Source organism: Phodopus roborovskii, unplaced genomic scaffold (genome assembly GCF_943737965.1).
Source record: "Phodopus roborovskii unplaced genomic scaffold, PHOROB, whole genome shotgun sequence".
Classification (NCBI taxonomy): Eukaryota; Metazoa; Chordata; class Mammalia; order Rodentia; family Cricetidae; genus Phodopus; species Phodopus roborovskii.
In genome coordinates, this window is record NW_026126511.1 from 42784920 (window position 1) to 42929098 (window position 144179).

The 144179-nt window shown below is 46.6% G+C and overlaps 1 protein-coding gene across 2 annotated transcripts; it reads right to left on the minus strand.

The window, feature by feature from the left end:
• Positions 1-12487: 12487 nt before the first annotated feature.
• Gfra2 (GDNF family receptor alpha 2) lies at positions 12488-100284 on the minus strand. Of its 2 annotated transcripts, XM_051195405.1 has the most exons (9): positions 99572-100284; positions 94329-94643; positions 88989-89072; positions 61615-61969; positions 20282-20391; positions 19471-19611; positions 17853-18025; positions 14838-14891; positions 12488-13873 (listed from the first exon to the last, which is right to left on the minus strand). In XM_051195405.1, exons 1-9 carry the CDS (start codon positions 99609-99611, stop codon positions 13751-13753), a joined length of 1395 nt encoding a protein of 464 aa, XP_051051362.1. In that variant the 5' UTR covers positions 99612-100284; the 3' UTR covers positions 12488-13750. The 2 variants fall into 2 exon arrangements, with proteins under 2 accessions (XP_051051362.1, XP_051051363.1); XM_051195406.1 differs by lacking the exon at positions 94329-94643.
• Positions 100285-144179: the final 43895 nt, after the last annotated feature.

The following is a 144179-nucleotide window of genomic DNA, read 5'->3' on the forward strand; positions in this document are numbered from 1 at the left end:
AGCAAGAAGTATAGAATCAAAATGTTGGCAGGGCCTAGCTCTTATCTCCTCTTTCAGTGGTTGCAATCCTTTACTTTTTGTTTTGTTTTGTTTTTTCAAGACAGGGTTTCTCCGTAGCTTTAGGAGCCTGTCCTGGAACTCACTCTGTAGACAAGGTTTGGTGTCGAACTCACAGAAATCCACAGAGACTTATATTAATTATAAAACTGCTGTCTGGTGGCTAGGGCTTCTTATTGGCTAGCTCTGTCTTAATTACTAACCCATAACCACTAATCTATGTATTTCTACATGGACTTATCTTACCAGAGAATGCCTGACACATCCTATCCTCCTGATCCCTCCAAGGCATCTCGTTATGCACCCTCTCTTTCCCAGAATTCTCCCCATCTCCTAGTCCCACCTATCTTCCTGCCTCTGCTGGCAATTGACTAAACAGTTCAACAAGTGTTTCTTAAGTGTGTCATAAATTTATGATTCTTCATGTTTTATGATGGGTATCATAAGTAGGAAGATGTAATTCCCAGCCTCAAGGACTTAAAGGTATGTGAGACAGAGACAGAGAGAGCTCTCCCTCTCTCTCTTTGTATTGGTAAACAGGAAATAAAACAATCATCCTAGCTGGGTCATCCATGAGCACTGAAATGTTCCTCTCTCAGTCCTAGAAAATTGACTGAGGTAGCTAGAATGAAGTGTGAATAAAGGTTGAGTGAGGCATTATAGTTCTAGAACCAACTTTTGAGTTTCCCAGCATCAAAGCTGGGAAATACACTGAGGAAATACAATCTGCTCCAAAGCAGTCTGACATCAAATATGATGGCCTTTCCCATACTAACCTAGCATCACATACATCAGATTGAAGGTGACACTGCCTGAATGGAACGTGTCCTACCGAATAGGTTTACGGCAGTACAACCCTTCAGGAAATGGCCGTGACTTATAGCATCTCCCAGCAGGGCCAAGAGTAGGAGCTGGGGTGATTACAGGTACACACTGATGGAGGAAGTTCAGCTAATAAATTCCTACTCACCTTCCCAGTGGTCAGACCTGACTCAGCAACTGAAGAGAAGAATGGAGGAGTGGACAGTGAAAGATTAAATACCAAAGGGAACCAGAGGGAAGCTATGTTTTAAGAGCCTGCTATGCAGCAGGCCCTGCGCAGGCACTTCACATATATTAGCTCATTTACCAACCCAGCTCTTCAAAGTTCATGTCAATAGTAACAAATTGAGATGTTAAGGTCACTCAGATGGTCACATAGTGAGTTGGCCACCCTCAGCTTTCATCCTCCCCCATGCATTCCAAGTGTCCCAAACTACTTACTTGACAAATGAGAAAACTGGGGGAGCCAAAAATCAAGTGACCAGGATCTTTTGAGTCCCTGGAAGATAACTGTCCCAGAAGGTCCTGTCCATCTCTAAGGAATGGAGGGAGGCTCCTGGGATTTCTGCAAATGCTGCTTCATCGAGGAAATTGTCAGGACCAGTGTCTATTCCTGCCTCAAAGACTCCAAATAGCACTAAGGACCATACCTAGAATGCCCCAAGGGAGAGACACATCCTGAACCCCATCTGAAAGAATGCAGTGTCCCCAATCCTATCCATGTTGTATTAGGAGGTCTCTGCCATGTGCAGGGAGGAAAATGAAGCTGCTGGAGGATGGGGTGATGTGGGGTCGCAGCTCTGCAATTCCTCCCTCAGAGAAGAGGATGGAAGGAGAGTGTGCTGTCTGCCATTCCCCAGCCCCTGCCCACTGCAAGAACAATCTGAACAGACAGTGAGCCTGATCCAAGCAGATGTTTAAGTAGGCTTCAGGGTAGGGGCAGGGCTTCAGTGGGAGGAGTTTCATGATAGTAGGTGGAGAGACTAGGGAGGGCCAATAGCATTGTTTTTAATCACCAGTTACCAGGCAGAGGTTACTTTCTTTGGCGCCCTGCTGAATCGCTGCTATACTGAAGTGCTACTGAAGGCAGGTCTCCAAACTCGAGGCAGGCTTGGGTCACACTTTTAGGCCCAGCCTGGGTAGAGGCTTGGGGACCATCCCCAGGCCTGATATCCCCACAGGGAGATGGACAGACCCAACCCCCTCCCCGCCCCAGGATGCTTTTGTCTTTCCAACCACTCTCTTCTTGATTTCTCTCTAAGTTCATGAGCAAGTAGTTAAGGACAAGAGACTTAGCAAAAATTCTCCAGTAACTGCACAGGAGGCCATCAAAGGAGATGGCCCAGGCTAGCAGACTCTCTGCTGCAGCTAAAACAGAACAAACACACAGACCGCAGCATTGACCCGCGGGGTGGATTCTCCCTACCTCTGCCAGACCCTATCATGGTCATCGTGGTCACCTCAGGCTACAAACAGCTGGGTCATGGCATGGCCTGGTGGAGCAGGTCTGGATTCTGTGATCCAGCCATTTTCTAGCCACCTTCTCTTTGACCTTTTAGTCAGTCAACTTTCCCCAAAGCAAAGGAGGAAAGGTGTTGTGGGTTACCCTGCCCCGGCTCTCTGGGGAGAGCGGATGAGAAGACTCAGCACCAAGGACTGGGGGACTGGGAGTCAGTAAGTAGCAGAGCGTGCTGCATACTCGTTTATTAAGGAAGTTAGGCCTGCCTTTATACCCCCCTCCCAAGGTCCTAATGGATCAGGTGTATGACTCTGCTGCATGTGGTTTCCTCATTGGTGTCTCTGGGTCAGGTGTCTCTCTGTCAGCAGTCTCTGGGCATTGAGGTAGGGCGATTGTGGTTTGGGTAGTCTGGCCACAGTTTCTCCTACATAAAGGATTCTACCCCTCTCTAATTTTCGCCAATATACTTTTGCCTGTGTATGGTCACACTGGTACACATAGCCCATCACTGTTCCTTTGCTGCATACGTGGCATGCAAGAGGCCAAAGAAAACTATGGTCCCTACAGCCCCATGGAGCTGCCTTTTATGCTGTAGGAGGCAGTGCCTCTGGATAGACCCCTCTCCCCAGGTCACAATACACCAAATACATTCAAGAATAGACCTATAAATGAATATAGAAGACTACAGACCTGGAGATTGCTGCCCCAGCTCCCCCACACCCCACTTCATCTTCGAAACATGGAGAGTAGCCCAAAATCTCCATCACCTGACTTAGCTTACCCCTTTGCCTCTGACTCTCATCCCATAGCTCCAAAATGATACCATGTATATCCCATTATCAATTGTTGGGAGGCATCAGTATTGTAAGGAGGCTGTACACCCAAGGAGTCTATTTCTGAAGTTTTGTTTGCTCGCCAGGCACGTTGAAATCTTTCATTCTGATATGCCTCCTGAGATAGTGTCTATTTCTTTTCCATTTCAAGAGGCAGCTGTTGATCTAAGTTATAATGGCCCGGTGATTTCTAACAAGTGCCTCAGCCCTCTGCTGATGGCCTTTCTCAATCACACACACCCTGAACAAGTATGGCTTGGTGTTCCCCTTCTGTTGTTACCAGTAAATAAAACCCAGATGTTCCCCTCTTCCCCAATTGGCAATTTAACCCTTCCAGGCCCAGGCATAGCACTAACCTCCTGGGATATTTACTAAGTGGCTGCGATGTGAAGCGAGTGCAACACCTGATTGGGGGATTCAAAATGCTCTGGAAGATGTGGTTTTGGCCTAGAACTTGATGTTTTGGGTTTTTTTGTTTGGTTGGTTGGTTTGGTTTGGTTTGGTTTTTTAAATAGGAAGGTAAGGCTCAGTCAGAGTAATGGGGTAGGGAAATAAAGTAGCTGAGAGCTTGGTTGAGGTGTGGGCTTTCAGCAGCAGAACTCAGCGACCTTGCCTAAGCAGGTATCCAAGGTTGAACCAGTGAACATCCTCCCACACTGGAGGGTCTGGTCCAATCTCATTCAATCCTGAGTTTAAACCGCTGGGGTTTTGCTGGCTACACTTAAAAGTTCATCTTGTTCTGTGCACAAGGAAAGTTTACTAAGCACATTAATCATATTCTATGAGACTGCATGGTTGCATGCAGCTACCGGTGAGATAAAGCCATTTTTCAGGGAGAGAGGAAATGGAAATAGACTCCAGAGTCCTAGTTTTTTAGCCTGGGTGTTAGCCTGAGATGAGATAAAGACTCTGGACTGGTTTCAATAGAAAAAGATGGCTAGTTCATAATCCTTCTCCTCTCCACATGCTACCTGTACACTATGCTGCAACTTCGTTCATCTATGCCTACAGTCAAGCAACAAATGTCAGCTGAACCCTTCTCTCTGCTAAGAACTCCTAGCCCGGGAGCTAAGCATAGATCCTGGAAGAAAGTAATAAGAATGCCCTCTTGGAAGGTACATCCTAGTGGGAGAAAGTAAGACACACACATGCGAACACACACACACAATCACAGGCATGCACACAGGACAGAGCCTTATACTATACAGTGATGTTTGTCAATGATGGACTACATAAGTGATAATGGAGGTACCATAGACTCCAGTGAGCTCAGATAGTCCTATAGCTGTCATGATACCAGAGGGCAATGCATTGCTCCTACTTGTGGCTGAGGTATAAACAAACCTATTGTACCATTCGTCACATAAAAATGCAAAATATACAATTGAGCACAATATATAATATTTGATAAATGAAACTAAATGGTAACTGGATCATATGCCTACTGTCCTTTTATCATTATTTTAGAGTATTTCCTTCTGATAACCCCCCAAAAAATGACTATAAATCAGCATTCCCTTTGGTTTCAGAAATGGCCTCCCACAGCTCCGGATTAACTATACCTCTTGATTGGATCAAGGGGTCATGATCTCCAATGACTGAGACTGTGTAGAGGTTAGTGCTGGCATTCTGTGACATTCACACAAGGACATTGCCTCTCACCACATTTTTCAGAGCACAACCCTGTCATTAACCAGTGTAAGCCTACATATAAACACATTTGCATACATGGTCTGCATAGAAACACATATGCACATGTGGTCTGTCAAAGGGTGGTAGTACTCTAGGGAAGCATTAGGAATAGGAAATTCTGAGAAATTCTGAGACAGAGAAAAGGAGAGGTGTGCTAGACAGAGAAGGCCTCTTAGCTGACACTGAGTGGGATCTGCAAAAAGTGGAGTCACTATCATGACTAGAAGAGTATACTGGATGGCATGACATGGCCACAGCAAAGGCCAGGAGGTGAGTGTCCCCAGTGTGTTCAGGAATCAGTACAGAAGCAACAGTGGTTGGAGCAGAGTGCACAGGGAAGACAGAGAGGTCACCAGAGACAGCTCCATAGGGTGCTGTGAGGGTTGGGTCTCGCTCCAGACATCATTTGTAGTCATTTAAGCAGGCTTCTCTTCAAACTCTCTAGTTCACTCAAGTTAAATCTGGAAGATGCTAAGCCTTCTCTCTAGGTAGAGCCCATTGCAAGCTATACCCTCAGTGAGACAGATCCTGAGGGATACGAACTATCCTGCCAGCTAAGACCCAAAGAGGCACAAGTCTCACAGGGATCTCTCATCCAACTTTTCACTCACAACAGGACTTCCTAACAAGGCTGGCTACAAGCACTAACACTCCTAGGATTGCTCTAGGCTCTTTCTGTCCCTGCTCCAGATCCCCATAGTAAGACACAGAAAGACAAGTCTGAGGAGCTAAATAGGGTGTTGTGACTGTTGTAAACTAACAGCATCCCTGCCACTCCAAACTGCCAACAAGGTCAAACCTCCACTGGAAGAGAGTCGGTTCAGCATCCCCCAAAAACTATCAACACACGTCGCAGAGGCAGCATTGTGTGCTGATCCTTGCTGCAGTGGCTTCTCCATCAGCTAGCTTTCTAACAAAATGAGAATTATGAGTAATTTCAGGTCACCAGGGTCCCTCAAAAAGCCCTTTCATCTTCCTTGGTGGATAAAAGTGAAGGATGGATGGAGCCAGTAGGTGTCATCCGGTGAGATCTGTTCAGCCAACCGGGCCGGATGTGGGTTTTCAGATGGAACGGGGTGAAGGCAGTTGCTCTGTCTTTGTCAAGGAGAGGGCAGCTGAGGAGGAAGCAAAGGGGTGTTTCCCTGTTAAGCCTCCCTTGGGCTGCAGATGCTCCAGCCCCCCGAGTCACACTCACAGGTTCACCTCAGTGGTTGTGCAAACTCCTGCCTACAGAGATGTGTCAGGGAAACTGGTCACTCTGTGAGTGGGTCACAGGGGGGAGAGAGAGAGAGAGAGAGAGAGAGAGAGAGAGAGAGAGATCGTGACCTCTGACCGTTAGGTAATTTACAGGCCAAGGTAAAGAAAGACTCAAGATGTGCATCCCTCCAGGGAAAGAAGCCTCAGCAGGCTCAGGTGGCTCTCAGCTCCAGGAGACCAGGGTTGGCTTCCTTAGACAAGCCATCTTCAAGGAGGAGGGAGAGGCCAGGGAGTGAAGTGTGCAACTGTCACCTATACCTACAGGGAACAATGTGGCAACTGTCTAGGGATCAAGACTCGTGGAATAAAAATTGGAACAACCAAGCAGAGTGTCAGTGTTTACTGAAAGAAAGATGAATTCGTCTCCTTGCAAGTTGTTTTGCAATAGTCCAGCGAGTTCAGAGGCAGCTGGAGATATAGATTCAGAGCCCTATTGTGGAAGAAACCAGGCAAGCAAGCATGTCCTCTGCACTCTCCCTTTGCAAACCAGGAAGGTGGGGTTCAGAAGGTGTAAGTGACTGCTAAGAACCCTACAGACACACCCAGTCATCTCTGAGCATGCAGCTCTTCTCTCCTCCAATCCCTAACTGGCAGCTGCTCTTGCTGTAGGCAGTCGGTCCTGTGCCAGCACATACAGGAGTTTCTGTGCAGACTAGGAAACGATGCTCTTCCTATCATGAGGCCCAGAGCAGGTGCACAGATGGATCAGTGGCTGGATTTTAGCCCCCACTCACCCAGTGGGATCAATGTTCCAGTACAAGGGCACAACCTCACAGTGCTGTGGGCAGCCAACCCCCATGCTCCTGTTTTGGTTTTTTTGTTTCACTTGCATGCCCAGCCCACTATCTCCATCACCACCAGGGTGTCAATGACTTCACATCCCTTTCTGTGCTAGCTGACCCGCTCCCTCTCTTCCTCCACCTCCGCAGGCGCATTTCAGCCCCATTCGCAGTCAGCCATTCTCTTCTATCAGTCACCGTGTGCTCCAGGTGCTTTGGATTGACAGCTTGCACTCTAAAAATGTCTTGAGATAAGATTGGCAAACTACAGCCCATGGACCAAAGGGAGCCTGTGTCTGTTTTTGTAAATAAAGTTTTATTGGCACATAGCCTAGCCTAGTCTTTGACACAGTGCCTGTGACAGCTGTGGGGCTACAGCAGCAAAGTTGACAAGATAGAAAGGCCCACAGAGGAAATAAATGCTAGCCAAGCTTTCTGGCACAGTCCAGTAAGCCCAGCTCCTTAGGAAGCTGGGATGGATCAAAAGTTCAGGGCCAACCTAGGCATTTCAGTGAGTCCCTAACCTGGTTCAAAATAATTTTAACTACATATAACTCAGAGATACAGTGTCTGCCTAGCATGCATTAGTTCGTGGGTTCAATCCCCAGTACAAAAATATGAAAATAGCCAGGTAATGGCATATGCCTTTAATCCCAGAACTTGGAAGGGAGAGACAGGCAGATATCTGTGAGTTTGAGGCCAGCCTAATCTTCAGAGCAAGTTCTACAACGGCCAGGACTACAGAGGAAAAAAACAAAAAACAAAACCCTGGCTGGAAAAAACAAAACAAACAAATAAAAATAAAATTTAAAAACTAACTTATTTATCATAATCTATAGAAACAATTAAGGGACCCACAAGTTTACTAGCTTAGCTAATGTCATTAGCCAACAAATGGCAAAGATTCAACTCAAGGTCAAATCTAAAACATCCTAAATTCCTAAAGGACAAAATATCCTTTGATACTTTGATGTCTTTAGACCTTACCTTCTTTCCAGACTCAAGAAAAAGCACACAGACAAGCACTCAGAAGCTGAATTTGGAAGCCCAAGGTTGCCTTCATGTAGGAAGTTCCTAAAGGCACATGGTCCTGTAAAGACATCTCTGTTCTTGCCTTGGGTCCATTGAGGGACTACATGGCAGTTACGCTCCCATAGGTGCTGACCTTCCCAGCAGCTCAGCTCTGTGTCTAATCGATGCTTCCTGTTCTCAGTTCTGAGCTGCTGCACTTGCCCTGACAGCTCATCCTCTGCTTTCATGCTTGGAGAAGGGACAGCCAATCAAAGGACTCCAGAGAGCATGACATTTGGATGCTCTGCAGCCACCATCCCTGGTGACTCCCAGATCAAATCAACTGTAATTTACAAATAATACAAACATGTCTGCTCTCTGTTATCCCCACTCTCCCCGCCCTCCCCATTCCACTTGGCAAGGCTTCCAAGAATAGTACCCTGGAGTACAGTGATAGTCATACCCTGTCTATTCCAGGGGATTCAGGAAATCTTAGGATGTAGAAGGAAGACAGGAGAAGCTACAAAGGTGGCCACAAGCATATAAGCCAGGGCATCAAGGCAGGCTCTGGGGGAATCAGGGAGGCTCAGATATTGACCCCTGGGTGTGACAGTGCATGGTTTAGTGGCCCCTATATGCCAGGCACAGAATAGTCCATATAATCCTGACCATTCCTAGGAAGCCAGCTTGCTATCATCACTTTCTATATGAGATAATTCAAGGGTGCTGGACATGACATCCTGGTTGGTTAGTGGCAGATTTCTAACTCAAATTACATCACTTTGAGTCCCAAATTCAGTCTGTCTCCTCTTAACCACCAGGCCCTCCAATACAAGAACAGTCTAAGATCAAGAAAGTAGGATCCCAGATGGTCAGTTTCTTTCCTAAAGGGTCCATCTTTGTGCACAATCCATTTCCTAACAAAGCCATTAATATACTCCAGGATACTTCTGTGGATTACCTAGCTCCATCCTCCCTGCCCATCAGCAAGGCCTCAAGTCAAGGTCCTTTGTCACTGAGTTTGTCACTGAGTAGCAACCCCCTTCACCTTCTCTTTTCTCTCAAGTATGAAACTAACTGTAGAACTCCCTCCCTGAAGGCTCCTTAAGGTACACTCAGCCCTCTGACTGCTGATAGTCTGGTATCCTTAGCTGTAAAATTATGAGTATGTTGAAAACAGAGAGAAGGTTGCAGCAATCTAGCCCAGGGAAGTCACTGGCCCTACCTGGGCAGTTATGTGCCAACACGGGCTGACCATCTATGCAGCAGTTCAATTCAAACTGGCTGCCTAGGGGAATAGTTGGAACACACCTCTGGAACTAGCCACTTTCTTCAATATCTGCAACAAGATAGAAACATCTTGATTTCAGTGTCTACAATAGCAACATGACATCAACCTGCCTGAGTCTCAACGGATGGAGGGGTGATTTTACACAATTTCAAAATAACATCTTGCACAGGGACACATGAGCATTCATAAAATCTTAGATATGAATATTTCTAAACATCTTCACTGTTTTGGGGTTTATTTTCAATAATCCTAATATGATCCTTTCAAATTGCAGGATTGTCTTTTTCTGCCATGGGAAGTACAGCATAAACCCCTACTTTACATTAAAAACAGGATGTGGTAAATGGAATTTTCAAGTGTTGATGATCTGTATAGTTTTTGTTCGTGTGTGTGTGTGTGTGTGTGTGTGTGTGTGTGTGTGTTTGTGTATGCATGTGTGTGGTATACGTGTTTTCATGTGTGCGACTGGGTACATGTGTATGTATATACATGTTTATGGAAGCTGTAGTTCAATGAGATGTCTTTCTTGATCACTTTTTTACCTTATCTTTTGAGACAGAGTCTCTCACTAAACCTGGCACTCACTGATTAGCCAAACTGGCTAGCCAACAAGCTTCAGGAACCCAACTATATTTCCAACCTCAACAATGTGTTAGGAATTTATGCCACAACACACAGTTAATGTGGATGCTGGGGATCTGAACTCAGGTCCTTGTGCATGCATGGCAGCCATTATAGCAATGATCCATCACCCCAGCCCCTTGCTAACATCTTTGAGAAGACCTCCAAGCCCTTTCTGTTTACTTACCTGTTTTAATATAGGAGACGCTCAAAGGAGTTTGGCTGGGTTTTCAGAAACCATCAGCACTGAAAAATTTCAAGCCATCCCTCAGAAAATGGGACATGCAGGCCTTGTCCAGAATATTGGAGTGCCTCAAGAAACGATAGATACACTGCAGGAAAGCCAAGCTGACTGCTTAGCGCCAGCCTGAGAGTTGGCATCTGCCCATCTCTGTGCCTTTACCCTCTCTCAGAACTCATTTAAAGTTGAAAAAGGGTGGCTCGAGTGCCTGTCTAATATAACTTCGTAGGTGAAGCTACCAAGGTTAAACAAGATGACAAGATTTCCCATAAGTGACCAAAAGGCAGCTTGCCACTACTTAGACCTACCACAAAGAATACCACCTGTCTTATTTGTCATTTTTGGTTTCAAATGGCTTTGACTTTTCCTTAAAATTTTAATCATTTTTAGAAGATGAACATCAACCCCCATGGAGACTCATGGAGTGGAAAACAGCTAATGAATACATTCACTTGTATTAACATGGAGTGTGTGGTTTTATCCCCTGGTATCCTAACCCACTTGGTAGGTGCTGCTTGACTTAAATCCACTCCACAAATTAGAAAATTCCTTCAGCCAGGAGGCAAGCCTGAAATTTGATCTTCCAGGAGCAAAGGAAAGGGCATTCAGCAGTCCATAGCTGGAAACCAAGGTATACATGCATGTGTACACACATGTACACACACAAAGAAACAGCTTTGGAACAAAGTCAAGCTACAGTAAGTGGTGTGTCAAACCATGAGTTCCAGGGATCAGCAGGTATCTCAGTGACCGGGATATCCTTAGGGAAGCCTAGGGCACCATCCTGGCTAACTGGTATCAGGACAGTCTTTTGGGCACATCAAAACATGGGGATCACATGCAAAGCTTGTTTTCTGGAAGCAACAGTAAAATCAGGCTCAAGTCCATCCCTGGGAAACCTGCTCTAATTTTCCTTGCAAATGCAGGATTTGAGGACTCAGGAACTAAGACAAGGCCTGTGACTAATCTCAACATAAGGCAGAGACCTGGCTGTGAAGAATACCACGAGGTCAGTGTGAGACAAACAGCACTGCTTTTATGGTGTCCAGAATATTGATTCATTAGCATGGGCCTCCTCAGACCCCTATCCTGGCCTGGTATACCTGCTGCAAGAAAGGATGCCTGCAGAGGCAAGAGCCATCAGGAAGCTGATATCCAGAGGTCTTGTCTGAGCATTACTACACATCACACATGTTCCTCAAGCAAGTGGAGAAGCATTGAGATGTGGCTTCAGACTTGACAAGGTCTTGGAATAGGGAACATTAGCTACAGTAGTCTGGTAGACAGACACATCCCCTGGATGAGGATGTTCAGGAGCCAGTGTCTAAAGAAGCTAATGTCACAATATCTGATGACTGGGGTAACCTAGGTCATCAAATAACCTCATAGCAACTTAAAAGTTGCTCTCTGTGGGTCCCTTCAGCCTGCCCCTGGTCCTACTGTTTGTTCCTTTGTCTTTGTCTCCAGCCTCCATCTCAATGTCTAGGCCCCCTGTGTCCCTTAGATGTTCTCTACCTTCCACTCCAGCTTTCTTTGGATCCCCTTCCAATTCTGTGAATCCCCACCACCCAGGCCTTCCAGAAAATCCCTTCCAAATCTATGTAGTCTTTGCTGGTTACAAAGACCGTGTATTCTCAAGCAGCTAGCACAGTAAGGCAGAGGTGGCTGGGAAGGAGCCTGGCTGGCTCAATGTCCTTCCTCTAGGCTGAAGCAAAAGCATAACATGTCAATGTCACCATTGTGAACAGATGTTACTAACATGTGTACAATCAATAAGAATCATCTGAGCAGAACCAGGCCTGAGAAACTGAAAAATGACATAACTCAATACAGGATCACAGGCAACCCTATAGATGTAGGTCAGATTTTCCCTCTCCATCCTACCTACCTCATGAATATACATGTGTGTATATATGTGTATATGTATATCCCAGTATCCAAGTGAGGTCTGTGTGGCAAATGGAGAAAGATGGGAGAAATGGATAGAGAGAAGAAAAAACCACTTGATCTTTTCTATCCCAATGCCCAAACACTAAGAATCATCTTCTTTCTATGGTGAGACTCAAGGATTGAAGTTCCAGTCACACACTTCAGGTAGACCAGAAATCGATGCCAAGTGTCTCTCTCAATTCTCCCACCCCACTCCTGTCTTGATTCTCTTCTTGTTTTACAGCAACAGATCCCATAGACTCAACATAGCCATGGACGTCAGACCCACCAAGTTAAAAAAAAAAAATCTGATGTGAGTTTCATTTATCAACCACACCAGGACGTGTGAACCAGATACATCCACGAATGCACACATGCCAGTACACACATACAAACATATACAAACATTCTTCACCAGCCAAGCAAGACCTTCAGGTGAATATTCAGTAGGTGGTACCAGGCCAAGAACAAAGCATAGGCAAAGTCACACAGGAGTGAGGCAGAAGGCAACTCGCTTCCTAGTACATTTATTGGAGCTTGGTTAAGAATGAATGCAATCGGGAGTCCCCAGCCACAGCCCCATTGCCCAACTGGACCAGAGCTCAGGGGGCCTGGTACCTTTCTTCCCATCATAGACAACATTATTAAAAAAAATAAACTTTACAATAATACATTTTCGCTCATCTGTAGGGTATTATCTCCATAGTTTTGTTTCTTTAAAAAAAAATGAAAGAAAGAGGAAATCACAGAATATATGGATATGGATATACACATATGTTGAGAAAGGAGGCCCAGTATGTACAGACAGTGGATGAATATCTCAGAAATGAGGAAAGAGAAAATGGGGAAAAGGAGAAGAGAGGAGGAGCAAGCTTAGGAGCCCACCAGAGTGTTATGGACACACATCCAGCTAGGGTCTCCCATGCCCTACTCAACAACCCTTCTCCTAAAGGGAGACCCACCAAATGGACCCACAAAAAAAATCCAAAAAAAAAAAAAAGCCAACAGAGGATCATTTCTCTCTTTGACTTCAAAATTCCTGGCATGAAGGAGGAAGATGCATCTTGGAGCTGGTGCCCAAACAAGGGTTGCTCCTTCCCTAGAGGGGCTTCTTCCTATAATAGCTCCATACCCCACCTACGCCACAGGCACCTCGGCCTGGAGCAATCCTGGAGGTTCCCACTCCAGATTCAGACTCACTAGGCCACATAAGAGCTGGCGGCAGCAGTAAACCATCTCCATCTTTGAAGCCAAGAAGGGGTGACAAGTTCCTTATGGCCAGCCCTGCTTCCTTGCTGACCATACTCTCTGCTACTCCCTGGCAGGTCCCCAGAGTAGGCAGCTCAAGAAACGGCTGCAATTGTCCTTTCTCCAGTCCACAGCAGGCACAGCAAAGTCCCTTCCACAGCAGGCTGTCAGATGGTCCCAAGAGAAGACACCAGGAAAGAGAAAAGACTGGTTCCAGAGCCTTGAGCCCTGCTTTGTGCTGGGTATCCCTTGCAGAGAACCTCTGGGCAGGCTTCAGGCTGCCCGCCTGCTTGTCTGTTTGGTTTAGAAAAACTTCTCCAGAGAAGAAACTTGGGAGGAGAAAGGTTCCAAGACAATGTAGGAAAAACAAAAAGAAAAACTTTTTTTTTTTTTTTTTGCAAGGTGTTCTGTGTGTGTGTGTGTGTGTGTGTGTGTGTGTGTGTTTCCATTTTGTCAGGCGGGAGTCACATCTGGGTTGCTTGAAGAACCTTTGTGCTGGTTTCCAAAGGCCTACAAGGCCAAGGTCAGCGTCAGGAGCGGCAGTGCCGTCAAGGCAGCTGACAATCTGGCCCTGCTGGAACCTGAGTAAAGTTTGATCACCTTTTTACTCCCTGGACTGATGTTCGTCGTGAGCTGATCCATGGCAGAGGAGGTGACACATACAAAGGAAACAACAAAAACCCATAAGTAGGGCTGTAGGCAAAGAAATGGACACAGACACTGTCTTCCCTGGCCCCGCCTCTCTCGCCACGCCTCTTTAGCTTCACTTGTGTTCTGAGGGTGGAGCTCTGCCTCCAGGCAACTGGGCAAGATGAGAACAAATGGTAGACTCTGTCTCTTCTAAGCCTCAAGGCCATGGGCAGCAGCCCTCCATAAATGAACAGGTGGTCCCACATTGGAAAATAGACACACTAGCACAAGCTTGTGATCCCAGCATTCAGGAGGTGGGGGTAGGAAAACTAAGTTCAAGGGTGGCCTTGGGTACAAAGTGAGTTCAAAACCAGTAAAGACCATAAGGAAATGATCCTATTTCAAAAGCGGCAAACAAACAAAAGAGATTCCCAAGAGATGAGGTTTCAGGGTCCATAAGGGCCTGGTTATTGATAGGGAGGGAAAGGACTTCCTTCTCCCTGCTCCTGATTGATAGGGCATTCTTCTTCCACAACCCCCACCCCCACCCCTGTGAATCTTACAGAGCTTCTCCTTCACCCTTCGCCAGAGCTCTACACCACTCTTCTCTTCTCACCTAAGTTACTATCCTAGATCTATGAGTCATTCCTGGGCAAGGGGCTCCTTCAAGAGTCTGGGTCCCTCTCTGCTTCCGTGCCCTATAACCACCACAGGACCAGAGCCAAGCAAGTACTCAACCCATTTGTCTTAGGAGGGCCCCTGTTCAGAGCAGCTATTTGTCATCCACAAGGAGATACCCACAGTCTGTAAATGGAGCCTTCGTCACCCCAACAGAGTGAGTTCTCACTCAGGTGCAAGTGGGGTCAGAAGTTCGGCTGACCCATGAGCTCTGAGTTCAACTCTTGCCTAAAGTACAGCACATCTGGGCCAGCCTCCAGTTCCTGTCCCCCACTAGGCCCCTACTCACCTCTGTGAAGCACATGCTTAACTCTTTGGAGTTGTTGGCCTTCAGCCCTTGCTCCTAGGGAAAGAAGGCAGAACAGGTTAGCAGGCTGTTTGGGTCCGGGCTTTATCCAGGATTGTTATTTACTGCTAGCATCGTTAAGCACAGGGTACATGATAGACTTCTCTGGCTCGGTCCTGTGCAGCATGAAGCACCTTGCTCCCTCTGAAACACTCTATGGGCTCCTGGAGAAAATGTTAATCTCCAGTTTGCAGCATTCTGTGGTCACTGGCCATCTACCTCTCCAAATGCCACTCACAACTCCCCCAAAGACAGAGAACATGTCTTTTCCTTGCGCTGAGCATTGCCTGGCAACTAAGGGCAACTCAGCTAATGTTTTACTACTTGTACATAAGCACAAATGCCACAGAGGGGGGAAAAAAGGCTACTGTGTGCCAGCTCATCATCTGCCATTGTTGCTGGAGAGCTGTGGAAGAAAAGATGATGAGGCCTCATCGGAGTTCAGGAGAGAAGAGAGCCGTGATTGATTAGTGATGCCTGTCACTAATGTTAAGGATCTAGCAAATGTGCTTGGTCAATACCACCCCAGATGTGTGCCCCTGGGCCCTCTGCAGATGAGGTGAGGGAAGAGAAAGAAAAGCAGGTTTGGCAATGCTCCAGAATTCTCTACCTTGACTTAACTACGTGGCAGCAGGACTAAAGGATATGCGCAACCAACAATTCTCTGTTACTAACACTGTGATAGAGACACATGAGAACAAACAGGAGACGTGGCATATCTACCCTGGCTTCAAACACCTTGGTTCTCACAGCATTTATGAGAATACTCTGGCCACTAGAAATACCTAGGAAGCCCAAGAAATCATGTGAAAGTCATTGTTCTTGGCCAGAATTATCAATAATCCCTTGGACACTAGAGGCAACCAATCATTCTGGACATCTGGTCAATTGAGTGAGGCCCCAGCTGTCACACTGAGATCCAGGCCAAGAAACTGTGGTGGTAATCCAGACCAGAGGAACATGTTCAAGACTATAGTACCAGTGTCCCCGGCAGACAAAACCTGGCCTAGACAAGTCACCAACTACTATTCTCTCCAAAGGATCATGGTCTTGTATCCCCAAAGATGGACTTCTTCTCCTCAAGGCACAGTGCAAAGAGATGGAAGTTCTACTGTCTAATGCCATATCACAGAGACTCAGAGCCACCCCCTCCCTCCCTCACTGGCTGGGGCTGCTTGCTTCTCCATTTAAGTATCTCAGCCCCAGGGAGATGAGATGATTCATAACATAAGGGCAGTTGTCACCAAGTCTAGGAACCTGAGTTTAGTTCCCAAAACCCCATGGTTTTGAGAGAGCTAACTCCTACAAGTTATCCTCTGATATCTACATTTGTGACATGGTACAGATACACACATACAAACACAGATACACAGATCTCTGTGTGTTTGTTTGGGAATAAATGCCTGTGGAACTGGGTGAATAGGAACTTCAACCCACAGCTTCCCTGTGCTGTATGACATTCCTGCATCTCTTTCCAGTGGGTCTTCAATAAGAATAAGAGTTCTAAATCCCATATCTGCTTTTTGTGCATAGCAGACTGGAGAGAGGAGAAACACAAGGCAAACAGAAGTCCAGATCCCTGCCCTGCTCAACCACCAAGTAGCCATAAAGCCACAAACAAGCCATTGCCCACCCTGGGACTCTTCAGTTTGGGAAAGAGATGCTAAAGGATCCTTCCAGTCTCCACATCTAGACACTCACTGGCTTCCCATCAGGCTGTTATCTCTAGGGCCCCCATAAACTTCCCCCAAGGAATCAAAGACAGATGAAGGAAGGAAGCATTTGTAGGTACCAAAGTGTGCCTGTGTCTAATGTTGTATCCGTGTGTGTGTATGTATGTGAGTAGGTAAGCATCTGGCCTACTTATGAGCAACCACTTTAGCAGACAAGCAACAACAGTGAAGGGTATCATTGTTTGACCTTCAGGCTCATAAAGATTATATGTGTTAGAGATTCTTTTGCTACAATGAAATACCATGCCCAAAAGCCAGAACAGGAACTCAAACAGGCCAGGAACCTGGAGGCAGGAACTGATTCAGAAGCCATGAAGGAGTGCTACTTATTGGCTTACTCCCCATGGCTTGTTTGGTCTGATTTCTACAGAAGCCGGGACCACCAGCTAAGGGGTGACACTACCCACAAGGGGCTGAGCCCTGTCCCCCCATCAATTGCTACTTAAGAAAATGCTTTTCAGGCTGACCCACAGTCTGACCTTAGGGAAGCATTTTTCTCAGTTAAGTTTCCTCCTCTCAGAAGACTATAGTTTGTACCAAGTTGACATAAATCTATCTAGCACACTGTGCATCCCAGGATAGCATTAATTTCATTCACCAATGCTTCCCTAGAAGTTCATCTAAGATGCAGCATACACTGGGTCTGTATGTCACATTTCATTCATGGATGAATGGATGGGTGGGTGGGTGGATGGATGGATGGACAGATGAACAGATGGATGGGGATTAATGGACAATCCAATTAACACTATCTAAGTCATGGAGTCAGATGAAGGTTTAGAATCTCATGCCACCAATGATCAGCATAATCATAGATATGTCCCCTAAGACCTCTGGATCAGTTTCCTGAATGTTGAATAAAAATGTTGTCACGTCATTTTGAATTCAATGAGATGAGAATTACTGGCATGCTTACTGATATTTAATAGACAGTAGCTGTATGGTAACTATTACATTTCTATTATGCACCAGTTTAGTTAATGCAATAGTTAGGTAACAAGTGTTTTCATATTTGCAAAGAAATGTTAAAATGAACAAAGAGACAAAAAAAAAAGTTCTTTCCCAACTCCCTGACCCTTTGGGCTCCAAATTTTAAGGAGCCTTCAGTGTTCCTTCAATAGACCCATTTGAGTGATTTCCCATATCATGTCTGACACCTTGGTGCACTCCAAATCTTGAGGTGTCCCAAGTTCCAGTCCCCAAGCTTCAGAGATACAGCCCTCACCTGAATAGATGTGCAGGTGGTGATGACACTGGTCCCCAGGCTGGTGCTATCACTGAGATCATCCGGCAATGAAGGAGTCTTCTCCACCCGGGGGGCCTGGGTAGCTGGGAATGAGGGACCTTTGGGAGACATATTCACATCTGTGCCATTGCCAAATGCCTGAATGGCATTCCCTGGAGAGAGGACAGATAGAAATGTCAAAATCAGAGCCCACTTCTATCATTCCTGGTGAACTTCCTCCCTAACTTCTGCTCTCCCAAAGGAGCCTAGAAGCTGGAGACAAATGGTAGGACATTGGAATTTGACTTTGCTAAGGCTCCTTTCAGATGTAAAATGTTCTCCCAATCATTGAGGAAAACAGAAGAGAAAAGCTAGAAAGGACAGGAAAATCAAAATGGAAATAAATAAACATGATGAGAATTGCTAAAAGGAAAAGAAGAGTTGAGCCATGAAGTCTAGAGACAACTGGCCAAGTCAAGATGGCAGGAGCATCTTCTTGGTGGTCAGCATTGGAGACCTCTCTTGCAGAAGGCCTCATCCTTGGCTTCCTGGGCACAAGCTCTTCCAGCTTCATTGCCAATGTAGGTACTACCTGATCGCTACCCCAGACTCAGCCATTCTCCCTCTCCACATTACTGACTTTTCCTGGATGGCCTCTTTATCCCATGCCACCAGAACTAGCACTAATCCAATACAGCAAAACTGGTCTTCTTGAACAAAATTATCTCTAAAACTCAAAAGTACCTACAGAAATACCTACCTCCAAAGTCATTGTTTCACTGTAGACTATGCATACCTTCCATTAACAATGCTTTCTCCCCTTTATTGTCAGTCCCATACCTTCTCAACTGGCTACTGCCCAGCTGTCCTCAAGAAGCCTTGTGTCTTCCCTTGTCCAGGAGGACTTGGATATCTGAACTCTGACACCACAGAGAACTATACCCTACCGACTTCCATCTGTGCTAGGATCACAGATGACTCTTCAGGTGACCTCCATCTGCTACGTGTTCTATAATGACAGGCACTGGAATCTATCTCTGAATCCCCAGTGCCAGGAAGAAGGGAGGGGGAAATAGATGAACAGAAGGAAAACAGGAGAGAAAGAATGGGGGAAAGATATGCAGGTGACAATCAGCAAGAGATGTCAGGCTGCAAAGACCAAAAGCAGGCTGAACTTGACTCTGACCACTTCTCTCTGCAGCTTTTGGACCAGTAGCTAAATGACTATTTTGTTAAGTCACCAATTCCAAAAGGAAAGACCTAATTCATGGAGTCAGTGTCTTTGTTCCTCACAGGAAGACTCAATCCAAAAGATAATGGCCGATGTTGTGAGAACAGCCCATGAAAATCATTCTGTCTTGACTTCCTGTAGGCTTGGGAACTCTGGTGGTAGGCTCAGGCAGCCCACTGACAGTTCTGGTATGAAATCCCCAAGAATTCAAAATTTTAGGTCTCTCTAGGAAGATTCATATGGTACAGAAGGCCCTCAGATATCACTAGCCATCCCAACAGGATGAGAGGAAAACGACCAGGGAAGCTCTAACTTCCCTCCCAGGTAGCAGAAGCGGGTAGGGGACAGAAGAGACAGAAGGGATAGGGAAAGTTTCCACAGACTTACGGAGGCATGGATTTTCCGTAAAGTCCCTGAGGAACCTTTCACACTCTTCCTCCTGGTTCCCACTACCACGACAATTGCACCAGGGAGACACGACGATGCCAGTGGGGCTGGAGTCCACATAGTTGGGTGTCATATCAAACCCTGCAGGGGAGAAAGGGAAGGAGAAGATGCATTGGCACAGTAGGACAAAGGTCCGTGTTCACCACCACCCCCCAAACAAAACACAGACACCACAGCAACTTACAGTCCTAACTCTGAGCACAATTACCCCTGGTGACCAGCAGGACCAGGAAGGCCAAAGGCCTAGCGATCTACAAGTCTCTGTGTCATCAAGAGGGCAGAAAAGACCCCAGCAGCTCAAGCCCAGCCTTCGGGTCCCTGCTTTCTCCCTCATGAACATGCAGAGTGAATCTTCTAGAATCCAAATGATGAAGGCACCTATCCTGGGTTCGAACTCAGTGCTAGCATTTACCAACTAAGCGAGGCTGGTCAAGGACCTATTTATTTCTCTTAAGCATCAGTTTCCTTGCCTGTGAGAAATAACTACTTAGCAAGAGCTCCAATATAAGTGTCCACACTGACTGGTTAGCAGTGCCTAGAAGGCTGCAGCTTAACTTCCAAAGCCTTGTAAAAAAGAAACAGCCCTCCTGATAAGGAGTGCCCTCCCTCTGCTTTAGCCTGGATGCTCTGTCTGAATCTTCCACAGGCAAGGTTGTGTCATGAGTCTCTTTCACTGGCCTTGGGCTGGGATGCAGCAATTCCCACCTTAGTACTGGGGGGGGGGGGCACTGAAAACACAAGGAGAGCTTACCAATCATGCCAGCATAGGAACCCAGACACGCCTGATAGTTGTCTGAAGGGCAGCTGGTGAGTGTCCGGTAGGAGGCTCGACAGTTGGCGTGGAAGTCTGCCAGGCGGGACCTGGTGTCAGGAAAGACCCAAGGAGGAAAGAGTTTAGTCTGGCAGCCTGCTCCAGCCTCCTCCGAACGGCCTGGGGCATAGAAACTCCACACTGTAGATCCTAGAACCTGAGGAAGCCAGGAAAGGGGGAAATAGAAAGTGAAGGGAGACCAGCAGAGCCAGGCATAGTGCAGGTTAAGGAAAGCCCCAGCCAGCAGCTGTAATATCAGCACTCAGAGGGCTAAAGCGGGAGTGTTATCACAAGTCCAAGGCCAACCTGAGCTACATAGTGAGTTCCAATTCAGCCTGAAATACAGTGGGAGATGTCTCAAAAATAAAATAAAAAAACAAAACTCAAAGTCACAGACAAATGGATCAAAACTCAATCAATCAATCAATAAAACACTGGAGCTGCTCTCCAACTGAGGAGGGAAGGCTGTGCTGATAGACAGTATCCAGGACCAGGACAGAGAACCAGGTTCCACTTCCTACCAGCCAGAGCCTTGGAAAGGTTGTCTAAGCCCTGGAACACATTGTTCTTCGCCTGCCTACCAGCATCACCAGGCAGGGCCCACCTTTTAAAGCTTTCTCTTTGTGACCTAGCATGTCATTACCCACTGTTGCCAGTACCTGTGACATTGCTTTGTAACCACTGTGCTCAGCTCTGCTACACTTAGCCAGGAGCAGGACCAGGCCTGTTCTCAGGCTCCAGCCTCAGATGGGTGTGACACAAAGTTTAAAGTCCACAGTTGCCCCCCCCCCTTCTTCCTCTTGATCTAGTGCTCTGGCCACAGAGGTTTCCATCAGCCTGGACTGGAGAGGAGGCCTCCCTCTCTGTCATGTCTAAATGTTTATTACCTACTGCAGGGGAGTGCCCTGGTCATATGACCTCATTTGTCTGCTTATCTGAGTCTCTGGCAGCAGAGACAGCATGGTCCCACTGACACTTCAACCTCAGACTTGTGGCTTCTGGAACTGTAACAGCCTGTTTCTGTCTTAGGCTGCCTAGTCTTTGGTATACTTTGATGCATCCCTGGCAAACACTAGGGCTTTCAAAGACTTGACTGTGGTCAGATCTTCCTCCAGAAGGAAGCAAGGGCAATAGGATGAAACAAAGGCAGACGTGGTGGCCCTGAAGGACCCTGTGTTATGAGCAATCACTAGTTCGAATCTTCTGTATGAAGTTGTTTAAACATCTGTTTACTTCGTGCAAACATCCTCCTCTAACTGAAATTCACGTGTCCATTTCAATTCCATGTGGCCACGTGTAGAACCTGTCTCCCACTTCCAGCATCCCTAAAGCCACACCCACCCCTCCTCCACAGAGGATTTGTCCCCTTTTCCACGTGCAGCTACTCAGAAAATCTTGACCAGGTAACTCGACAGCACCGAGACTTGCTGACATTGTCTGGTTTAATTGCTCTAATGACAATATCCACTGTTAACATAGCAATTTTATTTCTTTCTCCATCCATATCCTCCAAGGCCCTGTTAAACATGGATGGTAGATATATCCCTATTCCTTGCTCCAACTGTGTTGGAGCATATCTCCAGGCATGTGACTAACAAGAGTAAAGATGGGAATGGTAATCACGTCATACGACACCAGAAGGGAACCCCATAGCATGATCAAGGCAGCATGTTCCCCAATTCCCTGGATTAGAACGCAGGGCTTAGGTGGAATGTCACTATTGCTCACTTCCTTATAAATAACATGTTCTGCTCAAAACTAAGCTGGAGGTTCCAGCTAGACCTGCAGCTGTTGAAGCATCCTGGACTGCTCTAGTCACCACCAGCATCCAGTGCAGCCTGGCTCCAAGTTTGGCTCCAAGATCAAATGACACTGAGAACTTTGCATGTCTTTTATCTGACCTCACATCACAGTCCAAAGAGCCTGTCAAAATGTCACCATCTCAAAGGCTGGAAAAGGAGTGGAAACATAAATGGGAGAATATGAGAATACTCTTTGGGGGAATCCAGGACCTTTCTGTAGCCAACCATAGATCAGCCAGGCTCTGCAGGAGAAGACGGGGTGCAAGCCAGTGAACAGAAGGTAAGAGAGTATAGACCTTTTCAAGGGTTGTGGCCAGCAGGGCTCCTACACTGGCAAGGAAGAAGCCAGTCCAGCTGCTGTAACAGCCAGCTGCCTGTCACATAGCTATGCTCAACCCCTTGCTCTATTATGTGACCTGGGGCTCACTGGCCATGTCTCTAGTACTCAGTGTCCCTACTTAATAGAAAGCTATGTCTGCCCAGAGCTTCAATAAAGTGGTGAGAGACACTGCACAGAGCAGCCAGACACCAACATAGACAGGAATCATCATTTTTGTGCCTTCTCTATGCAGCACTATGCCAGGGTTTGACAAGTGCAAACAAGAAATAGCTTCTCATGACCCACAGAGAAGAAAACCACACCACTTTATCCTGTATTGCAGTCGGTAATGTGAACATGTCAAGGGAAGGCAGCTTGCTGGGTCCCAAGAAGACCCTGCCCTCCTGAACCCACTCTCCCCTTCCATTCCATGAAGAAGGCAAGGTTGGGAAAGGACAGGCCCAGGAAGCTAGGAAATACGCACAGAGGCCCCAAGACCAGGCCCCAGGGTAATGTGCAGAGGAAACAGCATCTCAGTCCTGTGTGGCTCCGGCTTCCAGCCCTCAAAGAAGTCTGGTGGTTGGTGCCAAGCCCCCAGACAAGAAACTGTTCAGAGTACAGGGAAGGGGAGGATGTGGGTTTGGAACAATAGTTGGTGAGGGGAAGGAGGAGGGAAAGGAAACAGCTAGGTCTCTGCTATCACCTTCACCACTCTCAGCATCAAGACAGTTTGGCAAGCAAAGGGGACAAATGGGGCCATTTAGGAGGTTGCCAAGTCCAAGTCTCCAGGAGGCCTTTGACTGCTCAAGTTTTTCTCTGCCTCTCAATCTGTGATAAACCCACAGCAGCAGGCTCTCTTCACCAGCTGAAGAGACCAAGGGGAGTCAATTTCCTTCAAGCCCTGTACAAACTCCAACACAATGAGAACTCAACCACATGAACACTCCAGCCCAACCCATAATATGCGGGGTGACAGCTGGTGATCTCACCCTCCCCTAGGCAAACGTCAGTCATCCCCTCTACCCTGGGATGTCACCGGTCTCTTGGATCCTGTTACTGCTGCCAAAAGCTGATCTTTGCTGGATCAGACCCCCACATCACAGATTTCTGCCTTTAAGAAACCCCCCTGAAAAGAAATGGTATAAAGAAATCCTGAGAGGGAAAGACAGACAGATAAAAAGAAAGGAGCAGACAGCCAGCAAGAGAACTGAAATATACACAAACCAATTCCTCTTCACTGAGCTCAGGGGAGCAGGTGGATTGCCCCAAAATCACAAGCCCTCTTTGGGCCAGCTTCATCAACAGCTGTGGCCTATTCAATCACAGGGAAGCAGCAGGAGAGAGGCACTTGACCCTAATTTGATGAAAAGGTGGCCATATTAGACGCTGTATGCCCATTTCATTTGAATTTTAGACGGATGTGGGGTTTTTTAATTATTATTATTATTATACATCTCAGACATATTTGTACTAAAAAATGTCTGACTCTGTAATTCAAATTTTACTGGGCATCCTATATTTTTATCTGTTAGCCCAGGTGCCCCTGCAAAAGGAGAAAGAGCAGAGCTGGGTATGCAGACAGCAACCCACATAGAAGCACTCACCCAGATTAGGGGATGGGACACTTCTCAAAGTGTAGGAAACAGACTACCAGCACTGTTATTGGACAGAAATTGTTGGACATGCAAATTCTCTAGGCTCTACCCAAAACACACCTACTGAAATTGCAGCAACAGAGCTAGGAATCTCTCCACTAGACCTCCAGAGGATGGGGTGGCAGGCTCCAGTCTGAAGTGTGGCAACCTGAACAGGCTGCAGAGTTGAGCTTGTGGGTGCTTTCATGCCCTGCCTTCTGGCCTTAGCTTTAAATACCCCTACTTTACAGCCCAGTGGAAGAAATAAAACCCTAGGAGGCTTGTGGTTACATGCAGAATATGCATGTTTCTATGTACAATACACACACACTCCCTCACCCAAAGAGACACATAGTGCACAGTTATATGGGACTGCTTTGGGTGTAGTGTTATCCAAAAGAAAGGACATAGATTAGTATTTTATTAGTGACATTCTGTCTTGGCCCAGGCTGTAACACCTTTCCAAGTCTGAAGTGTCTCTTAGGCCAATGCTTTGGGTGTATGTTCCCCAGCTACTGGTACTTCTAAGGGGACTATGGATCCTTGGGAAGTGGAACCTAGCAGATGACTAGAGGTGGGACTTTGAAGATTTTAGCCAGGTCCCTATTTCTGACCACTCTTTGCTTCCTGTCCATCAATGATGTGACAATCCTCTACCACGTGCTGCCACCGGCATGAATTCTGCCATGACAGACAGACTGAGCCCCTCACCAATCATGAGTGAAAATAAAGCGTTCTTTTCATAAACTGTTGGGGTATTTTGTCACAGTATAAAAGAAACTGACACAGAAGGTGTTCTCTCCCAGAAGCCCAGAACCTTCCCAGTGCTGGCCAAGGCATGGTTTCTGTTTTGCAGTTCTTTTGACTTTCCAAAGTTCCCATCTATCAAGTTGTACCTGCTATGTAGCTACAGTGGAAGTCAATGAACGGCAATCTATAGTTGTAGACCATGGCCAGGGACCTGCCAATCACCAGTACTGCTTAGTGTATGTGACTAGGACACTTGAACATTTCATGGAAGGGTAAAGTGTTCCCAAGAAGAGTAGATGACTCAGGATACACTGTATGGACACCATTTTCTGGGACCAGGTGGACACTTGACTCATACTGGTTTGTAAAAACCCCTTTCTCTTGGCCATCATGGTCCAAAGAGGCTCCTGACTAAACAAGAACATTATTTGCTTTCTGGTTTGTAGACTTGAGCACAAACATACCAGGTTCCACAGCTATGGCCCTGGGATCACATTAAGAACACTTACATAGCAATTTGAATAAAGAAAGGAAAAAAGGAGAGGGGACAAAGAGGGAGGAAGGGAGGGAGGGGGGAAGAGGGAGAAGGGAGAAAGAGACTCTCTCCCTCGCTTCCTAGGATACACTTCTATTACTTCTATATTTATTTTATAAGCCAATCAATTACATTTATTTTTAACCTAGCTATGTCTCTGTTAATTGATTTTTTAAATCACTGACTACTACTTAGTTTCACTCTCTGCTATTGTGCACCTTTCTCTGGCGAAGCTCGAAGCAACCAGGAAAAAGCATACCATGAAAAGGTTAAACAGAAGTCTAGGAAGATGGCTCATCATGGGGCCAATCCCCAGCACCCACATGAAATACTAGACATGGTGACATGTGCTTATGATTCTACAGCTGGGACAGGAGGATTCCTTAGGCTCACCAGCCAGCCAACCCAATAGAGAAGATAGACCCTGTCTCAGATGAAGAGAACAGTGTCCCAGAGGATGGTACCTCATCTCATCCTCTGCTTCCACATTTACACATGTGTACACACATCCTCAAACAGAGACACACATCAACATCAAAAAATAATAATATTAATGAATTAATTTTTAAAGCCAGGAGTTCACTCCTGATAAACTACCACAGGCAGCCCAAACTGGCATGGACCCAGACTGGGCAACACCTCAACTCCAGCCATCTGTAACCTTTCCACTGCCTGAGGAGCACTCTCCAGCCAAAGTAAAGCTAATCTAAGGCAGCTTCACTTCCTCCCCCATCCAAGAATCCTGCTCCAGCATCACCACCACAGAAGACACAGTCCAGCAGGGACCCAGTCAAGCCCCCCCCCCTCCCTGCCTCCACAACTGTACAGCTTCCATCCTTAGCAACTGTGTAGAGTTGCCATCCCCTGCTTAGAGTCCTCTGCAACTGAACCAATGTAAACTGGTCTAGCCTGGGACAAATCCAGAAAGAAAGTACTCACCCAACTGTCCAGCCATGAGCAACCCAGTAAAGCACTCACCCACCCTTACCTGCCTCTTCTCCCCTAGTCTTCTCTTACCTCAGGCTCCAACTTTGTGGGCATAAAACACTTAGCAAGACACATTGAATAACCTAATTCCATATGTCCAGGTCTCATCAGAAAAACAAATGTTAGCAATACAGAAAAGACAAAGAAGGAAAGGGAGGGAAGAAAGAAGGGTAAAGAAAAAAGAAAACACCAGTCCCATAGTCATGGACTCCAAGAAGAAATTCAAGACACAGACTTCAAAAGGACAATTATAAATGAGAGTTTAAAGAGAGCACAAACACTTGAATGAACTCTGGACGGTAATAAACTGATTGTAGCCCAAGCAAACACAAAACAGCAGAATGAAATAAGGAAGCTCATTCAGGATATGAAAAGAGAATTCAATGAAGAAGGAGAAATACCAAAGAAGAAAGTCTAACCTGAAGTAAAGCTAGAAATAAAATTCTCTACTAGTCCAGCTAAAAGTTCAATGGATAGTTTCACCAACCAAATGGATCTTGTGGAAGATGGAATATTTGGGCTTAAAGACAAATTAGAGGAACTAGACCATTCAACCAAAGAAAATGGAAAAATAAAATTTTAATGCACAAACAAACCATGCAGCATCTGTGAGATAGCAAAAAAAAAAAAAGACCAAATCTATTAATTATAGGCATAGAAGAATTATTTCATGCCAAAGAAAATATTTTTAGTAAACTCATAAAATAAAAATGTCCAAATCTGGAGGAAAAGGTGTCCATATGGGTATAAGAGGCCCAAAGAACACCAAACAAGCAGGACCAGAAAAGAATATTTATCCACAACATGTGATGATTAAAATACAAAAGAAAGAAAGAAAAAGAAAGAAGGAAGGAAGGAAGGAAGGAAGGAAGGAAGGAAGGAAGGAAGGAAGAGTGGGCATTGGAAGCTCCAAGAGAGAAATGTAAAGTCACATACAAAGGCAAGCCCATTTGAATAACACTTGATTACTCACAGAAACTTTTAAAGCCCAAAATTCTAGGAAAGATATATTCCAAGCTCTGAAAGATCATAACTGCCAACTGAGAATATTAAAGTCAGGAAAGCTATCTTTTATAAGGAAAGGGGAAATAAAAACTTTCCACGATAAAAACAAACTTAAGGAATTTATGACCATTAAGCCAACTCTATGGAGGATGCTAGAAAGAACACTTGGGACTGAAGAGGAAGATAAATACATCCAAGAGACTATAGAGAAAATCATACAATACCAGGGAAATCCATCTTAGAAACTAAGAAAACATCACAAAGTCATCAAAACTACAGAAATTAATAAATACCCTTTAGTAATAACTCTGAATACTAATGGTCTCAACTCTCCAATAAAATAATACAGACTATCAAACTGAATTAAAAAACAAGATCCATCTTTTTGCTGCTTCCAAGAAACATACCTTACCATCAAGGGAAACATCACCTTCGAATAAAATTATTGAATGGAAAAGAGTACTATAAGCAAATGGAACTAGGAAACAAGCAAGCATAGCTATTCTGATACCTTAGAAAATAGACTTCAAACCAAAACTGGTAAGAGGGAATAAAGAAAGCCACTTCATGCTCATCAAGGTAATAATTAATCTATTAGGAGCTACCAATTCTAAGCATATATGAACCAAACACGAGTGCACCTAATTTTATAAAACAAGTGCTACTAGATGTAAGACAACAAATTAATCCCAAGGACTTGGATACCCTGATCTCACCCACAGACAGGTCATACAAACAAAATTTAGGTAAACACCGGAATTAAATGGCCCCATAATCAAATGGACCTAATAGACATCTACAAGACATTCTACCAAAACAATAAGGAATACACATTCTTCTCTGAAACACAAAGAACAGTCTCCCAAACAGACCACAATTCAGGGCACACTTAACAAATATGAGAAAATGGAAATAACCTCCTATATTCTATCTGACCACAATGGAATAAATCTAGACATCAAGAGCAAGAAAACTGCACCAAGTACATAGACACATAGAGACCTATTAAATGATAATTGGGTCACTGAAAAAGAAAGGCAAGAAGAAAATAAAGTTAAAATTGAATGAAAATGAAACCACAACATTCCGAAGCCTGTGGGACATAATGAAGGCCATCTTAAAAGGAAAGTTTATAGTTCTTAGTGCCTATATCAAAAATTCTAAACAATTTCAAATAAATAAACTTAATGATGTACTGTAGGGCCTTGGAAAAACAGGAGTAAAAAAAATCTGAAGGTAGTAAACAAGTGAAAATAATTATGATCAGAGAAAAAAGTTAATGAAATAGAAATTATATAAACAGTATAAAGAATGAATGAAATAAAGAGCGGACTCTCTGGAGAGATAAACAAGACAAACTGTTAGTCAAATTAACTAACGAAAAAATAACACCTAAACTAATAAAAAATGAGATGAAGAAAGAGTATAACATACCAATGAAATTCAGAAAATCATAAGGCATATCTTAAAACATATATTCCACTAAATTGGAAAATATAAAAGAAATGAATGATTTCTAGATGTACATGATCTATCAAAATTATACCAAGATGAAATGAAGAATTTAAACAGACAAATAAGACAGACGCACTGACAAATAGCTCCAAACCAGGAAGCTCCCTGGATTTCTGCTTGGTTAACACAGATTCAATAACCCTCAATAAAATGCTTGAAAATTGAATTAACTGCAGATTTCCACCAGATCTCTGAAAAAGAACTACAACCAGTACTTTTCAAATTATTCCAAAAAACAGAAAGGGGGGAAATTCTTCCAAATTCTTTTTTATAAAGTCAATACTACCCTAATACCAAAACCAGACAAAGATACATAAACCAAAAAAGAATACAAAAATCTCCATAATAAACAGAGTTGCAAAAAAAATCTCAATAAAATAGATGCAAACTGAATTCCAGATCACCTCATAAAAGATCAGCCACTGTGATTGAGTTGGCTTCATTCTAGTAATGCAGGGATAGCTCAGCATCCCTAAATCAACAAACATGAATTCCTTCAAATACTGCAAACCTGCTAAGCCCTTGAGCCCTAGGGAAGAATCTATTGCTGCTTGGCTAGACTGACATAGCATCAAATCATCTTCTGAATGTATATGTTTGTACCCATAATCAAAGGCTACCCTTGCCCTCAATCAGAGGGCCTTTCTTTGTAATGAATGGAGGTGAATGCAGAGGTCATGGCTGCATAACATGCTGATAATAAGGACGGTTGAATGATCAGCAATCCTTAATGCTCTTTTGGTTAGCCTTGTCAATGTGACACAGCCTACAGTCACCTGAAGAGGAGACTCAGTTGAGGGATTGACAAGATCAGATTGACCTGTGGTCATATCTGTGATTGATTACTGACTGACTCAGAACAGCCCAACTCACTGTGGGCAGTACCATCCTTAGGCAGTTGGGCCTGGGCTATATAAGAATGGTAGCTGAGTGAGCCAGAGAGCAAACTAGCAAGCAGTGTCCCTCTCTGATTCCTATCTCAAGTGTCTGACCTAAATGACTTCAACAATGGATTGTGACCTGTTAGTGGAAGCCAAATAAATGCTTTCCTCCCCCAAGTTTCTTTGGTTCAGAGTATTTATCACAACAACAAAATGAAACTAGAACATGAATCATTCTCTTGGGGACTAGGGAACATTGAGGGGTGGAGGACATGCAAGAGCCATAAGACAATGAGAGGGGCACAGAACTCTATCATCTAAGAATGACATAGCAATCATAAACCCACAGTAGCCACACTGGGCATGCACAAGTTGGGCCTACCCAATAGTCAGCTCTGGATGGTGAAGGAATTCACTGGGCTATTCCACTTACTTTTCAACTATTGGTAACTAACAGATTCTGGGAGAGGGTATCATAACATACACTTGTAAACCCCTGGATGAGCCCACCAGGATTAGATGGCTAGTTCTACGCCCAAATTAACACAAACAGCCCTAGCTCAACCCTACTATATATAAAATAAAACAAAAAAAGTCATGAATATGGAAAACAGATTTCTAGAGAAAGGGGACTGGCTAAGATCAGAGATGGGTAAAAGGCATGGGGGTAGGGAAAATAAAGAGGATACACCAGATACATGTATTAAATTATTAAAGAAAATTTATTAAGTAAATGATTTCACATGGGGATACAGCTCAGTGGTAGAACACATGTCTAGAATGGGCAAGGTCCTGGGTTCTATGCCCAGAATAGAAAACAAAATTATCACAGGCCAAGAATCAAATCCCTTGAGGTCAGCAATCCATGCAAGAGGAGGATGCCAAGAACACTTCAACAAGAACGTTTTGGCGATAAGACACTGAGCTGGCTTCTGCAAGAAGGACCAGGGACTCTCTGGCCAGCTTAGTCAGGGAAGAGCCCCTTGGAAAGCCCCCAACACTGTGGAAAGATACATCACTATCAAAAAGGACAAGGATGTGGGTTATGTCTGAATCTAAAATTTTAAATACGGAATCATGTTAAGGGATTAAAAAGCAGCAGCCAGCATGATTTATGCCCCCTGGTTATAAACAGGGACAATGTTAAGCTGAGAACTGAGGAAACTCATGAGGAAATTTCAAAAGACACTGTTCATTGTTTTCTCTTTAAATAAACTTGCTTCGAAGTTGTAATTATTTTTTGAAGTTTAATTGAATGAAGCCTTGGGAATCCTGGCTTATTATAAACAATAATTTTTCCAGGCCTTCTATTAGAGAAAATGGTCTCAGTTCTGAGAGTATCAGCAAATTCAACCCATTCTATCCTGGGATGAACCGTCAGAGAGAAACTCCAGTCTCAAGAGTGCCAGCTCTAGACACTCCAGCATGGGAGTGGCCATGTTACAGAGAGACTTGGTGCTGACACAGTAAAGGGTTCTAGACCTTCTGAGCATGGAGCTACCCAGGAACCTTCTTCTCCTTGAGATCTTCCATGGAAGGATCCAGTCATGGCACCCAGTCTCTGACATGACCACCCACGGGATGTGAACCTTGGCTCAGCTCTGTCTGAATGAACTATTCACATCATTCAATGAGGCCTTATTTTCCTCATCTGCTAAATGGACAATGTAGCCATGGCACTTGGTTCATATAGGCCTTAGGAGGATTCAATGAGCTGTCTGATGAGAGTGTGGAACTGTCTGGACGGTGTCTGGCACAGTGGGTACCTTACCAGGGTTTGCTAGTATGGGTGTGGGTGTGATGGATGCCACTAACCTGGAAAGTAGTTCTATTCCCCCACGCCAGTCACAATACCCCTGACCAATAGGTAGCATAAGTCACTAACCTCTCCATATAGTACCCCGACAACAGTGCTCCAAAATCAGCATTTTCACTGCTGTTTTTTGGATAAGGAAATGGAGGTCTAGAAAGACATTAATTCACTGAGTAACAGTGTACCAGGTTAGGGGACTTTAGTTCATATTAAAACTCCAAAACCAGTAGGTTTTTCCCTGCTGTGCTGTCCATAGTTCTCCACTTTTCTCTGCCTCTCACTTCCGACCTACAGCATTCTGAAGCCACAGAGACGCGGTTATCTTCTGGGGCCATGTCAGAAAATGACTGGGTGCCCCCTTCCTCCATTCTCACCCAGTCGAAAGTGTACAACATCTCTCCTCCAGCTGAGCCAGGACAGCATCCATGGGCAATAATGGCCTGGAAGTGGCTGTGGTTACAGCCACTGGACCCCAGCTGTTGAGAAGCACTCAATCAGACCTAGTCTACCACCAGAAGACCTGTATGTCAACCCCAGTGAAGGACCCACACCTCCTCTTGGAAAGGGTCAGCAAAGCCTAGATGGGGCAAAGGTTGACCCAAGCCCACCTGGATCTCTGCATGGAAATGCCCAGGTACAGCCATCAGGCCTCTTCTTTCTCCAAGAGACTGTCATTGGATACACCCCTTTGTGTCCTTCAAAAATATATTCTTGTTTTTCCACTTCTTCCCCATCCCTTCACCTATGTTCCAAACCTATTATTACTGGGTAAGAGGAGAAAGGAATTAAATGTATGCATCATTTGATTTTAATTGAAGGACTGTTCTATTTCATTGAACTGCTAAGTAAGCCGAACAGAAGATTGTGTTTACATAAGCAAACCCCAAGTCACTATAGACTTGCTGTCACATTAAGTCAATACTTATGAAGGCTCTCTATTTAATTATTCAGTGAGGATTGACTTATTATTGTGTTAAGAGTGTGGTTAGCCTTGAGCTAGGTAGCCAGCCAGCTGAAAGATTTCTTTTAACTTTCTCTGAATGCTGATATGGTTCTTGCTGCTGGTGTGAGGTTAGGTTTCTTCCTTTTTCTCTCCCCATCTCTGCCTCCCTCCAGCTTCAGAGCAGTGTGTTTCAAGTCCATCTCTCTTTAGTTGGGGGTAGCAGGTGATCCCGTGTGGTTGACCTTTCAAATGGTCTTCCTAGGTTGGGTAATTTGCCCTAAGAGCTGAATCTCACCCAGCTAATGTGTCTCCTCTTCACATAGCAATTCCTGCTTTCATTTTTCCCATTTCTGACTCTGAGGGCCTCCTACTCAAATTCATGTAGCCTTTATCTGCCTCGTTATTGCCAGCACTTACCCTCCCTTCAACCTCCTCAGAATGTGTTTCTCCATCTTTGCATCCCATACAAACCCCATCACTCCACAGCATATTGCCTTCAACGTGCAAAGATTCAGGCATGTTCCTCCATCAAACTTAACATGGAAAGTAAAATCCAGAGGTGCATACTTTACCTCGACTTAAACTAACCAGAATGGCAGAATGACACAATAGCTAATAGCTGCTTGAATCCAAGTCACTTTTTCACTCCCTCTCTGCCAGTCACTAAAAGTACATCCCTGGATACTGAACTCATACTCCTTTGACTAAGCATCCACATCCATGACAGGATGCTAGTAGATTATGAAAAGAATAACAGAGATTGTCACAAAGCACCTGGGACTAATGCTTAGCATGATGACCCCAGCTTTTGTGGGTAGCCCCATGAAGGAGAAACCCCTGGAATTCTACGGCCCACCATGTACCACTCTGACCCTGAACCATAACTGGAATATCACCTCATCTTCCCTCAACTCCTCCTCCTTTTTCCTACCCCAAAGCCATATAGCAACATCAATTACACATTCCCCAACCTTGTTTCACAAATCTCCTTTAACATTTCACTTATCAAAAATACCTTCCCCCATCCATGTCCTCCTTAAAGATCTCTGCTTGTTCCAAAAATTCTAACTTCAGGTCACATACCATCTCTTCCAGAAAGCCTGAATACCTTTATCTATCTCTGAATGTGTTCCATAAACTCCAGTCGTCTACTGTAATTTACATTTTTTTCTATGTGCCTAAGGCTGGCCTCAAACTCCTGATCCTCCTGCCTCCAATTCACAAATAGCAGTTCATTTTTCATGTTTCGCTTAACGAGTGCGTTCTTTCAGAACAGAAACGGTCTCATCCATGTTTGAATCGTCAATGCCCAAAGGTATATCCGACACACAACAGTGACTCATCAGCCTTTGGGTGGAGTCTAGATGAAGGAATGAGCAGATAGATGGGTAGACAGGAGGATGAGTGGGTCGGTACATAGATGTCAGTGAGTAAATGGTGGGCCAGTGAGTAGGTGGGTGAGTGGATGGAGTAATAGAGACTACACTTGAAAGAATGGAGGGCTTCCCTCAAAGCAGCAAGAAATCTAAGAATTCTGCTTCCCTTGAGAAATAAAATCACCATCACTGGCAGATCTCTGTCAGCATAGCAAAGTGTGTCAATGCTGCATTTCCTTGGGCACTAAGAGAGCTTAGGCCCAAAACACTCCCTACTCTGAGTTTGTCTTTTCACCTTCCTGCCCAGTGGTTGTTAGGACTTAGAAATGTCTCTCCACCATGTCTGCTAATAGCCATCCACTAAAGGAGACCCCAGTGGCCTACGAGAATTAACACACATCCTTAAACACCACTCTTAGCATGAAGTAGTGCCCTGGGGACCTACAGAACAGAAGCCAATGTGTCCCTATGGAGAGGGAAAAGGCAGTATCCACTCTCCAACAAGCAGAAGAGCAAAGACGCCAGCAATAGAGCAGGGATTAGGGTCAAACCCCTGCGCTTACATTCCACAAACCCTCAAAGCACTACTAACCTCTCGGTGCCCCAGGGCCTGTGACACATACATCCAGAAGTTACACTGGGGGACAAAACACGACAATATCTACTAAAGCACTTCTACAAAGTAAAACATACTGTGTACACACTTTTCATATTTCCCCTCCAGAGGAAATAAAAACACAACATGCAGTTCCGTTCTCATCTTCGCATGCCTCTGCGCAAGAGCTGGAGGAAGAGGAGGCCGGGTAAAGGTAGAGCATTGGAAGAAGCTCGGGCCGCGCGATGCAGCAGGAACCAGCAGGAACCAGCAAGACGCAAGAAAGAACAGGTATAGCTGGAGTCTTCTCTGAGAAAGTACTGGGACCCTTGGGCCTTCAGCCCCCTCGTCCTGGGCTTCCAGGCAAATCTTTTAAAATTAACTACATAAACAAATATTTCCCAGTCAGGCAAATATCCGGGCAACTATGCCACCACTAGGCGTCCTTCCCATTATATAGACTAATGAGAACGCTGTGCTTCTCAGCAGCAATTTATCAAGGCTACATCCATTATAAATGACATTTTTCCTGAACTAACAAAGGATGTGAGGCTGGAGAAACTGGTTAAAAGGAAATGTTTAGCTGATTCCAGAAACCATTTAGAAATTAATTACTAACCCCTTTGCTGGCCAGTACTTTCTCTTCTTTGAACTATTTTTCTGCCTTGGACCCCCCACCCTGTCCACCCACCTCCCGGTGCCTAAGCCAGGATTCTGAGGAAGAGAGCATCACAGGCTCCAGGGATAATGCTGCCTTTTGGGAGGGCAAAGTCTTAAGCAGCAGCACTGGAGCATAGAAGACCAGATTATTTGTGGTCCCAACTTGCTGATGCAAGAAGAAAAATACAGCAAACTGCAGCTGCTGAACTCAGCTTTTTTTCCCTTTTTCTTCCTTCTTTCTCCTTCGCTGAGGTTAGTGTTTTACCAAAAACAGGGGGGCCTTTGAAACAAAAATAAAATCTATAAACTAGGGGGCAACCTGTCAGCTTAAGGTCAGGCTCACAGATTGCTGCATTCAGGATGGAGCATGGGCCCTTCAGCTCACTTGCATACAAGAAGTTCTCTCTCTCCTCTCTCTTCTCTCTCTCTCTCTCTCTCTCTCTCTCTCTCTCTCTCTCTCCCTGCCTTCCTCCATCCTCTCCCTCTCTTGCTTGATTTTCCCCTCCCTGCCACACACACACACACACACACCACATACACAAACATACACTCAAGCATGCAGACACACACACAACACATGTACTCAGGTCCTGCTATCCTGATAGCCTGATGCATACAATGCATACAAGGTCATTTACTCTTAGATCAAAAGTCTTCATATCCCTACCCCCACCCCTCACCAATGAGGAGCCTTTTCTCCCAGCCCTGCATCTCAAGTGTTCTCTCCATAGTCTAATGTCTCCCTCTAATGTCACAGGGCTGGGCTCCAGTTGGCCCAGGAACACCATGGGCAGTGACCATAATGATGACTATATGGAACTACAGAGAATCTGGCAACTGATGGTCAGTTCCCATCAGAGAGTAGACTAGATGCAAATCAGAGGGGACACAGCAGACTACTCAAGTCAGGACAGCAAAGAGCCACTGGGACCCAATAGATTAAGCCTTGCTATGGTAACTTTCTTGCCACTGTGATGAATTCTTGACAGAATCATCTTAGCAGAGGAAGGATTTATTTGGCTCATAGTTCAGGAGATATAGTCAATCATTTCAGGAATAGTATGGTGGCTGGAATGTGTCAGTTCATGGCATCGAAAATTTGTGACATGGCTTGCCCATATGTTACCAAACAGGAAGTAGAGAATTAGACCAGAATCAGAATCCTCAGAGCCCACCCGCCCCCCTTTGGCCTGAGTCCATCAGGACACAATATACATAAGATTTCACAACCTCCCAAAACTATGCCACCGGTCGGAGACCAACTGTTTAAACACATGTGAGAGACATTTCACATTCAAACTTACAACCTTTGTCTGTTAGAAACTTCCACTATACAAAACTAAGCATCCGGTCCCTGGAGCTTTTGAGGATTTGAACTTAAAATGTCTAGCTTCAGCCAAGGAGGCTTCAACTGTGGACAGCTACGTAACAATATAATGCTATGAAAAATAAAGCAAGGAGGCAATTCCTTAGCCTGTTAAATATTTGTATACATTTATCTTAATGCCTTCAGATTCAAGTACCATGCAAACTTCCCATGTCTACTGAGGTCCTTCACACATGCCCCATAAGACCCTGTCATGGCTAAGGTTCAAGGGACAAATGCAGGACTCAAGAATATAAGGCACAAATGAAAGAAAACAGGGGTGAGGGTGGGACCCCAAGGAGACATGGCAGACCAGCAAGGCCAATGGCACTGGAGAGAAGAGGAAATTAACCAGGCAATGGGAAAGTATGGATGACTGGGCCCTAAAAGGATAACCAAGAGATGCTCTGGAATATCAGGATGCAGAGGCTAGGCTCCAACATAGGGAAGAAGAAAGTCCCTGAGTGCTCACCATCAACCTTTCAATTTCTACAAGGCAATTAGTAAGTAGTAGGGAATCCCTGGACCAACTTGAAAAGCCATAGGCCCCAACAGCAACTTTGACTCAGAAGCTATATCCCAAGACTTCTCTCCCTTAGTGCTCTTCCCAGTCACCTGAAAAGTGGCCAAGCCTTGGTACTACTGGACATTGGCACTTCCTGTAAAACAATGCAGTCCTGAATCCCACTTCTGAAAAGGGATCTGAGGTAAGAAATGGCATCTTAGTATGTGAAGTCCCTGGTGGGGGCTGACTCAACAAACAGCCTCAACAGAGAAAGCGAAACAAGACAGAACAAACACAGGCAGATGGAACAGAATGGCAAGAAAGCCAAAAACTGCAGCCCAGAGCTGGGGAAACAAAGACATGGTCTACACAGATGGACTACATCCACAGCATCATATGAGTGAGGGGTAGGTGCAGGGTAAATCAGGTTGATGACCTCTTATCTCAGGCCCTGGGAATAATCCCCCTACCTCCTGCACAGGAAGAGAGTCTGACACTTCCTCTGCAGGACTTCCTTCTTGCTGCCCAAGACTAAGCCTTCTTGTATATGTCCTAACAGGACACCTGCACTCACAAAGATATTTCTGGAAGTGGTCATGTAGGAAAGCAAGAATAGAATTGACTGATCATCACTCTAGCCTGGAGGGCAATGAGTTCTGATATGCAAAAATCTACAGCAGTGAGAAAAGCAGCCAGCCACATGGCTGACGGAAGGGCTATTTTTCAAATGGCCCATAGATACATTTCTCATGGGATGATGCCTTCAACAGAGCCCTTCTGAACAGAAAGACAAACTGGGAGTGGCTCATCAAGACCAGTAGCTGGTGATCTGCAGGAAAGGGCCCTGTAAAGGGTAAGTAGGGTCTGGCGTCAACTGTGGATCTGTGTATATGGCACAGAACATAAATGAAGTCAAGAATGGTCATGTCTGGGACATTTAGGAATTTCTAAGTCATGTTACCCTTAACTACTCCAATACTCGTAAATGCATAATAGCGTCCTAGAGAGAGAGAGAGAGAGAGAGAGAGAGAGAGAGAGAGAGAGACTCTATAGAATGCATTCCATGTCTCAGCTAGGCTATGATGGAGCCGCACAGCCCAAACATAACCCTAGGCCAATGACTCTCCAAGTTAAGATTTGCTCCCATTAAGTCTGTATTAGTTACAGGAAGAGTTTGTTTTGGCTCATAATTCCATCTTGGTGGGAAATTTACGGCTATAGGAGCTTGAGGCAGCTGGTCAGTGTTGCATCCACAATCACGAAACACACAGTGAAAGATGAAAGGTGGGATGCTTGGTAATGAATGCTGTCCCCAGTTCACTTCCTCCTGTTCACACAATCCAAGATCAAACAGCAGGAAAATGGTGACACTCACAGTGAGTCCTCCTCCTTCAATGATCCTAATCAAGATAATCCCCCATAAGGCATGCCCTGAGGTCTATCTCCTGGGTGACTCTAGATCTTAACAGATTGACAATGGAGACTGTAACCACCCCACTGTCATACCACAAACATTTTACAATCCATCATTCCTGACTGACTCTACTCCAAAGGACAACAGAAGAGAGGCTGCTTCCCAGATGCATGTCCATTAGCATGAAGATGCTAGTCCAGTCAGCCTGAAGATGTCAAAGAGACAGAGATTCATATCCCCCTACATCAAAGAAGATGCTAGAGTTCTTCCCAAAATTCATCTCTGCTATTATCCAATGGGTTGCTGTAATGATAAGAGATTGAACAGGCTGAGTGGCTTCAAGAGGGCTAGGAGGCCAGAGTGGAAGTCCTCCAAGAAAGTCCATTGCCCACTCCCAGGCTGGGGAGAGGAAGGCTGAGCCAGCCCAGGTACTTGAACTAAAACCTGTACTTTGCAAACTGGTATTTTTTATGTTTTCTATAATTATTTCTTTTTAGCCCTGCCTTTGCATGTGCTGAGAAACCTACGAAACTGCTAATAAATAACCACAGCTACCAATTTTGAGTGTTTACTATGTTGTCAGTTGAGCACTTCTAAAAGCATTAATATGTTTAATCCTAGTGAAACACCCAGAGGTAGACAGGCAGTGCAAAATGCCCCAGTTGACAGGGAAGGAAGGTGACGCCAACTCACGGGTCCACTGGAAAGTGCTGGAGCTGGACTGGAACGGAACCCAGGTCTATGAGCAGAGTGGGGCCAAGGTTGCTGGCTGCTTCAGAGGAATGGGCAGGGCTGGATGTCATTTGACACACACTGAGCATTGCCTTTGGGGAAGGGAGCAAAGTAGTGGCAAGAGAGTCCCACTGAGACACCAGAATGGGGCTGATGACCACAAAGACAGAGAGCCACAGCTGCCTGACCTTGAGCATTATAGCCCTTTCCTTGAGTCACATCTGGGCTCTACCCATGGGGGTGCTGGGACTTTCTTATCATGAAGAAGCTTGGCCCCACACAGAGCCAACCCACCTGTTCTAGGTCTCTGCCCACAAAATCACGTTTCCACTTGCCTTTCCTCTACCTAGGATACCAAGCTAGGAATCCCTCTTCTCTGGCACCATTTTCCCAGGGGAAGGCTCCCTCGGCTCTTCAGCAGTGCCTGCCCATCTTATACCCCTCTGAGGGGCCCCTCAGAATCTTATTCATTGTCAGGTTTGCCAGGTTCTACCAGCCTTTCGAGAGAGAACACATAATGACATGACTATTATTCTCTGGCTAGTGACTCCCATGGAGAAGTGGGAACCCCTGCTTCACTGTAATACCTTCCTGAAACAAGCCTAGGAAATAACCACCAACCAAGCTCCTTTCGAGGGCCAGGTTCCCTTTGATGGTTCCATGGTGGACCCTTCCCATCTCCTCCAGTTGCTGGGAGAACAGCACTCCTTGCTATTAGTGGCAAGGACCTGCTGTCACACAGCCTTTTCTCCTATGTGTCTCTACATCCTCCCTTCCCCCACAAGGACACCAGCCATTGGACTGGGGACTCATTCTACTACAGCATGGGCCTAACATTCTACTTCAGTATGTCTTTACCCTGATTCTGTCTAAAAATGCTATTTCCAGATAAAGCCAATTTCTGAAGTTCTAGGTAGACATGAATTTAGGAAGAGGCTACCCCTCCTAATCCCAGCTACCATTGGCATGTTTCTCCCATCCCAGCTTGAAACAGATCTAAGTGCAACCTTCTGTGTGAGCAGCCTCCACCAGTGTCAGAGTTTCAGTTCAGAGTCCCAGTCTCTACTGCCCACCTGGGCCTGAACCCTGCTCCCTATATCACTGCAAAGTATTTGCCCTGGCTCTCCTTTCTTTGAGAATGCTAAGCAACTGCCTTGGAGACAAAAATGAGGTTCACTGTAAAGGTCCTAGGTGATATCCTGGGGAGAGAATTCTATTCTGATCCCTGACTTCTCTAAGCTCTTCCAGGACAGACTGCGTGAGACTCTGGGCTCCCTTCACAACTCCCAAAGAGACAGGCTGAAGAGGAGCCATGTCAACTTCTCATGCTCCTGCATACAGATCCTACCCCCCCCCACCATGTTAGGAGTGCTGGGTCCCCATAGGACAAGGGTAAAGGTCATCCAGGGAAGAAAGGCAGGTGTTGTTACTGCCTGCCTGGCCACAGCCCGCAGCCTCCACACTGGGCCTCCGCCAGCTTTGAGCTTGGAACAACTCATCTGCTCTGATCACAACACAGTTAATCTGCAATGACATTCCATTTCCAAAGTCTGTCTGGACTCACAGAAAATATTTTGATTATTTTCCCAGGGATATGCTAATGAGGTTATTTGAACAGTAAGGGAAAAAAATGCCAACAGGATGATAAAACAAGTCTGGGTGGTGCATACAGGGACACGGTGGGTAAATCCAGACACGCCTGATCTACCATGGCTAGGCTTCTAGAGAATTCAGACCTGATGGGGTTAATCACAGACAGATCAGGGGAAGTGATTGAGCTTGCTGAGTTCCCTGACCTGAGAGCTTCCTTCCCACACTGGGTATAGCACTGACTCCAGGAACAAGACCCGGGAACCTATAATGGTTCTCAGCCCTCTCTAGCCAGAAAAAATAGATTCCTAAGTCCCACACCCAGAGATTTTTGTTGTTGTTGTTTCCACAGGTTTGAGGAGAAATCGGAATCAGTTTTAGTAAGCACCACAGCTGACTGATGCCAGGGGCCATGGACTTTGCTTGGAGAAACAGTAAAAATAAGGAGGAGCTTGTGCCTATTACAATTTCTGCTCAACCTTGTAACTATGTACCTTGAGGATGCTCTCAGCAGCCAGCTGGAAGATGCCCTGCAATGCCCACCACTTGGGGCAGATCAGGACCCAACCAAGTGTAGATCCACCAGTGAGTGCCAGGGAACAAGCTGAGCCTTGTGGCAGGGCCAGCTCAGGACACAGCAGCCACTCTCTGTTTATCACTGCATCTTCATCTTCCTGAGTCTTGATGTAGCAATAATAAGCCTCTCAGCCTGTTCTAGCTATCCCATGAGGCATTGTTGCCAGGCACCCCTTCATAGATGCCTCCATGTTATAGGGAATGAGGGCTGCCCCTCCACTTCAGGTTCATGGGGAGTTACCCTGGTCATCTGTAAGTAATCCTTAAGTTGAGAAAAGACCCTAGAAGATAAGACTGGGATCTAGGAGGCCACTGCCCTTCTGCCTCCTTGCAGATTTTCTCTCTCTACAACCCCAGAGGATCAAGGCTTCAGAACAGAGATACACTGCATGAGGAACGCACTGGAAAGCAACCACATCCCACAAGTGACATCATAGCATCTTTGTTTGCATGGAAGTGCTCCAAGACATTCACATGACAACAAAATTGCCCAGTGGCAATCATTAAGCAGCATATGACTGCGATTATTAAAGACGTAGCCATTCCTTTATAGGTAGCACCTACAACTCATAGACACTTAGGAAAGACATGTTGCAAGTCTATAGACATGTTTGCACCAATAACCTCTTTCAGGAACTCCACAGTCTGACTCACTCAAGAAAACACACTCACAGTGGGCTTCATGAACATAGATGGAGTTCACCATAAAACCTCAGTGTCATATTCCAGCCCAACATCCTTAGGACCACATCTCTCCCTAACCTGCCAGGCCCCATGTTTTTGAGCTTACACAGAAGGTGGCCCCAGTACTTACTATTAGATAAGGGAAATCGAATTAACTCAGTGATATGGAACCCAGGATGCCCTAGAAATATCTGACATGCAAAGCTACCCCAGAAAGTACAAAGAAGATGAGAAGCTTCAGATGCTCCTCAGCCACAAGAAAGAGGGGGCTATAAAGGGGTTTCCTGAGGTTCACAGCCTAAGAAGGGACATACGGAACCAGTTAGTCCAGTGCCTCACCCCAGAAATGAGGAAGCTATGTACAGAAGGGAAGTAGCCAACCCAAGGTCTCCTTTTCAGTTCTGCCAGACATGTAAGAGCGAGGGCAAGAGCCTGCATCAGAGCTGAGTAAGAAGTCTTTGTCCCCTGAAGAACTGTCCCCATGTCCACGTTCGTCTCTCTTAATGACACAGATCTGTAATTTTCACAAACACTGTCCACACAGTCCTATACAGACTTCCAGAATCACAACACACACAGAATGGAAACAAAATGCAGAAGTCCTTACTTTTCCACCTTGCCAAGTTAAAAGAAAGATAATAAATTTTATTACTTAAGTCCTAAACTCATGATTCTCCTCAGACCCTGTGGTAATTCACCATCAATGTCCACTTGCCTTGATTGAGAATCACCTAGGGGACTCTCTCAGTTATGGTTTCTATTGCTATAGACACCATGACCAAAAAGCAAGTTGAAGAGGAAAGGGTTTATTTGGCTTACATTTCCACAGTATTGTCCATCATGAAGGAAGTAAGGACAGGAACTCAAACAGGGCTGGAACCTGGAGGCAGGAGCTGATGCAGAAGCTATGGAGGAGTTCTGCTTATTGGCTTGCTCCTCATGGTTTGCTCAGCCTGCTTTCTCATAGCACTCAGGACCATCAGTCCAAGGATGACACCACCCACAATGGGCTGGGCTCTCCCCTATTGATCACTAATAGAGAAAATGCCTTACAGCTGCATCTATCTCGTGGAGGCATTTCCTCTCTGATGACTTTAGCTTGTGTCAAGCTGACACACAAAACCAGTCAGTACAGAGATATTACTCTAGAATTAACTGAGGAAAAAAAGGCCTAATCTGAAAGTAGGCAGTAGGTGGCATCGTCTCACGATATAGGATTCCAGACTGACTTAAAAGGTGGAAGGAGAAAGTCAACTGAACACCCACAGTCTCTTTACTCTCCTTCCTGATCCACCAAGATGTGAGGAATCCCACTAATGGTGAGCACCACTCTTTTGAGCCATGAGTCACAATCAACCTTCTTCCCATAAGTCTCTTTTGGCCAGGTATTTATTCACAGCAGTGAGACAGAACAAGTTCCCAAATTCCAGAAATAAGGTAAGTCTTTATTCAGGAGGCACAGAATCTGGGAGAGTATTATCTGATTCAGACTTTCTGTTGCTAAACAAATGCTGAGAGGGCCTGACCATTCATTCCCAAGACATTCATCTTAGGTGTCCATCAAGAGATGCACAGATAGTGAAGATTTGGCATATGTATATAAAATGGAATACTACCCACCTCTAAAAAAAATGAGGTTTTAAAAATCACAAGAAAATGGATGGGCTTAGAATGTATAATGCTATGAGGTCATATAGTCTCAGAAAGAACAAAACAGCATGCTCTCTCTTGCTGTACAATCTAGCCAATAATACAAGTATATATTTAAACAAATGTCTTTGTGGTGCAACATAACATGAAGAAAACAAACCAAGAAAGGCAAAAAAGTAAGGGCAGGGGGAAAGACTAAAGGCAGGTGATAGACACGAGGGGATATAAGCTGACTGTTTTTCTTGTTCTGATTCTGTCACATTTTTGGGGGGTGAGGGGTGAGCGCATAAAATATATTCAATACTGAAACTGTAAAATTTAACACGACCCTCCACAGCTCCTGTTCAAAATGCCCCTTCTAACTGTACAGAAGTTCATTGAGTTGCATAGACTTTGGGTCTGATTAATTTTGGTGTGTGATATTTGGGGAAATTTTTTTTATAATGAAGTTATTTTAAAAAGTTTTATTGCTTGAGATGGACAGAGTTAGGCTCAGGCAGGACCCAGGAGTTCTGGCCCACCTCTTCCCTTTCAGTGCTTCTGGCCCTCACTCAGCCAGAAGCTTCTTCCATCAGGGTGCAGCAAAGCTACCTGGCCCCATGGTACCCTTGGGTAGGTGCTTGCTATTGGAGTCATGGTACCCTTGGGTAGATGCTTGCTATTGATACCACCACCAACAGCCCAGGCATCATTTGGTAAGATAACCCTATTCTTACTATCAGTGATCTATTCTGATGCCCCTACTCCACACAATGAAACCAAAACCATCCTCAGTCTGACTCCTTGGCCCACAGAGGGTGAGGAAAGGACAGACTAAATTATCCCAGTACTGGTTATCATGGGACACTGAGGACAATGTCATTCTACAGAGACATGGAGGAATCTGAGGGGTCTACTAACCTGATCCATCTCAATGGTCAAGTCTGCTTCTCTCCCACAAGCCTCTCGGGAAGCTTTCTAGTCCCTTTTCCAAAGTCATATTAAAATATGTTTTTTAATCTAAAAGGGCTCTACCGTAACAGCACATTTGTAGGTCACTCATCTGGCAGCCTTCCAAGAACAAGGAAGTCGCCTCGATAGGCAAGATGAAGTTTGTCCACTAAAAGAGATCTTTTGCTCCTAAGAAAATTGGTTCTCTCTCCACTTAAATCCTCAGGGCCCCTGCGCATAAGTAATTCCCACACTCTCAGTTATCTGGTTCTCTGTTCCTTGGAAAATGTGCAAAGGGACAAGGTGACAGAAAGAAGAGCACAGGGGGTGACAAAACCTTCAGCAAAAATGGCAACAAACACAGAGAGGACTTAAGTCAACAGAAAAACACCAGTGGTCCAGCAGCTCCAGCTCTAGGGGTAATTAGAGTATAGGGGAACAGTTCTGTAGATGTCAGATGCACCTGAAGTACTGCCCACCATGCACACACTTTACCTGCTCATGTGTCATCAGGAAAAGGTTAGAGCACCTACTACAATCTCTAACTTAGGAGACAAGGCACTCAAGAACTCCATAGGTATTTGCTGCACTCCACACCGAACAATGTGCCAGATGCTGGGGTTAATGAGCATGCCACCATGCCACCAGGTTCAGAGCTCAGAGTGTCACCATGAGGAAGAGTCACATGTGAGTAGAAACAGTTGACTCTTCCCTTCCTAAAGGTGAAACATATGGAGGAATGTGGAAAAACAGAGTTTCCCTTTCTTCTAACCTCCCACATAGCCATTCCAGGAGGCAGGTAAGATTCTAAGACTGGAAGGCCTGGGTGTCCCTCGTGCTAAAACAAAGGATCATTTTCAAAAGCCTAGAGATACTAGAGCTTGCTAAATAGGCTGATCATCAATGTGGGACAGGGAGCTCAAGGTTGTACTATCCTGAGCCCCACTGCTCTAGGATACAGATAAAGGATGCCACAGCACAGGGAGCCTGTGGACCTGAGGAAACCACGTGGGGGAGAGGAGGAGATTATCCCTAGGCAAATTTGATACCCCTAGATGTCACAGGCATGGTCCATATGAATCCATCCAGAGCAGATTATTTACCAAATATTGACAGGTCCACAGGAGAAACCCCCAGCCCCATGAGGCTGACAGGAGGCACAGAAGCCCAGACTGGTCTGGCCCCCATCTAGGAGATTCCTGCAGGCTCCAGACCCTAAGTTTCAGCCCATGGGGACTGCATTCCTACAGCCAGGCAAAAGAGTGAGCCTTCTTCAGCAGAGTCACAAACACCAAGAAATATGAGCTGACCCCAGAGCATTGTAAAGAGAAGTCCATATGCTCAACAACTGTGATGTCTCTAAGAATAGCACTGATGGGACTGAAGCACATCACTACACCAGGGCAACTTCCTGGAAAAGACAGGGGTGTGGCAAAGAGAGGGGTGACCACAAAGGACCTCCACAAAGGACCTCTAATTTGTTTAGGCACTTCCCGTTGAGCCAACAGCACATCCAGACAAGGGTCCTGCCCCTGTAAGAGCTTAGAGACAGGAAAAGTGAAATTACATATTCAAGGAAAAATAAACACCGTGAAGGTCAGGGTTCCTAGAGCCCAGAATCTTCTGGAACTTGCATTGAAGGCCCTGGGATTGGGGAAAGAGAGAATGCAGGTGGGTGGTGCGATTCATTCTACAAACATGGCCAGTGGTTGCTCACTGCCAGACTATGTGATTGTAAGATCCATTTCGAGATGGCTTGCTTGTCTGAGATCCTGTAGACACCATGTATCCTGCAGGAGCAATGGTGCCCCCATCCCAGGTGCCAGCTTTCTAGAGCTGGACTATTCTGTGTCCAACCAGGCATAGGCTGTGGGTTATGCTTGCTCCACCAGGCTCCCTACAAGTAAGCAGGTGCTACAGCATACCCTCCCCTAGCCTCTCGGAAGCCCGGGATCTTGCAGGAGGAGGCTGTTTCCCATCAGGTAGGGCATTATCACGACTTTCCATATCTATCCACTAGATCTCACTAACATGAATAGTGGGAGTACATAGTGCCACCACTGGTGCATCCACCCAACACCCCAAACCTGATGCTCTGCCAGCCTGAATCTCCCAGGAGAGGGCACTGATCAAGAAACAGCCCATCCAGGCCTGCATTTTCTGCACCTGGCAGGTTATCCCAGGTCCAGCAGGGCCCACAGCTGAGCTGAACCCACTGCAAACTGTGCTCTAGTTAAAATACATCTATCTGCAGCATTCAGAAAATAGCCATCCACAGTATTGCTTTCAGCTATAATGGAAAACTGATGGCTTTTATCTCCCCAACTTTATGACTATTGATGGGATAGAGGCTGAGGTTTGATGACCATTTAATAGCCGACCCTGCGCAGTTAGAGGAGCATCAGAAGGCAATGAGAGCGCCGCGGTGATTGTCTGGCAGAGAATTCGCCACCGAGGTCCAGGCAGCAAAACAACCACCCTCCCCAGGCTCTGACACAAGGGGAAAAATCAAAGTCATCATCATTTTGTTTTACCCCCTCCTGTCTGCCACTGACCTCTGGAGTTTGAGCCAAAGGGGAGAGGACTAGGTGGGGACTGAAGCAGGCCTGAACCCGCATAGAGAAAGGAAGGGGACTGAGTGTTGGGACACCCCCATGTGTCCCTTGAGATTCCCAGGTCTCCCCACCCAGCCTTCAGCACCCTGTGGGCTGGCTGGCTCCTGGCAGTATTGTGCAGACTTAGGAAAGTCTGTCAGACTTGGCTAGAGATCAGAGTAGCGGTTTCCCATTTGCCAGGCTCCAGCTGACCTGAGGTCCAACTAGTCTTCAACCTTCTGCCCACAGCCAGAAGCCAAATGCTCTGTGTGTAGCCAAACACCAAGCCTTCTTTGCCTTTCTGCTCTGCCCACTTCTACCCCAGCCACTGCCCTTCCTCCTTTCCCGCTGGGACAGAGCTGGGTCTGTAGGCCCCCAGTAGGGCTGAACACATTACATTTTAAACTCGCAGCATTCTAAACTGGGGAGAAGGCTCCGTGAGTAAAGTGCCTGCTGTACCAGCACGAGAACCTGAGTTTGGATCCACAGCTCACATCCTGTACTAGACAGGAATGCTAAGCAACCACACGAACGGGAAGGTAAAGGAGGCGGTGGGGCAGGGGGCAGGGGGCAGGAGAGCAAAATGGTAGGATACAAGAAACTGGAAATGGGAAATGGGTAAAATGGGGGAAGTGCTACAATTTGCAAAGATGCTACAAAGCTTCCAAGGAAGGGAAGCAACTGACAAGTCCTACCCAACTGTAACACCTATGAACACATGGTGACCAGCAAGGCATGATAACCCTAAGGATACAATGGGGGAGCTCATTACTTGGCATTAACCAACAGCTCTGTAATTGAACTTAAGGGCCACTCAATAGGAAGGAAATCATGCCTGGTACTTGAAACTTAGCCAACTACCTGGGGCTAGTGAGGACATGGATCTTAGAGAAGAACCTACCACAGCCACTATACTAAACCCGCATAAATAGTAACTGTATTCTAAAACATATCCTCATACCCTCAAGTAAGTGTAGATCTCACCACTCATCAAAAAAACATCTCTCTGCAACAGAAGGAGATCATTACAGAAAACCACAACTAGTCAAAACGCAGAAAATGCCCAGTGGTGGACACACACCTTTAATCCCTGCATTTGGGAGGGAGAGGCAGGTGGATCTCTGGGTTTGAGACCAGGCTGGGTTAAAAATAGAGCTCCAGAATGGCCAAGCAGGGCTACACAGAGAAACCCTGACTTAAAAAACCAAAACAAAAGAGAAAAAGCAGAACAACAAATGATTGTAGGGTACACAGCCCCAGTTAATACCCACAACACAGTATCTATGCCTAAGGCTCAGGAAACCAGTGGAAGATGGGGCAGAAAGATTTTCAAGTCCAGAGGACCAAGAAATCTGCAGTGGGAACGTGTCTTCTAGAAATGACAAGAAGCTACATTCATGACATCTCAACAATTGGCTGCCTAGGCAAAAACTGCACAATGACAACATCAACAGACATGCTAACATGGAAAAGAGAAAGCCATGGAGCATCAATCACCTCTAGACAAAGAAATGCAGGCAATGTTGAGATTGGGAAAACAATCTTCCTCAGAGGGGAACCACCAAGGGGTCAGAGCTGAAATCAAAAATCATAATGTTCATACAAGCAACACTAATGGACTGAGTAGATCGTATTTATGTATTTAGACATATATGTGTATGTATACATTAAAGAAAAAGAGGCCATGATTTTGAGAGGGAGCACAAAGGGTATATGGAAGGAATTGGGGGAGGGGGGGAAATGATGCCGTGTTTGATTTTTAAAATGAAACTTCAAAAGAGAAAAGTAAATGTAAATAAGGTGCTCTCACCTTAAAAAATAAGTAAATAAATAAATAAATAAATAAAAATAAGCCGGGAGGTAACATGCCTTTAATCTCAGTACTCAGGGGATGGGGGTGGGCAGAGGCAGGCAGATCTCTGTGAGTTCAAGGCCAGCCTGGTATACACAGTGAGCTCCAGGACAGCTAGAGCTACACAGGGAAACCCTGTCTCCAAAAATCAAATAAATAAAAATAAAAGGCATTTGTAGCAGCACATGCCTGAAACCCCACCAATAGAGGATGAGGCAAAGACAGATTTGAGTCAGCTCAGTGGCTAACAAGTAGAGCCAAAGTGGTGAGCTCCAGGAAAGATACACTGCCTCAGAAAATAAGGTAGAGAGCAATAAAGGATACCCAACCACCCAACCTTTCACAGACACATGCACACACTTTTAATTATATATATATACATATATATATATGTATATATGTATATGTATGTATTCAAAGTATCTAATTCAAAAATGTGAAATCTGAAATACTCCAAAATCTGAAACATCCAAAAAAGTCACTTGTTCTAATTTCCTGGTGTCACCGTATCAGCTGAGTTGAGCAGCACAGGGGACTGGCTCCAGGACATCCAAGCATATCAAAGAAACACTCATGTCCTTTATGTAAAATGGTACAGATCCTGCATTTAATCTATACAATCCTCCTATATACTATAAGGCAATGTTATAGGCTATGTAGTTATTATACTATTTGTTTTGTTATTGTTATGTTGAGGGGTTTATATACACATATATTTTCCATCTTTGAGTGACTGTATTCATGAGTATGGAATTTAGAAGCAGCCACAGAGGGCCAATATGATTAATTAGGATTTAGTTTAACTCCTGAGCTATATTAGGGCCTGCTCCACCTGACTCCTTTGTTCTCCTATCAGGCAACAAATTGAGAGAATCCTTAACCAGCTCGAATTGGGAGCTGACAGGTGAAAGGCATTGGGGAAGGGGAACTCTCATCTGTTCAGGGTCCCCAGGTCATCTTAAAGCCCCAGCCTCAAACTTTCCCTCCCTCCACACACAAGTGCTCCTCATTCTGTTGGCCCTTTCTGCTCTGAGCAGAGTACACATACATACATACATACATACATACATACATACATACACACACACACACACACACACCAGCTAGCCAAGCCCTTCTTCCTAAGCCCCTTTCTGATCTGAGCAGAGTATACACACACACACACACACACACACACACACACACACACACACACACACAGCTAGCCATGCCCTTCCCCCTGGAGCCTCTGCCCTAAGGCATCCTCCCTCCTTCCTGGCCAGCTACTGGACCACTCTACTCACCGCCCTCCCTGGCTCTCCAGGGCTTGCCTGCAGCTCGCAGTTTAATCCTCACAACTCTTAATTAAACCAGGCCTCCTCTTCATGGCTGCTAGTTCACGGGGGCAAGCCCTGCCTCCCCAAATGAGCTTAGAGCTCTTTGAAGGAGCTCATGTTTTCTACGTGCCCATACACCAGGCTGCTGCTCACAGCTTTTCATGAGTTATTTCCCTTAATCCCATCATCTCCATCCAAGCCCTTGCCTCTCTGCTCAGCTCCCAGATAACAAATACCTTTTGTATTTGACATTGACACTTGCACATCCAAACAATAGCTCTGAAACCCAAACATCCTCCCCCCTTCTCCTAGCAAATTCCTTTTTCCCTCCTCCCTTCTCAAGGTGATGGCTTCACCAACTGATCAACTGACACCCTAGAGACCTGGTCTCTCCTTCACTGTGTCACCTCCATTAGGTCCCTAGGAACTAACCCCCAAAGGACCCTATGTCTCATCCCTATGGCCAGTTCCTCTTTGCTTACAACCTGCCTTGCCCTTATTTCAGGCCCAGCACAGTACGGTCTCCTTCTGGACTCCACATCTTCAGCTCCAGCCCTTCTGTGCATAGCAGCATCTTCCTAAAATGGCAGTTTGGGTCATGCTATCCTCCTTCTTAACTAGTTCTTGGCTTCTCATTGTCTTCCAGAGAAAATCAAACTTGCTAGCAAAGTACAGAAGGGCTGGATGAACTGGTTCCCTTGCCCCTTCTACATCAGTCCCTCTGAAGAATCAGAAGGAGAAAAATCACCTCCAAGAGGGCTTCTCTACTGACCCTGCCAGCTGTGAGGGCTAGCCTTCTACCTGTAGCTAGAACTAGCCTAGAAGTACTTTAGAAACCCAGAATGACATCCCCATCTATATCTTCCTAAGCTACTGTCCTTGCAGACAGAGGCTCTTCAATCTTCAATCAATGTATGTCCACACATTCATGCAGTTCAAGATCAAAAGCCAGGACTGTCTAACTCACTTGTGACACAGCTCTCTGATTCCTTTCTTGGTGCCAAAAGTCTAGCCCCCAAGGACAGAAAGAAGGACTCAGAAAGACATAAGCCAGGCAGGATGGGAACAGATATTGCAAAATTCTCTATATGAGCAGAAAACATTTGCTGTCTCGTGTGTGTGTGTGTGTGTGTGTGTGTGTGTGTGTGTGTGTGTAAAACTCAGTGTCCCCATTCACCAGTAGGCAGGCGGGTGTCACTAGGAGCCTAAGGTATTCACGCAAACCAGAGAACCTTCCATAGTAACACTACTGGCTAAAGGCCTCTGAGTTTTGCAAGACACCCCCTAAAGGGCCCTGTCATGGTTTGAATTTAAAATTACTTCCATAAGCCCATGTTTTAAAAACATTTTCACCAACTGCTAGTGTTATCTTGGGAAGCTCTGGGTCACTCAAGGCCTCCGAGGGTGATAGTCCCTGGCTCCTGCCACACTCAGCTTCTCAGTTTACCATTCGGGAAGCAGCCTCCCCCACATGTTCCCACTGCCATGAACAAGTCCATCATGCTAGCCTCACAATGATGTGCTAGGACCGCCTAAAACCATGAGCCAAAATAAATCATTCTCTCGCCTCTGTCAAGGATTGCATCAGGACAATATGAAACTGACATAGCTGGACTTTCTTGGTTGGCTGCCAGCTCCCCAAACAATGATCTCGAGACATAATTATGAAAGCTTGGCCTTTAGCTTAGGATTGGTCCCAAATAGCTCTTACAACTTAAATTAATGTTTCTCTTAATCTGGGTTCTGCCATGTGGCTTTTTACCTCTCCTTCATTCTGTATGTCTGACTCCTTCCATGTTTCCCTGGAGTCTCTTACCACATCAGATTCCAACCCTGACTTCCTCTCTGCAAGTCCAGCCTATCCTCTCCTGACTAGCTATTGGCCGTTCAGCTTTTTATTAAACCGTTCACAACAATACATCTTCACACAGTATATCAATATCACACAACAAACTGACAGAGGCCTTGAGGCCCACATGTGGCTCAAGGACAGTGGGGGTCAGGGTACTCAGGAGGTAAAGGCTACCTCACCTCTACTAAACAGAAAGGCAAAGCCCTCCTGATGCTGGGCACAGGAAAGTCACAAACCATCCTTGGAACACCTTGGAGAAAATCTCATCATAGGAGCCCCAGAACACCCTTCAAACTCCTTCAATAAAGCATTAAATGCCTCTTGAAGAAGACCAGAAAAGCTGAAAGTAGAGACTGTCTCTTAGGCTGCTCTCGTAGCAGTGACCCAGAGAGAGATGTCTTCCAAAGTTGAAGGACCCAGGCCTGAAGCAGGAGAGGTAAAGTCAGGGATGACCATATCAAGGACCTTCAGAGCCCATGTACTGCAGTCTGAATTGCGTGCTCTTCAACTTAAAAGGCAGTTATATCCCCATAAGCCCATCATAGGATGGAAATGTCAGAAGTCAAGGCTGTGTTTCACCCAGCTTACCTTAAATGTGCTCACAGAACTTACATGACCCTTCAGCTGGGCGAAATCACCCAACATAAAGCCTCTTTGCAATAAATTAATGAACACCTCATGTGGCTTGTTGGTGAAGCATACTTCAGAGCATCCATGAATTGTCTATCGCTGTGGTTGAAGAGCACACGACACTTCCCAGGTCCAATCCAATGCTGGGTAACCTTAGCCACCCTTCTGTTTTTGCCATCCTTCCACCATCTATGCCGGTACATGTGACCAAGTGGCCTGACTTTGTTCAGCACTAAAGCAGGTTTCTGAATCGCCGACTTACCAAAACTGTTATGGAAATGCCACCACAGCCCTTCATATTCCTAAATACAGCCATCCTCTCGGTGTCCACACCCTGGGAGCATCTCAGCACCATCCAGCACAGCTGTCTACTTCTTTTCTGCAAGAACATGCTCTTCTGAATCTTGGACCTCACAATGGCAAACATTCATCGGGTACCTAACAGGACAGGCACATCCTCAGAGCCTCTTCTCTCACTGGATTCTCCCTAAGAGTAACTTATTATCACTCAGTTTAAAATACCACCTCCCTGCTAATAACCCCCAGAATTCACCACCCCAGTCAAGCCCCAGAGATGTCTGGAAGCATCAAAACACTAACCATGTCCCAAACAGAATTCCTGATATACCTTCAACCCCAGATCCTGTCCATCTGAAAAAGCGACTCCATGCCACCACATATATGTATCTTGTGAGTCTTCCTGGAGTTTCTCCATCTCCAAAATCTCTGTACTTTATTCACTTATCTTGTGCCACAATGTCACTCTGGCTTGAGCTGCCATCATTGCTGACCATGCTCTCAGTGGCCTGCAGTCACGCATGCCCCTTCTGCTCTCCCCATACAGCATCAGCCATCTTTTCACTCAACTTTAGTGATAGTTCTGCTCAGCTTCAGAAGCTCCTTTCAACCTGTTCCCAGAATCAGTCCTTTCCAGGGCCCACATGCCCTGTGCAATCTGAGTCCTGCCACCTTACAACAGCACCCCAAGCCTGCCCCCGAGCCGCTGTGCTCCAGCCACATCCCTTCTCTTGGCAAGGCTAAGTCTTTCCTCCTATAGCCTCTGCCCATGACACACCCTCTGCAAGAATGCCGCTTCTTCTGTCTGTCTCTGGTTCTCATGTCTCAGCTTATCTTTTAATGTATTGCATTTATTTATTTTTTGTGGAGGGGAGTACACATGCCATGGCAAATGTGTAGAGGCCAAAGAACAGTTTGCAGAATCAGTTCTCTCCTTCCACCAGAGACAGAACTCAGATCAGCATGCTTGGTGGGGAAAAAAAAAAAAAAAAACCTCTACCCAATGATCCATCTCAGCTGCCTGAGGTCTCAGTTCAAATGTCATCTCCTCTAAGTCTTTGTGACTTCTGTCCAGATAAAGGCCCCCCCTCCTGGCCCCTCTAATGCTCTATTTCTAGAGTTGGGTATACCTTACCCAAAATGCTTGGGACCAAAAATGGTTCAGCATTCAGATCTGAGAATATTTGATATAGATATTAAGACATAATAAGGATGGGACCCAAGTCCAAAAGGGAGATTTTATTTTGTTCTGTATACGCGTTAACCAGACAACCTGGAAACAATGTTTTTAGCACACTTGTGTTTGGACTGCAGCCCATCTCCTGAGGTCAAGTATGGAATGTTCTGCTTGTAGAGTCACATTGCCATTCAGAAAGGTTCCAATTTGGGAGCATCTGGCATTTCTGATTTCCAGATACAGGATGCTCAACCTGGATGATATACGTGTCTGCTTAATTCTCCACTGCCTCCTCCACTGGACTGTATGTTCCAAGGAGGTGTGGTCATCCCTACTGTGCTCTTTGAGGTACCTCTCATGTCTATCACAGTGCCTGGAGCAGAGTAGGGACACAATACAGCCCCCTTAAATAAGTAGGAACACAGAATATGAAAAGGCTGGGGTCTAATAAAGAAGGAAAACATCAGCTGCCACCTGAGGCATACAGAAAGCTCAAGAGAAAAATCCACACAAGGAGCCAGCTGCAAGAAAGGATTAGAGGGTGAGGATGAGACCAGCCTGGTGGAGGGTGGGTTGAAGCCCTAGGACTGAAGGCTTATATTTATATCCCAAACGTCTTATGTAGAAACCGTAAGCTCCACTGTGAACTATAACCCAATGTGGAGTTTAAAGATGGTGCACATGAGCACACACACACACACACACACACACACACACACACACACCTACCTATAGGAGAGGCTCTTGTGTGAACAGATCATATGGGTTTGTATCCTTATGCTTCCTGAACCACAGCATTTCCCTGAGTGGATCTTCTTCACCCCTTGAGATGAGGTAGGTCATTAACACATCTCTTCATTGGGAACCTTCACTGTACAGGGACTGTACCTCCTCATCAGTGCCAGGTATAAATTATGTGGGGCCCAGATACCTGGAATGTAGGATAGATAGGGAAGGCTCCTGGACACAGCCTTGCTGCTAGGCCGCCAGCAGGAAGTTGCAGACCGTATCATATAATCTAGGTATGTAGGCTGGAGCATCTGTGAGTGGATATCCCCCAGAGCCTTTTGTAAAGTAATATTCAACATTTCTGTCTTGTGTCAACATGCCAGAGGAAGTTCCAAGAAGAGCCCTTCCCTTGACCCAGAATGAAGAAGAGCGGTGACTCCATGAGAGCCAACATGGGTCATACGGGGACAAAGTTGCTAGGCAAAGATACACACACACATACACTGGCAGCTCACAGCTCCTCCCTCCTCAGGCAATCTCACCTTTCCCCCAAGTCCACCTTCTCTAAGAGGGGTGCTCTCCCCAGTACCACCAGAATAGACCTAGGAGATAGCAGAGAAAAACTCAGGTTTCTAGAGAAGCCTAGTGAAAAATGCCATCTTCTGAGAGTGGAGATCCCTGCTCTCACTGCAGAGGCAGCCAATATGGTGGCACCATGAGACTCCAAGGTCCTTCCAACTCCCTCCTCATGAACTCTCCAACACAATGGCAGGCCCAAAAATGAATGAAGAAAAGTCACAAGACCCCCATTCTCCCAGCTAGTTGATTTCCTTAAGAGTGACTAGCTGGGTTCCAACTAAGATCTATCCTAACCTTCCCAGGCCAGTGGCAGACACCACTAGCCAGTCACAGCTCTTTGCTACCAAATCAAGGGGGAAATTCTGTACCCATCCCCAGGCAACTGATGATGTTACCAGAGAAGATGAAGATTCTTAAGAACCCTTCTACAATCTAATGAACACAGTAAGGTTCTCTCTACAAAACTTAGTATATTAGATCAAGATACACCAAGCATCACTTTAAAAGGAAGTAAAAGTTTGGAAGTCCTTAGCCTCCCTACTCCTTGAAAACAGTCTTTTGTTGCTATTTGAAGATGGTCTGATGAGAACACCAGCCAAAACATCCTATAGATTCAAAGAGAAGCATATTCCAAGGAGTCAAGAATCAAACCCCAGTTTAGGACAGCCTGAGGGAGGATGCTATCTCCCTCCACTCCATATCCCAACCATCTTCCCCCTTTAGGACAAAGACAGCAGCCACAGCACAGAGTGGCCAAGACAGTTGGGGTAGCCCCAGGCTAGAGTCTATTTATGCACATCCTCAGCATCCAGAGGTTAAATCACAGCTCTGTAGATGGCATGGGTCCAGCAGGAGGTTATTTATAGCCCTCTGACAGACCAGGAGGAGCAGAGCTCTTCAGGAGGCCATTTCCAAATGCAGCCTGCAAGAGACAGTAAGACAGCTATCACCTTCCCACAATCTCAGAACCACCACAATATGCATATGCACAAATGCACACATGCACATGAAAACACACACATACACACACACAATCTGAGCACACACACACTGAGCATATCCTTACAACGAAAGCAAACTGAAAAGATATAAACAACAATGCTCAGAATTTTAAAAATAGCTCATGAACCACTGGACCCTGAAGAAAATCCAGTCAGCTTCCACAGACTCCTTCCAAAATGTTCCCAGCTTTCTAGGCTCACTATCATATGTTTCTAAAGGAAATGTATCCCTTGGTCATCTTTAGACCTTTGGTTAGCTTAAGTCCACAGCCTTGAAGCTCAGGGTTGGAATGGGACAGAAACCAAAGAGTAGAGCCTGGTCTCTTAAGGAAAGACCTCCCAGCCATCTAGATATACCATGAACACAGAATTGATGTTTCCACTCCCAGAAGCTCCATCTGACTCTGGTACAAAGGGAAGTGGAGGATTCAGAAGAACTTCCATTAACTCCAAGGCTCAGCTAGCAGATATCCCTGTTTAGCCAATGCTTCTTTAAATGCTAGGTCAGAGAAACTTCCCAAGCCTCCTTGGTAGTGATTTAACAAGTGCAGCAGAATCTACTGCTCATCCCACAGGTGGGGTGCAAAGCTGCTTCTAGGCTAGTCTTCTCGGTATCAGTGGACCAGCTCCCATGTCATGCCACCTAGGGTTTGGCAAAACTGCTCCAACTGCAGAATTCCTGGGCCAAGACTGACTCAGGAAGAAGCCTAAGGATTCATGGGTCCCCTGCACAATAAAAAGACCAGTAAATGAGGGAGGATTAAGTCAGGACTAGATGCTAGAGAAATGAGCATGGGAGCCAGGCTGTAGGGGATTCCTAAGGATGAGAGCTCCATTTCCAAAGAATCAACCCCCAGAGATGATTTTCCTTACCCCCATCTAACCCACTCTATTAGCATACCCGAGAAAGAGAGGGCTTTCTATTCCTGTTCCAAACCCCATGACTTTTGGTGCCATTATTTCCATAAGATGTCTACCTGTGTGCCCATTCTGGAAGACATAAAGAAATACCAAGCCAGAGGAAGGAAGAACAGAGAATCCCTTTGTGTGCCCAGTGCAGAGTCCAGTTCAACTAGACCTTCCCCACTTGCCCTATCAAGCCATCTTTAACCTCACAGAGGTGAGATTAGCAACTAGAAGGCTACCTGGAACTGCTGGGCGGTGACACATGGGTCAGAGGCCAGAGCTGTGGGATTTAGACAAAAGACAGTGCCTCTTTTCCTTCTAGGTCCATCCTGGGAAGATCATGGGGAGAAAACCCTTTGAGGCTGGCCCGAGGAGCAACAGGAAGCATCCTAGAAACTACCTGGAAAGACCCCAGCCCTCAAATCTGAGCAATGAGAAAAGATCCCAAAAACATGATGCCTTGGATAAGTATCTTTGCTTGATTAGTGTGGAAACCAAGGGCCCAGGGAAGGTCATAGCCCACTAAGAGGCTATTCTGGACACCACACAGAGGTCTCCAACTTAGAGTGCCACCCACCCCATCCACCACCTGCCTGCCACCCTACATTTTCATCTCTGGGTTCTCCCCAGCATATGCCTCCCAGCACACCTAAAGCTTCAACTCTGATGGGGCTGTGGATGACATCCCCTAATGCCTCTGCCACACTCATCCTAGATGCAGCCTCTTTTGTCATTCCTGCCCTTCTTCCTCTAGGACATTAAGTCACATCTGTATAGTGGAGGGTGTGGTGAGTAGGATAGGAGCTAAACAAAGATGAGTTCAAGTATTGCCCTGGTTGGAGAAAGGAGTTCACATAAACTCATCTTGAGCCAACATTAACTTCCTACCTGACAAACCAAGCCATGTCCCCAAGTCAAAAGTCTTGACATGGTGTTGTCTACAGACCCCTGCTTTGCAGTCCTTGAAGTCCGCAAATGCAAGGGGCTCATTTTCTTGGTCAGTCCTTCACTCCTCAGAGTCCTCTATCCTGACCTTCACAATGCCCAATGGTGTTTAAACATCTATTCTGGCTCCACTGGCTCCACCGTATGCTGTTTACCACACAGCTCTCCTGACCACGACTGCCCCGACTCCAGAAAAAGAAGCAAACAAAAATCTTTCTGCTCCTTAAATCAATAAACGGAGTCATCAGAATGCTCTACAGTCCTCCATCTCATGCATGATTTCAGCCACAGCAGCCACATGTCCTCTGGGCCACCCAGCCGTCCTCAAAACAATACTGGCAAGCAGGCACAAGGTCCTGTCACTTATCTGCTGAAGGCTCCTAACTCAGATATCTGAGTAGCTCAACCCTAAACACCTGCATAGGCACCCTGCAGTCTGCTGGCTTTCTGGACCAGCCTGGCCCACCTATCGGCACACGGTCCTGAGCCAGGACTCAAGCTGCTCTGTACCAGCTCTTCCAAGGCTCTGCTGTTCACTGTTCTGTTGTTATGAGTTGCTCCGTATGATGGAGTCTGGCAAGCTTGCCATTTAGTCCACAGGGGATACTGTGTCTCCATCTAAGAATTAGCATGCTCCCTTCTGTGTTGTTTAAGGACTTCCATAATCCATCCGGCTTCCCCTTAATCCAAGTCACCAGGAAGCTCAGAACTGATGTTCAGTGCTCTGCCTGCCTGTACAGTCAAGGCTTTTGCTTGCTCCTGCCTTCTGGGGCTCTTGGTTGCCGCTGCCAACCCCTCTATTATAGTAGGTAGAGGCCTATTTCAAATTCTTTCAGCTGTTATAGTTAATGTACACTTTTTAAAAAGCAGTCTCAAAAGCATTTCTTCAGAAGGTTTTCCTCGAGCCCTATAGCTAGCTCAATGCTCAATCTCTTCTCTAAACACTGTGAGAGCTTGTTTTCCAAACCAAACAAAAGGGGAGCCTCCCATTCCTGCTGCACACAGACCGGATTCTCCAGGGTCCAAACGAAGTTATCTTCTATCCTGTGTCCTCATGAAGGCTCCGGCTTCAGCCCTGCTGCTCTCTGAAGAAAACAGTTTAATCCCCGTGCCTTTTCCTCTGGCTCCTGGGAGCTAGAAGCTGGGCCACAGCGACTGGCTTTCAGCACACACAGACACACACATGCACATATGTATTGAGGTACCTGGCTTGGCAGATCCCTCCCTCTTGAACCACTTCCTGGTTTTCCTATACTCTCCTCTGCATCCCTGTCTTCTGCTGTTCTGTTTCTGTCCCTCTCTTACATATGCATTCCCAGTAGAGCCAGCCCTGAGTGCCACACCAATGGCTCCACTATCCCCTGACCACTGATGATGCCCCAGTCACCTTCAGCCTGGACTCCCTCATGGGCTCCATTAAGCCCCCTCATTACATATCCAGGCTTTAATCATAACCCAAATGCCCCAAAACACCTATATCCACCCCTTTTCTCCAGCTTCCTGACTGAGCTCCAGAATCACCAGAGAAAGCAGCCCAGATGGTCACTCTGGTCTCTCAGTTGCTGCATATCCAACACCACCCCCACAGAATAACTCCATTGTCTCACAGTTATTCAACTAGGAAACGGGCAATTGCCAGCCACACATCCATCCAATTAGTGTGTTGCTGAGTATTCCCCAAGGCCACACTCTGAATTCAGGGAGAGGTACAGAGTTCCTGCCTCCAGGAGACTTTCTACTTACCACCCAGTGAAAAGATCCGTTTTTCTTCATCCCTACAGCCATTCCCTTACTCCAAGGTGACGTGCCTGCTGCCATTCAGGCTGCACACTTTAACAGCCACAGTGGCAAGAAAGAGTATTATGCAATCCCAGCCGTGAAATGTGTGGCCTATGACCTGGGGCAAGGTACTTTCTCAGTCTGTTCCCTCCCCTTCAAAGATGACGACAGAGTCTACCTCAGAGACTTTCTGCCGGGTTAAAAGGTTACAAGCATGAAGCCTTTAGCCCATGTCCAGATACAAAGTGAGACTCCTGCAATCTTCCCTTTGCCAGCAGTCCCCCCACCACCCACCTCTGAAGTTCCCCACAAGCCCACACTCTCCTCCAAGTCTCTGCTGACAGACTCACTCCTGGGCCTTCTCCTTCTCCGTCCTCAAAACCCCATCAACTCAGTGACACCCCCTCAGGACTTCCAGGCTTTGTCAGATGGCCCTCCACTGTGCTCCCTTCTCTGCAAGGCATGTCCCTCTGAATGGGGACCACTTCTCCTCCTATGGGATATGTACTCTGTTATCTTCTCCGCATAGCCAGGACTGAGTATCGAACCCTTCACATGACATGATTCAGCATATCAATACTTAGCAACATGAAAAGAACTGGGGGGGGGGACAAATTTCAACTAGCTATACCTAAACTTTTAAAACCATGCCTAATACTTAGGTTATACTTATTACATATATTTGCTATATGCCAGGCTCTGTGATAAGGTTTGGACACGTAATCATGTGTACAATAATGCTGGGATATTATTTTATTCCTCGTTCACAGGTGAAGCAATGAAAACTCAGGAAATCTTCTTAAAAACTGAGTCAACGTCACATACATAGCTTCAGGTGGTAGAGTCAGGATTTGAACCCAGCACTGGCAGACTCCAGAACCTAGTCCTCACCTAACAAAGCTTGGCTTTGCTCTCAGTCTGCAGTGATCTGGCTCTTAGGTCACATTCCTCTGCTGGGACATAGGCACAGGTTTCCCTGAAAAGTGAAACAAAAACCCCTGAAGGTCCCTACCTCCTGTTAGCAATCCATGATTTGAAATTGTAAGTTCCTTGGGTGGTTTGTTTTGGCATCCCTTTAAGTACTTAGCATGAAACTGCACACAGAGTAGAAAATAATAAACCCATGATGAATGGAGTAACTGGGTGATGGACAGATGAATGAATGCATTGTAGATGGGCAAACAAGTAGATGAATGAATGAAATGAACAATTGGTTTCACCTATGACCAACCAGTTTTAACCTTCTCCACACCTTCTGCTGGGCTCATTCATGGCCATAATTCAAGTGACCCTAAAACACAGCCCAACCACATGAGCACCCCAAGTAGACGGCCATAGCTTCTGCAGCTCTTACCGGCACAGGTGGTCTATACGGCACAGAGTGCGCAGGTCCAGGCAGTTGGGCTTCTCCTTGTCCTCATAGGAGCAGCTGGGCAGAATGGTCTGCCGGCGACGCTCAGCACATGCCTGGTCCTGACAGGAGCAGAAAAGCATGCGGTAGGTATACTCGCTGGGCACACGGTCAAAGAACTGGCGCAGGGCCTTGTGGCACTTGCGGCGGTTGCAACGTTCAGTGGATGAGATCTCACGGTTGCAGATGGAGATGTAGGAGGAGCGAAGCTTCTTGCAGTTGTCGTTCAGGTTGCAGGCCTTGGCGGCATCCAGACAGTGATTGCTCTTGGCACTGACCACTGGGTCTGCCCCTGTCCCTGGAGGAGGAGGGAGAACACTAGTCAGGGGTACACATGGGCACAGGGGGAGGGACGTGCATGGCCACTCGAGATTGGTGCCTTACGCAGACTCCTTTCCTCCGTTTCTGTTTTCTTGTCTTGGAATAAAGATTATTTACGAAACATATAGCTGTGGCGAGCATTAAAGATGTTAATATGCAGGTGCCCACAGCACATGAGACAGACAGTTCCAGGAAAGGGGTTCACTGCACATGCAAAGAATAGTTCAGAAGGAGACTCAGCCCAAGGTCTTAGACTATAACCCCAGCTTCAGAAGCTTGGAAGTGGCTGCTCACTGCCCTGTTTAGTAGGGCAGGAAATAATGTGTCTGGCTCAAAGTCACATAACGGGGCGGGGGGGGGGGTACCCTGCCAGTCCTCCATCAGCACAGCTCAGTGGGACTTCAGGGAAGTGGCACCACTGACGTTTGGAGTGAGGAACACTCATCACTGAGTCTTGTCAACAAGGATGCAAGCAACATCCCAGCCACCCTCCTCACCCCTACCCTTGTAACTACCAAAACTGCTCTTCTGTATCCAGAAGGGTGTGGCTGCCACCTAAAAGGAAGTGCAAGCCCTCTAAGTGTGAAGGGCAGACTGTCCCGACTTCAACTCGAACACTGGGGATATATGACCAGCCGTAAGCCAGATGGGCTGGGTCTCTTGCCACATTGTTCTGGCTTTCTATTTAATACAGTGAGGGAAATGTCTAAGGTACACAGCAGGGTTCCTAGAATCACACAGCTACTCTGTGATGGCTGTCCCAACCCCAAAGATCTTAGTTGTGCCAAGAAGATACCTAGCCCAGAAACCATATGACTCTACCACCAACCGGTTCCCAGCTAGAGAGAGCTCTCTTGTCCAACTTGATAACAGGCAGAGGGAAGGGCAGGACTCCCAATCTGCACATGCCCAACTGAGATCTTCCGGGGTCAGTCAGGTAGGTGTTTTACAGGGTAAGAAAATGAATTGTGGGTGGGTACAGGACTGCCACAGCCATCCTGAACACTGACAGAAAACTAGAGGCAGAAGCCAGTTGCTCAGCACCAGGAGAAAAATCAGCCTAGGCCAGAGGTAAGTTCTTCCACACTTCCAGGTTCGGTCTTCCCTGTGTATCTCCCTATACAAGAACCTGCCATAGGAAAAGGGAGACTCAAAACCAGGCTGGTAGAGACCATGACCCCTCTATGGATATGCCTGGTGACTCAGCATTTGCATATACAGTTCCTGGTACTGATTGCTGGGTTATTAAATATCTATAAAGTCCTACCTCTGCTGGGTGCCATGCTGGGAGCTTAATACAACTAAAGAGCTGACTATTCCCGCCAGGAAACCAAGAGGCAGAACCAGGCCTTGTAAAATATTGAGCCAATCTTTATATCCTGGCTCAGCTATTCATCAGCTCAAACTATTCTTTGCCTCAGTTTCCTCATCTGCAAAATAGGACCTGCCTCAAAGCATCTTTGCTAGCACAAGAAATCACTCATAACTTCCTCTGCATCATGAACTTGCTCTGTCTTCTAGAACCTTCCCATTGGCTATGTCTTTAAGGGGGGGGGTCTCCTGGTGGTCATGTGAGTCCCTTAATTTGCCACCCCGTTTTCTGCTCCCCTTTAAAGCAAAGCCACTAGTTGTGTCCCCCGCCTGTGTCTTGCTCTCCTTGCATTTTCTCTCAGACCCATATCAGCCTGGCTGCTGTGCTTCTTTCTCACCCCAGATAGAGATCTGCAGGCCTGGCCTTTCCAGCTGATGTAGCAGCAACCCTGGGCCCAGCATCTCATTCGCTTCTACCTGAGTCTCCGTCCTCACTTGTCTTCATTCTGGCCTCCCTGCTCAGGTTGCTTTGTTGGCTCTTGTCTGTGTTCTCCAGGGCTCAGCCCTCCTCTCCAGGTACTTGTGGCTATCATTTTACCTCATGCCATTAAACACCATCAGTCAGCATCCTTCCACATCCCGAGGCCTCTCTGGCAAACTCCAGACTCATCTGTTCATCACTACTTAATAATATTACCTGAAAACCCAACACCTTTGCATCAAACCCAGACCCCCAGTGGCTCAGGTAACAGTCAACTCCATCCTTCTGAAAACAGCCTCACCAAAGCAGCCCATTCACAACCACAGCAGGAAAACCAGGAATTCTACCTTCAAAGCTACCCAGAATTCACCACTTCTCACAGCCACTAACACCTCCAAGTTGTCATCACTATGCCCAGTCCCCCAGCTTTCATAGCGCCCCACAATGACTTTCTCTCTTGTGAATTTCAAGAGCCTAAGGCACAGAGGTGTGTCCCTCCAGTGTTAAAGGACATCCACTGGCTTCTTCACTCAGCGGCTTTAGCATGAGATACAAGGCTCTGTATTTGCATTGTTCCGCTTGATAACCATTGGCCACTGAACTGGAATGATGAGGAAACACATCAGATTCTAAAAGCTTATTAAGCAAAACAGTATCTCACTAATTATTTGCTTTAATCGCATGTTGAAAGGATAATATTTTGGACATGCAGTATTAAACACAGTACCAAAATTAATTTCCCCTATCTTTTTTTTTCTTTTAATATGACCATTAAAACACTTAGAATTCCATGTACATAGTGTTTCATGTTACTTTTAAGCAGCCTTACTCTGCCTGACCTTGTCCCTGGTCCTCCTTGTCAGTCACTCTACCTCAATACTAGCCGCCATGATCTTCCTGGAACAGGACAATGGTGGCCTGACCTTGGGCCTCTGAATTGGTGTCTTCCTGGTCTACAAGACTCACCTCTTACCCCAATGATCATAGAGCCATACTGATTAAATGGTTCAGATCTCTCTGCTCAGATGTTAGCTGCTCTGTGAGTTCTTCTTGTCTCCTGGCACATAGTACCCCAGTACTGCATTTACCCCCAAAATGGTCTGAGTTTCCCACAGCATGTATCAGCAGCAGCCACAGTGTATATACATTAACTCATTTCTTACATCAAAGTAAGGCAGAGGTCATGTTATCCTCCCTGTATCAAAAGTCTGATACATGAATACTCAGTAAGTATTCCATATAAAGAAAAGACTAAATATTACAAGAGCAATGTTTGGCTTACAGTAAATGCTTGCAAGTTTGTTTATATTTTGAAGGAAACAAACCATGAACAAGATTATATTTATTCCAGTATTAATGGTGGCCTAGGCAAGAGGAGATCAGAAGGGAGCGGTGGAAGAGACCAGAAGTGAACCATCCAACGGCAACCTTGTAACACTAGGAAGAGCAACGCTCCTCTCTTCTGGTGAGATAAAGGGGAAAGGAGTATAGGCAACAGAAAATTATTTGGTGATAAAAGGAAATGAGCTGTCACACCATGAGAAACTCACAAAAGCAGCAGGCATACAATGCTGAGGACATGACATTTTGGAAGAGGCAAAACAATAGAGATCAGTGGCCATCCGAAGTTGCAGGAGGGAGGGATGAGCGGGCAAACACATGGGGTAATTTCAAGACAATGAAATATTCTACACGGTTCTGGAATGGTCAGCAGGCAATATGCATGGGTCCAAGCCCAAGGACTATACCAAGAATGGATCCTAATGCCAGCAACAATTAGCTCTGGGTAGTAACAGTGTGTCACTGCTATCAGTTGTAACAAACCACCACCAGAGTAGGGTGTTGGCAGTGGGAGGGTGAGGAAGCAGGGAGAGGACGGGAACTGCCCTAAAAACATTGACTCTCTTTCAGCCAGGCGTTGGTGGTATACACTTTAATCCCAGCACTCGGGAGGGAGGCAGAGGCAGGCAGACCTCTGTGAGTTCAAAGCCAGCCTGGTCTACTAGAGCTAGTTCCAGGATAGGCTCCAAAGCAATACAGAGAAGCCCTGTAACACTGACTCTCTTTCAGATGGGAATTGGAGCAGAGTATGATGGCTCACTTCTATAGTCTCAGCATTCGGGCTGAGGCAGGATGATTCATGAGTACAAGGTCAAGCTCAGCTACTTAGTGAGTTCCGTGCCTTCATGGCTTATAAAGGGAGACTGTCTCAAAAAGAGGGGGAGAGAAGGAAAAAAGAAGACAAAAGTGAGAAAAGGAACAGGTTGAGATGAAATTAAGGCAGAAAAAGAATCAAGATTTATTTTCCTAATTCATTTCCAATAAACAGCTTTAGAGTAAGGAGATGGCTCAGTGGGTAAAGTGTCTGCTACACAAACATACGGACCTGAGTTTAGATGTTCAGGACCCACATAGAAAGAAATAGAGATGGGGGGCAGAAAAGGAGAGAGAGAACAAAAGTCAGGCTAGTGATGCATCTCCAGTGCTGGGAGAGTTGGAGGACAGGAGAGTCCCTGAAGCACATTGGCCGGCCAGCCTAGCCACCTAATAAGCTCCAGGGTGAAGGAGAGACCCTGCCGTAAAAAAATAAAGTGGAGATGTGATTGAGGAAAACACTTGCCATTGATCTATCTGGCCCTCACATGCACATGAGTGCTTGCACACACACACACACACACACACACACACACACACACACACGGACGAACATATACAACATACATACAAATTTAAATAGATCCATGAGTACATACATATTCATGTATGCATTCATACGTATGCATGCTTATGTACCAGGTACTTCCCCAGCCACTGGACTGTCACTTGGCTGAGACAGACAGCTGGGGACAGAAGAGCCAATGCCAATGCTCAGCTCCCCTGGAAGAGTTCAGGGTGCAGAGAGGAAAGGACCTGTCTGGAGTTGGGGGACATGGACACAATGATGTCTTTGCTAAAACTGACCAAGTGAGTCTGGGGAAGTAAGAGAGGGGGTCCTAGGCAGAGGGGCAGTCAAACAACAGCTGAGAAGAACACAAAGAATATCATGCCTGGAAATGGAGAAAGAACAAGCAAACGAGAGGGAGCACTGGGCGGCGGGGCAGTTAACTTTAGCCATGCTGGAGCCTTGACCTCAGCAGCAATGCTCTGAGCTGCTATTCAACCACTGTGCAGGCTGTGCAAGGACCCAAGGATGCCTGTCAGCATCAAGGCCGATGTGGCCTGCCTCTGTGGGGGTGTTCCCCCAGACCAGACAGTCCTCCCTGCACTTGTCAGATGTGGGCCAGCCAGCAGCAGCAAAGAGTGAGTGGCCTGGGGCTGGGGGGCGGGGGTGGTCTCTGCAGAGGAGCAGCTGACAACTGCAAGCAGAGCAGCAGCTAATTTAGGCCTGTGGCTGCATCTAGGTTCCCCCCAGGTGCTCTGTTCCCCTCCTCACAGCACTGTTCAGAGCTAATGCCAGTGTAATTATAGCCCCAGTGGCTTCCATTTGGAGCTTCAATAGTGAAAGCATTTGCTATGGGGTGGGACATGTAAACCCCTGGGCCTCAACTTGGTAAATTTCCTAGAAAAAAAAAAAATCAAGAAATGCAGCCGTGTGAACAACAACCGCCTGAATACTGGATACTGGGAAGATGTCTCTCCCCTCTGTCTGCAGGGGGTGGGAGGGGATGGCAGGGTGCACCATTGTAAAGAAATCCACCCCCTCAGAACTGGCCAAGCTGCCCACCTGAGCATCTGTCATGCACAAAAATGGGGCTCAGACACAGTCAGGTGTATGCAAGCTGAAGTAACAAGTTTGTGACACAGTATGGCCCTTTCTGGCCTACCACATTTCATCCCACCCTAAGGCCTCTCTCCTAACACCTGGAAAGAAAATCAGTGGAGGATTTCAGGCACAAATTTCTACCCCCAGAGTCCTTCAATCTCCTCACCCTGTAGCTCCAAAACAAAAACAGAGCAGACAGGGATAAGAAGCCCAATTCTTAGGCCCCGCCCACTCCCTGGGCAGATAGCTGAGACCACACAGACCTCAACAGAGACTTGGGAGCTAAAAATGACCTAGGACTGCCTATCCCTGACAGATGTTGCCACTCAGGCCCTATGTGTGTCCAGTAGGCCTACAGAGAGAAAACTAAAGACAAGCCCAAATGTGAATAGCAGTCACCAGGAGACAGGATTCAATGGCACTTGGTGCTTTCCAAAATGTTAAGAAATGTCTCCTCCCAGCAGCTCCAGCTCCCAGAGACACTTCTTGGCTTCTTTATTCCTCTCCTTGTTCTCCCCCTCTGTGAGGGCCAAGAAAATGGGGATGCAGCTAGCTGAGGAGGGGTAGTCTAGGGCCTCACCACAAAAGGGTCTACACCAGTCTCCCACACCCCAGGGATCAGGAGCACCCCTGAGCCAATGGTCTATCCACAGCACCAGGTTGACCCCAGATAGTGTGGCACCCTTCAAACTGACATTCCCTGAACAGCTGTTCCGAATTTAGTAGAGTTGAACTTGCCAAACAGTCGCCCAAGCAGGACCCACCAAATTTAGAACCTTTTAAAGTATCACTTCTACTAATATTTAATTTTTTTTTTTATTTTAAGATGGGGGTACTATGAGTTAAATGAATGTTCTACCACTAAGCTATTCCCCCAGCCTTTTTTCCTAAGTTATTCAAATTGGCCTCAACTAATTCTATGGTCCAGTGAGCCCTGAACATGTGATCAGTCTGCCTCAGTCTCCCACACATTTGAGATCACAGTCCTGAACTACTAGGCCTGGCAACCTCCCTGAATTATTCGGTGAAACTTTAAGTTCTTCTTTAATTGATTTGATTGGGGGGGGGTGATTTTTTGTTTGTTTGTTTGTTTTTGTTTTTCAAGACAGGGTTTCTCTGTGTAGCTTTGGAGCCTATCCTGGCACTTGCTCTGTAGACCAGGCTGGCCTCGAACTCACAGAGATCTGCCTGCCTCTGCCTCCAGAGTGCTGGGCTTAAAGGCGTGCACTACCACCACCCAGAAATTGATTTAATTTTTAACATTAGTTCTGAATAGACACATTAAAGTCACTATCTTCAACTTGTTTTTCAATTGTGTGTCATATCCATCTCAAATTCCAACTTTACTGTGTATGTACTCAGAGGCAGGAGACTGTGAGCAGAGGTACTCAAACTTCATAATCGCAGGCATGCACAACACCCACTGAGTCACAGGCTTTGTGGCTGACACTTGGGTTTTGCATCTTCCCTATGATTCTAAACTTTCTTCCAAAGTTTGAACCCAAAACCAAGAAACAAGGCTCAGGTGTCAGTGACCACACCCCAGATGCACATGCATGGGCACACAAGCACATAGTACACATATAGTACACGTAGCTCACCAATGACCAGTTCCACCTAAGCAGAAGGTAGGTAGCTTATACCTCTGTTATCACCTCCTGTCTCCCTCCTGTCCTCCGCCATCAAGGTGTACTTCCCAATCACAAACAGGTAGGCAGAAAGAAGAGTCTCAACCTTCTGAGATATGCACAAGTCACAGGGACCCAGATACCTCAACTTTGCTTCTTGCCAGGAACCTTCCTTTCTTAAGCCCATGGGTCACTTGTCCCCAACCACACAAAGGTTCTCCACCAACAGCACCTTGGCTTGGCAGTTAGCAGTCAGTCAAACAGACATCAACCAACAAATATTTTCATGAACTGACAACACTCCAAGGCCTAGAAAGATGGAGTCCCTGTTCTCCAAGGTCTTTCATTCCAGTGACGGGAAAAGTGGCAATAAAACACATACACATAAAAAGATTTAAAGGGTTGATAAGTATAATGAAGGAAACCAGTAAATGCAGAAAAAAAATGACGGAGGGGGGAGATGTGGAATGTCTGCCAGGAGGTGACATCAATTTGAGAATGGTGAGCAGGAGTGCAGCACACACAAAAATCCAAGGTCAGATGATTACAAGCAAAAGAAAGGTCATGGGCAAAGGCCTGGAGACAGGCATGGTTTGGGCATGATCCCAACTCGAAATAAATAAATGAATAAATGGAAAGAATTGGGTGGCTGAAGGTTCTTAGAGGGAAAATAATTTGGAGGGGCAGGCAGAAGGGGGGCAGCCAGGAGGGACAGTCAGGGGTTGCCATAGGGCCTGATACAGTAGGGTAAGAACTTTATATTTTAACTCTAAAATGATATGCATTTGGAGGAGGGGAGGGGGAGACACAATAGCTCATTCATCAATACATGGAAGGAGAATGGAATACTAAGAAAGGAGGTGGGAAAAATGGGCTAAAGAGATGAGAGTTTCAGTAGCAGGCCAGAGAGGTGAAAGCTTGTGCAGGTGGTCATTTCAGCCCATTTTCATTTGGCCCATTAAGTGAAGAACAACATAACAGGACTGGCTGGATTCTCAGTGGGAGGAGAGAGAACTCAAGGAGACTAGCCTGTCATATTCCAGCTAGATGATGATGTCATTAGACAAAGAATACTGGGAAGGAAAGAGGAGACCAGAATTCACTGGGTATTTCAGGATGACACTTGATCGGTATGAGGATTCACATGTGGCCAAATGGAGATGCTAAGGAGACAGAAGAATCATAGAGCCATCTGAGCTACAGACACCAAGCAAGTCATGTCATAACTGACATGAGGGGCCACCAAACTCAACAAGACTGCCTATGTTAAGCATGAGAATAAAGCTGAAAAGGTCCCAGGATAGAGCAGAACTATAGGTGCCAATGTTTAGTACAAGCAAGAAGCCATGGAACTTGAGTTGGAAGAACTCAAGAGAATCTAGTTTTGTGGAGCCAAGAGTTTCATGGAAGGAAAGGAGAGTCAACTGGATGATCAACAGAACCCAAGAAAATAGGGGTATGTTAACAGTGAGATAAAGAATAAACAAACTCTACCAAAGCGGGATGAATGACTGGGAAGACGAGGGGGCAGGAGAAGACACAGAAGTGAGAAGCCCATGCTATAACCTGTATCCTGTTGTCCTCAAGATGCCGCCCAGCTCCAGCTTAAGTTTTGTAACCAGCAATCTCTGAGCAGAAAGGGGATGGAATGGGGTTGGGGCAGGACGGGGGAGGGGAGGTGAGGGTGAGGGGACTGGGACATGTAAAACAAGCTTGTTTCAAATTTCAATAAAAATATCATTAAAAAAAAGAGAGAGCCCTTTACAATAGCCACAAACAACATAAAGTATCTTGGGGTAATACTTAGCAAACATGTGAACGACCTATATAATAATTTTCTGGCTTTAAAGAAAGAAATTAAAGAAGATACCAGAAAATGGAAAGATCTCCCATGCTCTTGGATAGGTAGGATAAACATGGTAAAAATGGCAATCTTGCCAAAAGTAATCTACAGATTCAATGCAATGCCCATTAAAATCCCACCACAATTCTTCATGGACCTTGAAAGGATAATCAACTTTATATGAAAAAAAAAAAAAAAAAAAAAAAGACCCACCAAAACAATCCTGTACAATAAAAGAACTTCAGGAGGCATCACCATCCCTGACTTTAAGCTCTACTACAGAGCTAGTCCTGAAAACAGCCTGGTATTGGAACAAAAATAGACAAGTAGACCAATAGAATCGAATTGAAAATCCTGATATTAACCCACACACCTACGAACACCTGATTTTTGACAAAACAGCTAAAAGTATACAATGCGGGGAGGACAGCATCTTCAACAAATGGTGCTGGCACAATCAGATGATGGTGTGTAGAAGACTGCAGATAGACCCATGTCTATCGCCATGCACAAAACTCAAGTCCAAATGGATCAAAGACCTCAATTATCAATCCAGCCACACTGAACCTCTTAGAAGAGAAAGTGAGAGGTACCCTTGAACAAATTGGTATAGGAGACCACTTCTTGAACATAACTCCAAGGGCACAGACACTGAGATCAACAATTAATAAATGGGACCTCCTCAAACTTAGAAGCTTCTGTAAGGCAAAGGACACAGTTGACAAGACCGAATGGCAGCCCACAGACTGGGAAAAGATTTTCACCAATCCTACATCTGAAAAAAGACTGATCTCCAAAATATACAAAGAACTCAAGAAACTAGTCAACAAAACACCAAATAACCCTATTAAAAATGGGGTACAGAACTGAAGAGAGAATTCGCAATAGAGGAAATCAAAAAGACTGAAAGACACTTAAGAAAGTGCTCAACATCCTTAGCTATCAGGGAAATGCAAATCAAAACAACTTTGAGATACCATCTTACTCCTGCCAGAATGGCTAAAATTAGAAACACCAAAGACAACTTATGCTGGAGAGGATGTGGAGAAAGGGGAACACTCCTCCACTGCTGGTGGGAGTGTAAGCTTGTACAGCCATTTTGGAGATCAGTATGGAGATTCCTCAGGAAAATGGGAATTAGTTTACCACAGGACCTAGCAATCCCCCTCTTAGGCATATACCCAAATGATCCACATCCCTGCAACAAAGACATGTGCTCAACCATGTTCATAGCAGCATTATTTGTAATAGCAAGAACCTGGAAGCAACCTAGATGCCCCTCAACTGAAGAATGAATAAAGAAAATGTGGCACATTTACCCAATGGACTACTATGCAGGAAAAAAAAAATGGACTCTTGAAATTTTCAGGCAAGTAGATGGAACTTGAAGAAACCATCCTAAATGAGGTAACCCAGTCACAAAAAGAGGAACATGGTATGTACTTGCTCATATATGGATTTTAGACCTAGAGCAAAGGGTCACCAGCCTATAATTCCCACCGCCAGAGGAACTAGGATATAATGTGGATTCTAAGAGATTCATTTAAGGTCCCTCCCAGAAGGGAGAAGTTCTCCAGAGCACATGGGGAGGGGCAGGGGCAGTGAGTGGAGAGGGAACTAGGAGAAAGAGGAGAAGAGAAGAAAGCATGTGGGACTAGGAATATTGAGTCAGGGGAGGAATAGAAGACAGAAAAGAGAGGGGAGAGAGAGGGAGAGAGAGAGAGAGAGAGAGAGAGAGAGAGAGAGAGAGAGAGAGAGAGAGAGAGAGAGAAACATATAAAAGGGAGCCATTATAGGATTGAAAAAAAAAACTGAACCTAAAGAAATGTCCACAGACCTACAAGACTGTCTCCAACTAACAATTTGAGCAACAGTGGAAAGGCTACCATAAATGTCCTTCCCTGATAATGAGATCAACAACTAACTTATCCACCATCATGGAGCCCTCATCCAGTACCTGTTGGAAACAGAAGCAAACACCTACAACTAAACACTGAGCTGAACTAGAATCCAGATGCAGAGAGGGAGGACAAGACCAGGCTGCAGAAACACATAGAGACAGCTGACCTGAACAAGGAGGAGCTAACGGGCCCCCAGACTGATAGCTGGGAAGCCAGCATGGGACTGACTCAGGCCCCCTGAACATGGGTCTCAGCCAGAAGGCCTGAGCAGTCTAAGGGACCTCAGACAGTGGAACCAGGATGTATCCCTGGTGCACAAAAGGACCTTGGGGACACATCCCCCATGGAGGGATACTCCCTTAACCTAGAGACAGGAGAGAAGTCCTAGTCCCTACTTCAAATGACTTGATAGATTTAGATGACCCCTCCTGGATGGCATCACCCTGCATGTGGAGTGGGGGTATGGGAGGGGAGGGTGGTCGGGGTGCATGAGAGGGGTGAGAGAGGGAAAGAGGGAGGGAGGGGGGAGGGAGGAAAGGAGAGGGAACTGGGATCAATATGTAAAATAAAAATAAAACTAAAAGAGAGAGAGAGTGGGCCCTCTTGCCTAGCAGTGGCTTGGGAGGTGGAGCTAACTAGGGATGAGCTACTGATTAACATAACAAGTGTGTAGAGGTAATATAAACCTCTTTGAGTTTCATTTGTCTAGTGTGCAAGATGGGGCCACAGTGTGCTCTCTCTCCTCTCTCTCTCTCTCTCCATACAGATAGTAGAAAGACAGACAGACAGATATCATCCGAGAAATAAAAAAATACCCGCTGGGATTTGAATGCAAGATGCATGTTCCCCCAAGGACCCATGTATTGAAAATTTGGTTAATCACCAGTTCCTGGGAGTGGCAGATTTGGATGCGGGGATTACTCAGAGGTCCCTTCATCATGGGCTATATACTCTTAGAAGGCAGCACTCATGGAATGGTGGTTCTAGAGAGAGGAAGAATCGTTATAAAAGCCTGAGTTTGGCCTCACCCTCTGCTCAGGCCCAAGACGTAACCATTTGTTCCTATATATCCCCCCCCCCATCAAAAAAGTATACTACTGTCCCCTCTCAAGCCTTGGGATTTGACCCTCCCAAATTCTGAGCTAAATGATTTTTTTTCCTTTGATAATCAGATACTTGTAGTGTTTTCTGATAATATTGCAAAGTCCATTACCAATGTCCCTCGGCATCTTCAATTCAGAATTCAAAAGCAACAAAGACCTGCTCAAAAGATTCCCAGCTAGAAAGTGCCTCTTCTCCTTTCTCCATTTCTGCAACATCCATCACACCTTGCCAATAGAAAATGCAGATCCATATGTCCCTGCCTTTATACACTATACCCAAAGAAAAAAGGCTCATCAGTCGCCACCTCCATGAGCAAGAGGCCATCTCCAGAGCTCCTCTTCTCCATACAGGAAATCTGACAGAGCTGGGCCTCAGACACCTTTCCATACCCAACCCCCAACCGTGAAGCTGCTAAGGGGTCTATAGAAAATGGTACCTTAATTTCCCCCCAAGAGATAACAGGACCAATTCCAACATTCCACTTCTCACACCCCTGTTGTCACTCAAAACCCAGAGAACTGGGAGGACTGGAATCCTCATCTCCCACTACTCTATATGTCCAGAGCACTGACCTCCCCAGACATGCCTAGCAAGTCCTAATCCAAGTCCAGTGACCAAAGCACAAAGCCACAGGCACTCTAGAGGAAGCAGACATTTTGAAAGCAGGCCAACCCACCAGAAGTCAACTTGATGAATGGAAAACTGCAGAGGAAGTCAACAAGAATCAATGTGAATGTTTTCAATATCATGTTATGTTCTGATAATTTTTTATCACAATTGAAATTTATTCTCAAATTTCTCAAAGGAAAGATCAGTCTGGATTTTGTGGCTCTGGAATTTTAAGTTTTTCCCCCAATGCAAAGCAACTTTTTAAGTCGTATTTGTGGTCTCTATCTCTTTGGAATACACTTCTGGGACATGGGGTTTTCATATATACAACAGAAGCATATCAGTCTTAGTTCTGTGTTTACGAAAACTAAAATTGAGGTATTTTATATTGGTAGGATTGACCTTTGATCTTTTTTTTTTTTTTTAACTTATGATGAATGGCTGCTGACATGAGGCTCCAATCTGTAAACTAAAACTTTGTTTACTGATTATGAAATAGAATTTTCTCACCACAGGAAATATGCATCAACTTACAACCCTCAGCTTCTAAAATAAACTGAATACATCTTAAAATACAGCTACCAAGCACATTTGCAAAAAGCTCAAAAGCCATGGAAACCATTCAACACAAATCTCTAAAAAAAAAAAAAATTTAAATGATTCAAAGCATTAAGTATAGATAAATAAAAACATTTAACAAAACAAGTTACCATAATATGCTAATTATGGAAGAGGAGGCCACTGGCCAGCTGGTGAATGGCTGACCTCTAAATCCAAGGTGGGAAGGGAGGTCTCCTTTTCTCTTTTCAACATTTCTATGCCATTTGTCCTCTTGTGAAGGTCATTTCACCAATCTACTACCCCACGCCTCAATAGGGCTGCCGCCTATCAAATCCCCCATTCCTTTTAGGAGTGATTCCTTATTTGGTTTATCATCTCTTCCCATGCTGTCCTTAATTCTTCCACTCAACAGAAATGGTCTTTACGACAAGGGTTATCTCCCTGCCCCCATGACCCTTTCCCACTCTTCTACTGCCCATTGCCATAGCCATGCCCCCAGCCTTGCTTTCACTGGTATCTGTACCAGCATCCCAATCTTGGACCGCTTCTTCCCATCTCCCCTGCTTCCTCTCAGGACTTCCTACTCTCAGCAAAATCTGTCACCCTCCCGGAGACTTGATCATTGCTCTGACCACCCCTCCACCAGCCCACCCATCCTCAAACATCACTTTCACAGGTTTAACTTCCTGGTCTCCAGGCAAACATATCACCTCATCAGTCCCTCTTCCAACACACTAATCTCCAAGGAAGCAAATCCTACTTCCATCTCCATGCTGGCCCAGCAGCTGAGTGTCACTCAGAAGCACACCTTCCGAAATGACTGGTTTCACTTTAAATGTCTGTACTCATGTCTCAAATGTTCTATAAAAGCTACTTCACAGCTTCTGACCCCTTCTCCCTGGTCTGTTTCTTCTTTCTTTGTTCTGATCTGACAACATTGTATTTTAGTATGTTCAGGAAGCTACACACACACACACACACACACACACACACACACACACACACACAGATCAGGTGGCTTATAAGTATTAGAATTCCCCTCAAGAGGCTGGGAAATCCAAGATGTCTAGCAAGCGATCACTTTCAGATCAAGTCAGATAAAAGACAATCATGTTTCCCAATGTCATTGTTTGTCCAAGGGGTATTACCTAGTTTCCTCAGGAATCCAATGACCTCTTCTGGCCTCCACAAGTGCCTTCACACACATGGTGCACATAAACTCATGCAAACATACACACACACACACTCATAAAAATAATAAACTGAAGCCCTCTTAATACCATCACCTTCAGAATTAAGACTTCAACACATGAACTGGGTGTGAGACTGGGGCACACACATCCAGAGCACAGAACTTTGCCTCCTATTTTGTAAGGAAACAAAAGAGCTGAACAGAAATCCCCTCACCTTCCTTCCCCGGCAACGCACAGCCTGTCTACCTCACCTGCAACCCAGCTCTGCCTTCTGTTACTATGGAGGCAGAAGCATCCCTGCCAAAGGCCACCTGGCTTCCTGTGCTTGTGTGCGCCATGTGGGTCTCACCCTTCTCACTGCTCAAGGGCATCCCTCTTGCCCCCTCCACTCTCCTTTTGTGTCCTCCAAGTTCTCCCTGTCATGTTCCATCCAGGACAGTGAACAGACACACAGCCATTCCTACCTGAATCCAAACAGAACAAAACCTCCCTTTGGCCCACCAGTACTCTTCACCTGTCCAGCTCCGTAATGAAGCCTGAGAAGGTGATGTCCCCAAATCTATCTACCACCTCCCCCTCCCTAAGGGTTCAGTAGGAGACTGGGTAGCTCCATGTGGACAAGTGATGTAGGCAGCTGTGTCTCCGAGCTGCTCTTGCTTGACTATGGCTATACCTGGCTGGCACCCTTCACTTTCTTTCTCCAACAGCTAGTACCCACCCAGGCTCTCACTCCCTGCTGGTCCTCCTCCTCTTCTGTAGCTCTCATCTTAGCCCTCTGCTTCTTAGAACCTAGTCCCTCTCTCTCTCCCATGCTATAAACTTCTGTTTCCACAGCTTCAAATGTCATCTATACACTATATCACTCTATAGATCGCTCCTGACTTTGGCATTTCTTGTGAAGGTCTGCCTGTCATCTCAATCCTAACATAGATGGAACTGAGATTTTTATCTCTGCCTATCCCACCCCAGTCTGTCCTTTCCCTCACCTCTACCATCGTAATAAATGACAGCATCACTGTTATACAAGCCAAAAATGTGACTGAGCCACAGTTCTAGTTCTGGCCACCTACACAATCTATCCCAAGTCCATCCATTAGCTCCATTCTCCTCTGACTATCTATGCCTTACCTTGACTTCAGTGGTAACATCTTAACTGGGGCCGCTCTTGCCCATGCTCCTGCCTTCTCCTCACCATCCATTCTCCCTAGAATAAGAGTAGCTTTCAAAGGCATGTGTGGTACGGTGCTGCTCAGTCATCTAAAATCTTCCCAATGCTTTCCCATCACTTCTCAACTAAAAGTCCAACCCCTTGATACTTGATTTGCATCATTTAGACATCACTCCACCTACCTCAGCATTCCTCTTGCTTAACACCACCCTCCGTCTCACTCAGGGGTGTAGCCTTTTGCATGCCCTGCCTCCACATATGGGTTCCCCACTGGGGTCTTCCCCTATCTGTTTCAAACTGGTCATTCTCCTGATCTCCCTCATGCTAGCTTCTTCCTCTGAGTCATAACTGGCTGTTCATGATCACTTCACTCAACATCTTATTTTAGTGTTGGCCTCGAGATTGTCACAATTATATGTGTTTCCTGTCAATTTGTTTCCTGGCCTGATTCTGGTTCCCCTCCCCCCCCCCCCCATCTGTAACACCTCAGCTCCAAAAGAACAGGAAGTCTTTGGTTCAAGTTATTTGTGTACCCTTTAAATCCAGACAAGGGCATGGAACACCAGGGTTTCCTGGGAATTTCTGAGAACAAATATCTCTTAGGAGAGGGCTCGAGGAAATAGCCTCTAGGTGAGGATGTGCCAATCTAGTACTTTTTGTAAGCCAGACCAAAATGCCTTCCTATTTTCTAAAGGTTTTCAGTCTTCTTCCCTAAACCATGTTCTCACAACTTTCCATAAAAACAAAAAACGGTCAAGAAAGTCAAGGCTGCTGCTCTCCAAGGGGCAGCAGTTCAGAATCTGCTCTGTCCTGGGAGAACCATATCTCCGACCTCTACCTTTCTATCTCCCTGACTCTGCTCCCTTCCTCTCCTTCTCTTCCTATCTGCAGGCAGAAAGTTGCTGCCCCAAATTTACAGCCACTCCTACACACACACTATACACATACTGACATGTCATGTTAAACACACCCAAAACCCCATACACATCACCACACAAACACATTAAACACAACTACACTAGCCAGGTAAAACCACACAAATGACCTAATACATTAACTCAAAATTATACAAATACACATAATATTCTATACACTTAATACCACGCAGCCTACACTTCACACACACACTAACACACATTACACAAATGCCCCCTCATTAAACATATACAAAAGCCACCCCATGTACCACAGGCACTAACTTACACAGTTAATAAACACACACATAAAATATCCCATAAACACCTATCACCACACATCCATATTACCACGCATATATATATAATAAACACACATACAATCCACCCCATAAACACATTAACACCACACACTCATACATACTCACATATAACTACACAAATTTACATACACATACCTGATAGGTACATGCCACTCACATATCCTGACACACATCTATCTATATACATACATGAAGGCTAACACATGCAGAAACCACCATACAAGCACACTCACATATACACACAGCATTTATCAATACACACTGGCCCACACACACTACCTCATGCATGTATACATACACACACACACACATATATACACATATAGGCCACACATACTTATACTACCCTTGTTCTCACTCTACTCTGGGTCCCACATTGGCCTCCCACCTTGCTGTGGTCCTTTCTCTGTACTCTCCACAGGCATAGGATCATAAGGATAGATGATGGATGGATGGATGGATGGATGGATGGATGGATGGATGGATGGATGGATATGCTAGAAAGGAGAGTATCCAGTATGGGACCTCACATCATTCATGCCTGCTTTCCATAAACTACAATAGGTTCAATTAATGGCCAAAGCAGGAACCAACTGTGGAATGCTGAATTCCAAGGGAGTCAGCTCAGGGGCTGATTACAGCACAAAGTGTCCAGCCAAGAGCCACCTCACAGGCCAGCTACCAGCAAGCCCAGCATGCAAAGAAGCAAGGGCAACATGATAAAGGGCATCAAACGAAAAATGCCCTCACCCTGTTCTAGTCACAGCACCTGAAGTTCTACCACTGAAAAGCATTTCTTTAGGTTACATTTCTTCTCTGATAGTTCCTTTTTCCCAGAAATGTCTTCCTTGAACACAAAGGCAATCAGAGATGAAGTCACCAACACCCTGATCATACCTCAGTGCCAGTAAATCCCTCCACCCACTGACAGGAGCCTAAGTCCCTCCCCCACCTTCCTCTCCCCCGAGCATTTATAGGGAAGGAAAGAGGTGCACAGATCTCTACAGCTCCAGTACTTCTAGATGGGGATGCTGGTCCCCTCTGCTGGTCCCAGCCACCCAACAGCATGGCCACAGCCATGAGCCATGAGGCCCCACCAAGCTAACCAGCGTTCCCCCCTCCCACCTCCCCTTTCCTGGCTGGCAGCGTTCTCTGTGAAGGGGGGCAGGAGGTCTGAAAGGGGTTACAGAGCTACAGCGAAAGTCCAATTTTCGTTGACACTCAGAGTCTCTGACAGCTGTTAGAAGAAGAATGTGATTTTAAAATTTAAATAACACACTTCTGCATTTGGCTCAGGGAGACAACCTGAGGATAAGCAGTTTATCGCCTGAGCCACCATGAAGGGGTTGGGGAGGGACTATGCTCCTCCAGCTCCTCCAGCCCACCTACCTGCTTACATCCTCCATTCTGTGGCTGTCTCACAGGAGTCTCTAGATCATATAGCCTGGATTCTGGAAAATAAAGCTGAACCTCCCATTATTCTGCCTGCACACCCCAAGCTGTAAGGCCCATACCTTCCCCAGTGGACTAGGAAACTAGAATAGGCCAGAACAATGGGGGCTTCCCTAGGCATACAGCAGAGATAAACTGGATCCAACCTTCCCTCTAGAGTCACTGGGATGCTCTTCAAGGTGTACTGACTCTGAAGTCTAGGGACAAACCCCCCCCCAGCCCCCAGGACAACCCGGCTCACCTCCCTCAGGCTGAGCCTTCATGAAGTAGCTGCTTCATGACGAAGCACCTACTTCAAGTTCTGTTATGTCACAAGGGTCAGTGTTCAGTGTTCCGTGAGCTCACTAGGCTCAGAACACTTGGGGGTCCTCTCATCACATGCTTATCCAAGCTTCTCAGCCATGCTGCTGTCAAAAATGTCAGAGCTAGAGAGCTAGACCAGTCAGTTAAAGCCTTACTATGCAATCATGAGGACTTGATTTCAAGCCACAGGGAAGTTGTGAAAAATCCAGGAATGGTGGTGCACACTTGTAATCCCAGTGCAATCAGAGGCAAAGACAGGAAGATCCCTGGGCTCACAGCCTAACTCTTAGCAAGCTCCAGGACAATGAGAGACCCTATCTCAAAAGCAAGGTCACTCTATCTATAGAACAACACCTGAGGTTGACCATTGGCCTCTATACATAGGTATACACGAGTGCATGTACACATGAGCATCACACACACACACACACACACACACACACACATGCACACACAAATACAAAGAAAGAAGAATTGTCATTCCCATGTTCCCCTGCATCGCCTCCCAAGACTTTTCTGATATTCCCCGGGCACTGCTGATTTCTGCCCCCCTGTCTGAACCATGTGGACAATAAACCATCTATTGTAGTACCTCAGCTGAGTGTCTGTGTGTCCCCCTTACAATGAGGGCACAGGTCTCGTCTTGTACAGCAGGGGACTTAATGTGTCTCCAGCATACACTCCATATGGACTGAATAAAATGATATTCATTTCATGGCCCACCTCAACCCCACCTTCTCTGTGGACATTTATTATGCCCCACAAAATATACCTCATCTCTGTACCTCACAATAAGATACAGCACACGTGGAACATCTCACCGTTGCTTGGAAACCTCAGGCAGGCCTTTACCTGGGCAGGCCTAACACTTTTACTAAGTCATTCTTTCCCTCTAGTCCCAGACAGTGACCCCAGTGCTCACCATCTAGGATGCTCCTGAGTGCCACATGAGGAGCTGTCCTTATGTCATCACCAGACACAGGTCAGCTGACCTACTCTATCTACAGATAAGAAAAATGAATTTCAGGAGAGTCAAATGTCCCACAGTTCACACAGCAAATAGATCATGGCCAGATTCAATTCTAAAACTACCCGACCTCCAAGTCCACATCAGCTCTCACTCTGGGGCTCTCAGGGGATGTGTAATAGGTGTAGAGCATGGAGGTAGGTCCCCAAAAGGTATGGAGAAGAATGTATATACAGGACAACAAAATATGTACACCACAATTACACTCATGCCAAAATATGAGCACCATGAAACCGAGAGCAGAGTGGGGACCCTATCAGAAGCCATCTGCAAGGCTTCTTGGACATGAGTTCTCTCCTATAATGCAACTGCAAAAATAGAGATTACTGGAGTCACCAGCAAGAATGCTCCTACCCCTCCCTATAAACCTTCTAAGCTAGATGGCCACTTCAAGAAGACACAGTCAGTCTTCTACCCTCAAGTGTCAAAAAGCCCCTCAGCTCAGGTCTCTTACCAGCCACCATATGTCCCACCCAATCACCCGAAGACCAGCATTGTGTAAGACTTTGACTGAGCCTTCAGGGTGCCACTGTCCCCTAAAATAATCACCCAGTCCCCACAAGCTCTATTCGGCTGTTAGAAGTAATGTCAAACAAACAAGAGGTTCACAACCATCTCTCAAATGCTATCTAGGCCGACCCTGCCACCATCTACCATCTGACCTTGGAAAAGTTTCTAAATAGCTAACATATTTCCAGGCAAAGTGCTTGCCTACGTTATCTCATTTGGTCATTGCAGAAATCCTAGAAGACGGGTGTTTCTCCTGGACCATGTACATTCCTAAGGACATGCTAGGCAGAGCTTAAAGTAGAACTTAAACCCTAGTCTACGTCTGTCCCTTCTCCCTGAACATCAATTTTCTTTACTCTTGGGTATTTAGGCTCCCTTCCAGCTACAAAAAGAAAAAGAAAAAAAGGAGGGGTTGATTTACCTATACTCTTCAAACATGTATCTCAAGCAATACTTGTATGGGATGTAGACACCCTGGAGACTCCCTCAGGGATCTCAACCAGAATGCAGAGGCAGAGCCTAACGACATAGTACCATCTACCCATCATTTCTCTGTGTCCCTTAGGCATGGCCCCACAGCTGTCAGAGACACCCTTTGCTTACTCAAACCAGTCCTTGCTCACTGATGTCCAGCCAAGTCCTTCACTCTCCATTAGGCCCACACTTCTGCTAGCTCCAGGTCATCGTTCTACAACCTTTTTCAGAGAAACTTTGCCTAAAAGCTCTCGCTTTGTTATTTACCTTTTTCTACCCTCACCTGCCTCCCCAGCTGCATTTAGAGGGACATGAGACTGTCACTCAATTTCAGCAACTTGGCCTCTGCATCCTGTCTAGAGAAACTCTTACCTCCATTGCCCAGATCTACCTGAGAGAAGAGAATCAACCAGCATGCCCAATCTGGTCTCCACGTGTGGACATTGCATTACCTGACCCATTTTCCCTAAAGTCTCTTCACCACCCCTGAAGGTATACAACATGACATATGCCCAGTTTCAGATGTAGTCACCCCAGTGCAAAGAGGCCATGGTCAGCTCCGAAACAAACAGCCCATTGTGATCTGCATGTTCAAAGTCCTCCCAAAGCCCAGTCTCCAGTTGGTGATGATGCTTGGGCCTTCAGAAGATGGGCTCTAGAGGGAGGAAGTTAGGCCATAGAGCATACCCATGGAGTGGGCATCAGGACTGTGACCCCTCCCCCTCTTTTGGATTTCCAACTACCATCGGGTGAACAGTTCCCCTCCTCCACACTTTTCGCCATGGTGAACTACTGTTTCCCACGGGTCCAAAGCAATGTGGCCAGGCAACCATGGATGGAAACCATGACCCCAAATTAACTTTTTCTCCTTCTGTTTATCTTGGGTATTTTATCCCAATGATAGAAAGCTGATAAGCATATTCAGCAGCCAAGACTGAATTTACTCCCAGGACTGTTAGGCCATGCTCTTCCCCTATACCAGGTACCTCTTCAAATGCTCCAGTTTCTTTTTTCAAGGACAGTTTGAATTCAATAAAAACAAGACAAGGCCAACTCCTCCTTGAAAGTTACTTCTTATGTTAAAGTAAAGTCTTCTAACATCGCTATTGGATCAGTCATAGCCACACTGCCCCTGCCTGGCCTTGGCCTGGGACTGGCAGATCCACCATTGAACCCAAGACCTGCCAAGTAAGACTATGAAGGATGGAGGGGAAGGATGCGGCTGTGCCTTCCCCGGGGCATCTGGCAGGCAGAGGGTGTTGTAAAAATTTTGGCAGCCTTTCTTGACAACTGAATCCCAGAAGGACTTTCCAAGAACCCCAGTGGAGATGAAGAGTTCGTGCTCCAGGGTCCTAATAACAAACAGCCTCAACCTCAGAGAGAAAATGGTAAAAGATAAAGGCAAGCAGACCCCTGAGATACAACAGCCTCCTCCTTTCCACAGGGACCCCAGCTAGTGGTAATAAACTACAAGGAGGCCACTCAGACCTGGCACTCCCCAACACAGACTTCACAGAAAAATAGTAAAGGGACTGCACACAGCCAAGCAAAGACACACGGAAGTGGCAAGCCCACTTACTATCAACTACATGTCATCCTCTGGGACAGCACCCACAAGACCCGACAGAATCTCAGGTCACCCTGCCCAAAAACTCACCAGCCCATGGAGAGCCAGGCAGCCTGCGGTCCAAGCTCATTTGCACTACCTACTGATGCTACCGCTTCCTATGCACATTTGTGGGACAAAAGTCTGAGGAGCTCAAACTCTTGCCTTCATAGAAGAAGATGGAGAAGAAAAAGGAGGAGAAGGAGGAGGAGGAGAAGGAGGAGAAGAAGGAGGAAGAGGAGGAAGAGAAGAAGAAGAAGGATACCCAAAGCCCCATGGTGAATTTGGTATACACAACACACAGGAGTCTGGCCTCCTGATTCTGGTTCCCACCTTCTTTCTGCTGACTCCCCACAATGGCTTCCTTGGTTTCTTAGGGCAAGGCCCAAGCCAGAGCTTCCCCTCCTTAGCTGCCCCTCCAGACAGTGTTGCTCCCTGACCCAATTTCAGAGCTGCTCTGGGTGAAACATTTTAGCAGACAACTGTTATGCAGTAGACACAAAACTTTGTGGGACAAGGGTGTTGACAAGACAAATGAGGCGATCACTGCATAAGCAGCTTACAGTCAGGATCGTGTTACCTGCTACTCAGTGATAACTGGACCAGGCATGGCTCTGGAACCCTGCGTTCCAGTCCACTACCCACCATGTCCCACCAACGGGGCCACTCAAAGGAAAACAGATTTATTCTGGCTTATGGTTTGACCTGTCCATCATGGCATGACATGTATGGTGACTAGAGTCATTTAGTTATGAAAATTTAAGCTTGGAGTAACAGGTTTCACATAGCACAGGTCAGGAGTCTGGGGGCTGGGACTAGAAGCAGAGCTAGATGATAAGCAGGCCAATCCAGAATGACTTCCTCCCCTAGCCATGCTATCCACAAGGCTCTGCAACCAGGCTTCAAACACATTAGCCTACAGAGAACACATCGCACCCAAACTATAATGGAGGACCTTAGCATCCGATGCCTGGCCCTTAAAGAGGGCAGTCATCTGGAAGACAGTTTCAGAGCTATATCTGGCCCAAGTTATCAGGGCCAGCAGGCAGCAGCAGGTAGCAGATACTGGCTCTGTAAGCTGCACATCCAGTGATCTCATTTGTCTTGTCAACACACTTGTCCCACAGAGTATCTCAGTGTCTATTACATAAAGATTTCCTGCTAGGAAGACACTCAAGGATTGAATCCAGGAAGCAACAGGAGCAGGTGTTAAGGTGAGGATCTTGGACCTCTAGCATTCACAGAGCAGACCCAAAATGCACCTGTCTACACTGCAGCCATCAGCTGGCATCTGATCAATGTGTAGCAGTTACATTGGGTGCATTTAGATCTCCAATATGTTCCCACCACAGCAGACTATGCCAACAATGTCATCATCCTACATGTGAGCCTCAGAGTATAATCTATACAGGATTTATACTCTGATCAGAAACTGTGAAAGTCAGAACATCAGTTGGAAGGGGAATTAGTCAATCATGCAACCCAGCCGCATAGAATGGCCAAATTGTATAAGATAGTTATCACCATACCTACAGGCAGAGACAGAAGGAATCTTGATCTAAACACAAAGCTACTGATGGGTGGGACCCTACTGATGGGTGGGAAGCCTACAGTAGTGACAGCCAAAGGCAGAGTGATGTAACTGGCCTGCTTTGAGACCTCCATCTATCTACTTCCACCATCCCCAATCACTACCACAACCCAAGACCATGTCCAGATGACCAATCTCTGGCTACTACAGTTTGAGTACTTCATGTTTTTCATTGTGTTAAGATGGGAATCTTATTCTGTTAGCCTAGTATGCCCTTAAAGTTACTATGTTGACCAGGCTGGCCTCAAACCAACAATTCTGCTTCTGTCTCCTGAGTGTTATGATTAAAGGTGTGTGCACTATGCCTAGCTCTATAGTTTTAACCTTATATGGCCCCAAATGCTTATATACAAAGGGCTTGGTACCCGGGTTAGCACTATGACAGGGAGCAGAAACTTTAAGAGGTGAGACCTAGTAGGAGGTCTTCAGATCATAGAGAGTGTGCCCTCAAAGTGACTGCAGAATCCTGATCTCTGCCTCTTCTTCTATTTCATTTCTCAGACATGAAATGAACAGCTTAGCTCCATGTCACAGCCATCACAACCTACTGCCATGGGTGCCCAGCAGCAAGTGAACCAGTCATGAACTAAAACCTCAGATCCTGTGAGCCAGTGAGCCTTTCCTCTGTAAGCTGGTGACACCAAGTATTTTGTATAGAAATAGAATACAACCAACACACTGGCTGATGTCTCCCTTCTTATGAGAGTTCAGGGTCTCTCCCACCAGGGACACATACTCCATCCCTCCTTGGGATCATCTAAAGAGGGCATCTTCAGATAGAAACAAAGATATCATGTCAAAGTGGTAATTTGGTCTTTGGGTGCATGAAAATAAACATACATTCCAAACAGCTGATAGCCATCCAAAGCCATCCAACCCTGTAACACAAACTTTATTTCTACATATTTAATTTCTCTATCTGAAGGAACTGTTCTTCCCTCCTTAGAGGTATAATAACAAAAGATAATTGAGAAACAATGGAAATTGAATTAAAGACTCTGATATTAACCTACACACCTATGAACAGCTGCTTTTTAGCAAAGAAGCTAAAATTTTATACCATGGGGGAGGGGAAGTATCTTCAACAAATGGTACCGGTATAACTGGCTGTTGACATGTAGAAGAATACAAATAGATTCCTATCTATTGCCAAGCACAAAACTCAAGTCCAAATGAATTAAAGACCCCAATATAAATCCATCCACGCTGATCCTTATAGAAGAGAAGGTGGGAAATAACCTTGAATGCATAGGTACAAAAGGTATAAATGGAACACCAGTAGCACAGACACTGAGAGCAACAATTAATAAATGAGACCTCCTGAAACTGAGAAGCTTCTGTAAAGCAAAGAACATGGTCACCAAGACAAAATGGCTCCCTACAGAGTGGGAAAGATCTTCACCAACCCCACATCTGACAGAGGGCTGATCTCCAAAATATACAAAGAACTCAAGAAACTAGACACCAAAATACCAAATAATCTAATGTAAAATTGGGTTACAGATCTAAACAGAGAATTCTCAACAGAACAATCTCAAATGAAGGAAAGATACTTAAGAAAATGTTCATCATCCTTAGTCATCAGGGGGATGCAAATCAAAACTACTTTGAGATTCCATCTTACACTGATCAGAAGGGCTAAGATCAAAAACACCAATGACAGCTTATGTTGGAGAGGATGTGGAGTAAAGAAAACATTCCTCCATTGCTGGTGGGAGTGCAAACTTGTACAGCCACTTTGGAAGTCAGTATTGTGGTTTCTCAGAAAATTAGGACTCAACATACCTTAGGACCCTGCAATACTATTTTTGGTTGTATACCCAAAGGAGGCATACCCACAAGGACATTTGAATAACTATGCTCATAGCAACATTATTCATAATAGCCAGTACTTGGTAGCCCTTCCTTCTAATATTTTTAATATATATGTGTGTGTGCGTGGACATTCATGCATGTGCAAGTGTGTGCATGTGTATTCATGTATGTACTGGCATGTGTGCATATGGAAGCCAGGTATCCCATCCACCTTCTTAGGGATGGAGTCTCTTGCTGGCCTGGAGCTCATTAATCAGACTGGGAAGGCAGATCAGCAAGCCCCGGGGACCCTTCTGCCTCCCCTTCTCCAGCTCTAGGATTACAAGTTTACACCACCATGCTAAGCATTTTTACATGGGTGCTGGGCATCAAACACAGTCTCCATGCTTGCAAAGCATGTGCTTGATGGCTACATCACTCCTCTGCCCTCATTTCCTTCTCAACATATACCAAACAGGCAAAGCAAGAACCCAGTGTGGTCTTTCTCATTCCTCAAGGAATCACCCAGAAGAAGGCGATTCTTACCTCAGATGCCTCTCTGCTGGCTCAAGCGGTGGAAAGAAAACCTAGAGCAGACGAGACAGTGCTCACACTAATACAGCTGAGTGCCACTTATCTGAACTGCTAAGGACCAGACATACTCAGTATTTCAGATGGTCACCAGTTTGGGGATATTTGCATATTCATAATGAGATGTCATAGAGATGGGACCCAAACATAAAACACAAGTATCATGCAATACTTGATACACACAGCCTGAAGAGAATCTTACATGATACTTTTCAGTGTGCCTGATTTTTTCACTTTGCCCTTTCACATAAAGTCAGTTGTAGACTTTGCCCCTGCAGCATCCTCTCAGTACTAAACATATTTAAAATTTTAGAGCAATGTTGGATTTGGATATTTAGGATGAAAGAGCCTAAATCTATGCCAACGAACATGCCCAGTATTTCCAGAACACACACAAGAATCCTTTGGCATGCCATGTGCTTTACAATGCAGTGACTCACTACAAACCCAAGCAGACAGGGGCTTCCTCACTCCCAAGTGAGGAACCCGAGGCATAAAAAGGTTGGTAAGCAACTTGACCAAGGAAAGTGCCAAACAGAAGAGTCAGAGAAGTAGAAAGAGAAACAGGGACGAGATGGGTGACAAAACATCAGAGTGGCACAGGTTTCAGATTCAAGATCTATCCACGACCAGCGAGGAGCCAGGCAAACACTTAACTCCAGGCACTATTGAAGGAGGGAGGCCAGGAAGCTTCCTAAAAGCCAGGAACCAAGGCTCATAAAGCAGGGAGCAGGCAGGCAAAGAGTGGAGTCAGAAGACCAGGAAAGGCACCTGAGTCTGAGAAATGAATGGGCCACGCCACAGGGATGAGAGGAAAACACGGGACAAGCACCAGCGAGGGTCACTTACCTGAGAAGATTGAAGCAAGCCTGAAGATGTCGGAGAGGCGGGAGGTCACAGGCTCATAGGGGGAAGCTTCGTAGAACTCCCCACCTGGAAGAGATAGGGGGCATGAGACACAGGCTCCTTCTCCAGTAAAACACTCCCATTAGACAGTAACCATGCCTAAGAAAGTTCCACTAACACACCCGGGCCATGTAGGATGTGGGAGAGGCCAGCCCTCGCCAAGGTGGAAAACACTATGCAGAAAAGTTCGGGGCTAAAGTTCATTGCCATTGCAGAGAGACAAGTTATTTTCACCATTAGAGCAAACCCAGAATCTGGAGACAGAGGTCCTACTAAAATATATAGTCCAGCTTCCTTGTTCCACAAGGTAAGGCTCCTGGGTAGCCCAGCAATGTGACAGACCCAGGGCTCAAGTGGTCTCCTAGAGATCCACACTCAGAACTCCCCCTTCCCCTCACCAGAAAGAGTCTTGCTAGGGAGTTTAAAAGTCACTAGGTGAAAGGTCTGATCCCATGTGCCTACTTCCCTGGCCTCTAACAGACTCTCTTCTAACTTCTCCACTACCTGTTACCTCATGTGCCTCCTCAGAGCTTCAGAAGACATCAGAGACTTGTAGTAGAAAAGCAAGTGAATGGCAGAAAATAAATGGCCCGGGGTTGCCCAGGAGACTCCCACGGCATTATCAAGAATCCCATACCCTCTGCAGACACCTTGCAAGAAAGGAGCTATCCCCAGGAGAGCTGACCAGTGAGGAGAAATCAATGCAAACTCACTCAGCCTGAGTGTGTGGTGATGGGGAGGGGCAGACAGGGGGCGACCCACAGCCTCTTTCATTGATTTCCTATCCAGCATGGCCTGGCACCACAGGCAGCACCTTTGCCTACAGAGAGCCTGGGTGAGCAGATTCTATGAAGGATGTCCCGAGAAAAGGGAGCAGAGACTGCCCCTGTAAGAGGTTCCTTCATCTGGCCCAAGAAACCACAGAGAACCAGGACTGGAGATCCAGCTAGCCCTGGAATGGTTTATAACCCTGAGTGCATTCTTCCCTAGAGAAGGTACCTGCAACCTTGGGCAAGAATACCCAAAGGACAGGATGGAAGTTTGCTCCCTCCTGTTGAGGACTTCTAGCTGCATTTTAACTCATAGGCAATGCAGTGTGCCAGGCAACACCCAGCACACACAGTGTATGCCCCACTAGAATCTGCTCACAGCTTCATCCATTGCCTCTCATGGCCTAAGTGCCATCCATTGCACCCACTGAGACTTAACTTACTCTTCCTGGGAGATTCCTGGGGGTGGGGACCCCAGGCGCTGCCACATATTAAAGCCAAACAATGTAAGAGCTTAAGAATTGCTGTTAGGATATAATAATAATAATAATAATAATAATAATAATAATAATAATAATAATAAAGTTGTACTGCATAGTCTGCATGCCCACAGCCCCAAGCATACTGCAGACTATTGCTGTTAAATAAGAATCCGGATAAACAAATAGGCCGAATAGATGTTTATTCAGGGAGAAATAACTTACAACCTAGACAGATACTCTCCTGTCCGAGTCCCGCGAGCAAGAGAGCTTTTCCCAGCTCTTCCTCCGACCTCCTTCCACAGGTCACTTCCGCCCATGGCTCCACCTCCCAATGGGCGTGGTCAGTGCCACAGAAGGACTATCTCACAATTCTTCACTGTTCTATGTGCTAGGCACTATTGCTCTCCTGGTGTGCTGGCAAGGAGCAAGGAGCACAAAGAGAAGCAACCTGCTCCAAAGTGACTTGGTTTCATTGCCTAGTGAGCTGCAGAGCCTGACTCTAATCCCAGGGCGATGGGACTAGAGTGCAATGCTCTCTCTCTCACTTTCTGACACTCTCCCAAGTATCATGTGGCTCTTCAGTAGACCCTGTGGTCAGAGCCCTGCTGTCCCTGGGCTGCTCCCCAGCACGGCCCAACTGCCCCCTTGCCCAACTGTAGGAAACATGTCGTGTGTCTGGCTGTAGGGCACCCCTCACCATTGGCTAGCCAGGGGTCCTCTCTCTCTCTCTCCAATTCCACTATCATTTAAATGGTTAGTTCCTCCAGCTGGGCACATCAGGAAAGGTCAAGCCTGAGACATTGAAGCCAGATCCAGGATGCAGATCCCGGGGACTGACACATGGAGTGGGCCTTTGCTCCTTGTGGTCAGGAACCCTGGATTTCAAAGTCACCTTTGGAGCAGCCATTGGTGACATCCCTGCTGTGGCCATATACAGTTGTCATGATAGGAAAAAAAGAGAATCCCATAGCCTTTTCCCAGTCACAGAATCACCCTCAGCGCAGCTAAAAGATACCTGGATATGGTGTAAGGACCCTGGATTAAGCCACCAGCTTGCTGTGTGCCCTGCACAGTCATTCTACAGTTTCTGTGGGGCCAGTACCCTCTGATGTATACAGTAGTGTTAACAGGTGGTCAGTGAGTGAACGAACACAAAAGTCATCTCAAGACATGGAACCAGAGACAGCTATGTGCAATGAGGTATTCCAAGTCCAAAAGGGCCTTGAAGATCCCACGGTCGTGACAAATACAGCATTGTGCTTGTTGCCAGCTGCCGCCGCACAGAAACTCCTTATTCCTCCTGCTCCTGATCACAGGTTGTCCTGTACCCTGGCATGGCAATGCCAAAGGGAACCACCAAGGTGACAGGACTGTTCCTGCTAAGAAATCCAATCAGCGCATGGCACTTCTAGTCAGTTCTATCACCTCCTCTCTGCTGCTATGCAACCCAAGCTAGCCCACCTCCACCAGCTGTCTGAAGCCTAAGTTCATTTCCCAGCTGGCTCACAACTGTCTGTAACTCTTCATTCCAGAGCATCCTACGCCTCTGGCTTCCATGGGCACCTGCGCTCACGTGCTCATAGCCACATCAGATATACAAACTCGCACATAATAAAAAAAAGTAATAAAAATGGAAAAAGACAGCAAAACTGTGCACTCCCAAAAGCAGAAGATTTCATGATGTGCATGCCCAAGGCAGACCACTGAGTATACAGTTCCTCATGCCATGTACAGAGAGGCACATGTGTGTTAGGACAGCCTAGCCTTCCTCAGTGCTTCTAGCTCCAGGAATGGAGTTGTTAGAGAGAAGTGGCCACCTAATGCCTACAGAATCACTCTGCTCTTGATGGCAGTAATACCACTACTAAAAGTATGCATTCCTATCCATGTGTTCAGAGCATATCTGAGCCATCTTGGTGCCTGTTGGGGATCCCTCTCTCTAGGGCTCTGCTACTATAGCTGGACTATCCCTTGTTTCACCCTTCCCTGCTGGTACCCTGCAAGGGAACTCTTCTCTCGCCTTAGGCTAATGAGCCAGTTCTGTCCCTGGACCCACCCCCTGCTCTCACCCCCAGAAACACAAATGCATGGAGACTTCCCTGTTGTCTTCCCCCAGCCTCTCTATCACTCCATCCTCCTTTGGGATTTAGACAGCCCTACCTTCTTGCCTTTAAAAGAGAAAATAGGTCATCCTTGTGTTCTACACACACACACACACACACACACACACACACACACCTACCTTCTGGGAGACGTTATCCATGTCCAATGTCCATCATGTTCAATCCTCTCTCCATTCACTTCCTAACCAGGGCTCTGTCCCCAGAAGCCACCTGGGAGGCTTACCCAAGTGACAGCGGGGATACCTCAAGTCTTTCTCCTGCTTGACCTGAAATGTGTGAGCTGTTGAGAGTCTTCTGTTTCCTTGATGGTCCTCCAAATCCTCTTCTAGAACCATCTCAATCAACTGTGTGCATTCCCTTCCCTTGCCTGTCCTTTAATGACAGTGGTCCAGGAGCTCTGTCACCTCCCTCGTTTTCTGATTGCATTGTCTTATCTCCAGCTTCTAAACATAGGCTCATGAAAATTCCAGATTTCTTTAGAACCATATCCTCCCCTGAGCTCCATGCCTGAATGTCTGCAAGGTTTGACCAATGACAGGAAGGGAGCCCCAGAGAAACAACACACACACACACACACACACACACACACACACACACACACACACACACGCTCGCACAACACGTGCGCGCCTTCTTCTACTCAAAGCCCTTGCAGGCACAGGAAGCTGCGGGTCTTCCTTGGCCACTCTTTTCCTTCCCAACTCAGGCAGTAATTGCTAAAACCTGTTGATTCTACCTTGTTCAGAAGTACTTACATCTCTTCTCCTTGGTTGTCCTGTTCCATTCCTGCCATTATCCCTACAACTGACTGTCTTCCCTAGAACTACATGAACATTTTTTTGGAGTATCAATCTGATCAGCTCCCTTTAAATCTGAATTAAAAACCATTCGGGCTTGCTTCCTGTTACTCATCAGGTCTCTTTCCTCCTAGCTAGCCCCAACCCTTCCAATCAACACTCTATGTTGTCCAGTTGCTTTCAGTTCTTCATGAAGATTCAACCTTAACATGATTCTCCTTCCACCTGCCCACTCTTATTATTCCCTTCACCTGGGTGGTGACTCCGCCCCAGCCTAGAGATTGTATCTTCCCAGAAGGCTCTTCGGATTGTTTTTTAACAAGGGCTTAGATGTTCTGGGGTGTTCCTACTATGCCCTGGGCCTTTCCATCACAACAGTTATGCCTTCAAATGGCATGTTCCCCTTCCTTACTACACTCCATCCCAGGCTGTAAGTTCCATGAAGGCAAAGACTACACCAGATCCTATACTATTCCAGTAACACAAAGCAACAATGCACTCTCAATAAATGCTTGCTAAATTAGTAAGTGAACATCTGACCAAGGTGACCAGTCATCCTGAAGAGAATGCAAACCCCATAGTCCTGTGTGGACTGGGGAGTATTGAGGGGTGTCACTGGGGGAGAGGCTCTAAGGTTCTGACTTGGGCAGGCTTGAGGACAGCTTGCCTAGGGACATAGGACCTGTTGCTCATGCTCCATCCTGAGCTCCTAAGCTCTGTGCCTAGGTCAGCCATTGGATCCAGAGACCACATGAAGAGGGAACAAAGTTCTGGGCTCAGCTCCAGGTAACAGAACATCAGAGTGGCAGGGGCTGGCACCTCCTGTTCTTTATCTGACTGTGTCTCTTCCCTCTCCTTGGCACAGCGTCATGTTGCCCTGGCTTGCATCCCATCATCCAGCTCATCCTCCATCCTTGTCATTTCCCTTTCTCCATCACCACTGTCCTCCTAGGAGGGGTAGCTACTTCCTTTTGATTCTAGCTTCTCTTGTGGGTAAAACAGGGAGCAAATCAGGACACTTTTCTCCTAAGTCCTCCCTTCTGAAGCCCTGGCTGGATACATCCCCTTACCCACCACCAACCACCCTTCCTTGGGGCCCACCCCAGCTTACCCTCGGTCAGCCCCAGATGGATGCTCCAGTAGATCTGCAGACACTGCAGCTCCTTCTTCATGCCCCGCTTGCAGCGGCAGTCATACAGTGGGCTTTCCTGCAAGACCTCCAGGGCCGCCTGGCACTCCTTATTGGCCAGCATGGTATTGCGATCCCGGCCTGCCAGGCACTGCCGAAGGGTGCGGTACCTGGAGCTGCAGTTGGATTCAGCTGCACACAGCTCATTGGCCCGGACACAGTCCACTGGGGGGCGCCAGCCGTGGAGCTCAGAGCCCTGCAGGGAGGAAGGGCTGGCCAAAGAGCGGAGGGTTTCGTCTGGGTAGTGGGGAGGGAAGACAAGCATGAATGAGAGCTACCACAGTCTCCGACCCCAAGGCAGGCCTAAGGCTTGAAGGAACTTCTCGCCCACTTATATACCAAAGTACAGTAAGACCAAGGTCAACTCAGACCCAACCTAGTAAGCAATGTTCCCCTACAGCCATGATTCACATTCATTCCTCCTGAGCACAATCCTAGGCAGTGGAACACAGCACCATAAAACCAGGAAGGCCTTCACCGAAAATTGCAAGTGGGGGAGGGGGGCACGCGGTTAGAGCCAAAAGTCCAGACAGAACGCCATGGCCTCAACAAAGAGTGTTAGGGTTTGTGCAGAGTGATCTCTCTTCAACTCCCAAACTACAAATCTCTGCTCCATCCAAGGCCTTGGCTTGAATGCACTAAAAGTCAACTAATGTTCAGAGCCTGTCTAGACCTTAGAGAGACCCAAGAATCACACTCCATGGAAGCTCAGGTCCAAAGAAAGGAGACAGCTCAAGGTCACATGCAGAGAAGCAGACAAGCCCCCTCCAGCCCTCAGTTTCATCATTCTGTATCACTAGGCTTTTGGAAGACAACCAAAAACAAGCCTAACTCTGTGGTCCAGGAGGCCCAGAAGGGAGAATCGGAGATCCCTTGGAGGCCTCGCTTTTGGCCTCGCTTTTCCAAATTTGCCAACTACACACCAGACTGTGGCCTGGTCTGATCAACTTGGCCCCTTGGCCAAGTTCCACCCCAGCCCCTGCAAAAGAGCCTGCATTAGGCACAGCACAGGAACAAGCCTGCTCCTTCCCTAAAAAGACTTGCCTCTCCCGCCTCCATCTCTCATCGTCTCTTGCTTCCTATCTCCCACAGGCTCTGTTCTCAACAGACCTCGTCACCTTTTCCCTTTGAGTTCCTTTTTTCTCCCCTTCCTCCCTTTACTGCTCTGAATTCCCCTCTATTTTTATTTATTTATTTATTTATTTATTTATTCCAAAAGAAAAATAATAAATCAACTACAGAAAATAGAACTCTTCTCCTTCGGGCCCTGCATTACAGCCTGAGCTGGTTTTAACCCACCCCTCTTATCTGCTTCCCACAGTATTCTCAGAAGGGAGGGGCTTGAAGACTGGACATGAAGGGCACAGAGAAGCTAGCCAGACCCTTTCAAAGCCAAGCTCCCAAAATGGTTTCCTCCAGACATGGATGACATCTTCTCTCTCCCTGTTCTTCCTAAACTCCTAACTCCAGACCCTGCCCCCCCCAAAAAAAAAGCCCCTTACTACTGCTAGAGCAAAGACTGTCTTCTGCAAGACCCACAGAATACTTTGAGAGGTTTTCTCCACTCCCTCCCACTCCAAAACAATCAAATTCTTGGCCATTAGTCCCTTCCTCAGAATACTGCAGAATCTGCCCCCGCCCCTTGCTTGCCCAGCCAGCCACTCTCAGGCCTTCTCCCTAGGAGGCCCTGCTCATGGGGGAGCTACTGCAGGGAGACAGCGACACCTACAGGTAGAGCTGCGCACAGCAGTCCTGTCACTCGCCAGAGCCCCTGGGGAGGAATCATTCCCATGGGCCTCAGGCCTTTCCCACAAGGAATCAGCAAAGGAGATGAAAGGGAGTTGGACTCCCGATGGAGAAGGCTCCAGTTAGAGCAAAAGGAAATATTCTTTCCTTACTGACCATACTCCTGCCCCAGAACAGACAGAGAGGAAGAATGTAACCTCACTGAGACAAAACAAAAGGTAGAAACCTGTACTTAGTAGGAGTTACTGGAAACAAGGTCTGCCCGCACTAGCCTTAGATATGTCCTCCACAGAAGCTGAGATAGCAGCTTTCTTTCTAGGCTTCAGCAGATTCCTTCGCCATTTTTACATGACTCTAGTGCCTCTGGGCCACCCAGGAACAGCTGAACCAACACGCCCCCAACTCACACCTGTCTGCCCCTCTCAGCCAGTCCTGAGCGCTCACTGACTTCATCCCAGGGTTGCAGTAGAGGTTCGCCTTCCACCTGACTGAACTCAAGGCTGAACTGTCCAGGAGGAGGGGAGCTCAGAAGGGGACAGGGGAACTGAGAATGGGACATGCTGGCATCCTGGAACTTGTACAGGCTCAGAATTCGCATGGGTTTAAAGGCAGACTAGAAGCTCCAGAGAGTGCAGCCATAAAGCAACTCTGTCTGTCTGTCCTGCAGCTGAGCCCAGAGCCCCCGAGAAGTCCTTAACACAAGTCTCTGTAGGCTCCCTTGCCAATATCGAGGGCCTCCCCATCCTGTCAACTGATGTTAACGATATGCTCTGCAGAGGACTAGGACATCCTTTCACTGTCCTGATCTCTGGGACTCAGCTTCAAAACTCCCAGAAGCAACCAAGCCCAGCCAGAGAAGGGAATCACAGCAACCAGCCAAGAATCAAGAAAGTGCTGCCTTCCTGGCCTTAGGGGAGAAAACTTGGATCTGTCAAGAGTAGACAGTGTGGAGCAGTTCCAGGGAGCACAAGGGAGGTCCAGAGGTCCACGTTGCCCTCCAGTATCCAGCATCCCCTCAAAACCCAGGTGTGCACTAGAATGCCACTGGGGATGGGTCCTCTGCTTACCCAGATCCCATCATTGTCTCTGTTGCATTTGGACCATATATGCCAACATTAGAAATCTGGATGGCTGGGCTGAAAGGCCCCTTCTCTCCACTGCAGTATCTGGCACTAGGTCTCACTCAGAGCCTTTGAAAAGGCATCTGGAAGCCCTTGTTGGGGTGGGGGATTCTCTTCACCTTGGCCCCAACCCAACCTCAAGCTGCTAAAGAACCGCCACCCCAAATTGACTTTCCAACTATGGTCTTCTAGGCAGGAAAGGGGCCTTTGGATTTAAGTTTCCTTCACACCACTCCATCCTGTCCTATCAGAGCCTGTCATTCAGCTGAGCCCTTCGCCCAGCTTTGGAAGGGAACTTCTCAAGGGAGAGGGAACAGAGGAGTCATGATCCAAGGAGAAGCCAGGCAACCCCCTCTTCTCCCATTTTTCCCTCTTCCCATCTCAAACCCCAGGATGGTGGTGCTGTCTGTTCATACTCCACACACATGCTTTCACATACCCATACACACCCATTATGTGCAGCATGCCCAGTGCCACTTCTGTGGAGAGCTGATTCCTCAGCCTCTTCAGCTACGAACACCCCATATGCAGCTTGGGGTCTGATACTGGATAAGGCTGTTCTCTACTGCTGGCCTTCAGAGAGAACCCTATACCTGGAAGCATGCATCCTTGATGACGGTGGGGCGCAATTCAGCAGCAGGCAATCTGGCTGGTTTTGCCTGAAATGCAATTTTCTTTTCTTCTTGACTCTGATCATTGTAAGCCCCAGAAAGCTGTGTTTTCAGACCATCAATGAAGGAAAGGTCAAATTTTGTGACAGTTCATTCAGAATGAGAGTTCACTTCCCTAAGGCTGCTAGAAAGGGCTGTAGGATAAAAATGAGCCCAGAACATCTTCTACCCTCCTACTCTGTCCCTCCTACCCCACAGGGTTACTACCAAAGGGAGGAAGTGAGCCTGGTGAAGGCCACACCCCAGGGCAGGGCCTGTGTCCCCTGGGAATGCATGCATAGCTGGGAGGTAGAAAGTCTGTGAGCAAGCAAAGGGCCCAGGATATAGGCAGCACTGGCTCTACCAGACTACAAAGCCACAGGACCAATCTGGAGGGCATTTCTTAGACCATGAACATCTTCCATAAGCAAAAGTCTACCTCCCTGTCTGGGTTATCTACAGCCTTTTCTGCTGGAGGTAAAGGTGATCCCCTGATCCTGTTTGGTAGCCTAGCTCACTCTGGACTGCCAGCAAGCCATGATCCCAGAACAGCACTGAAGCAGATCACACACACACACACACACACACACACACACACACACTTTCCAGAACACAGAATCCACACACAGCCTTGTAAACATAGCTTCTTCACCTGTATTAAGAGTAAATCGCTATCTATCCCTAGACCTTGCTTCCCAAGCAGCTAAGATTTTACAAAGTATAAGGGGAAGGGGCAGGTCTGCTGGAGCTCAGAACCCGCTGGTCAGCCACTCCTCCCTGTCACAGAGGGAGGGGGTTTAATGGATGAGCAGTGAATGGTCTTTGTTATGATCTGTTTTCCCCCTTTGAGTACATTCCCCACTCGCCTTCTTCCCAAGGAGCAAACTTTGGCCTCCTCCCCTCTTCTTCCTCCCCGGCTATAGCCTCAGGCCCCAGGGTGGTTTCTCTAAAGGCCTTGAACACTCATTTACAAGCTTGTGCTCCGCCTACCCATCTGGCTTGGGTCTGGGTGGAAAAGGAGGCAATGGGTAGGAAGAAACTTGCAAAGTGCTCCCGAGAGAAACAGGGTGCTTTTCTGAGGTTGACTGGCAAGTGGGAGGTGACTACAAGGGCTCCCCACAAATGTCCAAACCTGGACTTTCTGCAGAAACAGACAGCAATCGGGAAAGGAGGGGCTGGCGTGATAGCTACCAGCCAGCCTCTCCCCTCCCTCCTTTCTTCCACACTAAGAGTTGCATTTTCTTTTCTTCCTAAGTTGCTGCAAATTGAACCCATTATTTTGAGGGGAATGAGCGTTATCACTGCCTGCAAGTAAGCGTGTGTGTGTGTGTGTGTGTGTGTGTGCGCGCGCGCGCGCGCGCGGCGGCGGCGCGTGAGTGCGTGCGGAGATGGTTTGAATGTTGGAAGTCTCCTTCTCAGTCCTCCGCGCAACCAGCCAGCTACCGCACGGCTCCCTCCTTCAGAACCTCCAGGGCTGTTCGCCTCCCCGGAGCCCCAGCCCGGTCTCCCAACACGGCGCTCCCCCGGTGTCTCCCGCGGCGTCCTGCTCGAAGCCCCCAACCCCACCCCCGCATGCCCAGCTTCCAGCAGGCGCCTGAACGCTCGCAGCCCGATGTGGCCCCCAGACTCGCCACCTGCAGGTACTCACCTAAAAAGAAGAAGAGGCAGAAGGCGTTTGCCAAGATCATGTTAAATAAATCCCACAGTTTTACGTATGTGTCTTTTCTCCCTTAGGTTTAAAAAATAAAACAACAACGATAATAATAATCGCCAAGCAATGATAATGACCCCCAAATCCAATGCGGAGATCCCGCCGGGCCGCCGGTTGAAGCTTCCGAGTCCTGGGGTTCTCGCTGCTGGCTGGAGGGGGTGGGGTGGGAGGCGGGCGGTGGGCTGCCTCTCGACGTCCCCCTTGCCAGTGAAATCAAACACACGTAGCTATGTGTCTGGCTGCCTTCTAAGCCAACAGACTGGCCCTGAGGTCAGCCCAGCCCTTTGGGCGTCCGGGAAGGCGTGAGTCCCCGCGGGTCCAATTCTCCTGCACTTCCCAGGAGGGAACTGAAGAGGTGGAGGCGAGAAGATCTGAAAGTGAAGGGCTGGAAGAAAGCAACGAGGGAGGGGGTCAGAATAAATGCAAATAGGAAAGAAATCCACCGACGGATAAGGAGCAATCCAGTAGGAGCTTCTAGGACGGGAGACGAGAGTCGCTTCTTTGGCACCAAGACGAAGAAAAAGGTTCAAAAAAAAATTATCTTCCCCCTCTAACCCTTGCAAGGCTCACTTTTTTCTAATGGAATTCCAGTGCCGGGGTGCCTGTGCTTGCGTGTGTCTTTCTCTCCTGCCTCTCCTCTCCCTCGCTCTCTGCTCTCGATCTCCGATCTCCCTCGCTTGCCTCTCCCTCCCTACTCCCTCTCTCCCTGCTCCTCCCTCCGCCCGTTCCCTCCCCCTTCCCGACTCCCTCGCCAAGGCTCTCACGCCTCGCCCCAATCCTCTGCCCCGGGCTCGGCGCTCCGGCTCCCAGGCGGCTGGCGGCGCGGAGCGCGGCGGAGCAGCGACACTCTGCAGCAGCCGTGGTGGAGACTCGGCGGTGGTAGCAGCAACGTGGCGGTGGCTCTGGCGCCAGGGAACGCTGATCTAGGGATGAGCTCCACCGCTGGCTCCCTCCGCTCAGCTGCCAGCCCTTCCTGGGACTAGCCCGACGCCTTGGCCAGAAACCGATTGGATCCCTGGGCTAGTGTCCACGCTCAAACCTACGAAGCCCACGAAGCCTCCACGCCCCCTCCTCGCCGTGCAATGTCTCTTCCCTCCTAGACGAGGGCGTGTACCCCCCCCCATGTGCCACTGCCCCTGCAAAACACTCCCAGGGCCAAGAGGTCTCAGACGCCTGGGAAAGCTGAGCAAGGCTGTGGGACACTGAGGCCGGGGTGCAGGAGCCATCCTGGAGGCTTGGGGGCAGGGCAGTAGAAAAACCCTGGTCTGGTGGAGGTCTAGAAGAGAGCATCACTCTTTGTAGGATGATGTATCCCTCGTGGGAAGCCGGTCCACGCAGCACCCCAAAGGCACTAGGGTATCCAAAGACACCCTGCAGGCCAGCCCTCCAAGCAGAAGAGCAGCCTGAGTGCCTGGATCTATATCCTACACGTGTATTCTGCATGCAGAGCTTGGGAACTTTCACCACACACTGGCGCCTTTCTTGCCAATACCCCCTCCAACACACACACACACACACACACACACACACACACACACACACACACACCCAGCTTTGCAGCCATTCCAGACTTTTCTTTCCCAGTTGGTCTCTCGTGCCCTGGACCAAAAAAAAAAAAAAAAATCTTGTCTCAGCGTCCCAACTGTCTGCTCTGAGTCAGTGAACCAGCCGGAACCGCACAGAAAGGTACTAGCCTGGGTTCGCACCCCCACAGCACACAAGGATCGCCTGGGCTCCCCAGAGCTAGTCAGGGAATTGCTGGCCACTCCCGGCTCTCAAGGCTGCGGGTGGGGACCCCTCCGGATGAAACTTCTCCCCAAGCCAGGAGGGAGACAATTGATCCACCTGTCTTTGGTCCCGGCTCGCCAGCGTGTTTTAGTCACGGAATTTACAATAAAAGCCCAGAAGCGCCACCGAAAAAGAAGCGTTTTGCTGGGAAAGGGTTGAAGGCGAAGCGAGGTTGCTGACGGAGGTGGCAGGGCGGCAGACAGGCGGTGCACACACCACAGCCGGTGGATCATACAACCCATATACACTGGGCACCCTATGTTCCATGCTCCTCTCTGACACACCCTTGGCTGCCCTGAATACCTGCCTTTTTGCGCTCATATGCCTTGCATGAGGCTCCTCGCACCGAGAGTGCTAGGGCCTGATTTACACCGTGTCTTGTCAGCTTTCCACGCTGTCAAAAAAAAAAAAAAAAAAAAAGAGGAAGAGGAAGAGGAAGGAGAAGAAAGAAAAAAAGCGCCAACATCCAAAGCTTATTTGGGAATGTCTTTTAAAACACATTGTTAAATACCAGGGCGATGGAATAGAGGAAATGCTAGAAATCTGCTTAGTGTGAAGAGTGGTCACTCACAAAACCAGTAGCCTCAGCTGCTAGTGGGAAAGATAGAGGGAGCAACTTCCATCTTGTGGATTTAGGCGGGAAGGCAGCTTTTCCCAACTGTGGGAAGCACCTAACAGACATCTCATCTAGCCTATTGAAAGACAGGGATCCTAGACCCTACATCCAGTAACTCCACTGTGATATCTGGGTAGTGGAGGGTTCCAGCAGAAAGTGGGGAAACACTTATTACTGAAGCAACAGACTGCTAGCTTCTTTCTGTCCTTCCTCCAGGCCGATCCTGTTTTACAAAATGACTTCCTAAGGTCTCTTGGTTCTTTCCAAAAATTGGGGAACTTAAAGATCTGATTTCAGCCAAGTGTAGGCAAATGTAGGTTAAAAGGGGGAAAGCAATATGCATTATACCTCTAGAGACTCTTAGCTCAGAAGCCAGTGGATGTGAGAGCCTTGTCATTAAATAAATAAAGCCCTTTTCACTCATTCACCTAATTCCAGAGACTTCTGATGGTCCAGTCATTGCCCACCTCCACTCATTTGTATCCCCTAAAGGTCTTTCTTTCAAGGATACCCTGGAGGCTTCAAAATTACTGCTGAGCAATCATTCCTTTACTCAGACAGTTTAGCCCTAGCAGAGTATAAGGAGGAAAGGGTTCTGAGACATCAGTTTTGTCCCCCATAGTTAAGTGTACTGAAAAAGCAGTAAAAGGCAGCCAGGGATGCACTCTACTGAGTTCCCATGGGAACAGGGATATGATACTGGGTTCTGGTACTAAGATGTGAGTGACTTGAGATGCTTCAGGCCTTCAGGACCACCCAGCCCTCACAAGGACAATAAGAAGTACCCACCACCACCACCATTCAGCTGGTGTGGCTGTGAGAAAATTTACCTTGAACCCTCTTCCTTCTTATCTGCGCCAAGATCCACCACCATCTTCCAAAGGCCAATCTGAACTGCTGTTAGAAGGTATACAGTCCATTCGCCAGGATCTACTGAGGAGAATATATTAGGCAGGGGCAATTTAGTCCCTCTGAACATCAATTATCTCATATGTAAAGTGGAGATCTTAAAAACAACTTTGTAAAAAATTAGGTAGGATACTGCACAAAGCTGCTGCTAAACTGCCTGACTCTCTCCTTCCCTCCTGAATCCAAAGTGAGGATGAGGCTACAGGATCTAAGTGTAATGAGAACCAGAGATTGTAAAACAGCAAGTTGAGAGTGCTTTCTAGAAGGTGGGAACAGATCTTGCAAGAGGAAGGACATTGGGGGGGGGGGTGTCCTTTGGGAGATGAGACATGACACACTTAGACACCCTGTGTCCTTTTCAGTTTTCATGGGCCCCACCTCTCTGTGCCTGTGCTTGCAGGATGGGAGAGCAGCCCCTGGACACAGACTGAGCATCACAATGTGCAGGGGGAGAGAAAGAGGACACTTGAACCTTAGTGCCTCCTCTCCTTTGCCTTGTGGTGAAGAGTCTCTTGTAAGCTAGAGCACTAAGGAATAAGGAGATACAGAGTCACCCCACATGCAGTGTGTGGAATTTCTTCCTTTGGTATAAGGAAGAAGACTGAGGGCTCCCTTGGCCTACAAATGGAAACTAACCAAGAGTTAAAAAACAAAACAAAACAAAAAGATGGCACCCCGCCATGCTAAAACATACCAGGAACCACAAGGTGTGCTCCACCATAGGACAGGAGCCCAATTGAGAACGTTCATCACCAGTCAACCTGAATAAACTTACCAGATGCCTTCTCTGACCTCAGAACTGTGCCAAAGGCTGTGGGCATAGGGCTGGGGAGTTTCCCTCAGGGAAGCATTTAGAGATGGAGTTAGTCATGCCTCTGTGAAAAGAGAGGGAACAGCCCAAAGGCAAAAAAGAGAGGAAGGAAGGGAGTGGATTTCAGGACAGCTGACAGACGGGGTCTCACTGTTTACAGAAGCGAGACTCGCTCTGGAGGTGTGAGCAAGTTTGTCTAAGGACGGTTCAGGCATGGCGGTTATATGTGGGGCAGCTGTGTGAGGAAGAACCGAGACGTCCAGCAGTTGAGAGGAGCCAAGAACACAGGTGGAAGAGTCCTGGTGGCAGGAGGTCTGAAAGATCTGGTTGGGGGGCAGGACTGAGCGCCACATACCACAGGTTAGACTTGAGCCTCTAGGAGCCTCTATAGGAAGGCACTGAGCAGGCATGTGGCACCATAATTGTATGACGATACTGATATGGCAAGTGTATGAAAGATGAAGACAAGCTGGGGAGGGGGGAACAGTTGTGTCAGTGTTGGCCTGAGGTAATGAGGGCCCCTAACAGGAGATGACAATGAGCATGGACAGGAGATGGTTGTCAGAGACAGGGCATTCTAAAGTGAATCAGCAGGATGTTGAACACAATGAACAGGGGAGGGAAATTGCCATCTGCTCAAGAATGGCCAAGCTTGGATAAAGACACCAACTCTTATTTTGCAGGCTTTGCCATGGGTATGGAGGGAAAGCGGTTAACTTGTTAGTGAGATACAAGCTAATGCTCCTTTAATTCTTACAATAACCCCATGGGCTAAATTAGTGCTTTAACTCACACGAAGTCCTATTCCAAGTGGGATAAAGTCAGGCAACTGAGATTCAGGGTCCTGCATTAGACAATCTGGGTTCCATATGAATAAACAAAATGACAGCAGCTCTCCAGGCCTATAAATTCTCTGTCTGCATTAAGGACATCTGAGATAATCTCTTTCTCTCTTCCCTGTCTGTAAAAAAAAAAATCATCATCATCATGAGAATAAAAATCCTTTTTGTTATTTATACTTTGGGCCTGTCTGGCTTCATCCTTGGATTTCAAGGCTTGAGGGCAGAAAGGATCATGTCCACTTGAAACAACTTCACAATGTCCAGCCCTGTGTCCTGAGCCTGGATTATCCCTGGGTTTCCCAGCCCTCTTCCAGCCCCCTGTTGCTCTCCAATGACAGCAGAGTCCCAATTAGTATTGCCTTGGGCCAAGTCATTATGGATCCCAAGGCACAGCCCTGAAGGAAGGAGCTAGCCTGGGGTTAACTAAACCTTCTGATTTCTTGAGAGGGAACAAGGCTTCACAGCAGGGCGGGTGAGACCAGATGAGGGAGAGAGCATACTGCACTCAGGGGCATTGATTCCTCTAATTGATTTCAGTCAGTGTTCTTAGTGCTTCTCATCCTCTGTAGAGGTAGGATCTCTGCAAAAGATAGAATCTCTCTACTTAGCTCCTTCTCAAGCCCCAAAGACTGCTCCTCACACAGCCCAGGAAGTCCCCCTCCAAACTCCAGCATGGCCCACTAGAGAAGGAAATACCTGCTTCCTACAATTTATTAGAAGGAGAAATATGGGAGGCAGAAAGTAGCTGCAGCCTTAAGCCAAGTACCCTCTGGTGTAGATGCGGTGACCCACACAGAAGGAACACCCTCCGCATCCAGGTCTTCTGGCATCCCAGAGAAACATGTGACCAAAACCAGTCTCACTTCAAGTGGACAACCTTGGGTTGAAGTCTGTCCATGATATATATATACTAAGGTCATGGCACAGCCAAAGTCACAACATATGCCAGCAAGTTTCAAATCTGGGACCAGAAAGCAGGTTCTTCTCATCCTATGGTAAGGAGTGAGTTCTGACTGTCAGAATTGGGAAGGAGAGAAAGAATCCAATCTGCCAATGTGCAAGGGGAGGGGACAGGAGAAAAGTACCCAAGGCACTTTGGGACACTTCTTTATGTCCACACTATCCCCTCACTTAACCATCACAGCATAAACAAGCTAGGAAACTGCCTTCTGCAGAGCTATGGCAAGCTAAAACCCCAGACATTGTCCTGCCTTCCCTGTTGGCCTGACTCTTCTGCTGCCTGTGGCTGGCATGTATTCACCACACCCAGCCCTTTGCTAGGACCAGCACTGTACTTGACAACCCCCAGCTGCCTGGAACAACCCAGCTGCCTCTCTCAGGCCCTGGCCATATGCCAGGTGACTCAAGGCTAAGACAGATAGGGGCAGTGACAGCTTCTGCCAAGTCTCCTGAGCAGCTCCTGCTGCCTGGCACCCCCAGGACAGCTCTCAGGCCCAGTGGCTCCCCACTGGGACCATGTCTTTATTTAGCCAAGCCTGGCAAGGAGGTGGAGCATCACCACTAGGTCTGAGATGGACTGTCACTCTGATCCAGGGCCTGCAAAGCTGCTCTCAAGGGTCTTCGAACACAAAATGAGAACAAGAGTGCTGTTTTCTAAGCAGAAGTGTCTTCCCTCTGCCCAGTGTGGAGTTTTATACTTTATTACATTTATCTGCATATCTGCCCCATCACACTGACCTCTTGCTCAAAGAGCATCTTTTCTCATTATCCAGAATTTTCTCTCCTTATGCCCTGATTTCCCTGAACTGGTGTTTTCCTGCTATCTTACTGTGTTTCCTATTGTAGGGAAACCTGGGAAAGTGTGTAGGGAAACCTGGGAAAGTGTGTTTAAACACAAAAGTCACTGATAGTAGAATCATGACCATCATCAGCTCTCAGGCCCAAGGCCCTTGGGGTTATAAGGAACAAGAATAATATCCACAGTGATCAGGAGAGTGTGGAGGGCATCCCACAGATTGTACACACCTGTGGGCAGCCAAGCTGCCTGGGTGTTGGTATGATGTATATATCATTTGTTTTCAACAGAGCAAGGCAGAGGCCACCTCATTACCTCCCATTCCAAGTTACACTTATCAGATAGGCCCCAGTATAGAAATCTCAGCACTATAGGGACCACTGTCTCCTTACTCCCGCAAGGGGAAGGAACTGGATGGGCCATGCTCTTCACTCCTGATAACAATGAGAACTCAACGTTCTGTAGTCTTCCAAGGTGCCCTGTGAGAACATGCCCCTTTATGCTTGAAGTGGCTCCAGCCTTTCATCCTCTTACTGTCCTGAGAGAGCACCTACCCAGCCAATGTGGCATCATGGGAAGAGTCCCAGATTTGGAGTGTATGAGACACCCTGTACCAAAAAACAACTGTGATGGAATTTTTAGGTAGCCCAGTTCTTTGAGCAGTGAGTTCTGGAGCCCGCCTTCCAGCATCTGTTTCCAAATGAGTACCCCATATCCACTGCACATGGGACTCTGTGGGAAAGAAGAGCATTCCTGTTCACAGGTGGAGTGACAGAGGCTTTCTGGTCCCACTGTGGGTATTCCTGTTAGCACTCCTCAGACCCTATTGGAAAGGTTCATGGTTTTGTCATACCCCTTCAACCCAAAGCTCTATGCAAGTAGAGCTTGTATCTTCATTGTCACAATACTCTTAAACACTGGTACACAGATACTTAAGAAGTGCTGGATGGGTGGGTGGGTGGGTGGATGGATGGATGGATGGATGGATGGATGGATGGATGGATGGATGGACAAATGTTGCTTCTTCTGAGCCTGGTGCCACCTCCTCTTCCCTGTCCTAGGAGTCTCTAGGATCTAACTGAATCACATAATAAATGTATTTGCTTCTTCTGTTCTGTTCTCCATCAGAAAAATTGACAAATCTGACCAAAAAGTTTTTTTTTACTGTTTAAATTCTTTTAATTCAAACTAGATTGGCTTATGCTCTTGACTTTAAAGCCTAATTCTACAAAGATTTAGCACATTAATGGGAATCCAACCCTTTAGAATTCCTGCTTGACCCAATAAACCTCCTTTTTCTTACATGTTAGTGGTGTAATCCTTCAACCTCTGCACTTTGCCCCAGGAGCCTCAATATTTTTTTGTTTTAGTTGGAAGAAGGAGAAAGAAGCAACAACTTCAGGCCTGAGTGTCGTGTGTGTCCCCGCCCCCTCGCCCAAACATGGATGAGAAGGATACAGCCCACAGAAAACTAGTCACAAGAAACCTGCAGAGAACTCTTGTTCCCTGCAGCAGAAACTCCCCTCCCTGCACACACAGAATGACCACAGCAATGGGACAGGAGAGCAATCAAGAGTGAGTGGGGTCAATGTCTCTAGTCACCTGGTCCCCCCCCCCCCCCCGTGACCCTACTACAGGGGACAGCTTGGCAAGGAATGTCTTGAGTTTACCGCCTCACCTTCCATCACACTGACTGCTGTGTGTTTCCTCTCTGCCAGCTTCAGCTCTGCAAGTGAGTCTGGTAAACACATCCTAAGCAAAGGGATAATCTATTTAGTTCCAGTTGCCAATGTGGTATGTATTCCAGAACCTGCAGACTTGATCAGGGCCATTTATTTTATTTTTACTTTTTTGGCCATCAGCATCAGTCAATCATTGGATTCTTCAATATCTTCTTATTACCTCTCTCTTTCTCTCTCTCTCTCTCTCTCTCTCTCTCTCTCTCTCTCTCTCTCTCTCTCTCTCTCAAACATGTGCATTTGGGAGAAATGTTTAACAGAGGCCGGGCCTTAATGCAAGCTAACGGCTCTCTCGCAGGCGAAGTCAGTCACCAGAAGTAAAGGGTTGCCATGAGATGAAGAAACAGATGCACAGCCGTCTCGAGCCACTCCCTCCCTTTATCACACACTTGAGGTTTGTTGATCAAGCTGACACTGATCATAGCAGCTCATAAAACAGCAGCATTAGGCACTTGGAGTTTCTAAGTTCACTTCCTTCATTAATGAGTGCCAGTTTCATGAATCCTGAGTCCCTAGCTCTCTGGGATTTTGGTGAGGTAGCTATATAGCAGTTCCCTGCATCCTTCAAATGGCACTTAAGCTGACCTATGTTATGCCTGCCCATCCATATGAAAGGACAGTGTGGTATCCATAATGCATTTCAGAAGAGAGGCGCTTTCCCACATCCTCGGGGATAGGAAGTAAGGGGTTTGTGGGCAAAGACCACACCACTGGACTCTGACTACTCTTTAAAAAAATACCTGCTAAGGAGGCTTGGAGGGGGCAGGGGCTCTGGTGGCAATGTGTATACCAGTTATTCTATCCATTGTCTTCTTAAACTCAGATAAAGATACAGATCTTCCTTCCCTCTGTTCATAGGGAGCAGCCAGAAGTGGAAGGCAAAAAGCGGGCTGGCTAATTATATATATGCATTCTGCACTCTGCTCTAAGTGTATTCAATGGGACAATGTACTGCCTACTTGCTCAACTCAGAACGCAGAAATTGATATTGAAAGACAACATCTGTAAGATGTTGCCTCTGTTCATTATGACAGGCTGCAGAGGTTCCAGCTTAGAAGGAGGTACATACATACAAACAAGTAAGTGCAGTTGAATCTATAAGTTCCAGTGATTGAACCAGTGTCCAATGGGAAAAGAAGCTAAGCTAAACGGAGAATGGGTATATGTAGAAATGAATCTTAAAGACACCTTTTCCTAAACAAACAAACCTTGCTAATCTCTACAACTAGGGAACATCTTGATTATAAAATGAATCACTCTGAGCATAGAAAAAGATGAGGATGTGAAACTACTCTATAATAAGCAGAAGAAAGCTATAACAGAACAATGTATTCATGCTAAGTATCTATCTCTGGCCAACTTGTTATGTTGGCTATGCTGTGAGGTGTAGTTTGTGACAGTAAATGAGTACAAGAACTCAGAGGCTTTTTTCTTTGTGTGGCACGTCCTGTATACCTTGGCAGATTCCTCTGCTTCAGGTAGCCTCAGACATCTAGACTGACCCATGCATGGTCATGAGTGCTTGTCAGCTCAGAGTACACAGGCTCCTCAATCAATGAGGCAGAAGTATGAGCTAGGGGACAGACAGCAGGTCAGAGGTGGTACATATGTTTGACATGTGATAACCCATTATATAGGCCCATCCATTCATAATGGGACCCAGTATGTCTATCTGTTGGACATCACAGAGAACCAAAGACCTACTGAACTTGAGTGCTTCGTTAAGCCAGGGTCCTTTAAAGATATCTGAATATGACTCTCTTGGGGCCAAGAAATTACTGTGATCTGGGACTGATTATGCATTCCTGCTAACTCCAGAACAACTGATTACAACAGAGACCTGAAGAGGAACCACTGGACTCCAGTTACTTCTATGAGCAGAGAGTTATCACAGTAATCATAATTAACACTGATTGAGCATTTACTATGTGGAAAACCCATATCATTTGTATTAGCTCATTTAAGCCTCACAATAACCTGGGGAGACCAACAATTAAGCAGCTAGTCTTTTGAACACTGGAGAACAAGTGTTGGGTTCTTCATAGTTTTCAATTCTCTTTTAAAAAAAAAGAACTTATAAAGAATAAGAGAAATACTGTTTCCAAAAACATCCATTTTGCCATCAAGCTATTTCCCATGGAACCAGTCCACCAATTACACACAGTTTGCAAACCCAAGATCTAGATTCTCAGCCTGGCTCTGTCACTAGACTCATGACCTTGGGTAAGTCATGTTACCTCCCTGAACCTAAATGTCCTCATCCGTTAAATGGGGCAACTTTAAATGTCCATTATTCATTCCCTTTAATGTGTTATAGGAAAGAGGTTTCTCTAACTTAAGCTCCCCTGCTATTTATTGCATGACACAAATATATACCTGTGGATCACATATCCCCTAGACGTGAAGCAGGGATCTGAAGGAAGATCTCATCTGGTTGATAGGAGCCAAAGCAGGACAGATCTCTGGTCTTCCGATATACACCTGAATGGAACCCTACCCTCCTGGCCTCTATCCGCCTTTCTTGCTGAGGTTTTTGCAGTGTCTCTCAAAGGGACATTTATATCAGTAAGTTCCACCATATCATAGGTGTTGTTGAAGCGCCCAGCTTGAGGCTGAAGCCTCCAATCTTACCCAGCCACCCCCTCTCTTATCCTGCAGTCTGAGCTTTGATGCCACTTCCAGCACTTTCTCCTCTCTTCCAGCTTTTAATTACATTCTGCCCCACAGCCCCAGCTCCAGCCTGCCTAGTCCATAGATCTGTGCCCCAGAGTGACCATCACCTTTCTTTGCCTTCCATAAACCTTCACTTGTGGCCCCTTTCCACACAGAATGGCCTCCCATTGTCTCTATCTGTCTAAACCCTCCCCAGGCACACCCGACAATGTCAAAAGCAGTGAGCTGAGAGTGATAGGATTATAGATTATCTCCAGCTTCTTCTTTCCATTTTCCACTTTTTGCAGAACTGGGTGGGTGAGTTGAAAGCACAAGTTATCTCTATAATCAGAAAAATCCAACAAAGTCATGCTTTCTGTCCATGCTGTCCTGTGAGCCCCTCCCGCTCCCGCCCTAGCTTACAGGCCTCTTTCTACTGAGAAATTCTAAAGCTCTCAACCCCACCATGAACTGCTTTATACTGTATGGGGCTGAGGAGATGATTCCTTCAGTAACATGCTTGCCACACGAACATGAATACTTGAGTTCACATTCTCAGAACCCACCTTAAAAGATAGCTATAGTCCTAGCACTCGGGAGACAAAGACAAAGGGACCCCTGGAGCTTGCAGGCCAGCCAGATTTGCAAAATCGATGAACTCCAGGTTCAATGAGAGACCACATCTCGAAAAGCAAATTGGGAAGCAATCAGCAATGCCTTTATCTCCACCCCAGCAGCCTTCATAGCCCTTCTAGAACAGCAACTCGAAATTATTTTTTAAAAAACTTATTGTGCTAGGGACTGGGGAGATAACTCAGTAATGTACTTCTCTTGCAAGCATGAGACCTGAGTTTAATCCCTAGAACCTACATTAGAAACAATTGAGTGTGGTAGCATGTACTTGTTGTCCCAGTACTGAGGGAGAAAAAGCAATAGTTCTACCCAGCAGTGAACCCTATAAGACCTATCTACCAGGCAAGATGTGCCCACTTGTGCTGTTATAATAGTGGCACTATTGTTATGGAGGTAACCAATCACTCTGTGGTTTGGCTCTGAGGCCCCATTCTAGGAGAGAGAATCCATGGTGGAGGAGATCAACAGACCTTAGAAGGGAACCAACAGAACACTATTGTTTAGGTAAAATCACAGTGTCAAACTGACTTCTAAATACATACTCACAGACAAATGCTACTCTCGGGCTTAATCAGAGGAGCTTCTCTTTCCCATGAATGGTATTGAATGCAGTGGCTGCAACAAGATGATGAGTGACTGATGAGTGACTGGTCCTAAACAAGACCTTTAGATCATTCACATATGGCTCAATGAAAGCTATGGAAGATGGGAAAGAAAGAATTTAAGAGCCTGAAGATAGATGGGGATATAGCCTTTATAATCATGAACACATAAGAGCTGTGGGTACCAGTATTGGACACAAGAACTGGCCTGCCATTAGCCAGGAGTGGGTAGAGGAGGGTCTCAGGGGCTCTACCCCTCACTCCTGAACTATTTGCCACTGATAGATGCAGGGAGAGGAAGAGTCATTGCCTTCAGTTGTATGCCCGCTAGTGACTCTACTGGACTCCATTGGATAGTGTCAGTCCAATGGTCAGTTACATCACTGGCCCTGGTTAACTAAATGTGCCATACAACAAAAGTCACACATCTGGAAAAGAGACATGTTGAGAGAAGAGGGGAGTTATGGGTGGGGAGACAGTGGCCAAAATGCATTACAATGCTGCCAGTCTTAACCACCCCAGAGCTCATGCATGTGTGTACATACCACACACACACACACACACACACACACACACACACACACACACTAAGTAAATAAATACACTGAGGGGAGTTAAAAAAAAAAAACTCCAGCATATTGGCACACATTTATAATCCCAGTGTGGAGAAAGGGAGACAAGCAGATCCCTGGGACTCACTGGCCAACCTAGCCTAATCAGGGAGCCTCAGGCCAGTGAGAGACCATTTCTCAAAAGAACAAACAAGGGCTGTGAGATGGCTCAGCAGGTAAAGGTGTTTGCCACCAAGCCTGACAATTGGAATTTGATCCCTAGGACCCATGTGATAGGAGAGAACTAAGTCCTGAAAGTTGTCCTCTGACTTCCACACATGCCATGGCACACACATACTCACACACAAAGATTATTTTCAAAAAACAAAGTAAATGTTTCCTGAGGGATAACTCTCAAGGCCCAGTGCTGACCTCTGGCCTCCATACTATGCACACACACACACACACACACACACACACACACACACACACACACACATTTTATTAGCACTCTTTTGAAATCTATGCATGTAGAAAGCCAAGGACATAAAGGTCTGACTATGTTTGTGGGATGGGGGGTTATGGTAATGGCTCAGAAATAGCATACAGTAGGCTGAGGACTTTTGATTTTATATAATCCAGTGCCCTACATTCATAGAGACTGTTCCTGACACTTCATTTGCCCACTAATTGAGTTTCATTAGCCCTACTGCATGAGCAGTCAAATAAGAACTGGAAAGGGAAAGCTACTTGGCCCAAGAGACCAGAACCCACATCTCCTGTCGCCCTGCCCAGTGCCTTAACCACTAAACCACAACTGCCACTCCAAGACCTTATTAATAGCCATTTCTCTCGAGTCAGGGGCTGGACATGGCTTGCCAGGTTAATAATTTGTTTATTAGGTGTCTAATGAATTACTTGTTAATTGCTAACTTGATGAACAGCCAGCAGTCCCCATCTGCCTGGAAAAACAGCAACAAATAACCGCAGAAGGGCTAGCCAAGCCCTAGCAACTACAGAACAGCAGAGGGTGGCTGCTCCCTAGACTTAAAGTCTGCCATAGTCTCCTGGAGCTCAGCCAGGTGCTCAAGAGCAGGCATCTTCCACAAAGCTACTTATTACTGAACTTCCCTGAAACCCCTGATCCTCTCTTCGCCAACTCTGAACCTTCCATACTCTTCGATTTACATTTTCTCTCAGCTTCCATCATTTGAAATCAGCATTGCTCCACACCACACAAAGTCATCTTGTCTTGCATATGCATACATAATGAGGGGGTCATCCTTTTCCATTATGATGTTAATCCAAGCCCCACATCTAAAGAAAGCTTTTGTCTCCACTGGATTCTGGGCTTCCTAAGAGCATTCTTGTATGCCCTTGACTTCGTACTAGAGGAGCAAAGGAGCAGTTCCTACTTTCCTGAATATCTCTATATTAGTCTACACAAGCTGCCATAACAAAATACCACAAACTGCACAGTTTAAACAACAAGCATTTATTTTTCTGGATGTTTTGGAGGCGAGAAGTCTGAGGCTCAGGTGTGGATAGAGTTGGGTTTCCTTCAGATCTCTCTCCATGGCTTATAGTTGCCAACCTCTCTATTTCCTGATTTCTTACTTCTTCGTTATTGTTGTTTTAGGACAGGGTCTCATTATGTAAATCAGGCTGGCCTGGAACTCAGTGAATAGCACAGGATGCTCTCCAACTATTGATCCCCCTGTCCCCATCTCCTAGACCCTAGGATCACGAGCATGCTGATGCATGTCTGGTCTCACATGCTCCTTCTTTATGTATGTACATCTCCAGTGTCTCTTGATGGGTTCAAAATTCCTGTTCTTGTGACAACAATCACACCGACTTAATGGACCCTATAATTCCAGTTTCATTGTCCTTTTCACTTAGCCACATCTTCAAATACAGGCAGTCATAGCCTGAGTTCTGGGAGTTAAGACTTCCCCATGTAAGTGTGAGCTACACAATCCCTTGCTCAGTATGTTCCCTGAAAGTGACAGGCATTCCACTGTTTCCATGAGAAGGTCCAAACTTTGTGGTCTAGATTTTCAGTCTTGCAAAGAAACTGAAAAGCCCTGGTGAGGTATTTAAGAAAAAGTTCCTGGGTCCTGTCTGCTCCCAAATCCTAATGATATTTCTGAAACCAGTCTCCAATTGTGCTGAAGAGTGATGGTGATTCCATGCATTTGCATAGCAATTTGTCTCAGCCGATGCTTCCAGTGCTGCTGGGGGTGGGGGATATGGATCTTTATGAGCATCTTATGGAGCTAGAATTAGAGTGAGAAGGGATGGGTCAACTTCCTCAAGTTAAGCCAAGCCTGGCCAATGGCTTTCACCCCAAGACTTCTTTGATCCCCTGTAGGAGAGACATTTTAATTATCAGTGTGCAAGCACCTAGCCCAGAGCCAGGTAGAGAGGTCACAGGCAGAAGAGACTGGGCATTGCGATAATGGAAAATAAAGGAAAGCTTCCACTCAAAGCTGCTAAGAGTCAGGACTGACCCCCAGTCAGCCACCCAAATCCCTGAGAGGCAAAACCAGACTTTAGGCCTCGTGGCTAGGCAGCTTTTGGGTCTGAGATTCCCATGTGAGGCTTGCTTTTCAGTTAGAGCCTCCAAAGACCAAGGTTAGGTTAGAAATGAGTTTGGGAATCTTCCTATTATCACTTCCACACAGCTATGAGTGACAATAAGAAAAAACGTGCTTGGAGTACAATTGTGGGTGATTTCATATAGTATTTATTTTTATCTCTTTCTATCACAGGTATTTTTAGAAGCTGCCTCAAATGCAGTGTGGAATGAAGCCAAGTATGAATTTTAAAAAGGCACTATCTTGCTTCCCCCTCAGAGAGGCGCTTCAAAATGGTTAAGAAAGACATTATACCCATTTGGCAGATGAGTGAAAGAAGACAGGGAGGGGCCAACACTGTCAGGGATGCTCAATGTCCTCTTCATTCCTGAATTCAGAGAACAGAGGGACTCTGAGGTCCTGGACCAGCAGAGAGCTCCTCCAGGTCCAGAGGAGAAGGAGGCATGTTCTAAGTTTTGGAACAATTTTGGGTGACACACATTCCCCCTGTTCCCTTCGGGCCCTCTGGCCCTCCTGTGCCATGCCCAGAACTGGTACCCACATGCTGATATACTTGTTCAGACACCAGTGGCTTCTGAGTTTGCAGAAGGAATTGTACTGTAGCAGCAACTTCCTGCAGAAGGGAAGAAGCATTGGGGGTGGGAGAGTGATGGGGGGCTAGCGGCCCCCAATGCACGTTCATGAACCCCTCAGTCAGCAGCGGCACCCTGCCAGGTGGGTGGATGGAATCTGGTGCCCTCAACCCCTAGTTACTACTTTCCCTCAGCACAACTGGATCATATGTGTTATCTGTTCAGTTGGAACCTCCAGCTCACCTCTGCATGATCCATCTCTCTCACTCTCTCCAAACCCTGCCGCCCAGAGAGTCTCTGAACAAAGGAAAGGCGCCAAAAAGCCCGGTCCTGCATTCTTGGCAGCTACTTCAGCCTCCTCTGAAGTTGCCAGCCACCCGAGGCCCTGCCTGAGCACTCAGTTATGGGTGTTCATTTATTTGTTTGTTTACCATATTTTTACCATACTTGGACACAAACCCATCTTGTGGCAGACACATCATCATCCCTTGCCTGCAACTCATAAAATCCCCTTGCTTTCTTTTGGGGGCACGGCTTCTCTTGCCCTAACCACTGGGGTGGGAGAACCCACCTAGGGTGCTTTGATCAAATATGCCTGCTGTTAGACTTTTTCAGTCACACTTGATCCGGCTTACTGCACTGGCGGAGAAACCTAACTGGGAGGTAAGAGGCAGATTATTACTCTGCCTGACACTTCCCTAACAAACTAAAGTAGACTATAAAAGAAGTTAGCCATGGGCCCATCCCTCATGGGAGAGCCACCCCTGCACTTGGGAAAGTTGCCACCTCTCACCTTGCAGGGCAGGGCTTTGGAAAGCTGGCTCTGCTGCTCACCTGAGGGGTGTGGTCCCAGCAGCTTAGACTGACCAACTCAGCTACCACCAGGACATTGAGTTGACCCACCCCAACATCTACCCCATCTATGACCTACGGGGACGTGTAAAGGGACCAGTCATACAGAACCATAGCTGCGGTACAGGATCTCCTTGACTCCCAGCAACAGCAGGATGTCCAAGGGGAGTTTTGATGAGGGGTGAGGGTTCAGTATTGACAGAAGACAGAAGCTAGAAGCCTTGAACCTGACCAACAACTCATTACACAACGAACATTTGCAAGTAAAGCTGTTTGGACAAAAGGGCCTACTGTGTGACACACCACTGCTCCCAAAGCCACAAAGATGAACGGAGATGTGATGGAGAGTCAGGAGCGAATTAGCTTTTGTATGTTTGTTTAATCAATATTTTCTCTTTTGCTTTTTACTTTTTATTTCTTTTTAAATTTTCTTTTGGGGAGGTATGCTACAAGAGTGAAGGGCAGATACAGAGGGGTTGAAAAATGGGTAGGATTGAAGGGCGTGATGTAAAATTCCCAAAGAATCAAAAACTATGAAAAAAAAATTTAGCCATAGTTTCTCACCAGTTCAGCTCAATAAAGAGAATTTTGTGATCCAACTTTCCACACACATCTGTACCGCTACTGTCTCTCTTGCCTCCGCATTCTTCTGTGGTGAACACAGGAACCCAAAGCTGAACCCATCCCAGTTCCATCTGTAACACTCTGAGCTTTGGGAGTGGTCACCTTCCCTTTCTCTGATTTTTCTTCCTAATTGAAGCATGAACTTTGCATGATCATCCAGTCATTTCAAGTCCCTCCTTTCCCCTGGCGGAGCCCTCTCTGCCAGGACATGCGCTGCCAGGAAAGATCAAAATGCACCACCGCTTGGTACCAGCTCCTTGGCATTCTGAGCATTCAAAACAGCTGGGTCTTGGGACAATAGGACACAGGCAGGTCTCAGTTGGAGCTAAGTGTCAAAGGAGCTGTCACCGTCACGAAGACACCCAGTCTCGAATGATCGAGACAGTAGTGCAAGCCCAGAGAATGCAGTTACGAGGGTAGATCATGGACACACCATGGATCAGTGGCATGGTAACTGGGATGTCAGCTGTAAAACCAGAATCCTCAGGGACTCTGTGGCAAAAGACAGTTGGAGTGGGGGTGGAGAGAGGTGTTTGGTTTTGGCAGGTTTCTCCATGCAATCTAGACTCACCTGGAACTTAGTCTTCTAGGCTGACCTCAAACATGACAGCCTCCTGCCTAAGCATCCAGAATACTTAGGACAGATGTGGGCTACCATACCCAGCCATCTTAGCCATCTTAGTGAATCTTAAGGCCCAAAGCTCCCTTGTCACAATTCTTCAGATAACTAGGAACTGGGGGAGGGGGGCTCCCGGATACAAACCTACCCCCCTTCACCCCAGATTCCAGACTGCCCTGAATACTCTTTTTCTCCAAAAGAGAATGGCAGTCTGTCTCCATCCCCACACTCAGTGCAGAGGAGGGCTTAGCTTTTTAAATTAAACATTAAAAACTACACAAATTCACAAGAAGTTGTAAAAATAGTACAGAGCAGTCTCAAGGACCCTTTGATCAAGTTCCTGGAATAGTAACAATTCACATAACCAAACTATAGTATCAGAACCAGGAATTAGCAATGATACAATGTATATGGGTAGGTCTGTGCTGGGGGTACCTCACTAATACATCCATGTTTGCAATCGCCCAAGATTCCCCACATCCTCCCTCTCACTCTCCCCAGTCCGCATCCTAATCTGTTTTCCATCTCTGCTACTGAGTTACATGCATTCTCTACCCCCATCCAGCTTGTGGCCCTTGAAAGTCACCTCACAGCTGGGTGGGTCCAGCTGACAAGAGGACAGACAGGTCAACAAAGGCTGCCTGGGACAGAGTGAGCATCGGCGCAAGGATCCTGGCCTGCCTTGGATACAGTCACCCACATACTCAGAGCCTACGTGCCGCAACCCACTCCTCTCCTGCCCATCTCAGGTGTGCAGGATCACCTGCCCCGTTCAGATTCCTTGCCCCTTGCTGTTCTGTACTGTCCCTCATTTGCCAGTCCTCCTGTACTACCAAGATCAGTTCACTCTCTCTGCTGCCCCCATCAGGCAATCTACATTACCAACAGCCCAGCCATAGGATTTTAATTTGAAATTCTCCCAAGTCATACTTCCCCGATAGCGTACCTACATAATTCATTTTTATTACCTAAATATAGGGCTTAATATTGGTCCCTGTTAAATTTCATCTTGTTTGTTTCAGGCTTCATTTCAGCTTGTCAGGATGTTTTCAAACACTCAGCTATCTCTCTGGACTTCAATTATCCCTTCTAACTGTCATCTAAAAATTTAATAATCCTGCGCTCTGTGCCTTCATCCACATCATGGATGAAATCAAGAAACGGAATAGGGTCAGGGCAGAGAGGTACAAGGCAAGGGGTCCTTCTCAGCGGAGGAGATCGAGGTTTGCAGTGCAACCTTTGGGAGAATTATTCTGCAGCTCATCATCCACCAAGCATTCTGCCAGCTACACTTCATATTTTCACTTATTCACAAGGCTGCCAGGAGTAATTTTACACTGAGTGCTCCTAAGAGGACAGATGAACCCAGAAATGTTTGTAAGCTTGGGAGTAGAAAAGGGGGTCTCACGTCCTCTCAGACCCAAGTCACAGTAACCTTAGGTCTCTGTAGTTCACTGAGTCTCTAATTCACAGATGTTCTCAGGAATCCTTGGGGTTATATACAGTTCCTCAATGCCACATGGCTCCTAGCCACAAAAAAAAAAAAGCAAACATTCAGAGGCTGGCCTCCATGATTGACTTTGGTATATGGATTCCTGCTCAACTTGGGGCCAGATGGCTCTCTAGGGTAGGAAAGTTTGGACGTTAAGTCTGTCCAGAACCCAAATATTGTATGCACCTTTAATCAGATTTGCATAGCTTTCCCCGTATGTCCATGTAGAGTTCCACATTAGCCCTGGATCTCATTTTTCTCTGCCTGGTGCTAGAACCAGTTCCCCCCACCTCCCCCCCACACACACACGCACATGCACACACACACACATGCACATGCATGCACGCACGCACACACTATAAGCCACCTCATAGGGAGGATACAGCTCTTTCCTGCTGTGGACCTGAGCCACAGCCACTAATACAGTACCCCAGTGTAAGGATATTTTCTCAGAGACCACTTTGCTCCAACTAAGTTCAGAATAAGAACAGCAATATATAAGGGAGGGATGGCCCACAAGACCACCTGGGATCCTGAAGTACATTGATAGGAGCCAGAAAGGGCTAAGTCTTTGGCTACCACCCCCAGCAGCCCCTGCAGAGCACAAGTTCCTGTTTCACTGATTTACCAATCAAACAGCCATCAGAAGCAAGGAAAGGCACTGGGTTGATCCGCTTTGTTCTAAGTAGCTCATGCTGGCTTCTAGCAATCATCTTTCTCTTCCAAGAACTCACAAATCATTCGTTTCAGTCCTGTTTTGGAATTTTGCCAAGAACCCACACTGAAATTACTGCATAATCACTTGCAGAAGCAAAGAGGTGGCTGGCTATCTGGGCTCAGAGGGTGACAGCCAGGTGTTCTAGCTTGCTTTCTGTTGCTGTGATAAAACACTAAGCAATAACAACTGGGGGAAGAAGGGTCTGCTCCAACTTCTGGGTAACAGTCCATCATGGCAGGAAGCCAGGGCAGGAGCTCAAGTGGGAACCTAGAGGCAGGAACTGAAGCAGAGACCACAAATGGACAGAACGCTGCTGGCTGACTGACGCCAGGCTCCCATTCAGATGCCTTTTTTTATACATCCCAGGTCCACCTCCCTAGGCATACCAGTGCCCACAGTACCACCAACCAGCAGTCAAGGATGCCTACAGGCCAAGCTCATGGAGGCGAATCTTCAGCTGAAGTTCCTTCTTCCAAAATGTGTCAAGTTTACAACCAAGATAAATCCTATCAGCATGACCTGCCCCACTCACTCAAAGTCATACCTTCTCTGTATTTCATACAGAGTAGCCCCCTCCCCAGAGCAGTGGTTCTCAACCTTCCTAATGCTGTGACCCTTTAATACAGTTCCTCATGTTGTAGAGACCCCCCATAACATTATTCCTGTTGCTCCTTCATAAATGTAATTTTGCTACTGTTAATGAATTGTAATGTAAATATCTGTGCTTTCTGGTGGTCTTGGGTGACCCCTGTGAAAGGTTCCTTCAGCCCCCAAAGGGGTTGGGACCCACAGTTTGAGAACTACAGTCGTAGTGGTTACAGTCAGAGAACCCCCAAGTCCCCTTTAACGTGGACACAGAGATACCCAAAGCCAGTATCTCCAGTATTTTCCGATCTGCCTTCTTTGCGCTTCTTTCAAAATCAATCTACCAGCCTTCTCCCTCCCCCTGGAGTCCCCCAGGAGTAATAGACATCTTCATAGCTATATAATTGCAACTGTGGCACCAGGGAGGATGCTCAGGCAGACTCTGAACCACGGTATGAACACACCTCCATCTGTCAGCATGGCCCTCCCCACATTGATGAGTTGATGGAGTTTTGACTACTGGTTTCCTAGCATCCTTGTCTGTGGATGTAGTAAAAACATGGCCCCTCTCGCAGGAATTCTAAGACTTAGAATTCTAAGTCTTCCTAGAATTATAGTAATGAAAATTGAGAAGAGCGGAACACCAGAGCCTCCTCCACTACCCATAATTTCTGAGCTGATGGGGGGTGGGGGCAACTTCAAGGACACTCTGTCCTGCCTGTAAGGTGCCACCCTCTCTCCCTCCTGTCACTCTTCTCCTCTGAGCACCAGTGAAATCTCGTTCTTAACCTTCCAAGCTGAGTCTGTGAGAGGCCACAAGGTAATGTTCTATCCGGAGTTGTGGGGACAAGAGCAGCCCTGGGGTTGGGAGGGGCTCAAACCCCATCCAGACCATCTGCTAATTCCACATATGAGGAAACTGAGACTCCAGACAATATGAAACTGAATCTTCCTTCCAGACAAAGGTTCCCAAGCCAGGATAGAAACTCAGTTCTCCTGGCAACAGGTTTATTTCACTCCATCAGGACCATTTACTGAAGCCAGGTGCCCTGCTAGACATTTTACATAAACTATGTCTAATTTTCATAGCAGTGTTCTGAGCTGTCATCATCTGCAGTTTGGATTGAGGCAGTGGAGAGACTTGGCCCCGGTACCCCAGGTCAAGAGCTAGTGATAAGAGGAGAATACTCATTCCATTCTTTCTTTCCTTGATTCTTTGTGGGTTTCACGATTCTTTGTGGGTTTCACATCACTCATTCTGATCCCACTTATCTCCCCATCTCCTCAGATTAGCCCTGTGCCCTTGCAACCCTCCCCCAGACAAACAAAACCAAAAACCAAACAAAGCAAAAAAAAAAAAAAAAAAAAAAAAAAAACCAGGAAGAAGACTCTTGTTGTGGAAACTACAGTGTGGCCCATTGACCCATTGAGTTGCACAGTTTATCCTTTAGTTCTTTCATCTTGCAAGTGTTCATTGCCTGGAGTCGCTGGCCTGGCTCAAGGCCTGGTTTCTGCTACACCACTGATAATGGGCTCTCATTGGGGCTTCTCTTGTTATCCTGTGTCATGGGGATTCTGCTGTTTTGGATCTGTAGATTCATTCCCTTCACATGCCCCAACAGTTCATACATTTGATGGATGTTGGGTGGGCCAACTCATAGCCCTGGTTCTGGGCCTGCCTGCTTGATAGCTGGGTTAGTCAGCTTACCAGCTTTCCCTCGTCCTAACTATCTGGGTGAGTTCTCCAGCACTGCCTCAGCTAGCACACCCAGTGCAACCTACAGCAAGGAGTGGGGTCAATTCTGCTCGCATGTCCACAGACCGGTTATCCCCTCACTCATATCGCCAGGGCCAGCTCTACTGTTTTGCCCAGGTAAGGTGCAGGGCCCTCTCTCCTGATTGCTGCAGGGGGAATATGAGGGGGGAGTAGGGTCAGCTCTCCTGCTCTCATGCCCTCAGGGATGGTTCACCTGTGGTGACCCCCCCACACATCCTGTCCAGGCAGGATGCAGGGCCCGCTCTTCTGTGTGCTGTGTGCTAGTTCTCTCTCTGATGATCCTGGGCCCTCTCACCTGCCACAGGTGACAATGGGTGAGGGGAAGAAAGCATCTTTCTCTCACTCATGCCACCACAGGGCAGATGGGGGTGGGGGGCTCAGCTCTGTTGCTCTCATGCCCTCGGGGCTGGCTCACCTTTGTCCCTGACAACAGGATCAGCTTTAGTGCACTGTCCAGATGGGAAGCAGAGCCTGCATTCTCATTCACTGCAGCCAGTGAGGGTCAGGGCTAGCTCTCCCACTCTTGTGACCCCAGGACCAGCTCTCTTCCCTTCTGCAGGTGGTAACGAATGAGAAGAGGAGGGGATCTGTCCCTGACCTATGTCTCCACAAGGCAAAGGAGGGGACAGGGTCAGCTCTCCTGCATCCCTGTCTATAGAGTCAGCTCTAGTGTGGTGCCCAGGTGAGGTGCACACACACCTATGGTGAGGGGTGACCCATCCTGTTTCTCATCAGCACCTGGTGTCTGTGGTGGTTTGAATGAGAATGCCCCCCCATAGGCTCATGTGTTCAAATGCTTAGTCCCTAGTGGATGGAATTGTTTAGAAAGTTTGAACCTGTTGAAAGAGGTGTATCACTGGGAATGGACTTCGAGGTTTCAAAAGCCCATACCAGGCCCAATCAGCTCCCACCTCCCCTCTACCTCCAACTTCCAAAAAAGATGTAATCTCTCAACTACCGCTCTAGCGCCATCCCTGCCTGCCTGCACCATGCTCCCTGATGTGATGGTCATGGACTTGCCCTCTGAAACTCTAAGCCAGACCCCAATTGAATGCATTCTTTTATAAGTTGTCTTAGCAGCTGTGTCACTTTATGGCAACAGGTAAGTAAGATAGGTGAGTTCATGAGCACAGGTCCCATTGGAGAAGCCCCCCAAGCTGCCTACAGGAAGGGCCCCAGTGAGGTCTTTGTCATTCCATTCCCCTCAAAGAGTATAACCCAGACAATGAAGACCACATGTGCTCAGCTATCAACAAACCAAGACTGGGAAGGAAAGGACATCAAGTACAATGCCTGGGGCTTGGATTTCAGGCAAGACTAGAAAGGTTGTTGGAAGCATGAAGGACCTTGTGCTTGACAGAATCTCAAGGTGAAGATAGTGAGATACATAAATTTCTTTATCAGTCACTATTCTGTTGCTGTGATAAAACATTATGACCAAACATTACCATTCCAAAGGGATAAGGACTCATCATGGCAGGAAGGCATGGCTGCAGGCAGACAAGGAGGCCAGAGAAAGAGACTGAGAGGTCACAGGCCATCTACGTGCAAGAGCAAACTGGAAATATAGGCTCGATGATAGTTGATTTGTCTGTTTGTTTGTTTTTGTCAATATGACAGAAGACCACCCATGGGCAGCTGGTCCTGAGTTGTAAAGGAAGGCAAACTGAGCAAGCCATGGGGAACACGTCAATAACAATGTTCTTCCATGGTTTCTGCTTCAGGTCCTGCCCTTACTTCCCATCATGATAGATGGCAATTGTAAGTAAAACCAAACCATTTCAGCATCTCTATTGCAGCAACAGAAAGCAAACTTGACACTCTGAAAGCCCATCCCAAGTGATATACTTCCTTCAGCCAGGCTGGACCCCCTAGACTTCCTCAAATACCACCACTAACTGGGGGATAAAAGTTCAAATGCCTGGAACTATTGGGAATATAACTCATTCAAGTCACAGCTTTCCTTAAGTATTTGGTGGCTCTGAATGGGAGAGCAAAGGAATCCGGATGCCCACTCTAGCTTTCTAATGTCTGCCCACCTTCTTCCCCCATCTGCCATCGCTGTTCTGGAACAAAGGGGATTGATCAATCTTGAGAGAGAGAGCACTATAGTTTGAAGTTTATTGTCCTCTCCAAACATGTTGAAATTTATTTGCTCTGTAGTGTTAGAAAAGTTGGGCCTTGGGGGCAGCATTTGGGTCTCAGGGCAGAGTTCCCCTGAGTAGATTAATGATTTGCTTTCGATTTTGTGAAATGTATGTATTGTTGCAGGTGTGAGGTGTGTGCTCTTGCACATACAGGTGCATACAAGGAGTTTGTGGTGTCTGTGTGTGTGTGTGTGTGTGTGTGTGTGTGTGTGTGTTCATGTGAAGGTCAGAGGTCACCCTCAGGTGTCATTCCTTAGGAGCCATCTACCTTGTTTATTGAGATAGGATCTCTCACCAAGATCTAGTGGTCACTGATTAACCTTAGCTGGCTGGCTGGCACACCCTGTCTTAACCTTTTCAGCCCTGGGATTACAAGCACATGACATCAAACCTGTCTTTTTTTACATTGGTGTTGGGGATGGAATTCAGGTCCTCACGCTTGCACAGCAAGCACCTAACTGACTAAGGCATCCCCCACCCCCACCCCAGCCTCCTCAATGTTTTTCTTGCAGAATTCATTAACTACATCAGCACTCTGAGACCCTGTCTCTTTCCCATAAGCCCCATTCGCTCTTCCGTTTTTCTGTCAAGACTTGTAACAGCATGAGACCCTCACGACCTGAATAGATATCAGTATTTTGCTATTGCATTTCTCAGCCTCCAGGACCACAAGTCAAAAATAAACCTTTTTTCTTTATAAATTATCTAGTGTCAAATATTTAGTTATAGTAACAGTAAATGGGTGAAGACAGAAAATGATGGGATTATTTTATTCCTAAACACTAGTTCCATTCAATGTCATCCTGCCAAGGCTCTTGAAATGACAAGAGGCTTTGACAGAAGCAAATCAGGAGTATTAAGGAGTATAGAGTAGTGTATTTGTAAGTAAGACAGCCTTACACAAACTGAGAATGGTTTCTAGGGTTTGGATAAGGTTTGAGTGTCTCCCTACAGCCTATGTGCTAAAGTCATTATTCCCAAAGCCACAGTATTGGGAAGTGATCTTTAAAAGGAGGGGCCCACTGGAAGGAAGCTAGATCACTGGGCCCTTTAAAAAAAAAAAGTTAGGCCCTTAAAAAGGATTGAGGAAGTTCTTAGATGACCCCTTGATATTCAACAAGGGGTGAGTATAAAAAAAAAAGTAACCCTTTCTACTTCCTAGTTTAAAATTGGGCCACTTGCTCCGGCATCTATTCCCACCATGATGTGAAACCTGGCCAAGCCAGGCAGGCAGCAAGACCTTGAATTTAGAACCTCTAAAATAAAGCTAGGTATCTTGCCTGGAGTATTCCCTTGCAGTAACGAAAAGCCAAGCAACACAAGGGTAACAGGATTGCCCAGACCTATAATGCCTTGCCATTGTGGACTTGGGAATAACACTAACTATCATGTTCCCAGGGAGGAGGGGTACCGCCATAATGGTTGCTCTTTCTGTGTGGTAGAACAATTGCAGTGTCATGGCAAGTTGAGTTATACCCACTCTCTCATTGCTTTTCTTTGCAAAATGGGGATGATAATAGGATGTACCACACAAGATGCTTGTGAGAATTCAATGAGATTCGAAGTACCTAGCAGAGTTTCTGGCAGGTAATCAGCACAGCAAATGTCACAACTGTATTATTGTTTTTATTTCTACTTAATGAAAATTTTTATTTTTACAATATTGTAAAACTGAGAGAGCTAGGAGTTAGATTCCAAATATTTCATTGCTGAGATCATGTCCTTTGGGCAGTTCCATTATATTGCTGTTATTTAAATGAAAATGCACCTTCTTAGGAAAGATAGGAGAAACACATTCCCTAGAGCACCCCAAACGGTGCTCACACCATGTACAAGTTCCTAGGCCAACATGGCTTTCCCTGTGTGCTGGTTAGTTGGCTTTTTATTTGTTTAGTTTTTTTGTCCTGTTTTGTCAGCTTAACACAAGCTAGGTTCCTCTGGAAGGGGGAAACCTCACGGAGAAAATGCTTCCGTAAGACTGACCTCTAGACAAGTCTGCGGAGCATTTCCTTAGTGGATAACTCATCCCCACCCACTGTGGGTGGCATGAGCCCTCAAAGGTGGCCCTGGGTTGTATACAAAAGCAAGGGGAGCCTGCCGTGGAAAGCAAGCAATGATCTTCTGGGCTTCTACTTCAGTCCCTGCCTAGGTGTTCCTGCCTTGGGTTTCTGCCCTGGCTTACCCTGATAATGAACTGTGACCCACAAGCCAAGTAAACGCTTTCCCTCCAGAGTTCATTTTGGTTGCGGTGATGACTGCAGCAATAGGAACCTAACTAGGACATCCCACCTTCCACAGCATGTGCTCTTGGTGTGAAGAGGACATCATTATAGATCCTTCCTCAGTTTCTGTTTGTCCACGTGTGTGCATATGCATTTAGAGGCTAGAAGACAACCTTAGCTGTCATTCCTCAAGTGCCATCCATTTTTGTCTCTCACTAGCCAGTAACTCACCAAGTAAGCTAGGCAGGCTGACCAGTGAGCTCCATCTTTCCCACCACTGGGATCTCACATGTTCACCGCCACACCTGGCTTTTTTACATGGTTCCGGGGAATGAACTCAGGTCCTCATGCTTGACACTTTGTCAGCTGAGCAATCTTTCCCAGCCCAGTACTACCTTAGGTTTTAAAACACAAAGAAAAAGAAGTCTGTGGGACAATACAAAGACCCAGGCCCCGATTATCCTCAAAACCCTTGTTCCAAGACCGAGCATAGACTGTCAAACAGACTGTCTACCTTCGTGCTTCCTGGAACACAGTGGATCCGCTTTGTCACCCATCACTTCCCATTGCTGGGTACTGCATCTCTCCCGTGGCTCATCTTGGCAGGACCCTCACCTGAGGCTGAGATGTTCAGAATCTTAAGGAGTTGGAAATTACAGTGAAGTGTCACTTGCCAACAAGGATGCCTTCTGAGAAGTGTGTCATTCAGCAATTTCATCACTGTGGGAACATCACCAAGTGTACACACACAAACCTGCATGGCCCGGGTCAATCGCTCTCCGTGGTCTCTGATGCAATCAAAACACAAGAAGCATGGGGCTGCTGCTGGCCTAACGCCACATACTATTTTTTTACAGTAATTTAAAAAAAAAATGTGTACCACCCTAAATAGCCACAGTAAAAGTAGAGTGTGGTAAATGCACAAACCAGCAGCGCAGCCACTTATTATCATGATCAAGTACCCTAAGTTCTTCATAATTGTAAGATGTTCTCAGTAGATGGCAGCGCATTTGTTAGTGCTGGCATTTACCCCCAACATGGAAGTAATTGATTATGCTACAACATGCAGCCAATGTTACCGGGTAAAGGAAATGCCCCAGCTTTATTATAATCCCAAAAGACATCTCTATACATATATGTGTTTCATTTTTGGTCAAAAGTCATGCCATATGTACCTGTGTGTGCTAAGACCATATTATTATAGCTCATTGGTGATGTCCAGATAGCAAGAGTAGTCCTGAGTTAATGTGTATAGTTTGACATGGACACAGTCATGTCAAGGACCAATGACTCTGCCCCAAGAGAGTGGCAAAGCCTTCCTCAGGTGAGCACAGAGGTGTGGCAAAGCCTTTCTGAGTGTGAATATTGACAGTGTGCGAAGAAAATGTCAGATGTAGCTTTCTTCCCCCAGGATAGTTATAGACTGGAGACTGCTCCTCTACTGAGACTCCTTACAAACATTAGCTAAACTGCCTCCTTGTTCAGCTGTATAGAATGCTGGTTCTCAATTTGTGAGCCATGACCCCTCGGGGGTCAAAAGACCCTTTCACAGGTGTTGAATATCAGATATCCTGCATCTTAGATATTTACATTATGATTTATAACAGTAGAAAAATTACAGTAATGAAGTAGCCACAAAAATAATTTTATAGTTGTGGGTCAGCACAGCATGAGGAACTGTATTAAAGCGCCACAGCATTGGGAAGGTTGCGAGCCACTGGTATAGGATAAACACACTGAGCTCCCAGGGTAGTAAGACTTCTCCATCAGAGGGTCCAGCCCACCCAGTCCTAGCTTTTCTGTGTCCATGTGACTGTCCTTTCTTCATCCCTTCGCTGCTCCTGATCAGTTTTCCCAGCCCCAAGCAGAGCACTGGTGTGGCAACAGCACTTGTGTGAAAGTCAGAAGACAACTTGTGGAGCTGGTTATTTCCTTCCAGGATGTGGTTCTGAGGATCAAACTTAGATCATCAGGCTTAGAGCCAATGTCTCAACCTGCTGAGCCATTTCACTGACCCACAGCTACGCCATGCTTTTAAAGAAACAAGCAGGACAGTGTTCCCATTTTACAGGGACCTCAAACCCAACACTGCCATCGTTACCTCTGCACGCCTACACCCACCTCTATTCCCACACTAACTTCTCCCCTTCCTTGTCCCCTCTCCAAAGTGGCAGTCATTTGGGTTTGTGTTTTGATTAGTCAGGGCCTACACTCACCAGGCACAAAAGCTATTCTAGGTGTTATCTATTTCAAATGTCAGCTTTGCCTGTCTCTAAATTTCCCACCACCCCTCATCAGGTTGTTCCTACACAGAGAGACTCAAATACCTACAAATGTCCTCCAAACCTTACTCATAATCTTCTCTTCTACAGTGGCTTTTCTCTGTGTATCACTGGAGGGTGTGAATCACTGGAGGGTGTGTATCACTGGAGGGTATGTACCACTGGAGGGTGTGTATCACTGGAGGGTATGTACCACTGGAGGGTGTGTATCACTGGAGGGTGTGTACCACTGGAGGGTGTGTATCACTGGAGGGTGTGTACCACTGGAGGTGTGCATTACTGGAGGGTGTGCATTACTGGAGGGTGTGTATCACTGGAGGTGTGTATCACTGGAGGGTCATGTAAATCAAATCAATGATTCATAATGAGCATTCTTTAACAAAACAGTACAAGATATCAGAATATTTTGCCCATGATAAATATTAATCCTACATGTCCATATTCATATATGTGTGTTGCATACTAATACAGTGGAAAATATATTCATAATTATGAGTTAGAAAACAATAGTTCTTGATGCCCTCCACCCTAAACAGTACCATGAACCTATGGTCAGCCTAACTGATCCACCGAAGGAGAGAAGCCAAGAGGCAGCTGCCACTGGGTGGCCTGGGTAAAGACACTGAAAATGGCTACACTCCATGGGAACTGTCCACCACTCTGTAGGTAAGCGGATAAGGACAGGGGCTCTCTCTCCCTAGCACACAGAACCGAACAGCAAGCATTAAATAGTAAGAGCTAGTGATTGGGCAATGCAGGTTGCAATAGATCACCCTATGATAACAGAGAAATCAAAATCTTGCACAATTTATCTTCCTATCATATGACATCTGTGGTGACCAGATAATGTTAAAAAGTGCCTGTCCTTCATTCAAGGGCCAAGAGATCTAGCTGGCTTGCATCCTGTCACATGAAATGTGGCAGGAAAGAGAATTGTGGCAACTGCCCATGTCACTGCTATTCCTGGCCTCTAGTCAGACTTACTCTTCTAAACCCTGCCTACAAGGAGAGTAGAAAATACAAACACTCATGGTCCTCTTCAGGCTCAGAGGTGGGGCCTAGCCCTGGCCTTGCTCTGACCATCTGTTCCTTAAACATGGGTGCTCCTGCTCCAGCTCTGCTTTGGGCTCCTAGGTGTGCATTGGCTGGGTGTGGACTAGTGTTTCCTTGACCCTAGCCCTGGAGGGGAACCTAATAAGAGCACCTGAAGCAACTGCCCTGCAAAAGAAAGAAAGGAAGGAAGGAAGGAAGAAAGAAAGAAAGAAAGAAGAAAGAAAGAGAAAGGGAAGAGAAGGGAAGGGAAAGAAAGGAAAGGAAAGGAAAGCAAAGAAAAGCAAAGGAAAGGAAAGGAAAGGAAAGGAAAGGAAAGGAAAGGAAAGGAAAGGAAAGGAAAGGAAAGGAAAGGAAAGGAAAGGAAAGGAAAGGAAATACAAGGGCTCCCAGTGGAATCTTGTCAGCAGGAACCAACTTGTGCAACACCACCTCGATTCTTATCTCTCTTTAACTTTGCAAGCATCTCATTTCCAGCCATTTGAAGGTGACTTCTAGAGGCCTTGCAGGGGTCTACAAAGAGTACTATCTATAATGGCCTCAGAGGCACAGAAGGGATGGAGACCCTGTCCCATTTGGGTTTTAGTAGAAGCAGAGCTGAGCCAAGGGCCAGAGTGTACATGGGCCACATGAGAGGCACAAGGAACACCAATCACAAACAAGGACAAGGGTCCCAAAGATGTTTATCAAGCTACCTACTTTAGTGGCTGTCTGACAGAAACTCATATCCATGAAGCATCTGTAGGTGCCAGGACAAAGCATGACTCAAAATGATCTCCACCACAGTTATTGAGGAAGCTAAACTTTATCAAGCCACTCTCATTAGCATGGCTTGAGTTCTTCCAGCCCTGGCTAATGCTTGCAGAGGAAGCTACCAGAAAATTTACTCAGACACAGAGATGCAAATCATGACTGGTGTAGCTCCCAGAGGAAAGTTTTCAGAGGGGGGAAGGTCTAAGGGCAACAACAGAAACTGATGGATTGCCCTCAGACAATCAGGTTCAGGTGCAAGGCAGGAGAAGGAAGAGCCCAACACACAGGGAAATGTCAATCAAGGTAAGAACACTGTAGTTTAGCTTTAAAGAAAATATTCATCTTGCTTTCCACAAAGCAGGTAGAACCCTGTTCCCTGGAAAATTCAAAGAGGTTCTCTGGGTACCTGTGGTCAAACCTGGGCTGGGCTGAATGTCAGTCATTGCTTCCTGAATGCTGATGGATGCAACCAGTGGTCTCACACTCCTGATGCTACAGCCACCAGCCATTTCCACCACCCACGATGAACCATAGCCTCTAGGACAGTGGTTCTCAACCTATGAGTAACAATTCCTTTGAGGGTGAAAAGACCCTTTCATAGGGGTCACAGATCAGATATCCTGCATATCAAATATTTACAACAATCCAAAAAGTAGCAAAATTACAGTTATGAAGCAGCAATAAAGATAATTTTATAGTTAGGGGCCACCACCGCATGAGGAACTGTTTTAAAGGGTTGGGAATCACTGCTATAGGATCACAGAATGTATGCTTCTTTCTTTGACCAATGTGGTATTAAAAAAAAATGTCTAGAACCCCAAAACATAGGAGGTAGAAGAAAAGGATCAAGAGTTCAAGGCCAGTCTTAACTACACGGGGAGTTTGAGGCTAGCCTGGGCTATGAGACCCTGCCTCAAAAGGTGACATAAAAATCTCTCCTTAAGTTTCTTCTTTTCGGTGTGTTATCACAGCTGTGAGAGAAGTAACTGGTACAATTGCTTAGGGTGCAAGTGGTCCTCTGGGGCCTGCTTGTGCCCATCATGGAACCCATATGTCCATCTGCCAGAGTGTTTTCTATCCACTCTTGTAGCAGTGAGTGTGTTACCCTGACCTGTGAGAACTAAGAGGGGACCTGCTCCTGGGGAGTTCTGGAGCAGCACTGATGGATTCACCCTACCCAAATCCCCTCCACCCTCCACTCCCACCTTACTCCCCACCCCCACCCCACCTCCACCCTTTCCTTTGCTGTTTGCTGCATGGAATGTTAAGGCCTCAAGTCTGGATAGCCACCCCATAACCATCATGTACTGAGCACAGTAAGGCCCAGTGGACTAACAGTGACCTGCAGAGGCAGAGGGGACTTTGAACTCTTACAGATTCTTAAGTAGCCAAACATACCTTCTTCTGTCTTATAACATGGGGCATGTAGCATCATAAGGTTTAAATTCTGTTTACTACAATGGCTTGTCCTTGAAGATTTATGCAGTCCTGACTGCAGTCAGGAAGAGTTTTGCATGATACATCACACCTATGGCCCATGCCAGGTTCCACATAGGCCATGGATGCAATTATGTGCTTTAGAGTAGCAGGAAAGGAGTTCCACAGGAACTGAGAATCAGAGTCAAAAGGCAGTTCAAAGAAGTTTCCAGGCTTTCAGCAAGGGAGTAATATGATGATATTCCCATTTTAAAAAAATATGTCAATCAGAGAAAGACTGGAAGACCCCATTAATGACATAGATGGTGTCCCCTGGGCAGGGTCTCACACTATTTCATAGTATCTACATCATCTAATAAAGTCATTATTAAAGACTTACTCAATTAAATTGAAAGGAAGTCACACTGCTATTTTTATGGGTGCTGCAATTAACTCTTCAATCAACCACCACTCAGGAAATGGCATTTTTGATTCTGCCACTAATCCAAGCTATGTCCTCGGCTAGGTCACTTCGCTCTCCAGCTTCAGTGTCCTCATATGCACCACAAAAGCACACCCTGTGGTTGCCTTCACCACCCCAGAAACTGTCCTGGTTCCATCCTTCTCAGTACCACAAAATTCCCAGTGGGAAGTTAGAGAATGGGTCAGCTTGATCCCAGGTCCTGATTGCAGGTGCTGCAGAGAATATGGGTCAATAGTCTGGCCACCATAAGCCTGATATGGGAAGAAAAGCTGCAGATAAATATACACACTTTTCTAAGTCCCAAATTACCTAGGTCCCAATCTGGTTCCTTCTCTATATATAACATACATGTAAATTACAACTTTTTATAAGACTCTTCCAATCATTTCAAAACTGAGGCTAAAGAGAGAGGAAACCAAACACCTCATGGCACACCAACTAACCCCCTACCCCAACTTGCTCAAGTACAGGGGAGAGCCACGAACACGAGACACTGGACCTGCATTCACATACCCATCAGCACACCAGCTCTAAATTATATTTGACATTTAATTAAAACCCCCAGGCAGTGAAGTCAAGAGCTGAGCTGCTCCGGCTCTAGAGAGGGAGCTGCTCTTTGCAATAGCTTCATTTATCTCCTGTCACCACAGGCATCAACAGCCAGACCCTGCCACCACCTCCTCTATCCTAATGTCTCCACTCAGCATCACTGAGAGACACAGGAGAACTTGAGAGAAGGACAACAGTATGCCTGGGGGACAGGCTGTCACTCCTGCCCTCCCTCACTTATCACGCATACTCAGGTGCCATCACTGCCCGGGCCAAGTCACCCAGAGTTAATGTCCCTCAGGCTGCCAATGCGCGCGCGCTCACACACACACACACACACACACACCTCACTTCCTCTCCCAGAGACTAAACTTATGCTCTGATGAGGAGCAGAAAGTCCTTTAGCATCGAGCCCTCTTTTTATCTCTTCCCTTCCGCCTTCATTCCTTTCTTCCTTCCTCTTCCCTTCCTTCCTCCCTCCATTGTTCCTTCCCTCTCCCTTTCCACTTCACTTTTTCCTTCCTTCTCTTTCTCTTCCCCCTCCTCATTTCCCACCCTTCCTTTCTCGCCTCCTTCCCTTCCTCTTCCCTCTCTTTTTCCTCTTCCTCCTTCCCTCCGTCCGTCCTGACAGCCTACAGTACTTACCACACAGTCCCCGCACTCCTGCACACAGGACAGCTCCTGCCCTGTGGTCCTCTAGGGGGATCCATGATGCTGAACATCCTCCTGGGATACAGTAAGACCGTGCGCCATTTGCACTGACCAAGAATGTGGAGATAAGATAATCTGAGTCCAAGAAGAGACTCAGAGGTGAAGAAAGCCTTTGAGAACCAGAACTCACATTGGGCCTCAACTACCGATGTTCCAGAAGGGAGAAGAGGAAGCAGCATGGATGGCATATGTAAAGGTCTAGGAATAGGAAGTAGGCCTTTTCTGCCGAAAGTAGAGGGTCAAGAAATGTTATGAACACTTGATGCTCAAAGAAGGCTGTGACTGAGTGTGTGGTCTGCCTTTCCTCCTGTGGCAAGAACTCCTGAGAACACTTCAGACTGCAAGGCATCCAGCAACCAGGAACTGTGCTTCAGAAGGGACCACAGCAAGCTTCTGGGTATGCAAATGGGCCACGGGCTTCTTTCTTCCCTTGGTGAATTAGAAAAGGGTACCTGGCCCTTGATTCTCACAAGCCTGTTTTACCCAACCAGGTGAATGGTTCAAGAGGCTGGACTGGAAGCCAGTTTCCTTCCCAGGTCTCAAGACATACAAAGTTGGGCTTCCTCGTGCAGACCCTAAGCCCAGCATAGGAAAGACACTCACACACAGGGATAAAAAGGGAGCAGTCTCCTCTCACCTCTCCTGGTTCATAACTGCAATCCCAGATGGTTAGGAGCCAAGAGATGCAGCAACTGCATAGGCTGTGTTCTGTCTACCAAGAGGAATGCCTTGGGAACCAGAAACGGCATAATCCAGAGACAGATGGGATGAGGGTCTGCCATCTTAGAGTTCTAAGAGCCCACAGAGGTAACAGCAGATGTCAGGAAGCCCAATTTCTAGCATTTCAAGAAAAGGCCTCGGGTCCTGTGTCCAGAGACTGGACAGGGGAAACAGTTCATGAACAAGGGGTCACTATTCCTGGAGACAAGCTTCTCATGCGAGAAAAAATGGAAGTATCTGAGGAAAACATTCACAATTTCAGCTGCACTCTCCAGTGTTTCAGCTTCAGCAGGGAAGCAGACTTGGTAGCAGGCACTAAGCCCCTGCTACATTCAGCAAGAATGAGCTGTGCCTGGAATACTGGAATACAGTTTTCATCTCCGCATTCACTGGCTCTTGTTTTTTTTTTTTTTTTTTTTTTTTTTTTTTTTTTTTGAGAGGAGATTGTTTATTTGTTTTGTTTCATTTGCATTTTAAGTGGTCAAATGGTGTTGTGTGAAAATAATACAAAATTCCAATTTCAGCGTTCATAAGCACAGCTGTAATCACTTGTTTACAGGCTTGAGCTACTATAACAAAATGCTATAGACTAGGATGTTTGAAGACTAGAAGTGAATTTCCTCCAAGTCCTGGAGGCTGGTAACCTAGGGTCAAGGAGTTGTCAGGATGTCTGAGGTCTCTCTTCTTGTCGTGTGCCCTTACACAGTCCTTCCTTTGTGCATGCCTGTGTCCCAATCTCCTCCTCCATAAGGACAGCAGTCACTTCAGATTAGGATCCAGCATGGTGGCCTCATTTCAACCTAATTACCTCAATAAAGGCCCTGTCTACATATAGGTACACTCTGAATTACTCAAACAAGGCTTCAACACACAAATATGGAGGGACATAATTGTTTGCCCACCTTAGTGCCATATACACCTGCTTTCACACTATAATGGCAGAGTCGAATCATTTCGTAGACAATGGGGCTCACAAAAGTGACTGACTCTGGGGTTTCCTTTACTGTGTAAAGCCCGTTTCCCATTTGGCTCCTTACAGAAAAAGCCTGACCTTGACCCTGGATAGAGATGGCTGCAGAGTGCCCTGAGGCCATTCCTTGCCTGCTTATCTCTGGCTCACAGAGATGCCTCTCCATTATCACCATTACAGTTCCCCTTAATTTATCACTTTTTAAAAATTGACCAAAGCTGTGTATATACCTGAGGTGTGCAGCATGATAGTGTGAAGTATAAACTCACTGTGGAATGGATTAGCCTAGCTAATTGTCCTCTGTTCTGGGAGACACTGCAAGAGCTTCCCATGTAACACTGCAGGGAGGGGTAGGCAAGGAATTGAGCCTCTGGGGAGAAGACCTCAGGTGAAAGAGAAACTGCATAAAAAAGAAGCCTTTGTCAATCTTGTTCCACTGAAGTGGAGGATGCTCTGCCAGAGTCAATTAGGGGAACAGAAACAATGGCTGGAGTATAGATGTGCTTATAGCTGCCATCATTTGGAGACTGGGCAGAACTAAGGCGTGGGCTCCACATGGGCAAAGGGAAGTGCCAAGGGATGGTGGGCCAGAGAGATAAAAGATGCAGAAAAAGTCAGAGGGACCCAGGAAGGTAGAGAATGAAGAGAGAGGGTACCACAAGAGAAGGAAAGGCAGGTGACTGGGACCAGGACGGAGGTTTGCAGTGAGTACTAGGTAATTGTGACATCTGGAGAGAGGAGCCCTTATGGCACACAGCATTCTAGAACACAGTGAGATTCTGGGACTTCAGGGCAAGAGCTCCAGAGGAGAGAGGTAGTGGCCTGGGGCTCCAGTACTGCCAGACTTTGTGAAAGGCAGGTCACTTGTACACATGCCCTGAACACATATGTCCAAGACACACAGAACAATAGCACAACAAAAGTAACCTGGCACCCTCAAACACAGGTATACTACTGGTTCTGTGTCAGCTTGACACAAGCTAGAGTCATCAGAGAGGAAGGAGACTCAGTTGAGGAAATATTTCCATCAGGTCCAGCTGTAAGGCACTTTCTCAGTTAGTGATTAATGAGGGAGAGCCCAGCCCATGTGAGCAGTGCCATCCCTGGACTGGTAGTCCTGGGTTCTATTTTAAAAAAACAAAAGCAGGCTGGGCAAGACATGTAAAGCAACCCCTCCACAGCATCTGCATCAGCTCTTGCCTCCAGGTTCCTGCCCTATTTGAGTTCCTGTCCTGACTTCCTCAATGATGAGCAATGCTATGGAAGTGTAAGCCAAATAAACCCTTTCCACCCCAACTTGCTTTTGGGTCATGGTGCTTCATCGCAGCAATAGAAACCCTAACAACAGGCCTCTTTATGCACCTTCTTCCATCACTACACACTCCTATTGAAAAAGGCATCCCCCAACACGTCCCTTGGGAGCCAGCTCAAGAGCAACTAGAAAAGTATGACACTGATGTGCAGCAAAGCCTATTCAAAGGGACACCAATGCATATCCTACCTGAATAACAAGACTGCCTCCAGGCTTTGCCCTAGCTCTCCAAGTTCTGGCCATGTGACCTTGGACAGCTTCAGTGTCCTCACCTAGGGTTGAGCTGGGTCCTTTCAGGCCCTTGCAGAAGTATGGATGGGGGAGGGGGAGCTATACTAGAGTAATCCTAAGAATTTAACAGATGTGTGAGGAAGGCTGAAGAACAGAGCAAGTGTGGGCTGGCCATAGCTCCAAAGCCATCATTGTGACTTCCCTGCTCTACAGGTCCTTCAAGGAGGAAAGACAGCAGCTGTGCCAAAGGGCTGAAAGCAAGTGGGAAGTTCAATATGCTGAGCTCAACCTGCAGGTGTGTATTGCATCTGCTCTGGGTGTTCAACCAGCTAGGGGAAAGAAAGAGGGATAACTTGGAGGAAATGAAGTAATAGAAAGGGAAACAGATAAAAATGTCCTGTTGAGACTGATAGCTGGGAATCCAGCATGGGACTGACTCAGACCCCCTGAACAGGGGTCTCAGCTAGAAGACCTGGGCAGTCTAAGGGACCTCTGACAATGGAACCAGGATGTATCCCTGGTGCACAAAAGGACTTTGGGAGCACATTCCCCATGGAGGGATACTGCCTTAACCTAGAGGCAGGAGGGAGGGCCTAGTCCCTATGCAAGTGACTTGACAGTTAGATGACCCCACCTAGAGGGCATCACCCTACATATGGAGGAGGGGAGGGATTGGAGGGTGGGAGAGAGGGAAAGAAGGAGGGAGGAAGGAAGTGGGAACTGGGATCAATATGTAAAATAAAAATTAAAAAAATTTTAAAAGAAATAAAGATGAAAGAAGGAAAAAATGTCCTGTTGAGAGCTGAGTACTGGTAGTCACTTATTCTCGGTGTTTTGACCAGTTATGAGTCTCTGCACTGACTATTACCCAACACAAAAAGAAGCTGCTCTGATCAAGGTTAAAAGCAGCCCAGCTCTATGGGAATCAACACCAATATTTTGGAGGCATATTTGACAATATAACCATGCAGCAAAATAGCTGGCTCTAGAGCCAGTGACTTCCCCAGTCACAGGCTTTCATGTACATAAAGCAATTGTGGTTACCTGTACAAGACCAGAACAAGATCAAGCCAGCCAAAATTTTAGCATGAATTGGGGAGGAGACCTTAGGACCCCACCACCACTAACTAGGGAGATATAGCAATTGATAGCTATTGGGGGAGGGAGACTCATTCTTCCTTGGGGTGTAGGCTGCCCAAGCTTCCATAGATGTATATGCATACAGGCAGCACTAAGTGGACTTAGTGGGTTATTAATAAGAACATGACTTTGGTAGGAGGCTGTTTTATGGGTGTTGAACAAGACTTGGAGGGGGGATGGGGAGCAGACACATTCATAGTCCATTATGCATACACATGTATGAAATTCTCAACGAAGAAATTAAAAACAGGGGAATCAGAGGCAACCTTCAGTAATAGTATTCCCTTAAAGGTCAAATTGGAGCAAGACAGAAGCCTCCTGCAACTGAAGGTTGCCTGGGTCCTACTTTTGCTAGCAGTGGGGGTGGAGAAGCCTCTGCTAAAGAGGATGACTCAGCAGCAGGGTATGTGGGAAATCATCACACCATCCACAGAAACAGGCAGGGAAGAGGAACTTTCTAGGCAGAGGCCTGTGGTCAGATAAATGGCCCACACTCTCTTCCTCAGCATGGAGTGCATTTCCATTGCTCTGCCCCTATTCACATGCCCATCCTTCAACAGGAAGAGCCTTCAGGGGCGAGCCCAGAGCCCTGTGTCCCTGGCCCTGTGTTAAATTACTTCTTCCTCCACTGTCAGCAATGCCCACTGAGATTTCTGGTGTCGGTTGTAAGCTCTGGAAACAAAACACAGGCTTATCTTGCTTAATTCTGCCCTTTAAGTCCAAGTTGGAAATGGATCCAGGAGCCACTCAAGGAAATGGGTCTTAACACTTATAGTCACAAGTCCTATTTGTCATTTAAGGTTAGCAAGGGAGGAAGAGAAGCTGGAAAATCCACTCATGTTCACAGAACATCTGTCCTGGATGAAGTCTTCCTGCCCTGAGAAAAACCCTTCCTTTCTTTCGCCCACAGTTACACAAAGAAGTGGCCTTAGGGTGTGGCCTTAGGGTTGATTTCCTGGAGAGCTGGGGTTGAGGACAGTTGTCTTCCTGTATGCTCACTTCTCTTTCAGAGGGTGTCATGGCAGCACCACCATCCACCAAAGGAAGCACCCGCAATGATCTATTGACCCCAGGTCATGCCCCCACCTCTCCGTATCACCACACCAGAGTCCAAGCTTGCAAAGCCTAAACCTTGGAAGACTCCCCTAAACAATATCCAAGCCATAGCATGTTTCTAGAAAAATCTCTTCTCAGTGGATGTCCCACGGACTGACTACCTAAGTGAAGTAGGACCTGTTTCCTGTTTCACTATCCTCAGCTGCACTGGAGACCCTTAGACTGGGATTCCTGTGTCGTTCCTGGCCAATAGCAAAGAGCAAGAGGCTGGCTTATCAGCTAGCCTTACTATGTAAGCCATGCGTGGGGAGCCCCCATACGCCTCTGAGGTTCTCAGAAAGTGGTGAGTCCTAATCTGCCCTTGAAACAGCATGGGCGCCTGACCTTTCCTGCTTGTAGCTCTCCTGGGGCAAACCCTCCCACACTGGGTGGCTTAGAGCAGTAATGAGTTGTTGGTGATTTTGCTCTTTGGCTCTTTTTGGGGATCTGCCACCCAGCTCCCAAATAAACCACATGGAGTATTATTCTTTCTTATGACTATTCAGTTGCAGCTTGGCTTGTTGCTAGCCAGCCTTTATTAAATTATCCCATCTACTGCTTGACTCTGGGTTTTTACCTTTTTCTCTATTCCTTTCTTTACTTCTTACTCTGTGGCTTGCTGTGTAGCAAGGTAGCTGGCCCCTGATGTCCTCCTTCTTTTCTTGCTCCTCTGATCTTCTCTTCCCAGATTTCTCCTTCTATTTATTCTCTCTGCCTGCCAGCCCTGCCTAACTATAGACCATTCAGCTCTTTATTAGACCAGTCATGTGCTTTAGACACAGTTTCACAGAGTTAAACAAATGCAACATAAAAGAATGCAACACATCCTTAAGCAAATGTTCTACTACAGCATAAACAAATGTAACACATCTTAAAATAATGTTCTACAATGAAAATTTATTCTCTCAGTTATGGGAGCCAAAAGTCAGAAATGAAGATATAGGCAGGCTGAAGTCCCTTCCAAAGCTCACAGAGAGTGTTCTCTACCTTTTCTGGTAATACCAACTCTCTGGCTCATGGCAGTCATCACTTTATCATAGCCTTCCTGTCTGTCATCTCTCCTGTCCCTTCTCATATCAGTCATTGGACTTGACACCCACACTGAATCTCAGGTGATCCCATATTGAGATTCTTCATTACATCTGCAAAGACCAGATTTCCCAGTAAGACCATGTACCCCACTTCCGGACTTCCAGCACAGACATATATTTTAAGATGCACAACTCCCCTCATTATATTGATATGGTTACTGATAATTCCCCTCCATGTGATTTCCTTTGACCACATTTTGAGCATCAGACTCTATTGAGAGTTATGCAATGCCTGACCTTGCTAACCTAGCCCCCTTTCCCCTGCACCCCACAGAACACCCATTCTATAAACCTCTCGTAGCCCCGCTCTCCACTCACTCCCTGTGCTGGGCTCCTCTCTCTAACCCTCTGCCCACAAAGTCCTGTTCCATAAGCTTTACAGCATATTAGCCCCTAAGAGAGAAGGAGAAGGAAGGACTTGGCTCAAGACCCTGAGCACCAGTTGACACCAACTACGCAAGCCTCTCCATGTCTCCATGATGCCTCAGCTGCCCCAGCTGAACATAGAGAAGGAAAATAGTAAGGGTCCAGTGATGTAATGTACACAAAAGACTGCACCCAATAAACACTGTTCCCTAGTTAGCTGATCTCTGCATCCACATCTATGTAATTATTCCTTCTGTAGGTCTTGTCTCTCTAAACCAAGCTTCTTGAGCTTCCACACCAAGGGGGAAGGTGTGGGGCTGCTCTGAAATTGTCTGTGTCAGCTGAAACAGCTGGAGTCAGTGAAGACTCAAGGCATCAGTTCTACTACAGTGCCCTCAACTCTGTACTCCAAACCAAACAAGCAGTGTTTGGCCTGGATCCTAGCCTCTGTCCTTCTGGTCACCTCTCTGGCCAACACAACCATGGGCCTCATGTCAGAGGGGAAAGGCAGGGTAGCCTGGCTTCTTCAGGCAGTGAGCCAGGGAGGAAGGGGCAGTAATGGAATGAGGGCCACTGAGATCCAATTCCAGGGAGATTAAGGTGAGAGGAACAAACTCCAGAGACTAGTAGTTGGGTGTAATTAGAGTGAGCAGAGAATCACAGCAACCCCAGAGTCTCAAAGCCAGACTGGCTGGACCCATTCCTGTTCCAGGAGGATCCTGTGGTCAGCCAGGCAGGAGGAGATCTCTCTGCATTAGGTCCTGGCAGGGAAAGTCGAGCGCACTGCACTGCATCATCTGGGTGGAGCGGCTGAGTGGATGTGACATAATTGAATGAGGCCTCCACTTCCTCCACCCAGAGCAGGGGAATTAGCAGGCCTGGCCCTCGCCTCAAGAGACTGTGTTCAGTCCCCCATCTGCCTGCATTGCTCCACTCCATGGTTGCCTGCTGAGCTGTGGGAAGGGGTGGGGATGCTGGGAAAGGGCTCTTACCAGGGCTACAGGGAGAAACAAGGAGCAGAGATGTGGACAGGGAGAGAAGGAATAGACAGGGAGATCCTGGGGGTGCATGGGGGGCAGATCAAAGTATAGTGTTGGGCAGAGGCAGAGAGCCACAGGACAGACAGCAAGAAAAGAGCCAGAGGGAGGAGGGAGGATGGGGATGAAGGGTGGGGAATGGAAAGGATAAGCAGAGAGCAAGAGTTAGCAGATAGGCAGGGAGATAAACTGACAGTGTCCAAAGATACAGACATGAGATGAGTGGGCAAGAGAAGAGATAAAAAGAGGCTTAGTACAGATGATAGTCTGATCTGCAGCCCGGGGGAATAAGCAGACAGCAAGACAGGAGCCTCATGGAAAGTCAGGATAAAGCCCTGTCCTGAAAAGGCGGCCCCTCTTCTCCTCTCTGCCTGCACTTCTGTGTGCCGGGCGCTGATCTAAAAACTCCAGAGTGCTTACTTGTAATCCCAGCACTCAGGAGCTAGAGGCAGGAGGATCACAAACTCCAGGTCACCCTCAGCTACATAGGGAGTTCGAGGCCACCATTCATGAGACCTTGCCTTGTCCCCCCTTCATCTCTGTCCTGCTTGGGTATCTATTGTTGTGATAAACACCATGACCCAAATTGTAAAGGATGTATTTCATCTTATACCTCTAGGTGGCCGTCCATCATTGAGTAGAATCAGGGCAAGAACTGGAACAGAGCAGGAACCCAGTTGGAACCAGCTTGTGTTTCTTTGGAAAACAAGGTCCCCACTTCTCAAGAAATGTATTCCCCTGTCCACCTAAGGAACTGCCCACTACCAAATTTCACATAGGTGGCCAGTAGATGCCCTCTGGTGAAGCTGAGCCTGCTGTCCTCGTCCTCCCAGTCTGGGGTCTGTGGGAAAGGGAGAAGGACACCCATCTCAGCCCATAGACGTCTGCGTAGGGAACCCCAGAGAGAAGAGAGAGCTGGCTCACCTTCATGGGCAGTGGCTTGTTAACAGAGGAGCTGGGTGCTGAGCACCCAGGAAGGAGGTGGTGACCCACCAAACCCTGGCAAGCAAAATAGAGCAGATCATCTTCTCCGTCCTACCTGCAGGACTAGTGAAGATGAAGGGGAGAGTCATGGAGGAGAGGAGGAGAAAACAGGAAGAGGTGGGCTCAAGAGAGAAACTACAGAATAAAACTTAATGGTGGGTCCCAAAGCTGGAGGAACCCTTAGCTCAAGCTCTGCTGTTACTAAGAACTGGGAAACCAAACCATGAGCAGGAACTAACAGAGACCACATAGCAAGTGTTGATGTTAACAAGGACCTCACATTGTGATGTGACAGCACCGGATCCTGTTTAATGGTTCCTGGAGGAAGCTCCAACTCTGCCCAAAGAACCGAGAAGTCACATCCCACTCTTCCTGCTCAAAAGCCCTCTGTGAGTTCCCACAGAGGCTAGTCCTAGCAGCTAGTGACCTCTTCACACAGCCACAGCCCCTGCATCTTGCCCTCAACTGTCACTCCTCACACCGCCCTAATCAAGCCATGTTCCCTGCTTTTAGCGCTACTCTAAGCAGTCTTGTTTTGGCTCACACAGAATCCTCTCCCTTTGGCATGCCTCTCTCAGATGTCCACCATGCTAGGAAGCGTCTTTGATTCATCCAAGCCTCAGCATGCTCTTCTGTCCTGTTTTGCCATGCTGTGGTTTTGTGTTTTTCTTAAGAATAACACATACTGAAATTTGTTTTTCCTTCAGTATGTCTTGTATGCTTATCTCCACCTTACAAATGGAAAGACAGATTCAGAGGGGATTAAATAACTCACACAAGAGTACACAGGTATCTGGGAAGTGAGTAGTGAAAACAGGAATAAATCTAACTTGGAAACATTGTTGTGCTGTGTATTCTAGTTGCTGTTTGTTGCCCATTTACTCTCAGCCACTGGGTTGCTTGATAGAGAAAAGTATGGTGGGTACCACTTCAATGAATATGATCAGCTTTCAACAACTTTCACTGATAAAGAAACTAAGACTCTGGGACAAAAAAAAAAAAAATGGCATTCAGTACTATAAAGGCCAGTAATTTCAGAAATTCAGATTCTACAGAAACAAAATTACTTCATGTAAGGGTTCAGCCACTTGAATGTCATCTAAGGATGACATTTAGTGCTATGTTCTGACACTTGGGAGCCTCTGCTTGAGTACCTTTCATGACAAGACCAAGGGAAGATGTGCTAAGTGACCAGGGCTACTGGCCATCAAAGCCTAATGGACTCATCCCTCCCTGCTGGAATCCTA

What these genes read in the sequence shown, in the direction of transcription:
- Gfra2 (XM_051195405.1), bottom strand. Translation starts at nt 99,611, where the DNA reads ATGATCTTGGCAAACGCCTTCTGCCTCTTCTTCTTTTTAG. An exon ending in TACGGAAAATCCATGCCTCC is followed by an intron (nt 18,026 to 19,470) that starts GTAAGTCTGTGG and finishes TCCTCTCTCCAG; the next exon opens with GGAATGCCATTCAGGCATTT. An exon ending in CCACCTGCACATCTATTCAG is followed by an intron (nt 14,892 to 17,852) that starts GTGAGGGCTGTA and finishes TTCTTTCCCTAG; the next exon opens with GAGCAAGGGCTGAAGGCCAA.